At 39.2% G+C, this 117,501-nt stretch overlaps 6 protein-coding genes and 1 long non-coding RNA gene across 12 annotated transcripts; 4 read left to right on the top strand and 3 right to left on the bottom strand.

The window, feature by feature from the left end:
* Window positions 1–27,681: 27,681 nt before the first annotated feature.
* si:ch211-199f5.1 (protocadherin-8) lies at window positions 27,682–31,490 on the top strand. Its single transcript, XM_012873200.3, has 3 exons — window positions 27,682–30,297; window positions 30,384–30,582; window positions 30,800–31,490. Exons 1-3 carry the CDS (start codon window positions 27,880–27,882, stop codon window positions 31,111–31,113), a joined length of 2,931 nt encoding a protein of 976 aa, XP_012728654.2. The 5' UTR covers window positions 27,682–27,879; the 3' UTR covers window positions 31,114–31,490.
* A 1,974-nt stretch (window positions 31,491–33,464) lies between these two features.
* cnmd (chondromodulin) lies at window positions 33,465–40,917 on the top strand. 3 transcript variants are annotated; one of them, XM_036129428.1, is made up of 7 exons: window positions 33,465–33,674; window positions 33,841–33,984; window positions 34,395–34,535; window positions 34,653–34,766; window positions 34,876–35,029; window positions 36,636–36,805; window positions 40,339–40,917. In XM_036129428.1, exons 1-7 carry the CDS (start codon window positions 33,630–33,632, stop codon window positions 40,564–40,566), a joined length of 996 nt encoding a protein of 331 aa, XP_035985321.1. In that variant the 5' UTR covers window positions 33,465–33,629; the 3' UTR covers window positions 40,567–40,917. The 3 variants fall into 3 exon arrangements, with proteins under 3 accessions (XP_035985321.1, XP_012728688.2, XP_035985320.1); XM_012873234.3 differs by having other exon boundaries at window positions 36,630–36,805; XM_036129427.1 differs by having other exon boundaries at window positions 34,876–35,092.
* An 11,158-nt stretch (window positions 40,918–52,075) lies between these two features.
* LOC105933618 (endothelin receptor type B-like) lies at window positions 52,076–56,340 on the bottom strand. The gene is made up of 7 exons (XM_021321865.2): window positions 55,899–56,340; window positions 55,638–55,750; window positions 55,227–55,431; window positions 54,886–55,026; window positions 54,659–54,792; window positions 53,216–53,324; window positions 52,076–52,638 (listed from the first exon to the last, which is right to left on the bottom strand). The coding sequence occupies exons 1-7, from the start codon at window positions 56,313–56,315 to the stop codon at window positions 52,483–52,485; spliced, it is 1,275 nt and encodes a 424-aa protein (XP_021177540.2). The 5' UTR covers window positions 56,316–56,340; the 3' UTR covers window positions 52,076–52,482.
* Window positions 56,341–57,205: 865 nt separating this feature from the next.
* On the top strand, window positions 57,206–69,508 carry LOC105933608 (glutamate-rich protein 6). Of its 3 annotated transcripts, none has more exons than XM_012873211.3 (13): window positions 57,206–57,496; window positions 57,594–57,645; window positions 59,417–59,538; window positions 59,650–59,723; window positions 61,364–61,471; window positions 61,614–61,730; window positions 61,859–62,016; window positions 63,484–63,533; window positions 63,657–63,760; window positions 63,909–63,988; window positions 64,097–64,252; window positions 67,592–67,820; window positions 67,963–69,508. In XM_012873211.3, the coding sequence occupies exons 1-13, from the start codon at window positions 57,229–57,231 to the stop codon at window positions 68,200–68,202; spliced, it is 1,758 nt and encodes a 585-aa protein (XP_012728665.2). In that variant the 5' UTR covers window positions 57,206–57,228; the 3' UTR covers window positions 68,203–69,508. The 3 variants fall into 3 exon arrangements, with proteins under 3 accessions (XP_012728665.2, XP_021177548.2, XP_021177549.2); XM_021321873.2 differs by having other exon boundaries at window positions 67,966–69,506; XM_021321874.2 differs by having other exon boundaries at window positions 67,592–67,848; window positions 67,966–68,104.
* Window positions 69,509–73,124: 3,616 nt separating this feature from the next.
* Window positions 73,125–74,046, bottom strand: LOC118558861. The gene is made up of 2 exons (XR_004928532.1): window positions 73,657–74,046; window positions 73,125–73,286 (listed from the first exon to the last, which is right to left on the bottom strand). It is a non-coding gene; the product is annotated as an uncharacterized LOC118558861 (long non-coding RNA).
* A 131-nt stretch (window positions 74,047–74,177) lies between these two features.
* Window positions 74,178–85,354, top strand: LOC105933613 (glutamate-rich protein 6-like). 2 transcript variants are annotated; one of them, XM_036129423.1, is made up of 12 exons: window positions 74,178–74,367; window positions 75,906–76,027; window positions 76,133–76,236; window positions 76,657–76,794; window positions 79,244–79,372; window positions 82,041–82,150; window positions 82,257–82,309; window positions 82,407–82,546; window positions 84,026–84,105; window positions 84,187–84,339; window positions 84,443–84,671; window positions 84,774–85,354. In XM_036129423.1, exons 1-12 carry the CDS (start codon window positions 74,348–74,350, stop codon window positions 85,086–85,088), a joined length of 1,593 nt encoding a protein of 530 aa, XP_035985316.1. In that variant the 5' UTR covers window positions 74,178–74,347; the 3' UTR covers window positions 85,089–85,354. The 2 variants fall into 2 exon arrangements, with proteins under 2 accessions (XP_035985316.1, XP_035985317.1); XM_036129424.1 differs by having other exon boundaries at window positions 74,180–74,367; window positions 75,918–76,027.
* On the bottom strand, window positions 85,122–114,184 carry LOC105933603 (conserved oligomeric Golgi complex subunit 3). Its single transcript, XM_012873203.3, is given in 24 exon segments — window positions 85,122–87,214; window positions 87,410–87,508; window positions 91,052–91,179; window positions 91,315–91,390; window positions 91,763–91,897; window positions 92,039–92,127; window positions 92,418–92,538; window positions 93,281–93,370; window positions 93,501–93,619; window positions 93,731–93,755; window positions 93,757–93,840; window positions 94,609–94,769; window positions 103,655–103,794; window positions 104,018–104,109; window positions 104,865–104,991; window positions 105,081–105,124; window positions 105,223–105,303; window positions 108,687–108,812; window positions 109,032–109,124; window positions 109,356–109,430; window positions 111,107–111,272; window positions 113,418–113,479; window positions 113,565–113,711; window positions 113,965–114,184. Coding segments are annotated over 24 exon segments (2,496 nt in total). The 5' UTR covers window positions 114,151–114,184; the 3' UTR covers window positions 85,122–87,184.
* Window positions 114,185–117,501: the final 3,317 nt, after the last annotated feature.

Below are 117,501 nucleotides of genomic sequence, written 5' to 3'. Positions count from 1 at the left end.
TTCTCACATTTTAGATTTTTGCAAAAAGCACATGTTCGCTGAACAAGTGTCCCCACTATTGTGTCCCTCTACCTGTATTCTCTGAGCATTGTCACAGCCTGTTACCTCAAATCAACCAGAGAAGTATCTTGTCAGACTTAATCTTTTTCTCTGATTCTCTCCTCATTTCACTGTCTTCTTTCTTGGAAGCTTGTTTCACACAAACTGCTGTGCACAGCTAGATGCCATGAAACTCTGTAGTTTGCTTCGGCTGGTGTGGACATGCTGTCAGAAGTGATGTGCAGAGATCACTGACAGCTCAGATGTGAGGATTTTTTTTATTTTTTTTATAAAGACGTTAAAGCATGTGGATTAATGGGCGATCATCCCCAGGTTTTGCTGGTTTAAAATGTCGAGAAAATACTCAAATGGCTGGGATTGGACGAAAAGTTTGTATGAACTTATATCTGTTGCGCTCTGTGTGTTCGCTTTTAGACTGTGTAAGCATTTGAAGTGCAATGCAACATCTCCCCAACACCACACAGACCTTCAAATGAATTCTTCATTGGCCTGTCAAAATGCTTTTCCTCTCACCATCAACACCAGCAAGAGTCTATCGTGATCTTCTATGCAATGGCCTCATTGTGCGGGGCATCAAGGATTCTACAGCTCCATCTCCGGCTGTGCTGTGAAACTGTAATTTCAGATTCAGACAGCCCAGGGCCCAAGGCCATGAGCCGCCAGCACTGCTGAAGTACTCTGTTGCTTCACACATTTGAAATTGGCTGACATGTTTAAATTTGCTGTACCTTTGCTCGATCCTTGTGCATTTTCTACCGCGGAAACCGTGTAAAGCTGAGTGACTCAAGACCTACATGTGTCAGGACAATAAAGCGCTCCCCCCTCTTATTTTAGTCGGCATTTTCTGAACTGCCATACATGCACATTTTGATGAGATTTGTGGTGTACACACAGACAGACTGTTGGACACATCAGCTTGTAGCATGGTAATCTCAGAAAGGATGTTTGACGGAGAGCTTTCCCCCCATTCAGCCATTGGATCCAATGGTGCTGTAAATCCCTTAATATCTTACCAATAACTACTAGGGATTTAATGTCACTCCTGCTCTTCTGGGATGGGGTTTACTTGATTCACTCCGGGTTTTTTTTCTCAGCTCAGGACACGCCGGAGATTGACTGAGCCCATAAAATCTTAGAAGTATTTTCTCACGGTTCACAGAATCAGCAGAGGCAGGATGTTCAGATCTTGTATAACAGAAAGTCAGGGTGACCATTCCCACCTAAGTCAGAATATCCATGTCAAGCCAACCTCCTTTGACTTGCTTGGGTGACACATAATGAGATTTCAGGCAAACCCACAACAGTCACCAATGTCATGTTTACAAAGCAGCTTGGAAAATTATGCATGCCCCCTTGACTTTTTTTTTTTTAACATCTTGTCACTATAAAATCACAAACTGAATTTTAATGAGAAAACAATTAGTGGCGCACTCTATAAATTGGTCCTTTATGGAAGAGTTGCAAGAACAAAGTCATTGTTGAAAGACAGCCACAAGAAATCCCATCTGCAGTTTGCCACAAGCCATGTAGGGAAGAGGTCTGAGACCACCACAGTTATGATCTGCAGGTCGCTTAGTACTTGGCCACGGGCTAAAAAAATTAACATGTTTTGGCCTTTCAGTAGTATTGATGAGCAGAGTGTGAGAGCAAATGTATTAAAAAAAAAAAAAAAAACAGCATCCATCTGCTCCTGTCAGTGTACTTTACAAATGAGAACAAACGCAGCCCAGGAAGAACAGGAAGACACGCATGTGAGCTGCCTCAAGGGAAGGAGAGTTTGCTCCAGCCCTGGTGAGCCAACGGCTGGTGATCTCTGATTTAAGGGACACGGCAGCCATGTGGCAGAAGGTGTGTTTGTCAGGCAAGGTTAAAATGTAACATTTTGCTCTGCACACCAAACAAAATGAGTGACAGAAAAGTAACACTGCACATCACCCTGAACACACACCTACCCTGCCGGGACACATGGTGGTGGGAGCATCATGCTGTGGGGACGGGTTCCTTCAGCGGGATCACTGGTCAAAGATTGTTAAAGAAGATGGATGGAGCTAAATACAGGGCAACCCTGGAATACGAGATATTAGAGCCATAACCATGATGTTTCAATTAAAGCACATCTCTGTGTTAGAATAGACCAGCCAAAGTTCAGACTCAAATACAACATAAAATCTGTAGCAATTAGGCTCTAAATGTGCCTTTCACAGTAACTCTCCATCCGACTTAGACTTAGACTTTCTTTATTGTCATTTTGTATGCACAGAGTGCATACAGAACGAAATTTCGTTTTCATACAGCTCAGAAAAATTGCAGTAACTCTACAGGATACCTTGCAGTGAATTACAGTACAAGATAAAAATGCAGTAATAAATCGCAGTTCAGTTACAGGATAAGTTCCAATTGACTTCCGGGTAAAGTGCAGCAGTGAACAGTAGGCAGTTGAATTGTAAACAAATGTAAACATGCAGTAAGTTTCCAATAAAGGTGCAGCAGTGATTCAACAGTGGACAGTTGCATTGTAAACAATTATGCAGTAATTCCGGATAAAGTGCAGCAGTGATATTGGAGACTAAGAGTTGAGCAGCATTTATAATGCTGGATAAGGGTTATCCAGTTGATCTCTTTGGCAAGAAGGATGGAAAGACATCTTGGTTCCTCTAGATGTATAAAGCTGAAATAGATATGCACCAAAAGACTTGAAATTGCAGCAAAATATGGCTCTTTAATGCATTGACAGAGGGGTGCTGAATGCAAGTGTGTGCAATGCATTTCTAATAGTTCTTTGTTAAAAAAATAAATAAAAACTATGTATCAATTTCTTCTAATTTCACCATTAGGTGTTACTTTGTTTAGGCCTGTCACAAACAATCTCATTTAAAATACAATTAAGGTTTGTGAAAAATGTTGAAAAAGAACTCAATGAGTATAGATTTCTTTTTCTTTTTTTTCACTATGTTGCTTTATTGCTGGTGATACACAGGTAAAGCATTTGCATTGCAAAAGTGATTGTAATCCAAACTCAGATGAAAGCCAGTTACACCTGAAGAGAAAAAATGTGAAAACTCACTAGGAGCGACCTAAGGCCTCTCAAAACTCCTCCGGTTAATTTTTCATGGTCGTACCTTTTAAGAGGACATGTCAGTTTGATTTAAACGTTTGGCTGACAGTTATTGGTTTTTTTGTGTTTTACCTCTTATCACTTCACCAAACTGGGGAGGGGCCAATTTATACTCTGCACATGAAGCAGCATCAAAAATTAAGATCTTGACGCCCTGGAAACATTATAAAAGCTTTCTGTAATGCCACTCTGTGTGTAATTGGTGATGCACTTTCTGCAAGTGTGTGTGAGGACGATAGCAGGCTTGTTAAAATTTATCAGATTTTTTTTTCCCCTTTTCTCAGTTTAGAATGACAGACACACTTTTTTTTTTTTTTACTCCTACAGCCTCATCCACTCACTCCGTGGACCCCGGACAGTTTGCATCTGAATGATGAAAGTGAAGCATTTTCTATCTATCCTTTTTTTTTTTCTTTTACTCCATTACTGATCCCCCAGAGTTTGCTTCTGTCAAGTCGGAGTTTTCATGATAAACAACCAGGCAGCAATAAGTGTTCGCTGACACATATTCTGGCACGTTTGATAAAGAAAATCTTTAAAATTGGGCTTACAGTGGAGAAATTGTCTCAAATGGTTCAAAGGATTTGAAGTGGAAGAAGAGAGGATTGATGTTTTTGCTGTAAGCCCCTGAGTAGAACTGGCCCAGGGTCTAATCAGAGAGCAACAACGCACCCCCCCCCACCCCCCACCCCCTATCAGCACCCCCACTCCTTCCTCACAGCCACAGGATTTTCTCTCACTATTCAGGGGCTGATAGATGAGCCTCTCTTTGTATTTCAGCCATGCACTTTCTTAAATCTGAAAAGCCAATTCATCTTGGGCAAAAGCATAAGGAGGAGGGTGTTGGGGGTGTCGGGAGGGAGGGGGCTGTTGGGGGGGACTTCAAAACTCATTTTTTTTCACTCCTTCCCAGCACTCAAATGTCATTCACAGACTCCCTAAACACTTTGTCTCCCCTTCATTAATTGTCTCAGTGCCTCACACAAGTCACGTGCCTTGACTACAAGTGCAGGAGCCAGGGAAATCTCGCCTCACCCCTCCCCTTTGGGATAAATCAAAAATGTGATAAAGGCAAAAAAAAAAAAAAAAAAAAACGTGTAAAATTCTTACTGAATTTAACAGCAAAAACAGAAGTGCAACAAAATGTCATAAAACTCAATAAAGAAGCAAGGGAGACATGCTACCATCTTAACAAGATTAGACCAAACTCGCTTTATGGAGCGTAGTGCTATTTTGCCACTTTCGACTTCTAGCCAATGTTTTAAACCTTCACGTATCATCTTATTTTACTTCTGAGTTCAATATTTTTATCCATTATGAATGTAAATAGAGATGAAAAATTTCTAATATCACTGGTATTGGAATTTAATTGCATCACAGTAACTGAAAGCTTGGATTACCATTTGGGCCGACCGACTCTTGCAATATGTGACAGATTTTGATTTACTGGAGTGGTAAAACCACATTCCTTTGCTGTCAAGCCCTAGACTGTTAAAGGAGGTTCAAAACGTCTTCCAGACCTGCGTATTTCAAATCAGAACGACGCCTGCTGCTTATCATGCTTATCATTAGACAAGAACCTCAGTAAAGTCTCCTTTCAAACGCAAAAAAACACACAGCACAGACAAACATCCACATAGTTACACCCAAGCTCAATTTAAAGTGAAAATCAACCCAAGACAAAAGTTTTTGGACAAAAGGAGGAAACTGGAACGCTAAAAGAAAAGTGATGCATTTCCAAGGACATCTTTTTGTACAGCATCTCTGCTAACCACAAAGTACTCGCTTTAGGGTGAGTCAGCCTTTTTTTTTTTATCGGAGTTAAAATTCTTGCTCTAATTTTTCATCTCATGTCTGCAACACTAATTTTTCATTCATAGCCGCCACAGGTAAAGTGGTGTTCTACTGAAACCCAGAACAGCCCTCCATGACATTCATTTGTCATGTGTTTTTCCAGAGATAGCCAGAAAAAACAACCCCGCTCAATAAATTTTAATATTACTGAAAAGCTCATTTATTTCACTAACATAATTCACCAAGTGGAACACATTATATGGATTGATTATACACAGGCTGATAGTTTTCATGCCTTTATTTCTGTTAATTATGAAGATTTCCATGCTTACTGCTGAAACAATCTTTTTAAAAATGAGTATATCAAATCAGACCAATAAAAAATTAAATATGTTAAATGCAGAAATGTAATCTGTATACTTGCAGTCCATGACTAGGGCCGTGAATAGAGCGGGTCAAAAGCATAACTAGTAACATCAGACTTACTTCATAACTTAAATGCTAGTTTGAAAAGAGAGGCACTGCTAATTACAACAGTTTGTTTACTCAAAATATGCATAGTCATGTTGTCCATCACCTCAGATGCTGCTGTTCAATCTGCTGCATCCTGCTGGGATTTATTTGTGAGATGAATACGCAGTGCTAATTACAATGACACAAGAAGCATTTAGAATAAAAAAAAAAAAGACATCTGAGCAGAATGAATTAGTGTGTGACCATTTCAAACACATCTCATTTATGCACTACAAATAAGAAGTGACTTACTTAGGGCAAGTAAATCAGAACCAGGTTCGAATGACTGGACAGAAGACAAAGCAGCATGGTGTATTCCCACCTCTTGTCCACATGTAAACACAGAATTTGGTGAAAAAAAACTACGATTTTTACACGTGTTTCCTGAAGTAAAGATTTTTTTAACTCTGTTTGTGGTGTGATGGTTTGGATCAGACATTTTGAAATCATTAGAAACAATGACATGACCAGCAGCTTTTGATGTAAGCTACATATCGCCCATTTGTACCCAGTAGCTTATGCCTATGGCAAGATTTTTAAATGCACTGAGAAAATAAAATGGTTGGATTTTTGATTTCAGTGTAAGAGTTTATAACTTCACGGTGTAAAAGCAAAACCGGGCGATTATTGCATGAAAATAGTGTGTGTGTGTGTGTGTGTGGGGGGGGGGGTGGTGGTATTGCTTAGCTTGTGATAGACTGTATTAATCTCTCCCTTTCAGGTACAGTGCTTTTCAGACATTCAAGTAGTGCAGCATGTCTATGCTTGCTGTCAAACAGAGTTCAAGCATTTAGTGGGGGCAGACAAATAGCCAGTGTAATAAATCATCCATTTTTTTTCTGTGTTGGAGCATCAGAGAGGCTGTTGCACGGGCAGGTTTTTTTTTTTTTTTTTTTTAAGTTTAGGCACTTTCATTACCCACATGTCAACAACATGTGTAAAGTTTAACGGTCACGCAGCAAACTCGGGGGCACATTTTGTTACACATCACGTAGCAAACTGAAAGCCTTTTTTTTTTTTTTTTTTTTTTTTCCTTCCAAGAAGATTATTTGTCAGCCAGCGATACAACATACATCGCAGTGTGTTTTTAATCTTGCAGCGTCTCGCTGTGCCCATGTGTTGAGGGAGAATGGGTGTCGGGTTTAATTAGCAAATTCTTACAGTGAATGTGGACACCTTGTTGACACATCCATTCCACATGAGCTATTGCTGATTCCTTTGAATGCAATTTACATAATTATACCTCATCCAGCCCTCTGAAGCGCGTGCCTCAAACACCATGTTGCTCCCGGGAAAACTGCATGAGGGGGAAAAAAAAATACAGCCATATTAATGCTTGTGGCAAGACAACACTAAACGCTAGAGCTCCATTTGCATTGTATGAGACTTGATGGCCTCGTTGCTTCACAGACGGGAACACAGACGCGTGCGCAGGCACACACACACACACACACACACACACACACACACACACACACACACATACACACACACACCTTGTTTTAAATGCAAAGTGAGGACCTGGTCTTCACTTCCATTGACATCCTTTCATTTTCAACCTTTTCTCTGGCCTGACCCTAACCCTGACTGACACCATAGTCCTAAACTTAACCCCTTGCCCAGAAACAAAGTGAGGACCAAAAATAGTTTCTCACTTTACATCAGAGTCATCGCTTTACTAGTAAAATGAGGAAAAAAAACACAAACATGTGCGTGCATATAAGCTCACCTCGTGTCTTTACCATTAAAGACACACACAAAAACAGAAAATCTCACTGCCTGGGAAAGATGACCTACATTTCGTCAATGCTTTGCACTTTCTGTACATATTTATGTTGATCTATTTTTCAAAAAAAAAATAAAAATCAAAAATGCAAAACCTCATTCCAAAATATAAATCCTCATTTACATGTAGAATGTGTGCAAATGAGACACGCTACCAAATGAGCAACGTCAAAGCCTCCCCACAGAACAATAAAGCACAACGCTCCTCCAAAGACAGCAACCGAATCTCCTCCTGAACCATGTCTCGCTCATCTAATAACTTTGTTTATGTCTGCAGCGCGACACGTCTGGAGAGACACCTTGAACAGTGGGATACAGGTCTCAGTCCAAGAGTAAAAAGGGTAATGAAATATTCACGCGCTTTATTGTTTCCAAAACTCCTCGAGAAGAATCAATAAAACATAACGTCAGCTTCTCTCTGAGTTTAAGACTTGCAGTGAGCTTTGAAACCCCATTATGACGTAAAGAGGCTTTATTCTTGTGTAAAAAAAAAAAAACTAAACAAAACAACAACATAACAACAAAAAATAAACACCAGAGCCGTAGTTTGATGGTTGAATTAATCAGTAGAGACCGTCTTCAGAACAAAAAGACATGATTTTGCCTTTGGGACCAAAGGTCTTCTGAGATTTCACAGCCTGTATTTAAAAGCGTGCTTTGAAGAATGCGTTTCAACAGCCCGTAATAGTCTATGACAATCCGTAGTGCTTCTCGTTTGTGGTTTACAAAACGTGGACACCCCCTCACCCACCGACGATATAACACAAATATTCTCTATCACCTGAGTGAGTGAAGCTGAACAACTTCAAAGAGATTTTAAAAATACATTCTGACTCAGATAAAGTCGCTGCAAAAGCATGTTTTTTTTCCACAACTTTCACATTAATGATTAGAGGTTAATGCCTTGTGAAATGTGCCACTTCAGAACTTACAATGGGGCAATCAGACCCAACAAGGTCAACATATGTAAGCACCATCGGAATACAAAGGAAGCAGATAAATAGAAAGGGGTCGCAACCTTATTAGTATGTTTTCTTAGGAGATTGTTTTTCTTCTCACATATACACCACCTTCCACTCTTATTGGCACTCCTGGAAAATATTTGCATAATGCCTAAAAATAATTGCATTAAGAAAATCTCACAGTGAATTTTTTTCAGAAATGTAAAACTTAACCCTTAAATCTTACCAAACTCATTCTTTGGGAGGAAACAAATGCTGTTATGCTTTATGCATGATAAAGAGTGAATGTCTGTAATGTGTCTGCAATATAATCAGTGGTGTCACAAATTTTGATTGCCTAACAATTACTGTGAAATAAATGTAACTAAAGCAGATTTTTTAAGTTTATTTAACTTTTTCTGTTGACTAGTCCGTCCATCCATCCATTATTTTTCATAAATTCAATGTATATGTTCATATTAGCATTTAAAAATAGGCCAAACATTTACCAGAACTCCAAATTAGCAAAGAATTTTGGAAAAAAAATATATATATGAAAAATGTGTAGGAACTTTTCGCTAGTAATCCATGACTTCCTGTTTGGCTGGATTACAAATGTGATGGGAACGCTCTTCAAAATAAGAAATACAGCAAAAACATAGTATAAAGGAAAAATGTATTGATCTTTAATAATTGTTGTAAACCCTTGTTTGAGGAAGATGATAAATCTACCCTCCTAAAACCTTGTTTCCACAAGCACAAGCATTTGACGACATCACAGGAGGTGCAGGAAAGCAGTTTATTTCACTCTGGAAGTAGTTTTTGAAGAAGATCAGGGGAAACTGTATTGGTCAGATTTCATTACCATGGGTCATTTCAAGCCATGTTGTTATAACAACCTTATGGATTGCCAGTAGTAGCCCCAGTGATCCTCTTTGCACAGCTGCTGCAACATCCAACACTGCCGAAAATTATTGCCCGACTGGCTGCTTTATGATCAGACTAATCCGACTAGTTAGCCCCACCATGCATGTAACTTTAGTACAGCCTTTGCCATCAGCATCCCAGTCAACACCAGAAGGAAGAAGTCGCTCCACTGACAGAAAGAGATCATTTGTTCATCTCAGCGAAAGTAGTATGTTCAACCTGTATGCAGTGGGAATACAGGGAAATCATGTAGCTATTTAAGGTGATACAAGACCTGCATCACATTTATTTATTTCAGAAGTAGAAAATATAAATCAATCAGAAGTAAAAACAAAAAAACCAAAACAAATTTATACCAGTTAAAAAGACAATATTTGTGCTTGTCACCATTTGCTTCATCTCTGCTGTCCACCTTAATATCAAGCATGTCAGGCGACACCCTCTGCAGTTGAAATGGTTCAGAATCAACTTGAAGATCTGTCATAAGTAGCACATCTGCAGTACAGTTCACCAATAATAGCTGGTTTTCTCAGTTCTTTTGCTTCTTGTGATACCGTCAACCCAAAAGCAGACAAATCAAAATTAGCTGTGTTTTTTTCTTTCTGTTGTTTTAAAAAAGCTTTGTATTTTGCAAAGTCCTGCAGTGAAATCTGATAAACCTCAACCATACATTTGTTTGCCAAAGAAATACACCATTAGATAGTACTGTTTACTTATGGCTGGCCCATTCCTGGTGTAGCCTGCGGGCCGAACACGGTTCTTGTAAATAAATAAAAATCCAGAAAGTGGCTTGAGACCCAGACTACAGTCATATTTAATAAATTATAATTAGAAATTATAATTAGAAAGATATTGTTGAAAAGTTCATCTGCTTTAGTAAATGGTAGTGTACTTGTACCTGTCCTTGTATAGCACTTTCTCAAGTCCGACAACGTGAAAGCGCTACATTCAGTCATTCACCCACACATTCCCACCCTGACGCCATTTAGCCCTCTGACGAGGCAATGTGGCTCAAGTATCTTTAACCTTGGCTGGAAGCTGAATTCTCGTAATATTTGTGCGTTCACAAACGCATGAGAATCAAACTTGTACCGCCCGGTTTCACCGATTTGTGACTGAACCAAAAAACAATTTGGGCCAATCACATTGCAGTATTATGGTTTGCGACAAACGCAAGAGCTGCGAGTCCACGACTGATTCTGCATAAAAAATGTCAGCGCAGGAAGACAATGTTGCTATCACGTCTGTTTTGTAAGAATCCACAATTTCATCTTTGAAAGAAAAACAGCAAGAGGTGCATTGACTAATGTACCTTCTTGGGGTTGTGACGCCAGCTGCTTACATTTGATGCTGTGACAGCTTATAGCTAGTCAAAACATGACAATTAAGATCCGATTATTATATCAGACCCAAAAAAATCTATGAATACAAAATGTGTGTTTATTTAAGCATGTTTAAAACCATCCTCAAGTTTTTTTTTTTTTAAAACATAATTTTAATCTGTCAAATTAACATCATCACAAAGCATTTTCTAATTTGTCGAATGTGACTGTGAATTGTGGAAGCGTGGTTCTAAAATTATAAAAGACGTATGTCGGCTACTTGGATGCAGTAGATTGTGTATTTGATCAATAGACATTATCTGTTGGGGAAAGCTTGACAACGATTTTGTCAAATTTTCACACCTGGTTGACCTGTGGAAAGGTGGTAAAAAGAAAACGACAAAAGTTGCCAATTAGCCAGACAAAATAACTTTGAAATGTCTCTTCCAGACCAGAAAAACAATAATGATTAAGCAATTCAATAAATCCAGAGCAAATAGACAGAAAAGTTGACTGCAACAAATTGTAAGCCAGTGTGTTTACTTTGAAACAAAAGCATTGCTGTGATAAAGGCAAACCATTTGAAAGGACACTGTAATACAAGCCATATCTCGTTTTCTGCAAGTTTCTAAAGAGTCTGAGGAATGAACTGGAGTACATGGGCTGCTGGCATCCTTTCACCGGTCTCAAGAGGCTATCAGTCACTTTTGTGCAGAGCAGGAGAGAGCATCTTCTGGCATCCCTGTGAGTGGCTGTGCTGCCAATGCAGAAAGGGTAACCTTTTACTGTGTCTTAAACTTTGAGAGAATACATTCTAGCTGTCCTCAATGAAGTTGTGTTTGACAAATTAAGAACATTGTTTCACCTATCAAAAAAGTGCCATTATCGGATGAACCAGGCCTGCACGGAATGGAGTGTCTTGCAAACAATGTCTTAAAAACGCTGTTTGAAAACTCAACAAAGCATAAATTATATCTGTTGCTGGGGATTAATTGACAGATTGTGCCAACACAGCCCAGCATTGCAAATATGTGAGGGTTCTTGATGGTGTTTGTTTTCGGGAAAAGATTCTTGGATTTAGTCAGCTTGAGGTACATGGGACAGGGGAGGGGATTTTCCAAAGATATTTAGACTTTTTAATGAACATAAAATTCAGTTTTTCAGCTGGTTTCAGATGGCCCTCCAGCTATAAGTGGTAAGAGTGCATAGTTGCAGCTTACCTGACTCCGCCAGATAGATTTGCTCCGCATATCCATCTGGAAACCTTCCGTTGAAGTAATTTTGGGAAGGGGCGAAAATACTGGTTAGCTGATTGGCCTATGTTGGTGATAGACGGGCCAAATGAACCAATCAGATTCGTCGTCGCTGGTAACAGAGCGACGACGAAAACACAACCACAAGCCAAGCTACTCTTGCTGCTGCAGGTAAAGGCTCGTTAGCTCAGCAAAGAAATACTCTGTAATTCCGATAAAACTTGCTCGATAGCCACGCTAACGCTAGTTTCATCGGCTGAAGCCGCCATGCTGTTAAGACTGAACTGACGCGCTTCCCGTTGCGTCACACCTCAACCCGCCTCAAAGCCAACGCTGATTGGACGTTCGTTTGGTGAACGGCTCCAAATTTTCTTCAACGGAAAGTATCCAGACTGATCTGCGAGTGAAACCTTGAAACCTCGCGAGATCAGGATGGTCTCACGAGGCTAAGTTGCAGCCCTTTCAACTATGGCACCATATGGCACCTGCATAGTTGCAGCACTTTCAACTATGGCACCGTATATGCAGTTTTTGTATTGCATCAGTCGGCTATGTATGGAAAACTCAGGGATGAATATAAATACACAATAGAGACTGTCATGAGAATTATTATTAATATTCGCTGACCTGCGGGTTTGTGAGGGTGTCAGATGGCTCAGTACCGTTCTGGACCATTAATGTGAACTCCATCAGGGGATTGCGTCATTTCTCTGAAATTGTTAAACATTTTTGGACAAGCTAGATGAACACTTTATGGCCGAATTGGTTGACAGACTTTTTCGCTTTTAAGAGAAAACTGTTTTCATAGCAGATCCCGTGTCTGTTAAAATGTTGCACTTCCAACATCCCTGAGTGCACAGATAAAGGTCACAACAGACTTCATAACGAAGCTAACAGGGAATTTTCTTAAGCGATTCCAAGACGTTCACAGTCCTATTGAAGCGCTGCAGTTTGCAGGTGACCCATCTTCCATTAGACCGAACACTGATTTTTACATCATAGCTAAAAATGGAGATGGTTGATATTCAGTCATCTTTTGCTGTAAAACACCACTATTTCAGTGTGATGGGGCAGGGAACGTTTGGGTTTATCTTTGCTCTCAAATAACCATTTTTAAATGTAAAAATATATTTATAGAAAAAAAAGGTTGGGTAGTAAAAATTGGATATGACTTTGTTAATATTAACAATGCTCGGGTTTACTTATACATGTAAACAAGCTATTTTCATTTGATTGCCATTAAAACAAACACTACTCTCTCAGACCAATGAGAGGTTGGGTGAGTGCCCTAGGATTGCTCTCACTACTTGAGTGTAATTATAGGGAAAATGCAAAAAGGAAGGCAGTGTAATTTTTCTCACTGACAGAATACAAAGTTTTTAAAAAATGTGTGACACGCAGTGTCATAAATATGCATTGCCAATAAAGGCATTATACTTCCACAGTCTTGTTTGGATACTTAAAATATCTTGTTGTTACTATGGGGATAGTTTTTCGCCTGTGATATGTAAAATATGTAGCTGATGTTATGCTCTTAATGTGTGAAATGTGTTTTGATGTTGTTTTTCCTTTTTTAAACATAGATTACATGTGAATGTGATGACCACTGTTTATATACTGCTCAACAAAAATAAAGAGAACACTTAAACAACACAATGTAACTCCAAGTCAATCACATTTCTGTGAAATCAAACTATTCACTTGAGAAGCAACACTGATTGATAACACATTTCACCTGCTGTTGTGCAAATGGAATAGACAACAGGTGAAAACTAGAGGAAATTAAGAAGACCCCCCCAATAGGGCAGTGGTTCTCCAGGTGGTGACCAGAGACCACTTCTCAGTTCCTCTGCTTTCTGCCTGATGTTTTGGTCACTTTTGAACATGGCGATGCTTTCACTCTAATGGTAGCATGAGATGGAGTCTACAACCCACACAAGTGGCTCAGGTAGTGCAGCTCATCCAGGATGGCACATCAATGCGAGCTGTGGCAAGAAGGTTTGCTGTGTCTGTCAGCGTAGTGTCCAGAGCATGGAGGCGCTGCCAGGAGACAGGCCAGTACATCAGGAGACGTGGAGGAGGCCAACAACCCTGCAGCAAGACTGCTACCTCCACCTGTGTGCAAGGAGGAACAGGAGGAGCAGCCAGAGCCCTGCAAAAATGACCTCCAGCAGGTCACAGATGTGCTCGTGTCTGCTCAAAAGATCAGAAACAGCCTCCATGAGGGTTGTATGAGGGCCCGCCGTTCACAGGTGGGTGTGAACGTCGGGTGCCCAACACCGTGCAGGATGTTTGCCATTTGCCAGAGAACACCAAGATTGTCAAATTCACCACTGGCTCTCTGAGTTCTTCACAGATGAAAGCAGGTTCACAATGAGCACATGTGACGGACGTGACAGAGTCTGGAGACGTGGAGGACGTCCTGCTGCTGCAACATACTCCAGCAGGACCGGTTTGGCATTGGGTCAGTCATGGTGTGGGGTGGCATTTCTTTGGGGGGCCGCACAACCTTCTATGTGCTCACCAGAGGTGGTCTGACTGCCATTAGGTTCAGAGATGAGATCCTCAGACCCATTGTGAGAGCATATGCTGGTGTGATTGGCCCTGGGTTCCTCCTAATGTAAGATAATGCCAGACCTCATGTGGCTGGAGTGTGTCAGCAGTTCCTGAAAGACGAAGGCATTGATGCTATGGACCGGCCCGCCCGTTCCCCAGACCTGAATCCAGTTGAGCACATCTGGGACATCATGTCTCGCTCCATCCAACAACGCCATGTTGTACCAGACTGTCCAGGAGTTGGTGGATGCGTTAGTCCTGGTCTGAGAGGAGATCCCTCAGCACACCTCATTATGAGGTGGCGGATGTGATAAATGGGATTTCCATTGATAATTTATGTATAATTTTGTTGTCAGCACATTCAACTATGTAAAGTGTTTAATACAAATATATTTAATTCATTCAGATCTAGGATGTGAAACTTTAGTGTTCCAATTATTTTTTTGAGCAGTGTATTTATCTTCCATTTTGCATTAGGATATGTGGTCTAGGAGTAAATTATCTGTTATTATTTTGAAGAGTTGAAGGGGTCATGGCAAGCTGCAAACATTGTTAATCATGAGGTTGCAGCCACCTCTAGTTTTTCCACATGTTGCTGAAATATGTGTCTATCTGACATATGTTGGTTGGTTTTATCTTTTTTCTGCATTTGTGGAGGAATACACTATGCTTAAAAAATGTCCAAAAACCATTTGATCATGATAAAATAAGGTTATATACACCAAGCGTCCATCCTGATAATGTTTTGATGGTCCTTTTTTAGGCTAAATCGAACCCAAGACCGTCACGATGAGCAGATATAAACAGATGTGTTGCCATCTACCGACAGTCTCTATCATAATGCCCGTTTGCTTAATTAATAAATGACAATGAAATTGTAAATAATGCCAGATTGCGCCTGACTCTCTGTAATGCCTTGCAGTAAAGCGGCAGCTCGGTGTGATCGAAGACCAACCATTATAAATTAATTATACCGATCTAACAGCAACTTTAGGAGCCTCATATCTGAACATTTACTCACGTCAATCAACTCTGCGATCACATCAGAGAAATCAGCAGGTTCAGCGTCCGCGCCAGTGAACACCAACGTTCATACTGTATTCCCATTGACGTGCCAGTCTTTTCTCTCTTGGAAACAGATATTTTTTTGCATTTTCTTTTCACTGGATTTCACTTGGACCATTCTGCATTGTTTTGCTGGGAAATGCTAAGAGCCGCTAGCCACTTCCTTGTTTTATCCCCTGCCTTGCATGTGCAGTGACGTACTTCCATTTTTATTATAAATAAATGTGAAAGGCTTTATTTACTAACAAATTGACCAAAATAAAAGCATAAAACACCACAATAACAACTACTACACCAGCAGGATGTGATTCTTTTATAAAAAAAACTTTGTGCACCTTTAAGAAAAAATAATCAAATAATGATTAAGACTTTAAACTTTGTTAATGTTAAAACTCAAACTTGTTAGACTCCATTTGGAAACCTATGATACTATTTTGTTTTTCTTTCTTCTACTATTAAAACATGGTGGGTCTGTTTTCTTTATCTTATGTGGTAATTAAACAAACCATTAAGTTAGTATTTTGTCCTTTTAAAACTGAAGTTGAAGAGCCATGCATAAAGGGTTTTATGCATTATTGTCAGTTTACCAGTTATCATAACAAAAGAATTATGGTTTTGTGTAATTTTCCTGATGAATAGATGCAATGGATTCTTCTGTTTTTTCTTTTGTTCACATTTAAATGTTTTAAACCATCAAGCACATTTTAATACCAGAGTAAATCCAAAATACAGTTTTAATGTGATGATTTATTTTTTCAGGAGAAAAACAAGCTATCCAAACTGTATGCTTATAAGCTTTTACCAAGCCTTTGTTCAAGAGATTGGTACCATTCTTGTATACTTGTCCATTTATTATGAAGTGACTTACAGCAAATAAATTTGCAGGAATTAGCTCTGTTCAAACACTGAAACGGTGTCAGCAAAGTTCACCAATTAACACATTCCATCAATTTTTTTTAATAAAATACAGCAACAACTCATTATAATTTCACAGTGGGTCATGTGGCAAACTATTTTCAAACGTGCAATTTTTACACTTTTGCGTGGCAAAAGCAAACAACACAAGTGTTATTAATTAGACTCCGGGTGGATTTATTTTGGACAGCTGTTTGCAGGGTGTACCTGCAATTTCCGCTTGCCTAACTTGCTGGAGGTTAATGAGTCTCTTCTGGAAGTGGGTGGGAGCAACACTCTCTTGCTAAACTACACTGAGAGGGAGAACTGGAGACATAGCAGGGGAGCGGCAAGTCAGGCTTCTCAAAGACAGACTTCTTTAAAGCAAGCGATCTCCCACCAGGGTAATATTCAGCTGAACTGAGCCCCACCACACGGTAATTTGCCCCTGATTCCTAATCTTTGTAAAAAGAATGCAAAGCTAAATGCCTTGCACAAATTCACCCTATTGTGGCATTTCTTCAGGCACATTATACAGCCGAGTGATTAGAGAACTTAAAATGCAAAGGCATCCCTTGAAACTAAATGCATTTAGAATCCCATTAAATACAGAATTGTGTCTGTGGGCCAACACTAAATTTGAAATATCTTTCCCTGCCACATTTTCTCCCCCCCCCCCTCTTACGTTTCTTGCTTGCAGCTCGCATCCTTCACTCTCTCTGCGAATGTGTTTGAGGCTGTGAATAATTTGCCAGTAACTTTAATGGAAGTAGCTCTGCCCGGCATAATTATATAACATTAATCACAAAATGTGGACATTTGTTGTGACTCACGATTCTGACAGTTGATTGCTTTTACTGTGAATAAATATAGCTATAAAATTCTACCTGCAAAAAAAAAAAAGATGTAAATGCAGAGCCATTAATGCAAAATGTGACCTGACTTCACAGCCTTTCTCTGCTGTCTTCTTCCTCTAGAGGAAGTGACCTTGAGTTCAGATATTGGAATAAAATTACATTTTGCTACATGGGTAATAACTCAGATAACTAGCATGAATGTGGTATTATGAGTTGAAAATCCGTCATTTCTTGTAAAGAAAAAAAGTTTTCTCTGAGCAAAGTAATTAAACACTATATTCAAATGAACTCACAGTAAATGAAGAAATCTGCAGACAACAGTGAAATCAACCATCTGCTAAATAACCCTTTTCAACCATAAACATTTACTTATCGTAAATCCACATTAACTCCTCCGTGTGCTGGTTAAAACAAATGCTGCTCTGTAGTATTATAATCCATCTTCCACAACAGCCATTTGACCTGCTTTAATGCGATCCAAAGATAACCCGCCCACACTGAATCTGCAATCACCTTCGTACTCATTAAAGAGCCTGCAGAGCATGCGACTCCACACCATGTTAAGAGGAGCAATAACAGTGTAGCTGGGATTTCAATAAACAATTCTTCATAGTTTTCAGCTGCTTCCTTTGCTGCATGAAATTGCTTAATCTAACATACATCAAAGAGCTGCAGGCAAGCTTTAAGAATAGAAGTAGATGTAATTTGAAAATGATGTAGGAACTGAGGACATATTTGAATATGCTTATTCAAACAGCTCAGAATGGAGGGTTAAATAAAGCTCTTGCTCAGTGGCAAGTCATATCGTTTGGAGCGTACACACTGGAAAAAGGGAAATGCTTTGATGAAGCATGTACATAATTGCACATAGTGACGTGAGTCCAGACCATCACAGGCTGAGAGACCACTCAGTGGGGAAGAATCCATTACTCCAACACCAAATGCCAGACTGGAGTTTGAAAATGCATATAGGGATAGAGACCTTAATTCCTGGAAACATGTCCTGAGGTCTGATGGAACTGAAATTGAGTGTAATGACCAGTGTTACATTTAGAGGAAGAAGGGGGAAGCTTGCAAGGCTGAAAACACTCTCCGAACTGAGCCGTACAAGGGTGACCGACTCATCCGCTGCGCCTCACAAAACACGTTATTACACGATAGATACAAAGAGGCTTACAAAGGACTACAAAGTGAAAGTTTTGGAGTGGCCACAATATTTTGTAGGCAGAGATGAAAGGGTTTGTGCACATGGCCTACAAATTTGATTCATTCTTGTCAAGAGGAATTGGCCAAAATCCCAACACACAACAGTGAGAAGCATGTGGAGTTATAGACAAAAAGTTTGATCTAAGTCAGAGAGTTTAAGTCAGAGAGTTTTTTGAAAAAGATCTCTCATTATTCAGGCATTTAGTTAATCACAATAATTTTGGTAATCTTACCTCACTTAAAACAGAAAATTTCAGTTTGACTTAATACCAGACAGTGAGAAGAAAAAAAAAGTTGACCTGTCTTTTTTCTAAATATGTGGTTTCAACTGTATATTTCATGGTCTTCGTTGTTTCAGGAAAAATTCTACATGCAAAAAGATATAAGATGTTCAGAAACCAATTGGCTGAAATTGGGACTAAATCAAAGACAACCCCTGCAACAAACATTAAAGGGATGAATGCTGTCATATATATATATATATATATACAGATCACCTCTGTCTCACTAGCACACTAGCATAAGTTTGAATACCTTTCTATTTGGAAAACTTCCCAAATATCATCCTAAATGACATTAAATACTCTTAGAATATGCAAATGTTCTAAAGTATCCTACTTTGAAATTATAGCAACGTTGGAACTGTTCTTCATCTTCACCATGAAGAATGAATTTATGTGACGCTATTCATTTACCAATACATTTTCATCCCAGTGCTACCTGTGCCCATTAAATCTTGCTAATGATTAAAAGTCCAAGAAGACTGTTGAATTTAGTTTTCTCTCCAGGGTAGATAAACTTGTTTCCCCCAATAGTGCATTCAAAATTAGGAGGAACAAATAAGATCCTCATCTACACTGAGGATGCTACATGGGCAGAGGTCCATTGCAAGTACTTGGGGTCAAGTACTTGACCCCAACTCACTGGAGGGCTTATGTTTTCCATCTGGCTTAAAAACAGCTAAAGATTCCCAGGAGGTGTTGGAGCCAGTTAGTGCAGACAGGGAGAAATGGGTATGTCTGCTTCTCCTAAACATAAATTGATGATATGGGTGTAAGGACGGGATGGACGGATGAGGTAGATGAATGGTATTCTGTAAAAAATAAAAAATAAAAAAGACATATGTTTTACTTTTAAATAGTTTTGACCCGAATGTGAAAACATGTGGTTTAAAAATAAAGAAATTTTACAAATGTTAGACAGTTTAATAAATGTAAACTTATCTTTGCTGTTTACTATAGCCTTGTAATGAATCACGGCAGCGGACCCAGAAATCAGCCAGACCAGCAGAGGTTCTTAAAAAAGGGATTTATTTAACAAAAAGCAGAGCAATGCAAAAAAGGACTGAATAATCAAAAAGACTAATAAAAAACATCCAGAACTTCATAGGAACAGAAACTGACTGGGAACATGACGAAATAACTCAGGTTCTCTGGAAGGGAAAAACTTGGTAAAAATTCCAAAAACAAACATCAGATCAGGATTGACTCACCCAAAAACATGACAAGACCAACAAGACGACCTGGCACTGATGTCTGGTCTCAACAGTATATATGGAGGTGGAGGCAGGTGAAACTGGTGAGAGGTGATTGCAGCAGGGGTGGAGTTAGGCAGGTGTGCAGAGTAAGTAATTAGACCAGACATCAGTGCCGAGGCTCAAAACAAGAACAGATCAGAAACCAAACCTAAAAAGCTGAGAGGACAAGTGGACAGAAACAAACTACACCAGACCTTATAAGAAACAAAACAATCCCGAAGTATAAAACTAAAACAGAAGATAAAGCCAAGACTAACACGGATGACCAAAACAGGATAAACTAACTGTAAACAAGCAAAACAGGAACCTAGACAAGACAAAACTCAAAGCAGCCAGAGAACCTAAGGCAGGAGAGTAAACAAACCAAAACAGAACCTAGAATATTACAAGCCTCTTCTATTTGGAGATGTTTTTTTGTGGAATTGGCAATACCCGTAACAGACAAACGTTTTTATACAGCACTTCAACCTCAACAATCTGTGTCCTCTGTAACTGCCTAATGAATCAGTATGAAAAAGGAGGAATTGGTAAAGTTAGCTGTAACTAGTCAGAGATGAATTGCTCTCCATATTCTTCCAGATGCTGAGTGAAAGAGGAGTTTCTTCCCATCCTTCTCAAATATCCTCTTCTTGCTGCTGCTGCTGCAGAACAAAGACGTGTAAAAACATAATTATTCTGCACAAGCCTAATCCAATAAGGTGCACAGGGGACCTGACAGAACATCTTGAAAGAACAAACTTCCATGCACACATATTTGATGGAAACTAAATCAGATCCCAAGAGGAAATCGAAAGATTTGTTCTCCTGATTACTGCCAAAATACAGTTTGCACAGCCAGTTCCTGATACCACATTTTGAACGAGGGTTGACGGGAATGTTTGCCAGCACTTTACTGAGTCAATAGCACAGGGTTATCCCTCAGTAAATCTAACGCTGGTGAACCTTGTGATGCTCTGCTGGAAAATACTTTGATTGAAGGCAGGAGTTTAAATCTGAGGCTACAGATTTTAGGTCTGGTGTTGTTGTTCTCAGCCTGAGTGGTTAAAAATGTGAGCAGAGTACACTAAAATGTCAATCTTACTGCTGGATGTGAACACTGCTGAAATAAGCGGCCATTGACTGAAAACCATGTGCATTAATACACCACTTTTATCTCCCTGTTTCCTTCTTGGAAGGCAAAAGACTGTGGATAAAGAGATTTGATGCTTTTCAGCTGCACAATTATCGGAGAGGTCAGACACTGAGGTTGAGTGATAAGGTCTGTCACTCATCTGACACTCCATATTCATCCCAAAGCTGATAGACGGGATGGTGTGAGAGATTTGTGCCGGTTAGTGTTCCTTCATGTGAATATATATATATATATATATATATATATATATATATATATATATATATATATATATAAATAAAATTTTAGTCATCCGTTCTGTTAAGTCATTTAGAGCATTAAAGAAGTTCATATATATATATATATATATATATATATATATATATATATATATATATAAATAAACTTTTTCAATGCTCTGCAGTGTGCCATCCTGGAGATGGGGAGTCTCTCCTAAATATATTAATGAGTTTTTAACCAATTTGTTGTTCAAACTGGATTCAAATCGTTCATGCTATCAGGGAAAAAAAGAACCTTCTCCTAAAAATAAAAAAGTGGAGGAAAATTGAGAAAAAAACAAACAAAAAAAGCCTTTGTGTGTGGTTATACAGTGCATTGCACCAATTCTTTCACATTTTGTCACATTGCAGCCACAGACTTTGGTGTATTTTACATGGATTTTATTTGATATATCAACATTTACATAACCAGCGTATCAGAATCAGAATCAAGTTTAATCGCCAAGTAGGTTTGCACTTACAAGGAATTTGACTTGGTGTTGATGGTGCAGACAAAAAATAAGAATACAGTAAAATAAAAAGTAAAAAAATAAAAAGTATATATATACCGAAGCTGTATACACTCAGTTAACTGTGCGTTAATGTAACGCTGAAGCTTGTAAGTCCTGAACGGGGGACAGAGACAGTGTCCAGATTCACAGGTGGCTCTTTGCCTTACCAGCGTAAGGCTGGTAGCAGATGGGAAAAAACTGCTCTTGTGGCATGAGGTTGTGGTCCTGATGGACAGCAGCCTCCTGCCAGAGGGAAGTGACTGAAAAAATATGTGACTGGGGTGCGAGGGATCAGCCACAATCTTCCCTGCAAGCCTCAGAGTCCTGGAGGTGTACAGATCCTGGAGAGATGGAAGATTGCAGCCAATCACCTTCTCTGCAGACCGGATGACATGCTGCAGTCTGGCCTTGTCTTTAGCGGTGGCACCAGCGTACCAGATGGTGATGGACAAGGTGAGGATGGACTCAATGATGGAGGAGTAGAACTGCACCATCATTGTACTTGGCAGGTAGAATTTCTTCAGCTGCCGCAGGAAGTCCATCCTCTGCTGGGCTTTCATGGTGAGGGAGTTGATGTTAAGCTCCCACTTTAGGTCCTGGGAGATGATAGTTCCCAGGAAGCGGAAAGACTCCACAGTGTCAATGGTGGAGTCACAGAGGGTGATGGGGGTAGCTGGGGCTGAGTTCTTCCTGAAGTCCAGAACCATCTCCACTGTTTTTACAGCGTTGAGCTCCAGGTTGTTCTCCCTGCACCAGGTCACCAGATTGTCAGCCTATCACTTGTAGGCGGACTCGTCACCATCAGAGATGAGTCCAATGAGAGTGGTGTCGTCCGCAAACTTCAGGAGCTTGACAGACTGATGACTGGAGGTGCAGCTGTTGGTGTACAGGGAGAAGAGCAGAGGAGAAAGAACACAGCCCTAGGGGGAACCAGTGCTGATGAGCTGTGGGTCAGTGTCACGTTTTCCCAGCTTCACGTGCTGCTTCCTGTCAGACAGAAAGTCTGTGATCCACCTGCAGGTGGAGTCAGGTACATTCAGCTGGGAGAGCTTCTCCTGAAGCAGAGCTGGGATGATTGTGTTGAAGGCAGAGCTGATGTCCACAAACAGGATCCTGGCGTAGGTTCCTGCAGAGTCCAGGTGCTGGAGGATGTGGTGAAGGGCCAGGTTGACAGCGTCGTCTGCAGACCTGTTGGCTCTGTAGGCAAACTGTAGGGGGTCCAAGATTTAGAGTTTTTTTTTTTCCCCCCAGTGTCCTGTCTAGCAATGTGGCAATAAAAATTGATATCTTAATGCCAAATAGAGCTCGACAGATTTTACTTTCACAAGTGGAGCAAACAGCTTTCGCCATAATGCTCCGCTTGTGCGTGTAAATAGCTTTATTGTGATTCCTGCAGGGAGAATTTCAAATTATATGGACACTACAAAGTAGGAGAGTAAAAGAAAAACAAGAAGAGAAAAAAAAGAGAAAGAAGAAGTGAAAGAAAGAAGAGATAAAAGGAAGAGAATGATAAAACGTCCTCTGTCTGCTCCATCACCTGGAAAGAGACACAAAAAGAACAGCACAACCAACAGACATAAAGCAACAGATACAATCGTGTAACACCTTGATACCATTGCTAAATCATATGTAATATTATTTAGAGGGGATTTCTTTTAGGTGTGAAAGCACAAGGCGCTCAAAGGACTTCATAACCACAGAGGTTAGAGCGACGGGTCTAAACTCATTAAGTCCTGTGGTCCTTGGCTTCTTTGGGACAGGGATGATAGTGGAGGATTTGAAGCAGGCTGGGACGTGACATGTCGCCAGTGAGGTGTTAAAAATGCCTGTGAACACTGGAGACAGCTGATCAGCACAGTGCTTCAAGGTGGATGGAGAGACAGAGTCTGGTCCAGCAGCTTTCCTGGGGTTCTGTCTTCTCAAGAGTTTGTTAACATCTCTCTCATGTGTGGAAAGAGTTGTCTTTGAGGAGGAGGTGGTGATCTGTTGGGTGGAGTCGTGGGGGGTGATTGCAGGACTGTCCCTATGTCTGTCGAAACGACAGTAGAAGGTGTTAAGGTCGTTTGCTAACTGTCGATCGTTTATGGAGTGGGGGGTTTTAGGCTTGTAATTTGTTATGTGCCTGAGACCTTTCCAGACAGAAGCAGCGTTGTTCGCTGAAAACTGGTTTTTCAGCTTCTCAGAGTACAGTCGTTTAGCTTCAATTTCACTGCCCTGCTAAACTTGTATTTTGTATCTCTAAATCTCCATTTGGCCCCACTTCTTAAGGCATCTTCTTTGTCCAACCTTAGTCTACCGAGTTTGGCTGTGAACCAGGGTTTTATACAATACAATATAGAGCATACAAAACTCTCTGTGAAAACAAATAGCCAGCCTAACATATCTGCTTCAGTCGACTAAAAGAAACCAAGGTTTTTCTGCAGCCTCTTAAACAAATCATTTCTCAGATCATTATACGGAGGACTTTGAAATATCAAACAAAATTCATCCTCAACTACGTTAGGTTAACATAACACACATAAACCTTGGTCTTCAGGAACCCCTTTTAATCTGCCCACCTGAACTGCCAGAGGAACAGCACTAGTTTGTAACTGAGGACAAAGTGACATTTGTCTTTGTCCACATTTAGTTCACCTGTAACACTGGGTTCCTGTAGGTTTCAAGAACATGTGATATTTTCTTTCTGACTTAATATTATTTATCTTTTAACATTTATTCCTCCCTCAAAACAAAACTGGTAAATAAGAAAATTAATTACAATCAACACCTACTCCATTAGAAAAGGCATTCAGGCTCCAGAAAAAAATATATAAATCAATTTCTTAATCATGTCAAACAAAGTGTTTGCCTTTGTCATAGAAAAAATTGCACTTTTTTATCCATGTCTTCATTAGTTCCACTCCTTCACCGTTTATTGCATTAAACAGGGGATTTTCTTCCCCTTACTCTTGGCTGGGGAATTGTTAATAATATTGGAAAAACGTTTTCTAAATCCACATAAAAAACATTTGCTCTCAATTCTAAATAGTAAAGATATTCAAATATTTGGTATAAATTACAACATAATGAACAAGACAAAGTTTAGTGAGCAGATAAATTAGTGTTGAACCTTTGAAGGATCAGAACATATAGTGCTTTTGTATTGACATGTTAGCCAGAGGTTTCCCTCTAAAGTTGCAGCTAGCTTAATGGTGAGACAATGTCACAGGCGAGTGAGTTTATTTAGTTCCTTAAATGATCCAAAGTCATTTGATACAGCATTCATTTGGAGAGACATTCATGAGGTCTTTATTGAGTACCTACAGCTAACATGAACAGATTGTTATGAGCCATTAGAATCCACCAATGTCACTGGCTGTTAATCAAGTGCATCTCCTTTCTCAGTAAAACATGCACGGTTGCTGCAGTCTGAAGCCCACCTACCGACTTCCTTTAACTCTTCATTACATATTTGCAAGGCACAAATCTCAGACCAGGAGTCCAAGTCTCTTTAATATTTGCTATTTAAGTGCAACTTGAGTGAGAGTCTCAAACTCCAGTGACCATCTCCGGTGGTGTCAGCGTTTGCCACATGTAATCTTTTGCATGTAGGCCTGAATCCCAATAAAATACACTGGAGTTTGTGGTTGTAATCATGCAAAATGTGGAAAAGTTCAAGAGTTATCAATGCTTTCAGAAGGCCTTGTACATGTGCAACATTGTGAAACCCAGTGGAGTGGGATATCCAGACTAAATTGATGGTTATGCTGTGGCTTGCAGTGACTGTGGGAGCTGAAATGCAAACAAGACTGTGGAAGACAAGATTGTTTATTCCCAAAAAACCTAGCTACAAGTAGCTGAGCCAATCGAAGCAGCAACACAGCAGGAAATAAAAAGGGAACAAACTGGGACTAACAAGAGCCAACTATTTAGGGGTGCTAATGAATGCCACATTGCAAGGTATAATAATTAGAAACAGTATCAGATGCATATGAAGAGCAGAAAACAAAGCTGATTGAAGCAAATCTCATAACACAGTGAGGCATCACAATGGCATTGTAGAAATAAAGCAAACCTAGATAATCAGATAAGAGCTATATATATATATATATATATATATATATATATATATATATATATATATATATATATATATATATATATATATATATATATATATATATCACAAAGAGTAAAAGAAAGAAATAAGATGTGTGTATAAAGGTTTACTGTACTATCCATGTTTGCCAAAGGCTTATTAGCTGTGCCAGTATAGAGCATTGAATTACAATATTTATGTAAGCATGGATATACACAGGTACCCTTAGAATTATATCTGAAATAATTCAGCTACATCAGCTGCAACTCGCTTCATCGGGAGATATTTTCCAGCAGATCTGTCCCTTGAGGAATATGTTGTTGTCAAGTTAACTAAGACCTCGCTCAGCTTCCTAAGAACAATTAAAAGTCCCTGGGGTGCACTCACACACATTAATATACAAAATGCATGCACCCATATATGCAGGCATACTCGGTAGACAATAAAGCCTACATCAAAAGATGAGGGAAACGACTTCTGCAAATAAATCCCGCAGACTTTAATTGTTGGTAAAAGCAATAAATAACATCTGTATACTGTATACTGTATAATTGTGGCTAAAGGATTTTACAAACACTTTGAACAATGCTAGACCATTCATAAAAATAAACACTACACTTTAAAACAGTGTCACAAATAACTAGATACATCACTTAGTTTATTTTGTTTCATTGACAGTACAAGGCAAGTTATACCTAATATAACACCATGCACACTTAATATTTTCATATAAGTACCTTGAGTAATTTAAAATGTATGACACAGTGGGTTAAATTTTAAACATGACCTCTGAAGTTACATAGGCAGGTTTTTGAGAAAGGCAGTCCGCACTGAGCTGCCATACATCTAAAATGAATCTAATACTTGGGTCAAAACTTACATGGTTCTGCTTTAATCTAAATAGGGTGAACTTTGGCAAATTGGGAAATTAGGTAATGTCGCAAGAAAAGGAAACAACACTTAATTTATAACATTGAAAATGATTGTTCATCTAAAAATTATGTCTTGTTTATATATATATATATATATATATATATATATATATATATATATATATATATATATATATATATATATATATATATATATATATATATATAATTTTTTAGTCATCCGTTCTGTTAAGTCATGTGATTACATCATCCAAAAAATAGGTTATAATATTATTATTTAGAAAAAGCATAGAGCAGGACTGATTCTCAAGGGACTGTCAAGGGCTCCCTTATTAGTGTTGCTGCTGTAAAGGTATTTTGCTTTCTTGTATACAATTATGAGAACAAGCTCAAATTCAGTTTTGTTTGCTTTGATACAACTTTTACACTTGGTTGCCTTTAAGATTGCACTGCTTTTCATAAAATGTTTTCCTTCCACTAAACTTTCCATTCCTATGGTTGGATCTAACGCTCTGTGAACAGACAGCTTTGTTTGCTAATACCTTTGTTGTGGAGAATGTTAACTATGTGCTGAACACTTTCATGTCATTGGGTTTTAAATATCCTTTTTTTATTTATCTTATGCTATTTCCAATTGATTTGTCTTCATTTTATATAATGTTATATGAGTTTTACTGTTGATTGATTAACTTGAAACCCACAATTACATTTACAGTTATTTATGAATAACTATAAATGTAATTGTGAGTAATTGTGAATTGTGAGCAGATGCACCTGTAGTTATGACAATAATGAAAAAACAAAAATACATATAGCTATTTCCACCACATCTGCATTCACACATTTATCTTTGTCCCCCATCTTAAAGAAAGAAAATAAGGAGTTCAAAGCATTTTTTTTCTCCCCGTGTGGATGTATTTTTAATTCAAAAGCGAGGGATTGGTCACACTTGGTCTCATTAGCATGAGGAGCTGTATAAACCCCGCCACTGCAGAATTTGGAGCTGTGTTGAAGGCGAGGCTGCGAGCATATCTGGCTGACTGGCTGCTGCGCGCAAAGAAGGACTAACTTTCACTTTCAGCACAGTTCAGTTTGGAAAAGCGGGGCGCTGCATGAAGAGCTCGCTCCAGATGTGAACCGCACACAACGGGGCAACTCGGCGAGGAAAAGACCAGTGCAAAGATGATCGTAACTTATTGGCACCGGTGGATTATCATTTTCTATCTTCATCTTTGTTTATTCTCTTGTTGGACTCGGTCCGAGGGAAATACAGTGCGATACCAGACCAGAGAGGAGGACGCGCCGGGCACTATCATCGGGAACCTCGCCAAGGACATGTCCTTGAGTGTGTCCCACTCATCCAAGACCAATTTCAGGATGATGAAACAATTTAACGACTCCTTTATCCGAGTTAGAGAGAGCGATGGGCAACTCATTGTCGGGGAGCGGATCGACAGGGAGAGGATATGCAGGCACACTCCACAGTGTCTGATTACTTTTGACGTGGTTAATTTCTCCAAAGACCGCTACAAACTAATCCACGTCGAGGTGGAAATAAGGGACGTTAATGACAACTCTCCGGAGTTTCCGAGCAGGGAGTCTGTGGTGGAAATCTCAGAGAACGCAGCGCTGGGGTCCCGGATCCCCCTGGACCCCGCTGTGGACGCTGATGTCGGGTCAAATTACATACAAAGCTATCATATTTCTGTAAACAGTCACTTCAGCATCGACGTACTCCAAAGAGCGGACGGGGTAAAATATGCCGAGCTGATTCTTATGAAGGAGCTCGACAGGGAAATTCAGTCCTCATATAATTTAGAGCTGGTGGCAAAAGACGGAGGGAGCCCCTACAGAACCGGTTCAACTAAGATAACCGTGAGAGTGACTGACTTCAACGACAATAGCCCCGTTTTTGACCAGAACAGCTTCTCAGTGAGCCTCCCAGAGGACGCCTCGGTCGGCACCGTGATCCTGGATCTTAACGCGGTGGATGCCGACGAGGGTCTGAACGGGGAGGTGGTCTACGGGTTCGGGAAGCAGGTCTCTCACGAGATCCGCGAACTTTTCCAAGTGGATAACAAGTCGGGCCGCCTGACCCTCAGGAGTCCCGTGGACTTCGAGGAGAAAAGCACCTACGAGCTGGACGTGCAGGCCATCGATCTGGGCGCAAATCCAATCCCGTCCGTGTGCAAAATCGTAATTCACGTCACGGACGTGAACGATAACGCCCCGGAGATCAGCATCACCCCGATGACCTCCACGGCGACGGGTGTTGCGCACATCAGCGAGGCAGCGGAGAAGGACAGCCTGGTGGCGCTGATCAGCACTCTGGACAGAGACTCTGGCGTCAACAGTCAGATCCACTGTACGCTGTACGGCCACGATCACTTCAAACTCCGGCAGGCCCACGAGGACAGCTACATGATAGTCACAGCGGCCGCCCTGGACAGGGAGAGGATCAGTGAGTACAATCTGACAGTGATGGCTGAGGATTTCGGGTCACCCCCGCTGAGAAAAATCACCCAGTTCACCATTCGGCTCAGCGATGAGAACGACAACGCCCCCCACTTTGCCCGGGCCGTTTATGAGGTGGCAGTGGTGGAAAACAACGCCCCGGGCGCCTACATCACCACGGTTGAGGCCACCGACGCAGATCTGGGTAACAACGGGAAGATCACCTACAGGCTGGTGGACAGTGTCATCATGGGGTCCCCAGTGAACACCTTTGTGTCTCTCAATTCAGCGTCTGGCTCCATATATGCGCTGAGGAGCTTCAATTATGAGGTGATGAAGCAGCTGGATGTGCACATTCAGGCGAGCGACGGGGGATCACCTCAGCTGCAGAGCACAGCCATCATCAGGTTAAAAATAATTGATCAGAATGATAACCAGCCGTACATCATAGAGCCTTCGCTTTACAAGGGGTCTGCTGAGGTTTTCCTGCCCAAAGATGCGCCTGCTGGTTACTTGGTGACCCAGATTAGGGCCACGGATGCAGATGAGGGCATAAACGCACAGCTGTCCTTTAAGATCAAAGATGGTGGGCACTTAGGATTCTCCATCAACAAAGACACTGGAAAGGTGCTCGTGAGCAGAAAGCTCACTTATGACCTCACAGATAGCGTTAAAGTCACAGTGGCAGTCAGTGACAACGGATCCCCCTCTCTGACCTCCACAGCCATGATTATTTTCAGTTTCATAGAAGGCACCCCACCCAGCCAACCTTCCTCAGATCAAAGTAGCAACGCGGACCTCTTCGAGTGGGACATGTCCATAGCCATAATCATCGTCCTGGCTGGGAGCTGCTCGGTTCTCCTGCTGGCTATCATTCTCATCACGACGATCTGTAGCCGCAGGAAAAAGGAAACAACTGAGGGGGGTTATGACGACAAAGCAGAAATGCCCAATGTGGAGAAAACCGAAGGTAGTCGTATGGATTCATTGATCGTCAATCACAAAGGCAACACGTTTGATGCCCACTCATTTCCAGAGGGTCTGCCTCTGGCCAACAGCAACACAACGGAGACCAGCAGTGAGGAAAGCAGGCAGACAACAGGAATCTTTGAGCCAAACAGCAGGCCAATGGAAGCCAAGTTAAAGGTAAGCAAATGTTTCTCATACATTTTAAGATTACCACCTAATCTATTTAAGCTTTCTGACTAAAAATAAATGTGCTTATTTTTCAGGGTTATTCCACACTACCAGGTTATGGGAAAGAAACCGTGAGACCTATTACAATATGGAAGGGCAACTCGTTCACGACTATCTCAGCGAGAGACCCCCAAATTAGCGGGAAGGACAGCGGGAAAGGGGACAGCGACTTCAACGACAGCGACTCTGACATCAGTGCAGACGTGCATAAAAAAGAGTCCCCACCAATGAACAGTGAGTGTCAGAAAAATCCAGCACTTAATCAATGTAGCATGAAATCTAAGCTGTATGTTCACCAGTACTCAAGACTTGTTATGATTAATTCACATGCATGCTGAGTTTCATTTGAGCTCCCTGGGATCGCCTATCCTCACACATCCAGATGATCCATCAACTATTTATGTCACATCCTGACAAGAGCTGCTGTTTTGTTTTGATTCCTCCCCCTCAGGCCTCTGGGCGTGCACCAGCGAATGCAAAGTGCTGGGGCACTCGGACCGCTGCTGGAGCCCATCGGCCACCAGGCCCAACACGAGCTTGGCCTGCGGACCACACCTGTCGACGTTCTCCAAGACAGCCACGCTTCCCCGGGATGCTAGGAGGGAAAACTACTACCCACCCCAAATACCTAAAACCAGTGGTCTGCAGAGCGTGTATGAGAAGGTCCAACACCAGGAGTTTGATTACATTCTTGTCTGTCCACCAACACCCGCTAGGATACAGGAGACAGATGAAATATCCATCCCTGAGTACACAAACTCTTAAAAGACCCCACAATTTCTCTCAAACTGTAATTAAATGACATTTAAGCTTTTTACTGTACAGATCTTTCATCCAGATTGACTCCATGTGGGATTTTTGACGTGTTCAGTAGTGTGTTGTGTGTCTTTTGGCTCATATAAGACTGTTCATTGTATTATGTGTAATATGCAAGATTTTCTATTGATAATATATTTTTCATAATGATTCAATGTAAAGAGGAATTTTATTATGACTTTTTAAAAGCATGTGTTACTATTTAAGGGCATGACCTTTTGGACATTTAGGCTTAAAAAAAAGGCCTCTCTGCTGTGGAAAACAATCAACCATGTTTGTGGTAGGTTTTATCATGATGTTGCACAAATAAAAAGTTCAAATAAACACTTTGCTGCTGTTCTACAGTGACTAAAATGTAAAAAATCGAGTTGTTTATAGAAATACAACATCAATTAAATGCCTTTTTGCCTTTCATTTGCCTCAAAGGCTTGAGCGCCGCAGTAAATATAATGTAGTTCTAAACTGACAGTGAGCGAAAACAATCTCTATGTCTGCTCACAATGCACAATGTGGATAGTCTGCAGCTCCAATTTGAATGCAAATACGGCACTGCTGCTCAAATTCTCCTACAATTGCATATCTTTCAAAAGTCAAAGAATACCTTCACCTTCTGTGATTGCCTCCCAACTAACCAATTATCCAAAAAAAAGTAATCTAATATGTTCCCAAGCAACAGGTGCAGAGTCCATTTAAATCTCTTTTCTTGCAATTTGTTTCTTGTTTTCACATTATGATAAAGACAGAGAAACCTTGACCATAAAACTTGAAGTTAGAAAGCTCATAATTAGGCTCTCTCTCTCTCTCTCTCTCTCTTTCTCTCTCTCTCTCTCTCTCTCTCTCTCTCTCTCTCTCTCTCTCTCTCTCTCTCTCTCTGTGTAAGGTATTCAGAGTGTATACTTTCCTCCAGCCCGCTGTCTGAACATATACACCTAAGAATAATAATATTTACATGTTTGACTACAGGTATAGTGCCAGGCTCCATTCCTGCTGACACTTTGGCAAACAACTTAAGGAAATCTGCAGCAAGCACATAAAAAATGTATGACAAGGTAGTGCTTGACAGTTCTGCGTTTCTGCATAAATTTAAAGCAAAACTGAATCATGCTTTTGCACAAATCCAAGTAGATTAATTACCGCACACAAAAATGAGACGAGATTATTGCACAGCCCCTTGCATGGGTATTCATAGCCTTGAGGGTTTTTTTCCAGTTTTGTTGGGTTAAAACTGCAAATTTCTATGTACAGTATTTTATTTATTATTTTATGTGATTGCCCAACACAAAGTAGACCATACTTGTGGAGTGGAAGGAAAAGGATCCCTGGTCTTCCATATATTTTTTCACAATAAAACATCAAAAAGTTCCATTCAGCCCCTTTATTGTGACACTCCTTGACAAAATCAAATCTGACCGGTTTGGTCACCCAAAATGGAGAAAGCACGGTGTGACTAAACCTACCAAGTCTTGGCTGTCCACCTAAACTGACAAGCTGGCTAAGGAAAACACACATCAAAGAAGCAGTAAAGAGGCCCGTGGTAACTTTGGAGGAGCTGCAGTTCAGGTTGACAAATCAGCTGAAAGTATAATTGGTGAAGCACCTCACAAATCCCAAGGTGGATTCATTGTTTGAGAATGTATATATATATATATTGTTTTGTTTTGGTGTTTTTCATTAGGGACAGTGAAGATGGGCAGGGTTGATAAAGTGATAGAAGGAGCTAAATACAGAGACGTTCTGGAAAATCAGAGGCTGGTGGTAAAATATTCCAAATTGAGGCTTTTATTTGGTTAAAATTTACCATGTTAAATTTCCTTTCCATTTTACAATTTTGTGCTACTGGTGTACACACACACACACACACATACCCCTCATACTCCTTAGCAGGGTGGGTCCTCTACCACAGGCCTGGGAGCATGAGGGTTCTTCTTAGGATCTTAGCTTTTCCTGAGATTGTGCTCTTCTGTACTGAGATGTTTGATGTATATATACATACATATATATATATATATATATATATACATATATACATATATACATACATATATATATATATATATATATATATATATATATATATATATATATATATATATATATATATATATATATATATATATATATATATATATATATATATATATGTGTGTGTGTGTGTGTGTGTCTGTGTGTGTAAATGTTTGAATAATTTCCACAAACAGTGCATCTCTGTCTGTGGCACATGCCAGTGTCCTGTCATTTCAAAGCTCCTTTGCAAGTTTGTCTTTGTCTGGCACCATGGGTTTGGCCACATGTTGCGCTCGGGGGAAACCTGGAGACCCAGGTAACATTCACATGGAGAATTTTGCAATTTTATATTAACCTTGCGTCATTCACACATACCTGTCAGAAAGCCTTCTGGCGGATAACCCAACTCCCATAAAGAGAGGCAACCAGAGAGGGAATTATAGAGCCACTGGAGAGAGATTATGGAAAAAGTGCAGAATTCAGCTGGTGGATCTCGTTGCGATGCGGTAAGACAGGCGCTGGTTTTTTGATCAGAACCATTACTGACATTTCTGAAATGTTTGTAAAGCTGTCAATGCTGTAAAGTCTTAAGTTTACCCCAGCAGTGTAAGTCTTGCCTCAGTCATTGTTCTGTAATTGCTATGTGTGTTTTTGTTTGCTCTTGAATTTAAGGGTTGGAGCACATCCAGCACACCACCTTCTGCCAGAGTCAGTCATGCACTGAGATTTGGAGTTGTGGCCCTTATCGCTGGTGCAGCGTTCATGTTGTGTGCATCTGTGGCTTCCCTCTACATGTGGAAAGTCAGTGATAAAAATGTAAGTGAATTGGGTTTTATATGTTAAACATCTTGACTAGTATGCAGCATTTCAGACTGTAAAATCAAATATTTCCTTCTGACTTCAACACTCTAGCTGCACAAATTGATTCATTGCGCTCTTCCAAATTTTATAAGCAACAGCATAATGTTTATTTGTGTTTTAATGAGCTCACATGTGGGGAAAACCTCCTCATCGGGGTCTGCAGCAGCACCTCCCGTGGTGCTTCACTGAAATTCGCAGTGTTTAAAAACTGCGGTGGATTTTGTTCCATGGAAATGTCTGCGAGGGGGTAAATAACACAAGCGACGTGAAGCTTGTTCCTGCCTCTGCTGTTTGTGTTTGCCACTTTGTGATTTACATAACTCCACTAATCAGTCATTTTAACATCTCGCTTTGAATGCTGCCAGGTTTATAATGTTAGTTACAGCCTGAACATCAACGGGGAGGTGAGGGAGGGCTCCGTGGAAATTGATTCTGACAACAATCTGCAGAGATTTCAAACTGGGAGCGGAGCTGGGGAGGCAGTGGAGATTCATGACTTTCAAATTGTGAGTAAGTTTGTCCTTGTTCTCACTTTCCCCCAGAGCTCAGCTGAGACCTTCTGTGTGCTTAGCAAAGTAGCAAAGCTGTGAGTGTAAACATGGCATCTCTGTGATTTGGTGCAGGGAATAACCGGGATTCGCTTCTTCGGCGGAGACAAGTGCTATATAAAATCCCATATCAAAGCAAACCTCCCGCTCATGGGAGCACACAACAAAGACTTGCTGATGTTTGACCTGGTACGTGTGCAAGTTCTCTGAGACGCAATGCTGCGGATTTGGAAAGAAAGAGCGATATTGCAGCATTAATCTGAGTAATTCAGAGAAACTGTGTTTGTTCTCCTGTCAGACAGATGAACCGATGCCTGTGAGGTTCGATGAGGAGCACCTTGTATGGGTTGCAGAAAAGCAGCCGCTGAAGAACACCACTTTTTTGGGCAACAGAATACTGGACCTTTGTGGGAAACTTCCCATTTTCTGGCTCCAACCCACATCTCCTAAAGGTTTCTTCCACATTTCCCACAGTCTGCTTAAGGATGTAGTCGGCCCCAAGCAGGATTTCACTTGTGGGTCCATTTCTAACTGGAAAAGTGAAACTCATAACATTATATATAGATTGTTTTAAAGCACAGTGACATATTTCAAGCATTTATTTAGGTAAGTTTTGATAATTATGGCTTACAGATAATGAAATATAAAATTGAGTGTCTTAGAGATTTTCAATATTACGTTTTTATATTTAAAAAAAAATCCAACAATACAATGTAGCGGGTATGATATGGCCTACAAAATCATAGGGACAACTACTGACTTAACAGTTATCCAGCAGACGGTCACTGACACCCTCCACAGGAACAATTTCAAAAAGTTAATTGTTGGTTGTTTATGGAGGAAATGCTTCAAATGTATCCTGTCCAAAATCACCCCATGTCTTTATAAACCTGATTTCATGCTATTCCGCTTGAAGATACAATCATAAATTATTTAGAAACTTTAGAATTTATACTGACATTTATGTTTAAACTTCATAAATCATTTAAAAATATTAGAATAATATAAGGATTTACAACAAAGCAATATATATATATAAAATATTCATTGTTGTGAACTTTGATGAATTGGGTAAAAGCAAATAAAAAGCTCACATTTGGTTTCTCGGGAAATTAAAGCATTTTAGAGATCAACAAAAGAAGGATTTTAAAACTGAACAAAAAGCTATAGACTTCACAGTCATAATGTCTTCCAGCAGACAGCCAATGACACCCCACACAAGGAGGATAATCCACTAAAGGTCATTGTGAAAGTAGCTGGCTGCTCACAGCATTCAGTATCTAAGCAAATTTCTTTAAAAAGCTGATTGGAAAGAAAAACGTGAGGTAGACAAAAGGTGAAAAAGATATAGGGAATCCCCCAGCTTATTTTTTTATATTCTGAGAAATTTTAATTTTGGGTCATCAAAATTTACAGAAACAAATAATTGAAATCTATCAATCTGTTTCTAATGACTCTAAATGGGTTTCACTTTTTGAAGTGAATCACTAAAAGGAATTAACTTTTTGATAATATTCTAAGTCATTGCCACTTGGATATATGTATTAGTCAACATGCCCTCTGGGTAATTTGGTATCTTTTGGGGCTCGCATGCTTGCAGGGGGCCCAAGGCAGTCACAGAGTTTGACTATACCTCAGGCTGGTCCTGATCCCACTGAAAGAAAATACCACACTTCTAACACGCACTACAATCTATTTTAAATTTAAACAATTTACTTTTTTTTCATAGCTCATTAAAGTCTTAGCTGTGATTGCTTTTTTTATGTGCTGACACACTTGTAAAATTTTCTGCCTTCGCTTAGAAGTTAGTATAATACTTGAACATCTTGAACATAGACTAAATTTAGAGTTGAACAGCAGAGAAAAAGGACTAACAAAGTTGCGTATTAAAAAACAATGAAGTTGAAACATGCGACACTGCTTGATATCACTGCTGCTGAGTGAATTATTCAAGACATCTGAGACAGCTCCAGCTATGTAGGATTGAGCTCTGAGGACACGCATGGCATCTTGTGGATGTTGACCCAATACTCTCGCCTCTTGTGAATGGAGGAACAGATGGGGAGAGGAAAAGGAGCGGCGTGCGACGAGCCAAACGGCAGTTAGACATGAAGGAGATCAAGACGTCCGCCGAGGAGAGGGACCCGATTAGTCGCAGTGAGCAGGAAGCAGTGGATGAAGGGCAGTCAGCTGTGGGGTCAGGGTACAATCCTGAAAACCCCTACCATGTGAGTAATAATTTCATCAGCCACACTGTTTACAGTAAACAAGTGTCCGCAGGTGATTCATTTTAGATTGATATCAAGAGGCTCATACTAGGCCCGAAAGCAACCCTTAAAGTTTTGCTTTTGAAATTAGGTTTTGCTCTTTACAAATTATTTCATCATAGCAGTGCTGAAGGGATAGTTCTAGTTCTGGACTTTTTGAAGTGTGGTTCGGTGTGGTAGCTATCAGCAGTCAGTGTTTTACCACTAGCAGAAAAAAAAAAAACAAAGCAGACTAGAATATTTACAAAGCGACCCTGGGAATGTTTTTCCCCTCTGAAGAAATTGTTCAGTCAAAAAAAATTATGCACTGGAAGGTGTCAGGGGGCAGAGGGATGCAAGACTTTTCAATCATACAGTAAGTCTGAGAAGTTTTTAATCTATTTAGATAAATGTAATTTAAGACACTAATCTGTTTAGCGACCCGCCAACATTTTCTGAAAGGTGATAGAATTTTACTGATTCTGATGATTCATTTAATACATATTTTTTTCATTTTTATTCTTCTGTTTTCTTTCAAGCTAAACTACTTGACTAATAGAGAATTAATTAGTTTTCTTTAAAGCTGACTAAAACAAACTTTTATTCATAAAAAGCAATCATGAAATATATTAATAAATCACATCTTCTGTGTCTCATTAGACCATTTATGATACACTTAATTGAATTGTGTGATTTTTTATGATTTGAACTGGATCTAATAAGGTAAAAAAAAAAGAATGTGCAAAAGTGTTACACAGCCACAATGTATTTTTATAATCGAATATATTTACAAATTCCTGTAACTATATTTGTTCAACTTCCTTAACTTTGTTCAACTTCCCATACATTATCATGCGCCAACACCCGGATTAACTTCCACCCCTTATTTCAGTTCCCAAATGTTGCCAATCCTGGATGACACGTGTGTTAAACAGTGACATCTCCAAAAATAAGATGTCTTTGTTTTTGATCATTTGTTCATCATTAAATAAGTAGGGCACACACTGCACAGTACATATCTTCACATCTGTGAGTGAGGATGTTGCTTTGTGCTTCAACACATAATATGCAAGGAAATACATTGTTGTAGGCTTCTATTTTTTGGTGGTTGTTAGAATGACACAATAGGCAGAAAATAGCCCTGGTGTTACAACTCAAAACTCAAAAACTGTTAATTTGGCTTTGACGTAATTCCCAGAACCAACTTTGAGGTGCATGAGATGCATCATAAATCACTCTAGCTTGTAGAACCTAACAATCAAATTCTTCTTCCACTATCCATGAAATTAGTAACCTAATACTTTTAAAGCACAACACTTAATTTAAAATAGCTGGAAATGTGCTTTGTAACCTAACGCTAACGTGTGCATGCAAATGCAAATATTAACAGGTTAATGCTAGATTTAACACACTTATGCTAACCTCGCAGATATGTTTGATTCTGATGCTCAGACTCACTAAAATAGCCCAAGAACACCAATTCTGTCAAACTCTCAGCTACTAAAGACATCATCTCATCTTTAACCAGATCCTAAAGATCTGATGGCTTCTTAAGAAAATGTTGAAACTGAGACAATGTTTAAGATAAGATAAGATCTTTATTGATCTCACAATGGAGAAATTCACTCGTCACATCGGCTCATACAAGAAGGTGCAGTGTAGGGAAGGTGCATTCAGTTATATACAGTGAATCTTCATATATACAATGGGTCAAAAAGAATACCAAAAAATACAAAAAGAAATAGGAATGGGCATATGATGTCTTATTTACATTCGTAATGGTATATATATATATATATATATATATATATATATATATATATATATATATATATATATATATATATATATATATATATATATATAAACATATATATATATATATAAACATATATATATACTTTAAAAAATATATATATATACTTATATATATACATACATACATACATACATACATACATACATATATATATACATATATCTATACGCCTACATACAAACACTTGTTGTCAAGCTTTAACAGTAAACTGTCTCATTTCAGACATGTGAGCCACACTTCAATTGAATGTACTCTGCTACAAGCTATAAACAAAGCACAATATATATATATATATATATATATATATATATATATATATATATATATATATATATATATATATATATATATATATATATATATATATATATATTGATAATTGTTGTAAAAGGTTAGGATCTAGTTGTCACTGTAGTCTTTGTTTGCTTTAGTCAAATAAAAATGTTAAAATATGTGTTATCAAAGCAGAAAAAAATAACAATTGCATGTTAATTTTTACACGATTTGAGCCAAAAAATGCAAAATCATCATCATGCAAAAGCAGCTTTCCACCTTTTATCCCCTTTTGCCATCTGATGAACACAATATAATGAGCATGAAAAGCCAAGATGTTGTAAAAATGTTGCTTTTCCTGTTGGATTATGTTTGCATCTTATTAGCTTCACTACCTGGTATGACTCATATGTTTTACTTAGCAAAGGTATTTAACCCCTTACTGCCTGGATTCTTTCAGAACTATATAAAACATTAACCTTTGGTGTTTCGCTGTCAAGCAGATCCTAAATTAGATATCGGTCATTTGAATGTCGCTCAAAGGACAGATTAAATGTGGGTACAGTAGGCAGATTGTTGTAAAAAACACACATGTAGGGCATAACTCCGGGGGCTTCCAGTACCATCCTTGGTATGTGTTGGGTAAGAAATATTGGCACCTTGGTTACATTAGTACTACAACTGGTCTGAGGCGCATTTGTGACAATAGTCTACAAGGAATTAACATTGTTGGGCCTGGATTTAAGTCCAACACAGTGTTATGCGATAGTATAATCAGGCTGACATGTAAAGACTGTCCAATGTAAAAGTAATATCTGTGTAAAGGTTTATAAAACAGCATTTCCATGAACTGCTATGAATTTTTCTATACCAGAGTTGCTTGATAGACATTTGCTTTGGAAATCACCAAGCTCTTATTAGCCATTAGCTCCTGTTTCTGATGTTTCTGGGTTGTTGTTTTTTCCATCTCAGAACCTTCTCAGAGCGGCTCATTTTACTGTAAGTAAGATACTGACTGCTCTTAAAAAACCCACAGAACTCAATCTAAAACAAAAATACAAGCAATCCAGTTAAGATGCCTCCTTCTTCAAAGTTTGTTCTCACAAAACTAGAACTGTGTGAGGAAATGTGTTAATCTGAGGACAGTACTTCTCTCTTCTGCTGCGTGGTCTGTGCTGCTGCTGCTGCTGCGACTGCTTCCATTGTTAGGGCATTGACATGGCATCGTTAATGTTAGGTCACAGTGGTTAAAGCTGCCATTCCAACCTGATGAACTTCTGAACTCAAACTCACATTTCGTTTCCACAGAGAATCTGTTTGCGCGATGAGGCTAAAAGATCTGCAACCCGTTTGAAATGCAGATTCAATTTGAAACTCTGGTTTGTTGCTCTTGTGTATTTACCAATCTTTCATATAATCACAGCGCAGCGGAGAGACCGGAGAGGAGAGCGCCATGACCTTTGATAGCATGCTGGACCACCGGGGATTCTGCTGCTCAGAATGCCAGCGCAGCTACACGCACTGTCAACGAGTGTGCGAGCCCCTGCGTGGCTACTGGCCTTGGCCCTACAACTACAGAGGGTGTCAGGTGGCCTGTCGAGTCATCATGCCTTGTCGCTGGTGGGTGGCACGCATTTTGGGTGTTGTGTAGCCTTTTCATTTAGAAGGAGATGTGCCCTCTTTTCCATCGCCAAAGGTCTTAAATCTTGCTACTACTGCCTTGATGAGCAACTTAATAGCGCATACCGTGGTAAGAGATTTCAGTAAATCTTAGAAAATGTCATATTTCTAGGCATACTTTTCCTCTTTATGTACTGTGAAATTGGAATGCATACTAGATGCAACCACAGAATGACAAATAAGCACAGCATCTTGCTACAGCTTTAGTGCACCGTACTGTGTTTGGTAGAAGGTTTTGGGACCAAATCCAGAACGCTGCACATATCATGCACCTTTTTTTTTTTCTGACTGAGCAGGCTTTCAATAAATTCTAATTACAGTATGGATGCTTTGATGTTGATGTTTTTCTGTGTCACACGGTGTTTCCATGGTTCCGCCGGGTGTTTTCTCCTTTTGTTTTGATAAAAACTGAAGTGACAGCGACAGTTGCCGTAACTTCCATTTACAGCTCCGATCCAGTTTGGGGGCAACACGGTTTTGGTGTGCCGACATCTGCGTTGACGCGCGCTGATGTGCTCTAATGCGAGTGTCGTGGCAGTGATGGAAAACACTTCCATCAAAATGACAGTTTCATAATTTTCTTTTTCTTTTCTTTTCTTTTTTTTTTTTTTTTTTGCTAAAGACACACTACAAATAAAGCAGGCAGAGTTTTCCTCTACGTTTTTCCTAAATATTTCTGCTTGTGTTTTCGACTGTAGCCTGACTAGCTCACAATCAAAAGAAATCTGATTAACATCTCAAAAGCCATATGCCAACTTTTAAAATAACTGAACACAGCCGTGTTGTGATCAAGATGATTTCACAGAGAGTTATCCAGGCACATCAAATTACAGCAGATGTGAAATTGCTCCGTATCTTCCTCTAAAGCTGCATTGAAACTCTGAAGCAGCGCGAGGAGGCAACACAAAAGAGATGCTTGTCTTTTTTTCTGCTTGGAGATTTTTCCTGGTTTTCACGCGGGTAGAGGTGCTTATCACATCTGCAGTGCCGATAAGGCGGCATCCGTGCTTCCGTAGGCTATATAATATTAATCCCTCTCCCACGTCTGCAGATACACTTAAAGGAAGGTGACAAGCATGACATATCCAGGACCTCCTGATGGCTCGTGTTCTCGAGTGCAGCCGCTAAAAGAGCCCCCAAGTACCCTCAAGTGATGTAAATTTGCAGGGGGAGTCCAATTTCCATCACAGTGCTGTCACTGCCATGGTCATTAAACTAAATCATCCTGCTGTGTGTCACACTGCTCCCGTTTTAAAGGCCCCTCTATAATGGAGTTATACTTGGACTGCAGATTGCTGCACGACGGTAAAATGTTTGACCTGACATCATCTGTAGGACTAACCAGAACATTATTTCTTTCTTAAAACTGTGGGGGGATGTCATAAATTTATATCACTTTTTGTGCAACAGTTACATGTATTGGACAAAAATAGCAATACTAAGAAATTATAATAAAGTAATTTATGGCATCTTGCAAATGCATTCATGCATCTTAAACTTTTTGCTTGTTTGGTCATATCACGACCAGAAATTTCCCTATTTTTCCATTCTATGTGATATAATAAGAATGATATAAAAAATCATAACACAGGTCTAAATCCATGTGGAGGAATGGAAAAAGCCTGCTTATTAAAAAAAAAGCACACATTTAACAGGATTAAAAAGCGCAAAGTGAAACTGTCACTCTGATCTCCTCGGGGAGATTATTCCACAAAATTGGTGCTCTGACCAAAAATACCTCCATCACCATTTGTCCTCACCCAAGATTGGGGAATGGTCAGAACAGCTTCGCGTTTAGTCCTCAGGTTTCAGCCATGATATTAGGAGATCAGAGGTGTTTTTTTTGACACAACCCCAGAGTGGGCCTTAAAAGTCAGCAATAAAATTTTTAAATCAATTCCAAAATTTAGCAGTGACGAGTGAAGAGACCTTAAAATTGAAGTAACGTGTTCTCATTTGAGGTTTTAAGAAGAAGCCTGGCTGCTGCATGTTGTGCCATCTGTAGTTCGTGCAAGCTCTGTTGCCTCAGTCAGAGGTCGAATGAGTTGCAATAGCTAATTCTAGAGGAGATAAAAGTATTAATGACTTTCTCCTGATGTCCTTTTTGACAATGCTAAATCCCCTAAGCTGCATCAAAAATGTTTGAACCATTAAACTGACGTGCTTATTTAAGATGAGGTGATTGTTGAAAGCAATTCCAAGAATTTATTATATATTAATAAGAGAGTGACGTGGCCCTTTGTGACACTGGAGGAACTGCACTGGAGAATCTGTCAACAGGACAGCCATTTGTCATGCACTGTACCAACCTGGTCACGGTCTTAAAGAGTACTTGGTGTCCGCATCATGCAGTGGGGTTGCTTCTCTTTGCAGGGACAGGAAAGCTGGTCAGAATCTACGGGAAGATGAATGGGGCAACCCTGAAAGAAAACTTGTTAGAGACTGCAAACGACAAGATACTGAGGTGGAAGTTCGCTTTCTAGCCTGACTAAAACCCCAAATATACTGCCAGAGCTGTAATGGCACGGTTTAGTTTAAACCAGTGGTCTCAAACTCCAGTCCTCAAGGGCCGGTGTCTCGCAACTCTTAGATGTGTCTCTGCTTCAACACGCCTGACTCAAAGATTAGCTCATTAGCAGAGCTCTGCAGAGCCTGACTGCACACTAGTGAGGCACTTTAGCCATTTGATTCACGTGTGGAAGACAAGGGACACATCTAAAAGTTGCAGGACACCGGCACTCGACGATTGGAGTTCACTGGTCACTGGTTTATACCATAGTTATGTGTTAGGGTCTAATTTAAAGCCCAGAACTAAATTTAATTGGGTGTCTGTAGCGAGAATTGAAACGGCTTGTTCACATAAGACCCCGTTCAATCTGACTCAGCTTGAGTTATTGTGCAATACTGGTCCAAACGTACAGTCACCACATGTGCAAAGCTTGTAGAAAGGTATCCGGAAAGACAACCAAGACTACATGTACATGTTGTTTTATAGATTTTATTTTGTAATCAGGTTTAACTCAGAATTTGTTGAAAAGTATTGAAGAGTATAGATTAAAAGAGATAAAATAACAAAACCAAAAAGCAGAAAGACAAACCTGCCACACCACTAGCAAAACAACAACAACAAAACTAAATGTGGCATTTATACTGGGGAAAAAATAAAACTGCTCAGAACTACACCAGCAGCCTTCTTTTTCATCCGGGGGCCCTGTTTTGAAAGAACATGTCTCTTTCTGCCTCTCCTCTATATCCCTAGAAGAGAAATGCACCCCCATTGAGTAGAAAGACGAATGTGTTGGAGATCGGCTTCGGCGTGCCAGACAGTGGTGCCTTATTCTTTGTCTCTCCCTCTGGAGCGGAGTTTACCCTGGGAGCCCTGCAGGCCAGGGAACAAACAGAGCTTTGTGAGCACCGACCCACTGTGCCCAACAACCACACTGCAAACCTTCAACTCCTGTGCTAATAAGACGCCACAGAAGAGGAATTCGCTCAGCTGACAGGGGAGGGGGCGCTTTCTCGCATCCACCTGTGCTTTCATCATTGCCCATCATAACAAGCACGGGCAGCGGGGTGCTGTGGATAGTGAAAGCCTTCCTTACCTATCCGTCCTCTTGCCACTAAAAACCCGACACAGCGTTCCGCATTTTGAGAAGCCATCTCTTGTTGCAGGAATTAGGGCTAATCACAGCCTCGCAGTCACAAGGGCTCCCTGTAAATATGTCAATGGTCTGTCATAAATTTGAGCGTTGTTGCCCAAGAGGCACAAGAAGTGTGAACAGGAGTGAGAAGTGAACCACTCTAGTCGACGTGTCCTACATTTGATTGCATGTTTTCCATTACACCCAGACATGAATGCAATAAATAGTACTGACAGTCCATTTTGCACCCTAACGATGAACACAGAAACCCTTTTAGGCTCGCTCATTATGTTTGTCTGCGAGAAAGCCCTGCAATACATTTATAGATGCTGGCACTGGAGAACCTGTTACCCGCAGCTTTGCACCAGCAGAAACAGACCAAGCTTGGGAACATTTGTCTTTTCTTTTCTCCTGAATGCTCAGAAATACATGGCTCGATGAAGGGTTGTTCTGCTACAAGGCTTAAAGGCTTTTTAATCCCATGGTTGAGTGACCACTTGCAGTTCTGCCCAGTACTCTGCCTGCCATTTGCAGGTCCCTCTGAAGTTTTCCTGCCACTTGCTCGCCTTTCTCTCCCTTTCTCTCAGCACTCCACCTCCTGTTTTGTATGCAAGTCCTAAACGTTTTCTAATCAAACGCCTGCTAGTGCTGCGTAAAAAAAAAAAAAAAAAAAAAGGCATGACTTGTTTATTTCGCAGAGTTAAAACTCCAAATACCGGTTATAGACCTGCATGCCTTCAGTGAATTATTGTCAATGTTATGAAACATTATGGCAATTACTCTGCAAACACACTGCGGGGATTTTTTTTCTCCTTTCTGCGTATTGCACTTGGTTGCATGGTGTCCTTGTTACACTTAAATAGAAAACCTGTACTATGGTGTGGGTGTAAATTGGACACAGTACTGAAATTTGCTCCACTGCTCTCTCCGAAGGACAGACTCTGTGTGTGACAGTTAGTGTGGTGGCGGTGCAGAAACCTGCAGTGGATGTCAAGAGTTGTACTAAATAAGGTAAGGCAGTTATCTTTAAATCACAACAGGAGACGTGCTCTCGGAGAAGTTACTGTAGATAGATGGGAAATATTGGACTTTTAAACCATAAAAATGAAACGTTCTCAACCAAGTCACCAAATATTATTGAAAGGATAGCTCAGGATTTCCAAAGTATTTTTCTGATTAACTGTAAAAAGCAGTTGATTTCTTACATCAACTAGATAACTCTCCGCCATTTGTTTAAATCCAGATTAATTAGCCCCAAAAGTTACAGCTCGAAACTAGTCTGAGAAGAACAAAACTAAAGAAGGCAAAAGAGGTACTTGTGTATTGGTGTATTTATACACCTTGAATCTCAAAATTGTCATAAAGCTCAGAGGTTTGTTTGATATACCAGTATAGCGAAGACTAAGGAGCGCAGCAGACATCTCACAGATAAAGTTGCTGTAAACCATGCAAGGAACAGAGAGAAACCGTGGAAGAAGGTGCTCTGGTCAGATCGAAACTAAACTGTTTGGCCTTAAAGGAGACATATTATGCTTTGTTATCTCTTCCTTTTCACATTGAAATCGTTCATTTGTGGTCTAAGGTGGAAAAGCAATGCTTTGATCTGAATTCCTTGTTATTGTAGCCCCACAGTCCCTCTTTTTCACATGTTCTGATATGTGTCTGAAAAAAAAAAAACACTTGTTTTGGTCCTGTCTCTTTAAATACGAAGCAGGCACTTCACGCCCATCCTCCTCCAGGTCGCAGAGCATTCTACTTCACCCCGTTCTGCCATTTTTGGGAGGGGGGGGGGGTTTAATGAATTGTGTGGGTTAATGAACAACCAACAACCAAACATTTTCACTTATCCACTTGTAGCTTTGGCATCCTTCAGCTTCATCGAGTTAAGCCGGTCATACACTGTACGATTTTTTGCCCTTTTTGGGCCGACTCTTCAGCCATGCGAGAATTTTTTGTATCAGGCCGAGTTTCAGCTGCATTGTGTGTCCTGTGTCGTGTAGTATACAGGGGGTAACAAGGGGCGATTAGCCTCTCACGACCACATCCCGATCAGGAATTGGGTCCGATGAAAACCAAACATGTTTGAAATTGAGTCGCCCTCCTGGGTGATCATGAGCGCATCCTGCTGTTGAAGCAAAGTTACGAGCTTCTACGAGCCGATTTTCCCCAACCTCGCGCACTGCGCATGTGCCAACAAGGGAATTCTTCTTCTTCTGCGTCTTCTCAGACGAAAACATAGGAGTGGAGAGAAGCATGGCGGCGGTACGTGTGACATGGAGTCAAACAACATAGGAGCAACTCTTTGCCAAGACAAGAATTGCCAAGGCAGCGCTTTTCGTTCAAGTGAGCCTCATATTTAACAGTCTGCACTGACACTTCCATCTTTTTCTTCTACAGTTTACGTTTGGCTTCCAGATTGACATGTCCGACAAGCGTCATCTCTCTACGGGGTTGAGTCTGACGTGCGGTTTTTGGACGTACAGTGTGGGCAGTCAGGTCGTATCAGAGCGTCGGGCCGCACAGTGTAAGAACAGATATCGTGAGCTGTGAACTTTTAAACCCTGTGGTTTTGTCGTAGAGTTTGAGCTGTATCTTAGTACAATTGAAAATATCGTACAGTGTATGCCCGGCTTTTCTTAAAAGATGATTCCACATTCACCCCTCTAGATTAAATCCTACATCACAGAACCAAAAATATGTGTGATCAGGTGAGCGTCATATCTGCTCTGTTTTGTTGAGGCAGTCTGAGCAGAGCCGTCGCTGATTACCCATTCAGTGAGAGATCCGACCCTCTAAAGTCACATAGACGGGCTTTTGAGAAGGGCGGCCCACCATGGAGCATCAATATGAGCAAAGTGCTGTATATTGACCTGGAAAATCATTTGATATATTTCAAATTAAGCTAACTTGGGCCAAAACTTACACGGTGCTGCTAAAAATGTGGATTTTGCATGATATGTCTCCTAAAAAGCAAAATTCATTTAGCAGAAAACTGACCCTCCAAACTAATGATTATTCTCACAGGAAATGCAGGTAAAGGAAGGTGGGCTACATTTGATCTTGTTGTGGGGAAAAATAAACTTGTAAGAAACAAGCACTATGGTCTGAAATGCAACCTATTGCCAGTTCACAGCCCTTGGAATGATTTTATGTAAACCCATATCCACAATTTAAGTATGGTACAAATTAGGAAACTGGGCTGTACCTTTTCTTTAAAAAGTCAAACGTGCTTGACCCCATGTTTCAAATCTACAAGGACTTTTAAATCCCTCTTCTACAATAAATGTAATCGTTTCTTTAATTAAAATTGTTCGTGGCAGAAACAGAGCATTTTGCCAAGGTTAGGTTAATTTTATCTTGTGGTTCTTTTGGTCAGACAGGCAGTAGTCAGATCTGTAAGTTCAGTCAGTGGTTAGGGCAATCTTTGTAATCAGTGTCAGCCAAGCAAGAGGTTGAAGCCAGGGAATCCAAGGTGGCGGGTGAGGAAACATGTTCAGGCAGGCAGAGGAACTGGACAATGGAGGAAAAAGGCAGGTTTGAAATATGTCAAACTTAGCTCAGTCAAACTGGTCTCAAACCAAACAAACGGCCTGAGAGTGTTAGCACCGTGGTTAGACAACAGTCTGACGCCGTGCAGGTGGAGGAGCCGTCCTTACATGGCAGCAGCTGCTGATCATGGTGATGACGCCCAGGTGTGATGGTCACAGCAGGTGTGACATGTTGAGCTGTTAAAAATGCAACAAAATTCAAAAGGTTTTGGTTGTTGTTGTTTTTTTGGGTTCTTTTGCATTTAATGACTAAAAAATATTGCTTTCTGAGAACCACCAGAGCTTTCAATCTGATTATTTTGGCCTGATGAAAAACGTTTGAGGTCAGAGTAATTACATATAAGAAGAAACAGGAGAAACAGCATATAAATAGTAGAAATAAATGAAACAACATAGAAATAGTATAAATAAAATAAAATAACAGAGAAATAGTATAGATAAATAAATCAACATATATTTCACGTTACATTCACATAAATCTCAGAGGTTTACGCGAATATAACATGAAATATATATTTTTCGCTTTTAATACGATTTTAGTTTTCCATCCTTCAATTTAATCATGGCAACACAACAACTGTGTGGCTGAGAAAACAGCCACAAATGAAAAAAGGATCTGTGTGAACATGTAGGTCTTTAATGCGCGTTATCTCACTTATCTCATATATCTCATGAGTATAGATGTTTTCCTTTTGAACTGTTTTAATTGATATAATCAGCTAAACTAGATATTAGCCTTCCACCACTCTGAGGATTTATTTTTTTCTCTCAATACAGTCATGCTGATATGACATCTGTCTGGAACTATTATAGATGATCATGTCACAGAACCTCACTTCACAAAGAATCCCTTTTTAAGGTGTAGAAGTCTGCTGTGGTCTTGGCCCCTCTCGGTCTAGCCGTTATATTCCCTCTCTATGCCCGACTAATCTGGGTTTACAACAAATGAAGTTGTTTGAGACATTTTCTATCTAACTCTAAAAACTGACCCTTTAAAATGTGCCAAATGAATAACCTCTGTACTATTCTTCATCTAACCGTGGCTTTTATTTCAACTTAAGTCCTTCAAGTAGGTTTCCCAGAAGTTATGTATCCTTTTTTCAGGGTAGATTGAAATTAAGTTATAGACAGCTCAAAGCAAAATCAAACGAGGACTTCACATCTACAAACTGCAGGAGGGGGGGACAGTTCATTCACAAAGCAATGTCAAGAGGTTTGCCACATGAAAGCAAAAGTTGCTTTAAGAGTTGCAGGAAGAACTGACAAAGTTTATGAAGAAGAAAGTAAATGTCTTTTTAATCCTCAGCAGCAAACGCAACAATGAGGGAGCCTGCACGCTTAGATATGTCACCCCCGGGGCAGGCTCTGTACTTAAGACTTACAACAGCCTCATTATCTCCCTCAACTCACATCAGATCCTAGCAGCAGTTTGTCACAAGCAGGCTCCTCTCTGCCACAAGGCATCAGACCAATTCTCCTGCAACACTACTGTACATAATTGCCATATGGACAGCGTTTTGGAGCCAGACTGAAGACTAAAAAGCCCTCCAGGCAGATTCCCCAGAAAACTAAATGAATATTTTATCTCATTTCCATCTAATTTGCACAGCATTAATATACAGGAGTGAATTTTTTAATTAATTGATAGAACAGATCAAACACAGGTTTGCACTTTGATTTTTCGGGAAGCTGTTATTTTGATAATTTGCATGACTTTTTTCCCATGCCAAGCTTTTTAATCTCCCCGAATTTCAGCATCTCTTTATAGCCGCACTATAATAAAACATACAGCAAATTAATAACTGTCAGCGCACATAAAATGCCTGTCTTGGATGCGTGAGCACTTCCAGTGAGAAGTCCTTTTTTTACCTGCCACCCCACTGATTAATTAATTTCACACTGTTTAATTAAATCCACAGTCTGGGGAGCCTGGGCAGCACCGCGGGGAGCCGCATGTGAGCCTTGTGCGCACAGAGATTACTAAAGAGGGTCTGAGACTCTTTCTCCCTGGCTGATTTTTGATGCTGACGTCACCCTCTGGATACAGGAGCTTGATTGTGTCCGTGTCATCTTGCAGCTGTGAGCCTTTACTGCTGGGGACATGATAGCAAGGCTCCATGTGTAGATCTTCTGCTCGGACTAGCACAGGGGAGCTGAAGATTTAACAGCATCCTGAAATTAGTCTTGAACACTTTAAATTAAATTGTGATTTGGACGGTAACAACAAGCAACAAATTTTCCCACTGTTTGCTAAACTAATATGACTTCCTGTTTATTACAGCGAGAAAGAGAATAACCTTTGAACTTTTTTTATCGTTAAGTGTCTTGAGATGACGTGTTGTGAATTGGTGCAATATAAATAAACTGGATCTAAATTGAACTGAAGTGTTTGGCCATAATGACCATTGCTACATTTGGGTTAAAATGGTATTTAATCATTGAAAAGTGTTTTTTAAGGACAACAAACTCATTGTCCTTAAATGATTGTCTGTCATTACCCTCTCTAACATGGAAAGTATTCCTGGCTCAATGTGTGCTTCGGTGCTCTTTTAATGGCTCTACTCTGTCTTCTCAAAGCCCCAGTTGGTCATGGCAGATAGTCTTTCACACTGAGCCTGGTTCTGCTGGAGGTTTCCTCCCGTTAAAGGGGAGTTTTCCTCTCCACTGTCGCTTCATGCATGGTCAGTAGGAGGGATTTCTGCAAAGCCAAAGACAATTCAAGCAACTGTCCACTGTGGCTCTATGCTCTTTCTCATGTCAAGACTCAGTGCAACCTGCTGGGTTTCCTCAGATAAAAAACCTTTTGAACAATCTGTATGATTTGACTGAATTGACTTTGTAAAGTGCCTTGTGATTACAAGTGGTAAATTGGTGCCATATAAATAACAATTTAATGAACTGAATTGAATCAACACAACCTTTTGGTTAGATAATTGCAAAGCCCTGACCTCAGTCCCTCAGAAGATCTGGAGGGTGAACTGAAAATATGTGTGTGAGAAACGTAGACTACAAGTTTCACCCAGTGGACCTGCTCTGTCAGGAGGAATGGTTCAAAATTCCAGCAAACTATTGTAGAGAAAAACAAGTTTAACCTAAGTCATTCAGTTTTACTTTTAAATTTGCGTAAACTTCTGAATTTAGAAGTCGGTAATCCTCGCTCACCTGAAAAAGTTTGATTTGGTTTAAATTTCTGGTTTAAAACAAATAGTCTAAACACAGTTGACCCCAAAATTATTCAAACCTCTTTTGATTTGTTTGTAAAGTAAGATTTTATTTTGCAAAAAAAAAAAAAAAAAGATGTAGGTATTGGAAGTGGCAGTGAAGTTTTGTATTTGTTAAATTCCCTATTATAAACAAGATTAGAGTATATAATACATTTACACTATAATCAATGAGAATAAACAAATGTCTTGGTTGAATAAAAATATTCTTTTGAATAACAATTTCATGTTTCAGACGGAAGGGTGGACAAACAGAGGTAGATTTCCTAAAGTGAATGGTTCCATTTTCTATTTTATGTGACTCATTTAAGAAAAAATTGGGGATTAAAAGGGCAATCGTTTTTTAATAACACCAACTCGTAAACTTAAGATGGTGGTTTCAACTGAAAAGCACTTAAATAAAAAAACAGCATCCGGTTTACAAAATGATCACAAGTCATTCTTTTATATAAGTATGACAAACATGTCAAGTATTCACAGTGTTTTATTCAAACAGCTGAGTTGACTGAGAAACGATAAACTTTTAATCGCCATTCCAGCACTCAGACTGACACAGCATAAGCTTGGGGAGCAACGCGCTGTTTGCGCCTGCCTTGTCCTGTGACAGGCAGACCTATCAGGTGCTAACAAACCCCTCCACCCACCTACCCACCCCCATCCCTACCTCTCTTTCCCCCTGACCTCATTCTGTCATCTTCGTTTTCCTTCCTCCCCACTCTCAGGTCTTTCATAAAGTGTCTCCATGCATTACACATTTAACAATGTATTAAAAATAGGCCACCATCAATCAGTTCATTCAGTGGCAGAGACTGGATCTCCTCGACGCACCAATTTGATGTGTTTCTTCTCCAGGTTCAAGGAGGAAACGTAAGCTGTAAACTTTTCACACGCCGTGCATAACGCTGGAATGAAAGGAGCATTTAAGTGATGAGAAGCCCTAATGCACAAATTCTGCATTCACATTTTGCTAAACCTCTCTCTCTTGCTCTCTCTTTCTATATATAGAAATATATATATATATATATATATATATATATATATATATATATATATATATATAAACACACACACATATGCAGGCCTTAAGTTGCGAGAAGATACATGTTGATGGGTGCCAAGTTACCATTGCACCCAAAACAGTGATTTAAGAAGTGTGATGCATGATACAGGAAAGGTACAAGGTAAAATCTGATGTAATGGTTGGAAGCGAGTCAAGCCTCAGGGGCAAATAATAGTCTGAACAGTCTCACTTCAGGTTGCTCACGCCAAAGCAGATGTTCAGCTGATGACAGCATAACAAAAGACAGCACCGCATGTTATTCGGAGGCTATTTTGCGTCACGGCGTTGGCATGTGGAAGGCTGCCGAGCCGCAGACAGGAGAGCCTCCTTTGGTGCTTGTTTTGAAAGCCATACATATTTAATAAAGGACTGCAGACAGGATCACAAAGTATTTTCACAGTTCCACAGGAATTTTTGTTAACACACTGAGGCGTTAACAGGTGGAGGCTCCTTGTGAGCTTTGATGTTGCTGCTTTGCTCTGAGGCTTGATCCTGCATTCTGGACTTCAAACCAGACTGCGCTTCGTCATTGGCATGGGCGTGAAGAGGCAGACACAGACTGCACAGACATGCCTGGAGGACCACACAGAGAACATTTCAGCCAGCAGACATCAACATCACAGCGAGAACATCTTACTTCTGCCATCTAGAACGGATCCGCGAAACAAGCCCGGATTGGTTCAGAGAGGTGGACATTGTGATAAAATGCCTCTTCGTCAACACAAATGTGTCACCATTAGTGCAGCAGAAGAAAAATATATGCGAACTGTTATGTTCAATGTAAGTCAAAATGAATCAGGGAATATTTCCAATATCATTCTCTGCAGTGTATTAGTACCATAAAGAGCTTCAAATAGCTTCTCTTTAAAAGATGCCTCCAAGTTACATTTTCTTCTTCATAACACGTCAGTTTGATTTCCAGACTATCTGGTAGATTGCCAAGTGACGTGTTTTTTTTTTTTTTCCCTGCTGATAATGTTTTTCTAGGTCATTTTAAGTTATCACCCCCTGAGGTGTGCAGTCTAGCAGCCGTCTTTAAAGACATGCCTCCATTATGATGCCCCCCAACACACTCACACGCAGCTCATCCGACAGAGACCACAATGATTTGAACATAGAGGATTCTTGTCTGAGCCGTGACAACACACACCTTGAAACACCTCTTGAATCTTTTGCTGACGATGTACAACGCGATGGGGTTGATGCAGGAGTTCAGCGATGCCATGTTAATGCCGAAATGGTCAAGGACGAGGAAGACGCTGGGAAGGAATGCATACATTAGGGGAATGAAATACACTGCCTTGCATAAGAATGCATGCTCCACACACTGCTCCATAACTTGTCGGCTCACGGCAACACCCTTTACAGTATTTGTTGGGATTTTGTGTGATAAAAAACACAGTTTACCACATATTTATGGAAGGAAAGTGATATATTGTTTGCAGGTATTCAAACATTGGTATGCAGATCATTATTTTTTCAAATTGTGTTATGACGCAACCAGGGTTGCGCATCAAGAGATGCATGCTGCACATCAAGAGATGTGCAACCCTTTGTCCTTTGTCCATTGTCCTTTGTGAAACAGCTCAAGCTCAAGCATCTGTAAAGATTTGCCACATATAATCGATCTGGACTTCGACTGGGACTTTCTAACAAAAGAGTTAAGCTTGACCTGCACCATTTTTATTGCAGTTCTGGCTATGTTGTTGTGGTAGTTGTCCTGCTTGATGTCTCAAAGATTTGCCATCTCTGGCAGGATTTTTTTTCCAAGTGTTAACCTGTATTTAAGCCCACCCAGGTTGTAACCAGGTTCCCTGTCCCTGCTGAAGAAAACCATACCCACGCCATGATGCTGTCACTGTCTGAGTGGTGGAGTGCATGACCAACGACCGTCTTGTTTTGTCTGTTGTGCTCCTTGGTCTTTCTGATGGCATTTGTTCACGGTTGGGTTTTCTTTTAGCAAACTTCTACGGGCTTCACAGAATTACTGGATTTTAAATTGAATTTAATGGAGATTAAATTACACACAGGCAGAATCTCTGTACTAACAGTGTGACTTAATAAGCCTTTATTTAAGGGTATCAGGCTAAACGGGGGCTGCCCTACAAATACTTGTAAAAAATGTTCATGCACTAGCTTGTGCTAGTATTTGGCTTAAAATCCCATTAATACACATTCAAGTTTGTAGTTGTAACAGTGAAGGGAGGGTTTTGCAAAGCCCCTCTATAATAATCTAAATTGTGAAGAAGTGGGATCATCTTAGACTTGTGTAAATTACAATACAGCCTTATCACACACGTTACATGGTGAAACATGGGGGCGGCAGCATCATGCTATAAAGCATGATTGAAATCTGTGGCAAGAATAGAAAATGTATGTTTACAGAATGCAGAATTGCATCGAATACAAATACTCGCTACACCTTTCCGATTATGAAAGCCATCTATCATTCCCCTTCCTCTACACAATGATGTATTACTTGGTGTAGGTCTGTCACAGAAAATCCCATTGAAATACACGTTGCCAAGACAAGAAATGAAATATTATACTTCACAACAGTTATTAGTTGCAAAAATAGAAACTAAATGCTCACCTCAGTAGCTGGCACCTGTTAGGATCCTTCTCGTCGTACATAGTCAATTTCAGGATTCTGCTGAGGTACAGAGGCAACCAGCACAGTGCAAAGACAACCACCAGGCAGAAGACAGTTTTGGCAACTTCTCGCCTCTTTGAAAAGAAAGATGTAGTTCACAATAAAATTAAAATCAACACTTTTAAAGTTTACAAAATGGGCCTGAAACTACAGGGTAGTTTTCTGACCTGTTTAATGTGGTCACTTAATGTGTTCTCTGGGTTTCTTAGCATTTTCCTGGTCATCAGCGTGTAGAAAACGGCGGTCCAGGTCAGTGGCATGCAAAAGTAAAAGCCAAAGAGCCACCAGTCTTTTACAGATTTATAAAACTGTAAATTAAACAAGACACATGGCAGGAAAAGCGTCATTGCTGGAGGTGATGGGACAGCATCAATAGTGCAATACCGATGTGCATTTTGTATAGGTCAACAGGGACATCAATAAATGCATACTTGACATTTCAAGGCTCGCAGTTGATCAAATTTGGCATCTTCTGTTTATGTTGTCCTGCTGAATAGCATGACATTACCTGCATGAACTGTGTGGTTTGGATGGGGTGAAGCAGACATATCCTCAGATGCTTGTCTTTATAGTCCATTGTTATCATATCAAAGCCGACAATTTCAGGGACAGCCAGCAGGATGGAAAAAACCCATATCAGGGTTATTTCAATCGCTGTCCGCATAGAAACCCAGATGCCTTTGATTTGATTCCAGGACACAACGGCGCGATATCTGCAAAATCAATGAGAAAATGTCATGGCTTGGGGTACTTTTTGTCTGCAACAATGTGGCATTTTTTTTCCCCCTATTTTTTTTTTTTTTCCAGTCCAGGAGCATTTCAAGGACTAACGCTGAACAAATGCTTGATGAAATACAGATTGTAGCCTCAAAACACAATTCTCACAGAGGTGACAGAACAGTGTTGCTTATCGCCCTACCTGTCCACACTCAAGGCACATAAGCTCAGCACAGTAATCCCAACAGAAGTTTTTTGGATGAAGGGGACCAATTTGCACATTATTAAACCGAAGGGCCAATCCTCTGCCAGGAGCTGCCACAAAGACAAGGACAATTTTGGTTAAAAGAACGAAGAAAAAGATCAGGAGAGAAGTTTCTAAATGAGGAGAGGGCAGAGAAGCAACATAAGGCGCAGCATTGCTTTCTCGCCGTTATCACACAGCATATGGCAAATAACTCACCCTGTATGAGTTGATTGGAATGTCTATCACAATGTGGATCAGATCCCCCAAAGCAAGGCTCGCAATGATGATGTTAGGTCCGCTTCTCATGGTTTTGTTTGCATATATAACTTTCAGCAGAGCCGTATTCCCCACCATCCCAACGACAAACACCACCAGAGAGACCATAATGTTGACATATTTGAAGGCGCCTCTGATTCCAGCCGACTTCAAGCACATGGGGGGCTGTGCTATTTTTCCTCCCGTTGCTTGGGTTGGAAGAACTGAGCTGTTGGATTGCTGTTTTTCCAGTGCTGCAGGACCAGGGGAGGCTGTTTCATACAGCGTGATTACAGGGATTGGGTCTGAATGCTGATCACTGGCCCGTAATACGACAAATATATTTCCAAAACACAGAAGGAGAGTCATTGTCCTCATTGTTTCTGTTTCCTTTAATAAAACCCTGAAGTGTTGTTTTTTTTTGTGCCAAATCTGGGCTAAAATAGGAAGGGGGGGGAAAAAAAATGCAATAATTAGCATATATTGCCTTTAGATTTGCAGCAATGCCACTGAGGTAATGTAAACGGATTAATTTAATTCCCTGATCAAAAGGCAGAAAGAAATTAGCAAACAGAGCTGAAATAGTGCGATACAGTGAATTATTCCAGCCTACCTTCAGATGTACACACGCCGTGAGAAGCAAGTCGCTGTAAAACCTTTTTGAAAAAAAATAAACAACAGGCTTTATATTTAACACAAGAAACAACTGTCTATTGCTGTGCCTGCTATAAATGTTTGAATCCAGCTGAGGGAAATCAGGGTTTTATAGACTAAGGTATTGTTGTCAGCATTACTCATCGATCTGTCAGTAGTGACTGCAATTACCCCCCTTTGATGCATCATCCTGAATGAAAGGATAGTGGTGAAGTGCACTGTCTGTTATCAAGGAGTGAGATCATTTTATAGCCTTCAGTGAGTATATTACTGAGCGGTTTCCTCATCTTACTTTTGCACACACAAAAAAAAAGGTCTCCATTGCTCACTGAAATTGAGTTATTTTCTTCGCAAAATGTTCCAAAATGTGTATTTCAGCCTCGTGAGAGATCTATTCTCGAGCTACAAAGCATTACACACACACTTTCAAGTCATTACAGATTAAAGTAACGGATACGGGGGAGAAAATAATATTCTGAAACTACATGACATTTTAGATGATCTTGATGCACAGCTACTGCCAGGCAACTGCGCTTGAACAAAAACAAATAGGAAGGGGGTGGAATCGTAACTGTACTGTGTTCAGTCAGCTTCCTCTGGAGACTCTGCTTTGTTTGACATATCACGTTTTGAAAACATGAGTCTGACTCCGTCCTACGAGGGAGAGAGTGCCTCTGCCTCTCCTGAGAGTCCTGGAGAAGGTGACTTCTCCTCTCGACAGTTTTATGACAACTCGGAGAGCCTGGAGGAGCACGAGACATGTGACGAGAGAGGCCCCATTGTTAATAAGGTACCCGACAACTACTCCAGCGCCCCTTTGAAAGCTCCGATCTGTGCTTCGCTGATGACAAATGACCTTGAGAACGAACGCGCTGGCATTTCTTCTGAAGAACAGATTGAAAAAAGTGAGTTGGAAATGAAAAAAAAAATATGACAAATATATATAGCCAGTCTGTCTTTATGCTCTACAGGAATCCAATTTTCTGTTTCTTTGGTGTGTAGGACACTCTAGAGAACCAGAGGATTCAAGTACGTCGCTGGCAAAAAAGAAACTGTAAGAAAGTAGTAATATAAAAATATTTTTTTTATTCCTCTTTTTTCTTTCTTTGATATACCGTCTACTGTCATTAGTGCCACCATGATGCTGTTTTTACCTGTTTGAATTTGCTCCTTTTTACTGATATGGCACATTCTGAAAAAAGTTATCAGATCTGAAAAACACTTAAAATGTGTGCAGATTGACCTATATAGTGCTCCAATGGGCTCCAGGTCAATTCACCAATTCTCCAGGTAATACTTTAATTTCTTCTGCGGGTGATACCAAGTAATCCCATCACTTATGTGGCCCGCTTGTAACCATGTAGTAAAACGATATGTGTTCAAATTTAATTTCTTTTGATAATTTACAGAAACAAATCTTATTCAAATACTGAAACTTCCTGTATAATTTATTTTAGATTATTCTAAATTATTTCCAATAATTGTCTTTCTGGTCCTAGTTGGGGCCAGGTAGCTCATGAAACATGACATTTATGATTATGGAGCACCAGATTATGGATGGATGGAGAAATAAATTAGGGTAATCACAAAAAAATAAATAGATACACACACATGCACATACTGTTGTTTTATCCCAGTGGTTATTTCCTCTAAGGTTTATATATTCATACCTAATGTACATTGAAAGCGCTTGTAACCAAAGTCAAATTCCTTGATTGTTCACACAAACATGTCCAATCAAGCTTATTCTGACTCTGAGGTTTCCACTATCGAAAACATGAACTCACTGCGATGATGAATGGTGAAAAATACCAATGTAGACGTGCAAACAAGGGCTTCATTGTTGGAATCCCAATATAGAGTTTTCCATAGATTTTTAAAGAAGGATTAATAAACAGTAAAGTAAAATGTATACCCCTTCTACTAAGTTGTATTATCTTTTGAGAGCCAGTCTCATTTCCAAAAAAAAAACAAAAAAAAACAATCAAAATAATTTGAAATCTAAATCATAATTTAGATTGAAATTGGAATTTCATGGGTGTAAAAACCAGCAGTTGCACCAAACCATATCAGGGTTGTAATATATTTTGACCATAAGGTTTTCCATCCATCCATCCATCCATCCACTTTCTGACCCGCTTAATCCCTCATGGGGTCGTGGGGGTTGCTGGTGTCTATCTCCAGCGTTCACTGGGCGAGAGGCGGGGTACACCCTGCCTGGACAGGTCGCCAGTCTGTCGCAGACCATACGTTTTTATCCACTAAAATAACACAAAACTCGATATACAGTACAGTGGAAGCAGGCTGCAGGAAACGTGCACCACATCAGTAAAAATAGACCATAAGGCATTGGAACCTGCAGACAGTTTGTCTTGTAACTACATTTATTTTTTTTAATGTCTCTAGATGCATTGTAAATACTGTGAATATCTTAATTAATTTCATCCCTTCTACTACACTAAAAACTGTTTCTTGGTACCAAGGTTGATATTTATCATTTGTAAACACAGAAATAGCAATAATACTTACAGAAAGAGCAGTGATTATGTGCATTTCATCTTTATAGCAATGTTAGCCAGTAACCTTGCTAACTACTAAAACCTCACCAGATATAAAATAAGGCTTAAAAGAGCTAAAGTTTGTTAAAATGAATCTAAGATGTTTATCTTTCGGGAGGTAGACAAAACACACGCTTAGCATCTGTATACAGCACAACTGTAACCTCTAAAAGGTGCGTTTTACATGCTGATATATGGCTTCAGGCGTATTTTAGACAGTTGAATGAATCTGATGTCTGACTCTTATGTCTCTGTTCCTTGGAGCAGTCCGGCCTCATCACATTTAATGGAGGTCTGCACACTGGATGGAAGATTTATTACTCTGGTGAGCACTCAAACGCAGACAGATCGGGAGAGGGTGGAGCAGAGCCTCTCTTTCAGCTGTCAAGGTAAGCTGTGTCATCAGTTTGGAGAGAATGGGTCACCTGTTCCTGCCCCCTCTTTGCCTCCCATGACTTATGGACATCTGTCAGATTCCTAATTATTTCTCCGTGGTACAGTTCAAAGGGAAGTGGGGGATCTCCAGATGTTGCCTGATGAAATGATCATGGACACTGTCCCAGTGTATTTGAAGGTAGGCTGCTCGAATCAAAAGATATCTGGGTTATGTGAACAAGTCAAGCAAAAAAGCATGTTTTTGCTTCCAGCAAACTAACATGTGCATTCATAAATGAGATCTGTAAGCCATTCTCTATAGTCTGAGACCAATGTGAGTTTTATTGAATTTATACAGTTTTAGTTCATTACAATCAAAACGACCCCCTACCTAACAAAAATGTCATTGTTTTTCTTTTGTTTGGGTTATGATTTAGATCAATTTAGATCCTTAATTGATGCAGATGGACACTTTTTAATGTTTATTTTTTAGGGTAAGATTTTCCCTGAAATTGGAAAATGGTACTATGTATTTGTCTTTTGTTACCCAAGTTGTTTGCTTTAAGCTAAGTTTAATTGGAAAGAGGACCACATCCAGTGACTTTTACTCAAAAGCAGATTTCTGCGCATGCATTTGTTAAATATAGTTAAATACAGCAAGCGTTTTCAAAGAAAGAGTGACCTTTGTCCCATCCGTGAATAGATTTTTGAAATTCTAGACCAAGGATATATAAACAGTTTTTCCACAAAAAATTATAACACAAATACTCTTTATACTTTCGATCTACAGTGACAAGCAAGACTCTTTTATACAAGCATAAGACTTGTATGGAACAGGTCAAACTGACAAAAATTAAAAACAAATTTTATTTAGCAATTTTTTTATTCCCATATTTTGGCCTTGAGTGCTCACAACTTGATGATTTTAGCATGCTTTGTAAAACTTTTGGACATCACTGATTTAGATTACTTGTCTTGTACCATTACACAATGCTTTAAGTTATTTAATGTTTAATAAATAACTCTCGGTCTGTTAGGTATTGTCTGGAGAAAATCAACCCAAACAGCTGATATCAGGACAATAGTTGAAAGAGTGATTCGAGCACTGCCGATCTTTTAACAGCAAACTGGCACATGTAGAATAAAGGAGTGACAACTTCTCTTCAAGTTCAAAATTGTATTAACAGAAAGAAATTAACATCCAGAGAACATCACTATAGAATGCTGTTTGTCAACAAATCCTCTCTACCAGGCTAGTGAAACTTAACTAAACTACTAAGCAAAATGAAGACAAACATAAGCACAGGTACACACAAAAGAAACAAAAGGACAAATAAAATAGTTGAAAATCGTCATCAGAATGATTCATTGAATCCTTCACTGCAGATCTGAGTTAGAGGACTATAAAGTTCATCTTAAAGGACATAGAATGAGAATGAGTAATTTAGAACAACATTTGGTATCAGTTTCAACCCATTCCTAATGCAAATCCTGAGTTAAACAAAACATTATTTGATAAAATAACACTAACCCTAAAGTTATACAAAACACCATTAAATCAACATTAATGTTCCATATTAATGCAGTAGTAATGCTCATAGCACTAAAAACACATTAAGTAAACCATTATAAACCTTTCCTGTTTATTTCTCTGCCAAACCTCTGACGTTGTCTCTGACGGGGCCACAGTGCTGTGAGAACAGTACCCTGAGGGCCTGTAAAGGTCTCACATTTCAGTAGCTTTAAACTTTCATTCCTCGTGGCTTGATTGCACAACACTTGTAACTATGATCAACAATCTGTATATATTTTTTTATTAAGCTTTTTCCTTCACATTAGGAGACAGGAGATGACGAGACAGAGGAGGAGTATGATGTCCCTTGTCCAGGTCTCCCTCGTCTTATAGCATACAGAAGAGAGCCGAAACAAACTCTTCGTATTTCAAAGGTGGTGCCAAGCGAGTCCAGTTTTTAGAAACAACACAAACTGTCTCTTTTTTTCCCCAACAATAATAACTGAGTGTTGAGGCTATAATATCTGAGGTGAAAGGTGATTGTAAATTTATTTTTTATTCTTTTGCTGACTGCAGCTTCTAGAAGTTGAACCTGAAAAGAATGCTCCTCTTGCTCCATGTGAGTTCTGCCAGAAGCTCTGTCAGCCCTTCACACTCAGCGAATCGCTGGAAAATGAGATCCACTTCGATAGGGTGAGTGCAGTTGGTTTTACTTTACATCAATTCATTAGAAATGATTACACCAGAGATAAGCTTTGCAGAATGAGAGGATCACACTCATTTGTAAAAAAATAAGTAATTTTCACATTATTGTTATTCAGGCCTTCTATTGTCAGGAAGCTAAACAAATAAGAGAACTCATCCAGATGGAAAAGGAGAAACTGGAACTGAAATACTATAGTAGGATGATTTTTGTGGACACTTATAGGTCTACCAGCAGAGAGGAGTGTGAAACTCCAAAAGAACCACATGAAGGACGGTGGGTGGCGAGCCATTATTACCAGTCTTTCTGCCATTCACTGGACAGTACTGTTTTCATAAAAAAGACACAAGCTCTCAAAAGTGTTCCTGTTCCGATATTTTTTTTTCCACATTTTACATGTTACGTCCACAAATCTATCTTGAATCTATCTTGTTGGGACTTTATGTGATGGACCAACACAAAGTTGCTTATAATCATGAATTTGACGAAAAAAGATACCTGGGTTTCCATTTCTTCATATTGAAATGGTAAAATGTGGCAGATTTATGTAATCAAACTCCTGTATTTTGACAACCCTCCAAAAAAACACACACACAAAAAAAAAAAAAATTGCACCTAATTGCCATTAGAACTTATCTGATTTGAAAAGGGTGGCTTAAATGTGTGCAATTGCATCTTAGTATAAATACAGACAGAACAAGCAAACTCCATACAGACAGGTCTCCAGCCAGCATTTGAACCCAGGACTGTCTTGCTGCAAGAAACCAGTGGTAACACTTACACAACTGTGTAGCTATTGCTCAATCTATAATTTTAAAATTCAAAAGGTTTGACTGGCCAAGGACCGAACTAATCAGCCAAGCAGCCAGGAGACCCATCGTAATTCCGGAGGAGCTGCAGAAATCCACAGCTCAGTTTAAGGAATCTGTCCACAGGACATCTATCAGTCATGCCCTCCACAAATCAGACATTTCTGCAAGAACGGCATGAAGAAAGTCATTTTGAAAAGAAAGTCAGAAGAAGTCCTCATTTCATTTTGCCACAAGCCATCTAGCACCCCCAACAAACAGGTCACATGAGACCAATAAAAAATATTTACCATCGGGGGTGGTGACTGCGTTATGGGATGCTTTTCTTCAGCAGGGTCAGGGAAGCTGGTCAGAGCTGATGGGAAAATTGGTGAAGCTAAATATAGGACGATCCTGGAAGAAAACCTGTCAGAGACGATGGTAAATGGCTTCAGTATGACGTTGGAGGTTCAAATTCCAACAGGACATTGATCCTATACATAGGATTTCAATATATCGATGTACATAAATCTACTTAAGAATCTGTGACAGGGCTTGTCCATCCAATCTGACTGAGATAAACTGTTTTTTCCAAAGAAGAATTGATAGAAGTTTCAGCCCTTACAAGTGCAAATCTGGTAGAGACAGACCCCAAAATACTTGCAGCTGTAGTTTCCACAAAACATGATCCTAGAAAGCACTGACTGAGGGGTGAATCGTAATACAAAGTGATCTATTGAGATTTATGTTTGTAACGATAAAAGTCATGCATCCTTTTCCTTTCCTTCCACTACTATGTGCTACTTTGTGTTGATCTATCACAAAACATTTAAGGATTTTACATCCACTTTTTTTTCTTTTTTTTTACTATCTGTAGAGACTGGTAATATAGTGTTTTGAGCACTTATATTGCATTGTTATATCTAATGTAGAAGGTTTTTGGATTTTCTGACAGGGTGAAACAATTGCAACAGCGAAGACAACTAAGAATATGGGAAAAATCAGGTATACGTTTAAGCTTAAGGCCTCTTTGGATAAAGAAGCTGAAAAGATTACCTTAAGCATATTGTGTTTCATGCCTCTTACGGAAGAGGGACAATGAATGGATATTCTCCTTTCATTGCTCAGGCTTGACTACAATACAAACAGAGATGAGATTTCAGCTTCCCATCCCAGGGAAAAATGCTGGTGGTACATTACCAACACTAGACGAGACATATGATAAACCAAAGGTATGTATGTCACAGCTGTGATCTGTCCAAAACAGTAATTTGTGTCTTTTCAGAAGACAACTGTCTATCTATATTTGCACAAAATACAAATATAGATAATGCTATTAAATTAATTTAAGGTTATGTATAACTTTCTGTTTTGTGGCAGATAAAAGATGTAACACAGAAATTCTACAAAACTGGAACATGTTTCCGGATCATGTATTCAGATGGAACCGGTACCGTTTTGTATCCTTTGAAGCAGTGAAAAAAAGAGGAAAAATCAAGAAGAATTCATGTTTTTTTTTGCTTTTGAGAAAGGGTTCGCACAGTGTTAATGATCCTTCATAGACGAAGTTATCCCTCTGGGAAACCAGCCATCGTAATATCCTCAGCGGAAGCTGCTCACTTCACTTACATAATCCTTGAGGACAAGGACACAGATCCCAGCATCAAAGGCATTTTCACAACTAAAGGCTACTCTACCTGCTACCATTCCAATGGACTGATGTGGTAACTGTTTCTTGACTAATTATTTAGTGTCATAAATAAGGTTTTTCATAAATTTCGAAAACATATTCTACCACTCCACTGTCTTTACATGTTAACAGTCTCTTTCAGAACGTGTAAAGTTAAAAAATATGACATTTTAATTCTAAATTGGTTACTGGTCACAACTCCCCTATTCTTTCTAAGACTGGAGGAATGACTTGAAGAAATGGGAAGCAATTTTTTTCTAATAATTTAATTTGGTGCATATTTGCATTTTTTTTATTCCTTTAAATCACAGTAGCTGTGTATTTAAATATTTTTAAGAATTCCTTTTCTGTAGTGGGGAGGGAATGAGGTCATGGCCAAATGCATTTGTTCCCAAACTTTTCTTGGTGGAAACCCCCTGTGATTTAGAAGAAAAGAAAGTTTCATCATTGGTGTTTGGTTGTAGCTCAAGCAGTTGGGTATGGATTTTCCTTCTCAGTGGGCTTTTGTTAAAACAAAGAGCAAACCCGCGGGGGTCTGGTGGTAGCCTTATTTCGATTATTCAGACACATTTGTCTCAATTTCTCATTTGTTGTCGACTGATGGAAAATAATCCACTGATAGCAGGAATAAGAATCAAGAGTCAAGATCCATCAAGAATCCTTATTGTTCGTGGTCAAATTGTTTGTGAGACGGACACCGGCTTAGGATGAAGACAGATAACATATAACACTACAGGATATTTCTGCAAACGAGTCCAGAATCCTGGTAAAAATCATGACAAGTACAGTTGTGTTCGAAATAATAGCAGTGCCTCAACAGCAGCAAGAAAATCACTGGTGTTATTAACATTTCAAACTCTATACCCCAGATAAGTTTCTGGGGGGTAAAATAAAGGTATAGAAAACCAACAAACCCAACAGGACAGCCATGCATACTGTGGATTCTGTGAAATTGAATGATTAACTGAAAAGGGTGTGTTCAAAAAAATAGCAGTGGTGAGTTCAATTAGAGAGGGCATCAATTAGGGAGGGTATTCTGGGAAAAAAGGGTGTTAACAGGTGATCCGTATTTAAGGATCAAGACAACTGGCATGCTGGCTGTGCATTTGTCCTGAAAAAACAAGGAAAATGGGTCGTTCAAAACACTGTTCTGAAGATGAGCGTTTCCTAATAAAAAAAATGATTAAAGAAGGGAAAACATACAAAGAGGTGCAGAAAATCATTGGCTGTTCAGCTAAAATGATCTCAAATGCCCTGAAATGGGAGCAAAAAACTGAAAAACGAGGAAGAAAAAGAAAGACAACCCCTCGAATGGACAGAAGAATAGCCAAACTGGCGAAGACTCAGCCAATGATGGGATCCAAGAGGATCAAGCAAGACCTTCAGTTGACAGTGAGTACTGTGACAATCAGAAGACGTCTTACTGAGGTTAACCTTCCAGCAAGAAGCCCCCGCAAAGTCCCACTGCTGAGAAAAAGACATGTGCAGAAGCGTTTACAATTTGCCAAAGAGCACATTGACTGGCCTGAAAAGAAATGGCATAATATCTTGTGGACAGATGAAAGCAAGATTGTTCTTTTTGGGTCTAAGGGTCACAGGCAGTATGTCAGACGCCCTGCAAACACAGAATTCAAGCCACAGTACTCACTGAAGACCATTAAGCATGGTGGTGCAAGCATCATGATATGGGGATGTTTTTCATACTATGGTGTTGGTCTGATTCACCGCATACAAGGGATCATGGATCAGTTCCAGTACATCAGGATCCTGGAAGAGGTCATGCTGCCATATGCTGAGGAGGAAATGCCTTTGAGGTGGACCTTTCAACAGGATAATGACCCCAAACACACCAGCAAGCGAGCAAAAGCATGGTTCCAGATGAACAAGATTCAACTGATGGAGTGGCCAGCACAATCCCCGGACCTTAATCCTATTGAAAACTTGTGGGCTGACATAAAAAGTGCAGTGCATGAGGCAAAACCAAGAAACGCTGAGGAATTGTGGAATACAGTGCAATTATCCTGGGCTGCAATACCTGTGGAACGATGCCAGAAGTTGGTTGACTCCATGCACCACAGATGTGAAGCAGTCATCAGAAACCGTGGTTTTGCAACAAAATATTAGTTTAGGATACTCAGCTAGGTTCACTTATCAAGAATTTCTTTGTTTGTACAGTACATTTTTGAGTTTCCAAGGAAAGATGGCAACACTGCTATTCTTTTGAACATGCCATTTCTTACTTTATTTGAAATATTATTATTATTATTTAAGTTTTGATGACTTTGCGCAATTGTTTTGCTTTGGAATAGAATGTACTGTGTCCCCAATGTATCTGTGTTCATTAAAGTACAATTTCTTTGAAGAATTTTGACATTTACTCATTTTTCTAAAGGCACTGCTATTATTTCGAACACAACTGTAGGTGGAATAATTAAGACAGAAGATTACCCCCATATTGCAAAACTTTACCTCAAATCAACAATTACATGGTTATAACCTAGACACAGTTTGGAGCTCCAAAATCACAGTGCTCCCATGCAATCTTCTGCAATGATCTGGAATAACCGATCTTAACTCTACTGAAAATCTGTGGACTGTGATTAAAGCTTGAATTTGTGAATCTGTGCCGGGAAGCAAGGCAACTTGAATTATCTCGACTATTTCTGATAAAACGAGTGGCCAAATTTCTAGCTGAAATTATGCCAGGACCTGCAATGATTCTTGCCAAGGCATAAGCCAAGGGATTTGTCCAAATATTAACGGGGTTGCGGTTATTTATTGAAGCCTAAGTGCGTCACATTGATACACCTGCCTCCAATTCTCATCTTTGAAAATCATCGAAGGTATGTTTTATTATTAGTCCAATGAAGATAAAAAATGATAGACATGGTAGTTAAAATCCAGCAATCAAGACAATATTCATGCTGAGTTTGCATTTTGGCTCCTGAGCGAACATTTAATATGCACACATGTGCAATGGTTATGGTCCTGCAGGGATGTGGTCTATAGGTATAAATGTTTGTATATATATATATATATATATATATATATATATATATATATATATATATATATATATATATATATATATATATACAAACATACGTGTGTGTGTGTGTGTGCGTGTGTGTGTGTGTGTGTGTGTGCGTGTGTGTGTGTGTGTGTGTTATATGGTGTTTGTATTGTTTGTTGTTAAATTTACTATTTGGAAGGATTGTCTAAAATAAAATATTCATTAATTTATTCATAATGACAAGGTGCTAAAAATTATAAGAATCTTGTGTTTTTCTGTGTTTACTAAATAGTTACTGTTGTTGAGACATTGTCCTTTTTTTGTTGTTGTGTTTTTTTTTTTTTTCTTCTGTGTTTAAAGGTTGAACCTAACCTCTGGTGGAGGTCTCTGCTTCAGTGAGACAGGAAATTTGAGGAGGCGTTGGAACTGGTTGTATTGTGACCCACATGTGCATAAACTTCCATTCAAGCCTCTCACCTTTGCCCTTGGGCCACACATCAGTGTGCGTATACATTCACAAGAGTGTGTGTATGTCACCTTTGTGCATAAGGAAAACCATGTACGCTTCAGTGTTGGATCAGAGCCCGAGGTGGGTCAGCACAGATGCAAAACACATGGTACATCTTTTGTTTAAATATTTTCCCCATTTTATAATGTATGATGAAAACACAGCAGCCATGGTTTACTGATGTAGAACAATTTTTTTTTCTTTTTTTTTTTTTTCTTAAAAGCAGCTTATTTGCCCAGAAAGCCATGACAAGTCAGGCCAAAGCATCTTGGAGAGATTCATTCAAACAAAGAAGACAGAGATTTACTCTCTGCTTGACCAGATGCAAACCTGCATGTCTCGCCCAACTGCAAATGTGCAGAAGATAAAGCCACATTACCGTTTCATTGCCCAGAAGGAGCGGCTTAGCAAGCAAGTGGAAAAAGAGAAGTCACCCAAAGAGATAAAGGCTCATGCAAATTAAAGGAGGAATACAAAAACTGGTTTATGATGTTTGGCAGTGCCAGAGTTTGCAGAATTGTGTTATTTCCAATCCCTTGAGGATCTTGAGCTTGCAGTCATTCTCTATTATGTTTAATAATGGGAAAACAAAACATCACCAGTCCCACAGATTACAAAAAATATATTATAAGAATTATAAAAACACAATATTATCATGTTTTGTTATTTAATATCCACCTTCTGATCTTCATTATGCATGCCAGTTTGTGCATTTAGGGCACAAACTGCACTCACTCAACACATAAAGCCAGCCCATGCCTGTGACTGGTAGGTATCAGGAAAGAGGGCTCTCTGGGAGCAGTTCCAGACTCGGTTCACTGTATAGCAAAGCAAAACTGAGTCTGGCTGGACAGGCTAATCGGCAGGCACAGCCCGTAACCTAGCAACCCAAGTGAATTATATCTCATCTTACATTAAAGCTATAATTATTGAAATAAATCACATACACAATTTAACAATGCCAATAAAACACTTAACTACAGCTAAAAAGAAACAGACAGCTAACGGTTAGCATTATGCTAATTTGCATTGAAAATCCCGAAGGGTTTGAAAGGGTGACGCAACAACAGCACTGCATTGTGGGATACCGGGGCATCTGGAAACAGGGTTACATTTGTTTACACTGCCTTCATTCACAACACTGTCTGCGTTCCCTGTTCCTTTTTTTTTTTTAAGTCAGAAACATGGTGCAAATGTGCTGTGTTATTAACTGTCACACTCATTTTACACAATCGCTTTGGGAAAAAGAGTTTTCGTTTTTTAAAAGTGGTAATAAAGCCAAGGAGCTCGGATCTCTGAACTACCAAAGAGACTCTGAATGGACCCTGGATTGCAGCAATGAGACAACCAAACCTCCCTTTTAGCGCTTTATCCCAATATATGAGTGTGTGTTCACGGCATTTTCAGACTGGTTAGTTTGAATCAAAGCTTGTTGTGGTGTCTTACACTGAGTTTTTAGCAGGCTGCTAGTGCTAGCCAGTCGAGGATAGTAAACAGAGTAGAAGTAAAGGAGGCCCTCTATTTCCACCAAGCATAGGAGATTCATTTAGGCTACATCTTAAGTCGTCCTCATTCCTTTGATTTTATCTGTGATATAAAATTTTATTCAAAGCAATTTTAAAAGTAATAATGGGCATGTGTGTGTCTCAAAGCTTATGTTTTATGCAGAGATTTAACAGGCAGCTGGCCTAGCCAGCTGAGGATAGTAAACAAAGGAGACCATTTGGGAAAATTCCCTGTTTGATAAGTAAATTAATCGTTAAGCCCCAAAATATGTCCAACATAAATGCAGAGTGGAATCCATAATTCAAATTATTTTAAACAAATTTATGCAGCAGACAACAGAGCAGAGGAGGAGCACTGAGAGGTGAAGGTGTGTTATATGTATATATGTTATATATATATATATATATATATATATATATATATATATATATATATATATATATATATATATAGATGAGTTTTCCATTAAAGAAGAAAAAAATTGGAGATCCTGGACCCACCCAAAGTTGCTTTGTCCATGAGCCTTTAAAGATGTAACATTTCTGAATTAATCGCTGGCATAAAAGCTAACTCAATGACGATATAGGAAACAAGCTCAGCGTCGGAGAATGACGGTGGATGGCAGCAGCAGGTCATGTAAATTCTTTGTCCAGTTATCATGCTCATATGAAGCAATCCCACTGATTCTAGAGACTTTCTTAAATTAGCAAAACTTTGGAACAGGGTCTAACTTGTCTCGGTACAGTCCATTCCCTTTCTGTTTAGCACCATCTATTTTTCAAGCCATTTGTGTCTCCATCTCTGACAGCAAGGCATCCGAATCATTCATCCGAATCATTCATTGCAACAGATATTTAACAGACATGAATGTCTAGGCAATTGAGAAGATAAAACAGGCTAGTTTGACACTGCAGAAAGATGGCTTCCAACCCAGCTCTTCCCTGTAGTAATAGGCAGCTTATCATTCAAAAACTGTTGCTGTATCTTTGCTGGATTTGCAGGAGGCTTCACTTCCTCAGCTTCTGGGTCTGACTCAGGGTTTCCACATCTATAAAGTGCGAGTATAAACATTGAGTTGGGGGTCGAAGTCAGCTACCGCTTATTTGCATAAAATTGACAGAGCCCTAAAAGCAGTTCATTCTGAAAGAAGCTCAAAATAGGTGAAACTATAAAGGTGAAATCTTATGATCTGAGAATAATTTTGTGCTAAAGATTTAATGGACATGTTTTGTATAGCTCATAGACCTATTCTAAATATTTAAAAGGAAGCACAATATATCCCCTTTAAAATAATAAAGTGTTATTTGCTGTTGCTTTAAATTTTGCTTATTTATTTTTGTTGAGTGAAACTGCTACATATGTCAGCTGTCATTTCCTTGAATACAATTCATTTATACCACTTCTAGACACAAGGAAAACTGCAGACAAGCTGTCTATGGACTCCCACAATTGACAAGCATCAAAGTATTGCAGACATCATTGGTTTTCTGACATAAAATTATGTGCATTTACATCTGCTATGTGCATTTACATCTGCCATGCTTGCATATGGTTGCACCAACTGACAATATAAAGACTTATAATGCAAGCAGCTCTCAACTGCAGTCCGGTGGATTCATTTTTACACCGTGCTGTTCAGTTTCTGAAGCAAATTTCAAATTAATTTAGAGAATAAAACAATATAAGACACAAACTGAACATGTTAATATCCATACATTAGAGAACTGTAAAAAGCTTTGAATGAAGAAAGGATGTTCAATGGTGGTTAGCCTTCAATCTGTTGCCATTTTACCACTAAAGAAATCATTGCAGACATGACCATGAATAGTTATTTTTCATTTTCTCTGCGTGATAACTCACATGTTTAATGTCCTTTTCTCTATTAGTATTTCACTGTTATCCTGCTTTTAAGAAGACATTCCAATAATGAGCAATGTCTATGTTTTTCATCTGAGTTAAATTAAAACTAGATATGATTCTTTTGATAAATAAGATGTGTTATTAACATCATGTAATTGATGCTGTGGTGTAGCTCTCAGTTTTCTGTCTCAATTAGTGATTATATTGTTACTAAAGATTCCTGCAAATTGATGCTGATGAATTAAGATTTTAAAAGATCAGCCTTAAACCAATTGTAGTGTGATTTTGATTTATACATTATTTATATTGTCTAGGTTATGTGTGAATAACTCATTTAAAAGGAAACCACTAAAAACACATATGAATTGTAAATTTTATGACTTTACAAGAAATAAGATGCTTGATTTAAAAGTACTTGATTTAAAAAAAGGCCCTTTATCCTTTAATTAAACAGCAATTTAAGATGAAAAAGGTAAAACACTAGTGATATCTCATTCAGTCGACGTAGGACCAGTTTGACAGAACATAACTGGTTTTGCAAATTAATCTTTTACGTGATCCACCAAAAGATTGCTAATTAGAGTTCTTCCCAGAACCTTTAAATAATTCAGTTCACGCAAATACTGATGGTGAGCATATGCAGTAATGGTCAAAAAAAAAAAAAAAAAAGACAGCTTCGATCAGTTCAAGGGTTTGCATGTAAAAAAAATCCTCAAGTGTACAAAACCCACAAACCACGTCATGATTTATTAAACAAAGATGAACCTAAAGTGAAAAATCTTCTGAAAACTTAAGTGCATTATTTGAATTGCTGTTAAAAAATATAAAACCATTTTCTTCAATGTTCAGTCTGGCCTGTGCATTGGAAAACTAACCTCTTACAATCTTTCAAAGTTTTCTTGTTTTAAAAATAATGCCTGACATCTTCTGAAACTGGAAAAGGTCTGGAAAAGAGAAAATATTGTGAGCAACAGTTGTGTGGACGAAAATGTCTTTGCTGATAAAAAGGGGGTTGTCAAAATCTTTCACAATTTTATCTAACTTTCTGTTCAGCTACTACCATTAAGAAAATGACACATAGATAAGACAATAATGTTACAAAATGGAAGAATGGCGTACATGATAAAAATCCAAACTGTGAAAAGCAAGGGTGATTTTTCTTTGATTCAAAATAGCGATACATATAATCTCTGTTTTCGCAAGTCTCAGAAAGTAGAGGATGGAAATTACCACTAACTTTCAGCAAAAAAGGCAGACTCTAATTCTGTTTACATTTAACGAGCCAAGTTAATTGATAGGTATAAACAATGTGACTTTTGGTTGTTGTGAAACTTAGAAGCGACAATATACCCACAAAGATGGGTCTGATCTGAAGCATTCAAAGTTATAAGCTTTTGTTAAACCAATTAATAATTAATATTTTTTGCCCTGGCCAGTGTTCTATTCGTCCTTGCGACAGAGGAAATCCTGCTAAACAATAATTCATCTGGTCAACGCTCGTTGATTTCAGGAGGCAAATTCAACACTGAAGTTAGCATTGGATTTGAAGTCTCCAATTCAACAACTTTTTACATGCTGCAAAACCCGAGGCTGCATATTTTAAGCTGTTATAGCTCATAAGGACAGTGAAGCTGCTTGTAAAAGTTATCTACCAATACTTTAAAGAAACAGTTACAAAGGTTAGGGTCTGTGCATGTTTTAAAAATTGGAAGTCCAAATCAGATATTTTAAAAAACGAAATAAAAGTGTTAATTTGATGTTTGTTGTTAATTAAAAAATATTAATCCGAAATACCAGCAAGTTTTTGTTTTTACTAGTCAAAACAGATTAGTAGGATTTCCACTTAGTTATTTTTTTTATATCGTTTCATGTCTAAAACATTAAACTCAAAATCAAAAAGAAAGAACACTAGTTTTGGGATTCTGCGAATACGAGGGGGTTCTGTTTTCTTCTATAGGCAGCACTTGAAAGGTATTGTCCCACATATTTTCTCCACCACAAAACAAACAAGCAAACATATGAAAACTAAACACATTTAATATTTGTGAGGTTGGGAAAAAATAAGTTACCATAAAATATGTGTCTTACTTTATTGCACTTTGAGCCAGGTGATGAAACGCCTCACAAATACCAAATATCGGCAGTGACATCACATGATAAAACATACTTTGCCTGCCCAATCTGAACAGTGGAGTATGTTCTCTACTATTCATTTTACTTTGCATGCAATTTTAGGTTTTTATTATGCTAAACAAAAAAATTCCAGCGAGTTGAATTGCCACTCATTTTTTTAAAAACAAAAACTCTAAATTTGATATAGATATGTATATCTATCTATCTATCTATCTATCTATCTATCTATCTATCTATCTATATATATATATATATATATATATATATATATATATATATATATATATATATATATATATATATATTTATTATGTGTGTGTGTGTGTGTGTGTGTGAGAGCTTCCCAACATGTCATTTTATTTATTTTTAGAGTAGACTCAAGCCCTAATTAGTGTTTTGGATGTTAAATAATAAGAACTTGATATATTATAACATGATATATTCCTGATTTATATTATTTTGTAACAGCAGTAAAAATATTTCACAAATCAATGTTTTTATTATAAACCAAATAATTGGTTTAAAATAACAGCAGGTTTCAAGTTGGTACAGTCCTCTTTAGAGACTTTTAATACACATAAGGGAAATGTGAGAAAACAGATTAGTGCTACACTACCGATGGCAGAAACCTAAGAATCTTTCTTTCAATTGTAAACCCGACCAGAACATAACGAGTAAAGAAAATAAAACCTTCAAAGAACCGAAAACCATTTTATTCTACATGTCTATACACCTACATTAAGCTTCAATACAGCACTGGTGCAAATGTAAACCAGGACAGGATGATGAGATTTCAAGTAAAAGAAGATTTTAAGGAATCTCTTTGTGTATTTTTCTTTGTGTCTGCTCCTTTCTTGTTCTCTGGTTGCTAAGTTACACTGGAGGGCAAAACAGGCTGTTTTTATTTGACCACATTGTGCCTGATGCAACTTTTTGTGGTTTCTCTGCTCACCCCTGCTTGACAATGAGTCAAGACTATCAGAGAAATGATGCAAACACCCGACTCGCCAGGCAAAGCAACTGAGATGGAGACAAAAACAAATCCTGGACCTGTAAACAAACAGACGTCTGGAGAGAAGTGACCCAAATCTTGATGCACAGGAGACACTATGCAGCTAAACTCAGGAAGGTCAGTTCACATATAATGAGGCTTAGCTTAAATTGATTTACTTTGCAATGAAGCAAGGATTGTGTGAAATGTTATCTATGATATACTGTATATGTAATTAAAACATTTACATAGACGAAAAGGACACATAACCGTATTTTCCTCACTTTCTCGTATTAAATAACAATAAACATTTTCTGTTTTGCGTCATTTAGGATCACTAAAATATTTGCTAATAGCCAGAGAGTTATTAAAACCCTTTTCAAATTTAAACGTTTACATACGTTTTCATATTATTCAGGAGACTTCCCGTTTGAGCAGTATGTGTTCAAATATGTTGGGTAACTACAAGCTTTCCACAATAGTTTATCTGAATTTTGGCCCATTCCTCTTGACAGAACTGGTGTAATGGAGTCCGATGTGTAAGGATTCCTTGCTCACACTCTTTCAGCTCTGCCCAAAAACTTTCTATAAGATTAAGATGCGGACTTTGAGATGTATTCTTCAAAAACACTGACATTTTTCAACGTAAGCTGCTTTATAAGTTATTTAGTGGGATTCTTACGGTCTCTGTCATCTGACCGATTTGTACCCAAGCTTTGATTCCCTTGTGATGGCCTCTGTTTTTGTTAAGTGCAGCACCTGCAAGCATAACACACACACACACACACAGACACTGACAACCACTGTACATCTGAGGCTTGAAAACGTCCCCTCCAGTAGTAATAGTGATCATTATGGCTTAAGAACATTTGTAAACTGCAATCTGGCTCTTCTATGATGCTTTTGGAGTAATGGCTTCTTTCATGGCTTCTAAAACAAGACTTGTATTATTGTGTATAACGACACTGTCTCACCAGCTTCGGTCAGCATCTTAAAGTCTTTTGCTTTTGTTCTGGGTTTCATACGGATACGTTCATCTCTTAGACACAGGAACTATCTCCATCCTGAATGGTAAAATGGTCAGACATCCTCATAGTCTTTATGCTGGCATATAATTGTTTGATCAGATGACTATGGTACCCTCAGGCATCTGGAAATTTCACCCAAAGATGAACCAAAATTGCAATAGTCCACAGCTCTTTTCCTGACATCTTGCCTGATACCCATGATTGCCTTAAAAATACTTACACAGGTTTGTGCTCCAATTAACTCAAATGTGGCCAATTAACCCACAAGAAGCTTACAAAGCCATGACATCATCGTCAGACCTTTTGCAAGCAGTTGGAAAGCTTAGTAATCTCAGCGTATATAAACATCTATACTTGAGGAAAGAAAATATCTAAATATTATGGTGCTCATTAAATTAATAATAGACTAAGAGACCCAAAATGGGAAATATTTGGTCTGATTTGAAAAAGGTTGCATGTCTTTTTATACAATTTAAATAAATACCTGTCTTCAATCTTAAGTATTGCACACAGATACATTCTCACTATTAAACAAATCACCTTAATTTAATTGAACGGAGAAAGCAACTCATACTGCACAGCTTTATGTTGGATGGGTGCTTGAGTTCTGCTACAAGCAGTTTTGGACTTATAAATGAGATGCTGAAGAACTGGTTCCAGGGAAAGCTCATCAGAGATTCTCACAATCCAAACATTTGAGGGGAGGCTTGTCACCAGATTCAGCGTTGGCACACAGACGGACTGGAGACACGATGATGAGCACTGTGAAGGTGACCTTTTCTTGAAATCTTTGTTTTATAAATCTCATCCAGCAAATGGACATAACTTTTTTTTCTTTATTTTAATAGATGATTAGTATTCTTTTCTATCTGCAGCATTTAAAACCCCAAATGCTCCACTTCAGAGGAGTTTGACCACTGAGACAATGACTGGAGAGCCACGTTGTGATGACAGTTCGGAGCAGCGAGCCGACAATGAGGTATTCTGATTTGTAAAATATGCCTCCCTGCAAATGTCTCTGACAGAGTCAAAGATTTGCTTGGACATCCTGAGCAGGAGACGGTTTCTCTGACACGGACTCTCATTAAGCCAACGAGTGAAGAAAACTTTGTAGAGAGCCTATAGAAAAGAAGGGGGGAAAACCTGTGCCATAATTACCATATCTGAAATGTTTGCGTGTGTTTTAGAGACATTTCTTCCTTTTGCCAAAGTGAAACTGAACTTGAGTTTTCACAGCCTTGTCACATTGTAAGTTCTATGTTTTGAAAGCTGATATGACATGGTATCCAGAGACAAGGAGTTCCGCAGTTCTGATTTATTCATGAAGCTCGAGTTAAAGACCTCAAAGAATTTAATAAATTATGAAGAGTCTTTGTTTTTTTTTTCCCTTTCACTTCAGAGGGTTCTTAAAAACATGGAGCCTGAGCTGAAGATATCCCCAGATAATGAAATGTTGGATTTGCACAGCAAGGAAACTCCCCACGCTCCTACAGCCTGCCAAGAAGGAACAGAAGAGACCTTAACTAATCTTGACAAGGTATAGAAGAAAATGTCACTCATAAACTCCTCATTTTTCTCTTCTGGTTGAAATATGAATCCATTTACGGAACAGGCAATTAATTCAGATTTGTTTTGTGACAAATTATGCCTTTCATCACTTATTCTTCAACAAAAGAACTGGAAGACGCTGAATTAGATTTTTAATACCCGATTTACAATTACATAGTAACACGCTGCCTTGCAAAAGTATTTATACCCTTTAATTTTACCTCATTTTGGGATATTACAATCAAAAACTTATTCTTATTTTATTGCGTATTCATGTCATAAACCAAGTTGTGCAAAATTGTTAAGTTGTAGGAACATGAACCATGGGTCAGCAACCTTCAAAAATTGTGTCTTGCATTTGATTTTGGCCCTTTTAACACTAACACCCCTAAGTAAAATTAAGTCCAATCGATGCTGCCTTCAGAATTAGCCTCATTAGTAAAGAGTCACACCATCTCCAAAGCTAAAGCCTGGGCACCAACAATTGAACACAGACCCCAAGAATATGCCAAACCAGGTTAAAAAGTGGGTTTAGGATTTTAATCCAATAGAAGATTTGTGGGCAGAGCTGAAAAGATATCTGCGAGTAAGACAGCTTCTGGAAAATTATTTGTCTGGAGAGAAAAAGGTGAACACTAGAAGTTCTTTGTCATGCTGATGGTGAAGCATCGGGATACAATGAGCTTGTGGAGCAGCTTCTCACTCTCCATTACAAATCTGCGAAAAGCACTGCCACCGAATGAAAAGTGGAGTCAACAGATTCAAATAACATTCGGTGATGATTTGCATGATAGAGCGGCATGTGTTGAGGCAAACACGATGGAAAAGATCATAAAATTGACATTTTGGTACCACTGCCACGAAATGAAGGAAGGGAGAAATAAAAGAGCAAGAATCAGCCATCATCAGTCAGACTTTGGGTCAGAACATAATATTCCTCATGCCTGATGCAGGGGATGCAGCTCCTTCCTTTACATGAGGACTGAGCGTAAGCAACTAAAGTCTACATCTTTATCAGCTCTTACATTTATACAAAAACAAAGTGAGACGTTCACACTTCTGGACAAAAAAGAAATGTAGAATTCATGACTGGCTAAAAATTAATATTGTAAAAAAAAAAAAAAAAAGACTAAATATACATTTAATTAAACAATTAACTTAAAATGTGAATAAAAAGAATATGCTATTCATTATCTGTCACCAGTTATCCTATTTTTCATGTACCGTATTTCTCGGACTATAAGGCACACTTAAAATCCTTAAATCTTCAAAAATCGATATGATTTGCATGATAGAGCGGCATGTGTTGAGGCAAACACGATGGGAAAGATCATAAAATTGACATTTTGATACCACTGCTACAAAATGAAGGAAGGGAGAGATAAAAGAGCAAGAATCAGCCATCATCAGTCAGACTTTGGGTCAGAACATAATATTCCTCATGCCTGATGCAGGGGATGTAGCTCCTTCCTTTACATGAGGACTGAGCGTAAGCAACTAAAGTCTACATCTTTATCAGCTCTTACATTTATACAAAAAGAAAGTGAGACGTTCACACTTCTGGAAGAAAAAAAAAAAGAAATGTAGAATTCATGACTTTGGCTAAAAATTAATATTGTAAAAAAACAGACTAAATATACATTTAATTATACAAATAACTTAAAATGTGAATTAAAAAGAATATGCTATTCATTATCTGTCACCAGTTATCCTATTTTTCATGTACCGTATTTCTCGGACTATAAGGCACACTTAAAATCCTTAACTCTTCTAAAATCGATGATGCGCCTCATACAGTATGTGAACAAAGACGCACAACGGCACGTTAATTCCCTGTGTGCCTGATACTACGGTGTGCCTTATGGTCTGAAAAATACAGTAACCATAAATAACAGAGTAGGGAAACAAGCCTGGGGGTGGAGGGCCAGGACAGAGACCCCCACACCCCACATCCCAGCAGTACCTCTGCGATCCCTCTAGGGTTCACAACCCCCACATTAAAGACCAGGTTCAATGTGCTAGGAGGTACCAGTCAAACTCCAGATCTAAATCCAATAGATAATCTGGGGCAATACTTAGAAAGGGCTGTATAGTGACTAAGCTGGAGCGATTTTGTACACAAAAATGGACAAAAAAATTTAGTCTACCAGCTAATAGACATGCCCCCATGGCCGAGAAAGGTAGTACAGCAAAGTTTTGACCTGGAGGGACTGAATCCATATGCAACATATTTTAGATTTTAATTTGTGAAAAAAAAAAAAAAAAAAAAAAGTTAAATCACGTCTAGATCATGTGCAACTTTTATCGTTCTGTCACATAAAATTCCAGTAGAACAAACTAAAGTTTGGCGCCAAATGTGATATAATGTCAAAAGCAAAATAAAGGGTATTAATACTCAGCGAGTTGAAAACGAACGTGAGGATATTTGATGTTTTTAGATTCCAGCTTCAAGCGGATCAGCGCATTCGCTGCACGCTGCGTTGAACATTTGCCCAAAGAGAAGCCAGCCGCTAAAGAAACCTCCAGTGACCAGCGGTCCTACAGCCAGCCGTGTCGACCCAAAAGAGGTGAGAATGAAGGTGCAAATCAGTCCACAGTCAATAGGGAGGGACACTCACGTTAAAGGGGGAAAAATTAAACAGGAGCAGCTTAGGGTTGAATTGAGTTTTAAAACAAAAACACCTAACTGTATTTTTTTACCCATTCAAATAGATAGATGAAATTAAGAATCAAGAATCTTTTTATTGTCGTTACCCTTGGTGAAATTCTTTCCAGACAGACACCGGCTTAGGATTCACTAAATCAATAAAAAATATGCACCAGAATATATGTTATTGCAAGGCTTTTCAACAAGGAATGAGTAGAATCTCTAAAATCCCCAGACCTGCTCTTTCGAACCTCTTAACATTTTGCACCACAGCTCCAGGGGAGGGGAATGTCAGTTAGTCAATTACTTGCTCCATCCTGAAATGTTTCAAAAAGTCAGCAGAGGATGGACCAGACAGACTTTAAAGATCTCTTCCATTTCCTCCAATATCACCTTCACAAAGGTGAAATGTGGACTTTAAATTAAATTACCTGCACGTTTATAGTTAGAAAGGACAGATGCTGGCTCCATACTGCATACGTTTTTGTTTCACAGTCTATTTTAGGCCCAAATATGGGCTAAATTAACGACATTCCTTTCACCGTCAGCTCCACTTTAAGCTGAAATGGGGTGTAAGGTAAAAGAAAAAAAAAAAAAGCCTTTCATTATCACTGCTGAGATTGTCAATGAGCCTAGTTTTAGTATTTAGGTCAAACTGAGCCCAGGAACAGCCTCACAGTCCAGAACTCAGACGGCTATTTGAGAATTTATACTGTATTTTATTCATGAGTTGGCACATTTAGATCTCCAGAGTTCAGGTATTCCAGGACGAGTAATAAATACGGACCAGAATAAATTAAAACACAGCTACACATATAACTGCAATCAGAACAGGTCTCCTTCATGGACTGGATTTTTGGGTATGAATTTAATCAAACTAACTAGATGCATCTTAAAATTAACATGGCTCTGACTCTAAGAAAGCAAAAATAAGCTCTCACAGAGACTTTTTTTTAAAGACAAGACTTTGACCATAATTACAAAATACTTGACCTTTGGGTCTGACTTGGGGAATTCTGTTAATAAGGCAAATGTGTGAGACCCTTTTGAAGTTGCAAATCAGCCAAACATGTACAGGTCCCATTTCTGCAAACAACTGGCTACTTTTTTGTTTTATTACAACACTCCATAATTAATCTATGGTTAAGCAAGAAAAAAAAATCATGTTAAAATTATTCAGTTTTTTTTACTCAAAGTTAAATTTCATTCATTGTCAGCCGTGAATACTTTTAACTTTGGCGCACACGTCCGAAAGTTTGGAACGTGCTAACTGAAGCTGTTACCAAAGCATGAAGCTTAATCAGCAACAAAACAAAAGTATTGTCACATTAGAATACAAACGGATTTAAAATGTTCATAGATTTTATTCAACATTCAAAATGAAACATGACCAGCACGTTTAGCCTGTTAGTGGCGTCAAGCTTGTCAGTAGGGGGCGCTCGGGTGCCGCCCCCATCAAAATTGTAGATTTTGATGATTGTAGATTTTGAAGGGGGCGGTAGGCAGTAAACATAAATTACAAAATAAAAAGTCAATAAAATCACGGCAGCGCTTTTTGTGTCATTCTCCATCCAATCGCATTAATTCATGATACGTGAAGTCCTACCCCTGGCAGCTAATTAGCTTCGCTAGTGGAAGTGTCACTCATACATTTGAATGCAAAGGGCAGTCAGACAGCAACAACAACAGGATAGGAAAAAAATGGCAGCGAAATAAAATTGTAATTTTTTTACGAAATAATAATTTCACAAGGCTTTTGCAGGAGGAAAAAGCAGATAAAGGAATTTAGACCAGACCTACTAGACTTAAAAATCCGGCAGCAGGCAAATGACCGTTAATGGATTTATTTTTAAGTCGTTTACTGCGTTGCTGTAATCTCCAATCTCTATGTGCGCCTCCTAACTCCAATTTCTGATCACCAGTTGCCACTGCCGTTAACCAGGAGGTCATGAAGGACTTTTAATGCACAAGTATTCAGACGTTCAGGGGCACGCTCTTTTTGTGCTCCGAGGGGAACAAGTGTTGAAGTCTAACCTACAGCCCGGAAAACGAGTTCAACCAGCAGCCCTGAATATCCAATATGGCGGCCACACATCTGAAACATGACACACAGTACATGCGCTGCTGTTGTATGTTTAAATGCATATTGTGGAGTGAGTGTGGCATCGACACACTTTGGTGCTACTAGCAGTTAGCCGCACAGCAACTTGTACATCTCACTGGTTTTCCAATTTGCAACTATCTGGAAAAACGCTCTACATGGGCATTACGTCCTCCCCAGATTTGACATCACAAAAATAGGGTTTTTAACTCATCGGTCTATTCAAAAACAGTTATGTTGTGCAGAAAATATGCTTCCAACATGGCTCAAGTAGCAGATATTAGTTTACAATTATGACTGTTAGCTTAACAGCAAATTTTCAAGGTTTGCTGGTTCATGTTAAAACCTGTCCTAAACGTGACCTAAACATTAGTTCCTGTTGTCCAACCAGACCAGAAGGAGGTCCTAACCGGCCAATGCCTCTGCAAGTTTGAATGAAAACAGCACTTACAATATCTGCATTTTATTTTTATTTTTTTCCCCTCAGTCTTTCTCCAGCAAAAATGCAAAGGAAACCTTTTCAGAGGCTTTGTCTCAAGGTGGACCAGTCACTACACATGCGACTGATACAGAGCCAGTCAAGAAGGAAGATCAAAGGTCAGTATTGCTCGTCTGTTACCGACTTCTATGATTAAACGTGTTTTTCAATTAAATCTCAACACCAGTCGGTATCTAAATTCCAATTTTCTGTGGCTCACCTCAGGCAGAGCGAGCTGAGGTCAAGAGAGGATTCACACAATGGGACCCCTGGAGCAGGTTGCACACACTGTGGACCATATTGCAAGCAGATTAAAGGGTTTTCCATCCTTGCCTTTAATTCATCCGTGTTGTGACATCTTTAACAACATTACAGGACGCAAACAAGATTATGCCACCTCACCTAATCTACCTTTGGGTGATGCTTTGGCCACCAAGGAAGAGGCTTTGCTCCCTGAAATAGAAATAAACTGCGACAGCGTCTTCTCTTTCAAACTGTGGAGAGAGAAACCTAAGGTGCTGTCACACCGTCATTGTACAAATTGTTAAATGTGTAAAAAGCCTTTGGATAAATGTGTCAGTCATAGCTATTGCATAATCTCACACACACACATAAAAACAACTTAAAAATTCAACATTATTCTGTTAAGAAAAAAAAATATATTTTTAACAAAAAGTGCCACAAATATTGGCACCCCCGGTTTATATTTTGTGTAAAAGTACCTTTTGCCATAGAAACAGAAATTAGTTTTCTACACAATTTCTCTGGGTTGTAACGTGAAGATTTTGACCCCTTCTCTCTGCACATTTTTCTAGATCATTAAGAACCGTGTCCTCGCTAATTCATGCTTTGCCTTCAGCTCCCCTTTGGGGGTTCCATGTGTTGGATCATTACGATCCCAATTTTGGTCTTCTGGTAGAGCCCACCAGATTATATTTTAAACGTCCGCTTAACATACTTCAACAAGGTTCTGAAGGCCCTGGAAGCAGGCCCACAGCACCACCGATCCTCCACCACGCTTAACAGTGGGGATGGTTGCTTTTGAAGCCTCGACTCCAACCACAGCTCAAACCTTGTGGCAATACACCCCCGACGTTCTGAAGCAATTATCGGTTTTTGCTTTACTGTCCTTATTAAGGATTTTAGTGACTTTCAGCTGGACAGCTGTCAAATTAGCAGTCTTCTTCATGATTGTGTCCTTCATAAGCTAACATTCCTAATTTCAATTAAATTTTATTTATATAGCCCCAATTCATGAAACAGGTCATCTCAAGGCACTTTACAAAATCAAAAATCAATCAATCTATATAAGGGAACCAGTTGATTGCGTCAAAGTCCTGACAAGCATCATTCACTTCTGAATGCTTCATGAAAATTAATTTCATTGTTCATAGGAAGTTTTTTGTATAAACTGTGAATTTATACATAATCATCAAAAATACCAGCTGGATGAATAAACTATTCTGTCATGAATGTGTGATAAATCCATATGAACTTTGCTTTTCAAACTGAATTACTAAAATTGATTTTGAACTTTTCCATAATCTTCTAATTTATTGAAATCAAAACTAATTATTTAGCCAGATTTTTTTATTTTTTTTTACCTGCCTTCCCATCCTACTTGCCTTGCGTTCTCTTTTGAGGAAAATATTGCTTCTCGGTTCCTGTGTTATATTTACGCCCCCAAGGAAACTAGTTCATGGATTATGAGAAACTCTGTGAAATTCTGATTGTTATTTACAGGCATCTTATAAGGATTGTTAGGGGGACAAACATTTGTACTAACAACTGTTAGGGGATTGTAAATGCCTAACATTTAACATGGCTTTTATAAAACAATGAATGTACTGAGAGATAAGATTTCTCTAAATTTTCTGGCTTTATGCTGCACAACTGCAATTAAAAATTCATTCATTCTATGGCTTTTTACACATCTGCATATAGAATATAGACAAACCCAAGACTGAGCCAGAGTTCTGTCCTTGCACCCACAGGGGAGCATCCCGCTTGTCAAGCGCTACGACGACGGCAGCACGTTCACTGTGATCTTTCCAGACGGAACCGGGCAGGTGCGGTATCCTTTGACGTGAAGCCTGATGATAAACTACTGCTTTCACACGGCTAGATCTTGATCTCCTTAATCAAGGCTGGAAAGCTATCCATCTGGAAGGCTCGCGATACTTGTGGCGGCGGCACAATTGCCCGACTGCTCCTGTGTGGTGGTGCTGGAGGACAAAAAGGACGACCCACGCGTTCAGGGGGTTTTCACCAGCAGAGAACTGACTTGTTACGTGAACGGCAGCATTTGGTAAGATATTTTTATTATATTTGCAGAAAAAATAAATAAATCAACTTCCATGAGTCAGTAAGGTTTTTTTTTTTTTAAATGACTCCCTTTTTACGTTTAATAGGGTTAATCTTACTTCAAGGGGAGGCATATCCTTCAGCGAGACAGGAGATGTGAAGAAACACTGGAGCTGGCAGGAGAATAAGCATCATATTCGTGCTCCACCCTGCCAGCCACTCAGCCTCGCCCTAAGCCCTCACATTAACGTCCACATCAAATCCCAGGAGGATATCTGCATCCTTTTCGCCTCCCATAAACACACCGTAAAGCTCAACAAAGAGGCTCAACAGAAAGTAAGTCACTGCGTCTTGTAGAATGGCCCCAATTTCAGACCTTAATCACCCCCTCTGCTTTTGCATTCCCCCCCCCCTTTTTTTTTTTTGGCTTTTTTGCAGGCAAATCAAAGCAGAAACCTAACAGCGCCAGGGGCTGACTCGCTTCAGACTTATCTGAAGCAGAAGAGCGCAGAGATCAAGGCCCTGCTCCAGAACATCCAGTCCCTCGTCACCTATCAAAGGAGCGCCAGTCCACCGAAGGTCAAGCTCCAGCAAAGCCTCATCCTGCAGATGGAAAGGCAGCAGCTGCCAGTGAAACGGCAATCCGCTGCCAAGAAGACCCCCCAAAGCGGACAATGTCCTTCAATAGGATTTTCTAATTTGTGTGAAGCGACTCGAGCTGCGGCGCACCTTGAATTTGAATTTAGCGACTAAGTGCTTTTTAGAAATAAAGCCAAGTAACATTAATAACCTCTTTTTTTTCTTTTTAATAAGAATGTCCATAAATAGAAGACCTCTACAAATCATTTTACATGGGACAAACCAAAGCAACGAGTACACCGATGACACATCCATTCTTCATGTTCAAAAGCAGTCTTATCTTGTGCTAGAGTAAATGCTGAACAAATCAAGTTAGAAAAGAAGGAAAGTATCAAAAAAGCAAGTTTCTCTCTCTCTCTCTTTTTTTTGTTTTTTTTTTTACAAATGTGCAACAGAACAACAGAAACATTCACATGGACTTTTTGGGTGAGAAGGTTCATGGAAAAACAGCCGCCTTTGCTTTGATTAGAGAAGGAAACCGGTCAGACCTGCTTCACCCGTCGCTCAGGTCATCATTTAGCTACACAGACAGAGACTAAGTGTTGCCTTACAGAAAGGACTGATACCCCTTCACCTTCTTCACGTTTTGTCACCTTACCGCCACAAACCCCAATACATTAAACTGAGTTTTAAACACATCAATGCAGTTCTGTTCAATTGTTAAATGGAAGGAAAAAAAAATCACAGGGCTAGAGTGGCGTGCATCTATATCCAGCACCCCCAGACTCACCTTGTAAACGCGCCTTTCCTTCATGGTATGTCTGCAATGGTATGCCTCTAGCAGATTTGCACATCTAGAAACCGACATTTTTAGCCACTCTTCTGTACGAAGCAGTTCAGGCTAAGCCAAGGGCATTGTGACCAGTCCCTTTTGTCTTTAAAAGCTACAGATCCCGTAACACATGGATCTGCTTTGTTCTAAATCATTGTTGGGGCTAGATGTTTAGGGTTGCTGCTCTGCTGGAAGGTGATGCCTCTAGCATCTATCTCCATCCATCTTCCCATCGACATTCTCGGTTCATGCTGAACAAACGCAGATTTCTGATTTCCCACAGCGAGACGCTGCCGCCACCTCATTTCAGGGTGGGGATGGAGTGTTTAGAATATTTTTGCATGCAGGCCAGAAAGTTGGATTTTGGTCTCATCTGAACAGAATACCTTCTTCAACAAGTTTCCTGGGTTCACTGTATAGCTTCTGAGTATGACTTTCTTCTTGTAACTCTTTCAAGAAAGACAGCTTTCTGGAGCGCACGACTAATAGTTGTCCTGTTGACCGACTCTCCATCCGAGCGGTGGATTTTTGAAGCTCCTCCAGGGCTACCTTCTGTGATTACTGATCTCCTTTCCTGGTTTGTCAGTTTAGCTTCGGTAGGTCTGCAGCTGTGCCATCATATTTACCTCGATGAACGGAACAGTGCTCGGTGAGACGTCCACAAATATTACTTTATAACTTAACCCTGGTTCAGACTTCTTGACCTTGTCCCTGAATACAGATGCACGCCACACTTTGTGAATTCTTGTTTTAAAGAATTTCCTCAGAGTCGTGCCTCTCCTTATGCCGGTCGTTCATCACATAAAAACCTCCACAACAAAACATGAAGGCTTCTGGTAGCTACGTGTCAACGTGTGAAACGGCTTAAAGGGTATTAATACTTCTGCAGAGCACTTTATAAAGACTTTTACATGGTAAAGTAAAGAAATCAAATATTTTTTGCAGCATTGTCCTTCCAAACCAAAGAAGGGAACTGGGCATGTGACTGTTAGTGCCTCTCACTGGCCATTATTTTCCAGCCAGCTGTTTAGTAAACCCATCACGTCCTTATCTTGAAATCCCCATCCCGTCTTACAATCCTGTGTTAAGAGATGCAACAGCGATCAAAAACCCACCGCTCTAAGAGGAAGAGCAACCCTAAGAGCCTTTAATTGCCGTCCAACAAGCTGAACCTGAAAAGTCACACTTTTCATGGCGTTCAACCGCAGCCGAACCTCCAGCAGAAAAAAAAAAAAAATCTTTGGGCTTTTGGATTTTCTTTTCCGAACATCCATCCAGCACTCCCGTCCCAGCAGGTAGCACAGGTGCAGGGTTTGTTGTTTTTTTTTTTTTTTCTTTCTTTTTCCTCCCCTGGTCATTCCGCCCACTCAGCCTCCCGGTCATGACTGAAGCTCCGGCTTCACGTCGCCATCGAGAGGGTGCATCGATTCGCCGAGCATTACTTATTCACAGACAGCAGCAGGTTAATCTGAAATAAAGCCGTGAAAAGTGATGAGCGCTCGCTGTGCCGGAGCTGATGCACTTTATTAAATGTATCTTTCCCTGAAGTTGGCTCGAAGCGCTTTTAGAAGCTGCAGCATCATTATTCAAAAAAAATAAAAAATAAAAATATATATATATATCTAAAGCCCCCAAAGGCCGTGCTAATCCCACAGAGCTGTACCTGCTCCATTGATGGACATGCAATGATTTGAAGGTCTTCTCCACTGTATTCCTCCTGAAGCAAAGTGTGCAGTCTTTGGAATACCTGCTGGATGTTATTCTGTGCGGGAAAAAAAAAAAAGAGAAAAAAACACATCCTATTACTGAGTGTTACCGAGCGCTGGAGGGAAATTAAACCACATTTCCATCTGGCCTCTGTCCCCTTACTATCCCTGTTTCCATGTCAACCAGCAAATTTCGTTTCTCTCTCATTCAGCCTCACCTGGCACCTTGATGAACAGTACACAGGCAGCACAAATATTTCTCTATTAGAGTTCAATCACACTGACAAATTTCTTGGCGAGAGGCTCCATCTCCGTGCCACATTAAAACAAAAACAGTCATCCTGAGAGGAGACGGCAAGCGAAGAGCTGCTGCCTGCGTCTCTCCAAAAATAAAATAAAATTAAGCAATGGTCCTCTTCTCTTAGCAGCTAATTTCCACAAATGAACGGATAAACAAGAGCATGAATAAGATCGAACGTTACAAGAGCTTTGTTTACGCGACGGCAACATTTGCACAGTAACTGAATTATATATAGCACCAGTGAGTAGTTTGCAAACACTCATGATAATTAATGTCATGTTAATTTGTGAGCTCTTAATGATTGATTTAAACGGCTCCTTTTTTCCGAGGCTCGGTGGGGGCAAAAACCTTAAATGTTGTTTTAAACAGAATTGGGATTCCAAGTTTATATTTAATCTGGAGTTTCTGTAAAGGCTGGTTTACACGGCGGAACTTTAAACAGTCGGTCGATTTTCAGAGCCCCAGAGACAGCACACGTAACGATAAGACGAATCCTCTCAAGATCAAATGTGAGTTCAGAGTAAATAAATATGGACGACGGGAAAGAATAATGCTGATAGTTTGTGAACTGATTGTAACGGAGAAAAAAAAAAAAAAACACATAAAAAGGTTAAAGCTATCCCGTTCATACTGATGACCGTTCACACTGAGCCTGGTTGTGCTGGAGGTTTTTCCTTCCCGCTAATGGGTGTTTTTTCTTTCCACTGTCGCTTCATGCTTGCTCAGTATGAGGGATTGCTGCAAAGCCATGGACAATGCAGACGACTCTCCCTGTGGCTCTACGCTTCTCCAGGAGTGAATGCTGCTTGTCGGGACTTTGAAGCAATCAACTGGTTCCCTTATAGAGGAAATCTTTGACCAATCTGTATAATATGATTGAATTTGACTTTGTAAAGTGCCTCGAGATGACATGTTTCATGAATTGCCGCTATATAAATAAAATTGAATTGAATTAAAGGAGTGGAGACATTTGCTGCACTAATCTAAGCAGATGAGTTGTTTTTTTTTTTCTCTGGGTTTGCCTCGCCTCGCCTTCATATTGGCTACACGTCACATTCAACAGGCTGCGTGCTCGTTTGTCCTCGGGGGACACCACACGACAATCCAACATGTTGAATATCCCCGATTTGAGGTCTGAGCAGACCCGACGTTCCACCGAGCGCCCCGGTCGCCGTTAACACACTACACACAGCAGGGATATCTCTTAAGATTATCTTAAGAGGCACGCCGACAGTCGCCGCCTCTCAGAAGGGGAAGATCGGGGCAAGAAAAAAGTAAAAAATAAAATAAAAAAATTAATAAACAAAATTAGATTAAGGATCCTGCCGTGTAAACCAGCCATGACCTGCTCAGAGACCATTAGTTAACTTATATAGCTTAACTATAAACACGTTCCCACTGATATCTGAATGTCCTTTAGGAAGGTGTAGAGAAACAAAGTTTCTGTAGAGATCAACAAGCTTCTGGTATAACTAACTAGATATTAAACCACTTTTTTTTTAGCAAATGTGGTGGCGTTCATTTAAATGACTCGGTTTCATGCCACGGGCCTGACTCTTAAGCGTGATCCATAATTTTTTAAGACATAGAGGTTCCAGAAGCTTAATGTTAGCCTGCTTTATCCAATCCAAAACCAAAAGAATCCTTTTCCTGCTGGAACACCCAGTTGTGTCCAAGTTACAACCATTGAGATGCCGATTAGAGATTAGCTTGAAGAACATGAAGGTGGCTCTCCCCAGTCGTTATTCTACACGCTGGAATAAAAACAAGTCCACAGCATGATTCTGCCACCACCATCGTCGCCTCCACTCCTCCAAACAGCTCTTTCTCTCGTCTGCCCATAAAGCTTTCTGCAGAAAACAGTGTACCTGTCCACGTCTGACAAGCGTGAAGGTATCAACGTCAGCGCAGGTACAGAGCAGCCCCAAATTAGTCCACTCTGATGTCCAAATCATTTTACTGTGGACTTTGTCACTGGCGTTTCAGCATTTTCCACTTCCTGACAGGTTTGCACCTTTGCGTTTTCTGGCTTGTCTCTGATCAATTAAACCAATTTCCATTCTACTAGTGGTGAAATTTTAGGTCCAATGGTTGAAACATGTACACCAAGGTCGTTATCAGTCTTTATTATTTCGTCCTGCTCATGTAATACACAAGGCAGCAAACCAGGCTCTCAGCATGATGCTGCCATCACCGTGCCAACCAAACCACTGTTTGTCAATATGGCCAACTGTACATTTTAGTCATTTTAGTCAAGCCTAAAGGTGCTGACTTTGGAGCAGGCACTTCTTTTGTGGTCGGCATCCTCTCCGTTCATGTTGATGTTAAACATGGTTCACTTTAAACAGCGAAGCTGGTGTTTCATGTAAAGACATCCTTGCACCTTGATGGTGCCTGTATTATCCTTTTACCATTCCTTTTTCTTTAGAGTGTGACATTTTGGGTCGGGTGATTGAAACCTGGGACTCAACTGCATGTTCCAGTAGTGCAATGATTCCAAACACAGCTCACACTTCTGGACTGGACTCAGCAGGACTTAGCATGAATTAACTGTCGCCTTTAACACTTTAGATGAACTGTGCTGAAGTGCGCACAGAAAGGAGGGATCTCTGGCCTCTAAACTTGGAGCTTCAACGCCGTTTTTTTGGAGCTTCGGCTGCCGATCAAACGTGTCGGGGTGCATCTTTTGATCGAAAGGAATAGCAGATTCTGATGCCGCTCAAACGGTTTGACCTAAACTGCAATCTTCTATGATGTCTCCAACCTCAGCGGACTTCAGTTAAACGCGGAGGCTGACCCTTGAAAGCAACCAGTGTAAGTAAGGCTGAAACATGGTTGAATTTTAATAGGAAGCGTGATCAAATACCCAAGGCATTGCTGGGCCAACAAAAAGTCTGTGGTTTATCTTTAACTTACTAAAGGATAGTTCCAAAAATATTAGTTGGGTTCATGCAAATATTTTAGCCTTAAAAAAAACAAACTGTTTTTGTTTAATCGTTGGGTGTTTTTGAGTGATCTTTGGGGAAATAAAGTACATTTTAAATGCATTGAATACCCCAAAATTAAAATAGAATAAAAGTCATGTTAATGATGAGAATATTAACCACTGTAGTATCATCTGCAATAAGAGACAAAAGCATTGTAACATTGTAACTGACTGAAAATCTAATTTCCACTGTAAAAATATGGTAAAGATAGTAAGAAAGGGTGGCACCTGAACAGATACAAAAAAAAAACTTATTTTAGTTGTTATAATGACTTAACAAGAATGGCAACCCTCTGCATTACTGCAACCCACCCGGACAGGCTTAAAAAGGATGAACTCTGTGTCTCTATTGGCCAAGTACAAGGACATGCTCTGTAAAGTGCTCGGCAGCTTGCTCTTCATCACCCGGTATGTGGCCATCACTATATCGTTGATCTTTGCTGAAAAGAGAGGGGAGAGGGGGGAGGGGAGACATTGTATAGGCTGAAAAAAGAAAACCATTGGCATAACCTCTAGCATTTGCTTTACGGGCTTTGATGAATTGCTGCGTGATGTTTTCCTGAGACAAATCTTACCTGGCTGAGCCCAAGGTTGCTGAGACAGGCTGTACGTGGGACCACCTTGGACGGCCATCGTTTTCAGAGCTGAAACCTAAATACGGCCCAAAACAAAACAGCTTGACAAGAAGCATACCTGCCAGCTCATCTGACCTGGATTTGTTTTGAAATAGAGCGACGTGTATGAAAGAAAAAAAGGGGGGGAAAAAAACGTAGATAACTGCTATTTAAACAGACAATCTATATTGAAAAAGGGCGGCATTCCTCAATTAATCGATTTAGAAATTCTTTATAGGGGCAGACATTCTTTACAAGCTTTTTACTCGAGTACTGAGACCTTCTTTGGCAAGTGCATAAACAAATGATTAAAAAAGAAATAAATTCAAAAGCTGGGAAAAAAAATAAATGAAGGTCGAGATAAGCTGCTTCAGCCTGAGGCTAAGTCTGCCTTCGCTCTAACTGTTACCTTGGTGAGAAACTCCTCAAGGTTCCCCACAAAGATCTGAGTCTGCTGCTGGATAAACTGCTCACAGCTGAACTTCAGGTGTCGGTCCACATCCTTCTTCGAGTCAATGTAGTGCTCTTTTATCTCCGGTGTTCCCTGGGGGGTCATAGAGAAAAAGGGTTTAGCAATATCAAGCAGGAGCTCCCTTAGGCGGGGTGCTATCAAAGCACATCAAGTGAATAGTATGTTTAGTATGAAAGGTGAAGGGAGACATAAAAAAATAAAAAAATACTCTACCTCCAACAGGAATTCAAGTATGGCATTGTGACTATTGAGTCGGAAGAATTTAGGAACAGCCTTGGGGTTCAGGATTTTGAAGGCGGCATCTTAACACAAAGCATGAGAGATTAAATCTGAGTTGGTGTGGAATTACAGTGCCATCTAGTGCTGGAAAATGCAACAAGCCGGTAACTGAGATGAAGGGCGATAGTAGGAGCCACTTTTGCCCTGAGAGGCATCGGTTAATGTACATTATGTTGCTGGATTACAATTTCCACATTAATTGTTGCCACCGGTGCATGTGATAGGCACAACTTGCTTAATGAGCGTGAAAATGTAATGACTGGCTTTATGGAGCTGAACACCAATGTTCCCCCTCTGCCTTTAATTAGCTTACCTCGGGTTTTTTTCAGATCCAGTGAGATTTCCTTGATGGCAAAATCAGTGTGAAATGGGGCAATCTGTTCACGCAGTATCAGCAGGTGCTTGATCAGGAAAAGTTGCCCGTCTATTTGGGTCTGCGGAAAAGAGAAAAGCGCAGCGTTTACATCTCCCCCCCCTCACTGCAGGCTGCCAGGAAAAAGGGCATCTGCTGACGGTCCAGACCGAAGACACGGGATCAGCAACGATACGCGAATGGGTCTAATCATTAACTGCTGATTAGCCGTCGCTCAAACATGAATATTACTGTGACAAATATGGACGCTGGAGTCATGTATTGCTCAGCCAGCAAAGTAAAAGAGACATCGACAACATTTGTTGGGAACATGTCCCCCGAGATTAAAGCTGCTGCTTTAATTTGAAGTGGAAGGTTGAAATGCCACTGAGCACCAGACACTGACAGCAAATTTGGAGGTGAGAAAAGACCATAAATAAAGGATGGGGTAAGCTGAACTCTCTGTGGAGCTCCATTCTATGTCAATTATTAAAATAAAATGAAATAAACTACATTTAAATAAATAAAAAAAATAGAGTATATGAAAAAAAACGAACTAAAATATAGTAGAATTTAAAGAAATCCAAAGAGAAATGCTGGTAAAAAATATAAAAAACAACAAAATTAAATAAAAAAAAAAACAATAATTTAAATAAAACAACAAAGTATGGTCATAAACTTACACAAAAAGGTTACTTTTAAATGTATCATATGTGAGTCTTTGATTGCAGGTGTGCAAACCTTACAGTTTCACATAAGGATCAGCTGATTTTATCAGTATGAAAACTTATAGCCACATAATAAACTTAACACGGAGTGCCAACCTTGTTTTTAAGGATGATATCAGAGGCTTTAAGCAGCGACTGGATGCAGGCAGATAAGGCTTCTTGAGATAAACCCTGAAATACTGCTCTCTAGAAGAAAAAAAAAACAGACAAAGACTTGGAGTAAGGAAACAAGCAGATAAAAAAGGAAGAGCTAAAAGTAAACACTACATATCTTGCGGCGCTACAAATTAGTTTCCCATAAAGATGGAAGTCTCACATCAAAGCATCTGTAGAGCTTGGACAGACAAACCAGGGTTCGCCTGACAGTGGGGTACCACATGCCGTGCAGATCCGCAGGAGAGACGGATGGCTGCAGACGGGATGGTTCCACGTTGCCTGTTTCGGTGCAAAAAAACAAAAAGGACATCATCAGGCGAATTATGGCAATCCATGGAATAAAACGAAAATCACAACCTTCTAAAAAAAAAAAAAAAAAAAAAAACACACCCGCGTTACTGTTTCTTCTTCTGTCAGGCGTCTTCAAGTCGCACGTCGGAAAACGCAGACTCCTGTGACATCTGCTTCATCTGTTCTTCCTTCAAGCTCTGGGCGATTCTCTGTTGTCGAAGAGATAAGCTCAAAACAGGACATGGACTACGACGACATACAATTCTGTAAAGTTAGAAGCCGCCTTTAAAAGCTCAGCAAAGTAATACTTGGCAAATCCCTACAAGTTCTATCTGCTAAAAAAAACAAAATGAACACATTTCATAAAATGTGCGCGTATCCGCCAGAGTAAAGGTTTCCCTATTCAAATAGGGTTAAGAGAGTTTTAAAGTAAAAGTAACTAGAAAGAGAAGTTGTTGTTCGTTTCCTTTTCCTCGGCTACAGAAGTCTGCAAGTCTTTGAAAACCGAAATAAAAAGACATGCATTTGAAATAAATAAATAAAATGATAGACACACAAAGGCAAAAGTATCTAAAGATTACCAGGGAATATGTTTGCACTACCAGGGTATATGCATTATGCACACAAACAACAACAATATACCACAGAGATGAGCAGCATCTAAAAAAGCTTTGCAGCCCAACTCATTTCAGAGTTTTAAAAAGCTTTTTTTTTTCTCTCCCCCTCATCATGGCCAGCTCCCTAACAAGCAGAACGGTGCTCTGGCTGCCGTAGTTATGCCAAAAATTTTTGCTCTACCGTGGAAGGCTTTAAACCTACAAATCAGAGTTTTATAAAGCTGCTTCCATGCTAAAAATCACCTCTATTAATCAAGAACACATAAAATGGACCAAAGCGTTTATAAATGATGTTTGCTTGCAATACCACCTAATGCTAAGACATAAAAAAGCAGCCATATTTGCAAACGCGAAGCCTACCTCCATCATTTCCAGTTTTTCAGGGTAGGCCAGATCACCAGGAGCTGGGTTGTAACCTATGATGTCAGTCTGGATGTAAATGTGAGTCCTGTAGACCAGCCGCTCCTGGACGTCCTCCAGCATCTGCTTCACCACGGCATCAAAGGCGCCCAGCTGAGCAGCTACAGGAAGGAACATGGAGGTCAGGTCAACCGATACCAACGTCCCAACAAATTCCCCGATTTCTGGGAATGGCTTAAACTATGATGATGGCCAGGTTTGATTACAGCTGAGACCACAGATTAGGTCATATATATACAGTAACAAACTAATAAAAAATTAAAAAAGAAGCTAAAACATAGAATTCAGTAGACTGGGTGACGCTAGTTAGAAGTGTAGTGCCCAGATATTTACAAATGTGAACATGTTTGCGAGAGGCGTAACTTTTTGGAGAACTCTGAACCCAATGCTGCTTTTAACCTGATCAAACTGCACTATTTAGAAGAGAATGAAAACTGTAACTTGAGAAACTTTTAGGGCAAACTGTAATCCCTTTACATAAAAAAAAAAAAAACAGCTCGGCCATTTACCCTCAAAGGTAAACGCTTGGTGACTGCTGTGTCACTGTGCGCGCATAGGTCAGCTTTCTGTTGCTGTACACACGTGTTCCTGTGGGGAGTTATAAGTAATGAAAGCTTTAAATCTGACTATAACACCTTCCGTTTAGTTGAAATGCAAAAACATTACCTGAGGCTTGTGCTCCATCTAAACTCCACCTAGTTTCTGTTGTGACTGCAAGAAAGGCAGAGAGCAACTAGAAACATTAAGTTGCGGCTTAACATTACACTCTGACCGTTGTAGAGTTAAGGCTAAACACCAGCACAGTTTTTGTCTTTAAAATCATGTGAGTAATGTTTCTCTCAGTACATTAAAACACAAACTACATTTTATTTAAAAAGGAACAGCAAGCGCATGGTGCGTTAAGGGTGTCTAGAAATAAAAAGCATATTCTTGATGGCAAGAGTTGTGTTATGCTTTCAGACAGCTACAACATCAAAGTATGTAAGTGTGAGCGACTTTTCTGATAGTACGGTTACATTACAATGCAGACCGTGTGGGCAAAGAGAACAGAAGAGATCTGAGCTGAGAGATTTGAGATGGCAAAAGCCAGGATGCATATGCTGGACATTCAAATACAATGTGGTCATTGATGACTGATGTCGGAATCCAAATATGTATTTTAAACATTCAGATCGCTAATAATGAGAACTTTAAGATCATGCGCCCCACTTCTCTTCTGCAGAGACAGGGAAGATGGTCAGAATTAATGGGAAGTTGGGTGGAGTCAAAACAGGGCCATCGTGGAAAAACCCTGTTGGAGTTTGCAAAAGACTAGAGACTGGGGCAGACGTTTACCTTCCAGCAGGACAACAAGGTCCAGTCAAACTCCAGACCCAAACCCATTTGATAATCTGTGTCAAGATCTGAAAGCTGCTGTTCGCAAACGCTCTCCATCTAATCTGACTGAGCTTCAGTTGTTTTGCAAAGAATGGGCAAAGATTTGAGTCACTAGATGTGCAAAGCTGGTAGAGACATAACCTAAGACCACTTTGTGTTGGTCTTTCACCTAAGATTCCATTAAAATATATTTATGTTTGTGGTTGTAATGTGACTAAATGTGGAAAAGTTCAAGGGGTGTGAATACTTTTGCAAGCGACTGTAAGCAGCCATCTGCAACACCTCCCAAATAAGCACATATTTTTGTATGATGTGTCATTTAGTCTATCCTGTGGATTTTTCCAGAACAGAAAAAAAAAGTTTTTTATAGGTATTTTAGACCTTTAGGTATATCCCTTTATCTGACAACACTAAACTGTATTTTTCGATAAGATGTACCTACCTCCTCGAGAGTCTTCTAGACTTACCTAAGTGTTATGAAAGTGTTTTTCCTTATCAAAAAAAGTCATTTTTTCCCTTTTCTTTTACTTCTGTGAGATTTCAGGGCTTTAGGGGTTTTCAGTGCATTGCTTTCAACAATGTACCCACTAAATATTTCATTTGACCAATGTTCAACTTTCTCTCCTCTCTCCGAGAAGAGAGAGTTTGTTTTATAGTCTTTTGTCTGACGGACGCAGAGCTCAAAGCAGAAAAGATTTATACTCGTTTCATTTTAGCTCAGGCTGTCAGCGTTATCAGACGGCGGTGTGTCTGGGCTGCAGCTTTAAGCCGGCTTTACCTCATTGCATTAAGGAATTTATCATATAATGGCAACTTTCTAAGATGATCAATGATTATAATTACTACAGTCATTAACCTGTATGAAAACAGCTTGGGGAAAGAGGCAGTTAAGTCATATTTGTTTTTGTATGTTTTGCGTATTACGGCATTCTGCTCGGGTATAAATGCAGACACATGCAAATATCTTTTAGGAAATCTAAGAGACAAATATACTTTTTAAACCATGTTCTCAACACTTTAAACTTCATATTGTAGTAAATGTTGAAAACAATCACTTTTACTGAATTTGCTGCAACACACAACCCCCCCCCCCCCCAAAAAAAGGAAGAAAAAAAAAAAAAAAAGGGGGGGGGGGGTATTTTAGAGATGCAGGCGTAACCATTAAACCGTGTCAACACACAGACTCCGAGCTTTGAAAACCGAGAAAATAGCTGCAGGCAGAAAACTGGTAATTGTGACAGCAGTAGGAGAAAACACGATAAATCTACACCTCAATTACATTTTAGGTTCCTCTTCCACAGAGGTATTTTATTTGAGCAAAGTGTTGTGCAGAGCAAATGCAGAATATGAAATGAGCCATCGGGTATTACAGTCTTTATCCTCAGCAAATCGTAGTTACATTTTTTTTTCTTTAGGTTAGATGCAAGCGAGTCTGGCAAGAAGCTACAACAAAAACATTGAGTTGGTTTAAACGTACATACAACAGGCTCTTTTTCAATCTGTACAAACTCAATGGATTTTAATGGTGGCATCCTTTAGTTAGACTAATATCTTTTAGGGATGGAATGGTTCATGAAATAAAATGAGCCCTTTGGTTCTCTTCTCTCAATTTAGCTTAGGGTGTTCGCAAGAGGGAAAAAAAAAAAAAAAAAAAAAAAAAAAAAAAAATTGCTGCCAGGCTCAGAGTTAGAGGGTACACCAGCAGCAACATTGATTAAAAATGTGGTAGACATAAATCATTTAAGCAAATGATAGTCATACTTAAGCTGTTATACCCAAATAAAGAAAAATAATGGATACATCTTGAAATTTTCACGATTTGTCACAAGTTTTTATGTATTTAATTTGGGATTTCATGCAACAGACAGACAAGGTTTTGCATAATTGTGAAAGAAAAAGAAAATAATCATATAAAAAAATAGCCTCTTTACCCTGATAGCTTGAAATGAGATCCAGTTCAACAAACTACATGCAGAAGCCACTTATTAAATCTTTTTGGTCTACGCGCAATACATTATGTCTTATGGAAAATTAAGAACGCACGTCACCCTACCCAACATAAACCTTGGAGGTGGCAGCATCGTGCTGTGGCGAGGCTTTTCTTCAGGGGGAAAAGGAGCTATATACACAACCAACATGAAAGACTCAATCTATTCTTGAGATACTTTTAATACAGAAACAAGAAAGTCTTTTAAAGAAATCAAATAAAACACAGTTCCTTTCACAGCTCCCAGACACATGAAAACACACACACACACTTTATGTACTACACTTCATATACGTCAAGTACGAGCATTGAGTAGTGAAGGATATAGACTGATAATCAAGGAAATGCAATATCAAACATAGTCGTTTTTGGGCACCGGCATATGAAAACGAAAGAACTCTGAATCCTAGAATGAACAACATTTTACACCTCGGTGTGAAATAAACCCATTGGTCAAGGGAGTCCCTAGAAAGGAGGGACCTTCCATGATGTCTGAGCTATAAAATCACAGCACAGACACAAGAACTTGCCTCTCGGTCACATTCGGTATGTTAGAAAGCGCAAAAAACGATGTCTTGCAGAAACCCTGTGTGAGCGTTGTGAGTTCGCTGGACAAGTGAAAGACGTTGGAACTTCAAAGTAGAACCTTGCATCCCGAGTCCAGTCATCTGTCCGTCTATTCAGGGACTTTAATGGTTGAAAACTAAGACTAAAACTGTGTAGCCTGCTGACTGAGGTCCAGCAGGAGGAGAATCTTAGCATAGATTCTCCAGGAAGTGACAGGTGTCTCTATGTTAGCAAAACCCACCCCCCACTGCCGTAAGGGAACGCCTCCCCAGCCACCAACTGAGAGAGGACGCAACAGTCTTCTCGCCCGATCAGATCGGTGCTTCCCCTGCTGTCTGACAACATCCGCCATCTCTTTAGTCCCAGCTGTTAACGCTTACCCCTGCTTTGTTTATTGCACATCTCACACTGTTAGCCGGTAAGCCGACGTTGTGGCACACTCACATCCATTTCTCTATTCCTGTACACGTGTGGACTTGGTGCCAAAACATGGTTCTGACAAACACCAACACACACTCATTAATGTATGAACAGAGACAGTGCTGCATTGAGGATCTATTTTGTTTGTTGTTTATTTTCCTTCCTCGTTTTTATTTTGTCTTGTAGTTTGGTTGAATGGTACTAGCTTAACTATAGATTTTTTTTCGACTCATACTTTTTTTTTTTTTTTACTTCAGCTTTATACCTGAGCTGTAAAATTGAAGTGTTGTGTTAAATTCTGGTGGGTTTTAAAGAGAAGTTGGTTATGTTTCTTCTGCATGTGCGTAGTGCTTGCAGTTTGAGAATACTAGAGCATGAATTCACTCCTTCATCTATCATTCTATAATAACACACCTCACCAGGCTTCATTGAACTAATGTTGATTGAGACAGAAAAGTGTTTGGCTATTAATTCCTGATAATCAGATGCTGCCCTGGTTTGTTAATTTTGATTAAGAACCACTATTTTTTTTAATATAATTGCCTTTGGGCACTTAATAGTTATGCATAGCCAAACAGGATCATAGGGAAAACACCAGAGATATAACAAAAGCATAAAAGAAAACCTAAAATTGAAAGACTATAAAAGGAAGGAGAAAAAAATAAATTGAGAACATCTAGCTAAATTAAACTGTTAAAAAAAATAAGACTAATAAGTAAATTGTATAATTGTATTTTTTATTTAACCAGGATTTAGTTCCACTAAGATTAAAATCCTCTTTTAAAAGGGAAAATGAGGATAAAACATTTGTGGGTTTTGGCTAGTAACTGAAATGAGTACCAAGAGTTAATTCAGTCTAAACAAATAACTGGAAATTTGACCTAAATATAATTAAGGAGCGGCAGCAAGACTTGAACATCCTATGTTTTGCATTTTAAGTCATGTTTGTAGTTTATAGTCTCTACAGATGATACAGATAAAATGATCAAATAAAGAACATTATGGACAACCCAGAGCATCCCCTGCAACAGTGTCTTCAGTCAGAGGGTTCTTCAGATCCATTGTAGCACATACCACTAGAGAAGATGCCTCCTGCCCTCAGCCATCACTATCTACAATGACTTATGTTTAATTTTACTTTGGAATTAATGCATTATTTTTTTGAATGTAGGTGTTTTAAGAATAAGACTAGACAAAAGTTAAGTGTTTCCGTCTAGATAAGCCAAAGTGCTAAAGACATACCCAAAGAGGCTTGCAGCTGTAATTGCAGCGGAAAGTGGTTCTAATAAGTATTAACTCTGGACACTAAATACTTTCACTTTAAATAAAAAGGGGACAATGTATAACTCAGATCTAGATTTTAATTCCAATCTGCACTGCCTGGGCAGATCAAGTAAACGGTTATAGACAACGTCAGGTAGAGGAGGGGAAACCAAACCTTTTAAAAAGGTTAGAAACGGGACAGAAATTTAACATTTTTAAATTCTTGAAGTTTCTACACCATTCCTCAACCGTGTATGGCATTAGCCTGTCATCCAGGAGTTTTTAGGTTGGTTTATAAAAGACTAAATAAATACAACAAAAATCTACAGCACAGTTCATATTTTCATTTGTACAAAACATTTGTAAACTATGTATCCTTTTCCTTCAACTTCACAATCATGCACTATTTTTGTAGATCTGTAAAGAAATATCTAATCAGGTGGCTGGTTTTAATGTCACAAAATACAATTAAAAAAAAATTCAGTGTATGAATATTTCTGCAAAGCCCTGTAGACGATTTAAGGAAATTAATCTATTTGAGTCTCTATTCCCATGTAAACTGGCTGCTGTAGCATAAGCAGGTTTTACTGTGACTAAAGCAGTTAATGGGAACCTCCAGGTTTGTTTAGTCATTATGGAATAACACCACTGATTTAGCGTTAACAAATGATAAAACAGGGACTGTGAGCAAGAACTGTGAAATCTGATGTTCATATCCAACATGTTGGCTTAACTACAGAAACCTCAAGACTTGTATTTTGCTGTGCTAGGAAGAGCGAGTTGAAAAAAAAGAACAACTGATTGTCATAGCAGCTTTTAAATGTGCGTTTTTTTCTGAAAAGTCAAAGAGGGAAAAGCCATTAACTGAAGCATTGGGATGTTTTATAGCCGGAATTACTGTTGAAGTAGAGGAGGGATTTATATGATTAATAGCCGAACAGCAGTATAACAGCAATTCCCTGTGATGTTTCGGAAGTAGTTATTCCTAAAATTTAGAGTTTATCTAAATTTAGAGCCGACAGTAAATCTGAGTGATTTCAATTTTGAGGGCTAAAACAGCCACCAAATGGTATTAAAGACAGCAATAAGAGTATTTTATCGTCAAGAAAATGTATTATTTTGGTTAAGATGAGCACAGTTAAATTTAGACATTTACATACACTGTATAAAAAGAAAACCTCTTCTGCTCCCAGTCGGACATTCAATCTTACTAAAACCTCCCGGTTTTAGGACGGTTATGGTTAAAAAAATTATTTCAATTTGCTAAAGATGCCAGAATACTGAGTCACATAATGTTTTAGAGACATGATTGTTAACATTCTTCTTAGTCAGAAATTTACATTAATTTGCTAAATTACCTCATTAACCAACTTGTGTCGAAGATCTTGGGTCTCCTTTCACAATGGTTGGCCAGAATTTTAGCCCATTCATCCTCACAGACCTGCTGCAGCTGTGTCAGCCTTTCTAGCCTAACTCCTGCACACCTTTTCAGGTCTGAACACAAATCTTATTGGGAACTGAGATCAGCTCTTTGTGATGGCCAATCCAAAACATTTACTTATTTGTCCACAAACCATCTTGTAATTCATTTAGATTTTTTACATATTACATATTTTTTACATATTACATATTGTAATAAGTAATAAGTAATATCATCTTTATTGTCATTGAAACATACATTGAAACATACATTGATAATCTAATACTGCACTAATATTATGATTTTATAGATGCTTCAAATTAAAAAGCCTGGAGATGTTTGCATCGTTAAAAACATTCAGAGAAAAGCACATATTTCTTTCCTTGCATCAATGGACCCTATGGGAGCATTTGGTGTATTCTTTTTAATTTTTTTCTTTTTATGAGTTTTTGAACATCCAACTTAGTGTATTAAAATGTTATAACAATTAATATCACACCTCTTCCTCTGTCAAAGTCCACCTTTTTAAGTACAATTGTGGTTTTCATATAACTGCACTCCTGAGTTATCACAATCCCACATTATTTCTACAGCAAACTAAATTCTGCACTTTCCATCAACATCAGAGGAAAACGCACTCTCACTCTAGCTGTGTTCTATATGCACCCATACATGCGTATAATCGTATATTTAACAGGTCTGGATGTGACAAAAAGCCTAAACTACTGTTGTGTTGGTTGCAAAGTGAGGACTGTGAGGCGTAATTGCAAACTGCGGCAGAACAGAGGACATTCTGGAGATATTTAAAACTTTCGATTCAACCAACGCTTATAACAAAGCGGAATTCCTTGATTTAATCTGCCCTAAAAACAGTTCTTCAAAACGTATATGGATAAGAAACGAGTTGATATTGGAAATATAAGAAAATGTAGCTCCATCTGTATGTGGACATGCTGTATTACTGAGCGACGCATGTTCCTGCAACAGGGCAGCAAATCACGGCAGGTGTGCGCTTTTCAGTGTAAATAGTGCTACTTTCATCAAAAATGAGCCAATCGCGAAGCATGCCAGTGCTACTTCTTTTCCATGTGTTGTTAAAATAATACCTTTTAACCTTGTTTTTGTTGTCTGCTGTCCAGGGTTGCCACCAGAAATTTTGGGCCCCATGACAAAAAATAAAAATCATCCCAAAAGCTCATATAATAAGAAATCTTCTTTTGTGTGGTTCTAAATGCTTTCAGATTCTCCTTTGCTCCAGAGTCATGTGGGGTCCTAAAGGGCTCAGTACTTGGACCTCTGTTGTTTGCTTTGCATCTGCTGCCTTCGATTTCATTCTCAGAAAATAAATATTGCAATGCTCTCCCTATGAATGACACTAATGTTTAAATGTGATTGAAAACTGGGACGATTACTACATGTAAATGCTAAATTGTTATGTTGAAGAACTTAAAGGTTATACAGCCCTTTGTTTTTTTATTTCAAAAGAAAAGAAGACATGGATCATTATTTTTGGTTCAGGTGTCGCTAATGGGTCTTTTCTTGAGGAACATGGAACCTTTGGCACATTAAAGAAAGTCTAATATGACAAACGTGGGTATTTATAATGGACAGTGAAGTTAGGCTCAAATAAATAAGTGATAAAACAGTCAGCAGAAGCAACTGGCCAAAATAGCCTAAGCCAGTATACATGGATCCCTGCTCTGAGTAACACAAATCAACTGATTAGCTGCTGCTTGATGTGCTGAGCACACAACAGAATCTCAGGAGGGATAAGGCTGCTTTAAAAGCTGCTCTTAAGATCCACCTCTTCTTGCTGGCTTTGGATCAAGTATGATTTGTTGATTTTATCATTTTTTTCCCTCATGTTTCTTTTTTTGTTGTTGCAAAGTCCAAATCATGTACATAGTGAGGTCTAACAATAACCTTTTCGAAGAGAATAAGCTCTAACCTACCGTTGTTTTGAACATGGTCCTCCAGCATCTCATTCTTTAGGATGCTGCACAGCTCAGACAGGGTTTCGAGGTGGATGATGTGGATTATCAGCGGCCGCAGAACGTCATACAGCGACACGCATAACTTCTCTAAAAGTTCACTGAAAAAAGAAAAACCAACATCAGTGCTTTTCACAGCTTAGAAAGCTCAGAACAGTATTTTCAACTCAAGCTTCAATTTCAACTTGAAGCTTGAGTTCAAAACGCTCAAAAATATTTGTCAACTTCTAATTTCTACTGTGGATTTTAAAGAAATTCCACCCTAAGCAAGCACACAGTTTCTGGATATTTCCTATTGTAGCTTGTTGGCTGGTTACTACTTACTCTAATCTAGATGTGGGCTTGGAGAAGAACTCATTAAACAGCTGATGTTCATCCTGACACACATGGACCATAAATGCACAGCCACTTCGAACCTGCGGACACATATGAAATTGGCAAATGTTCAGAAACTCCAAATACGGGTCGCTGCAAAAAATATCCTATCCTAATAAAATATTGTCAGTTTGCAACTAATCACTGCATTTTATATAACGGATAACACAAAAAAAAAAAATAAAGCAGTATACGGTTGTGAAGAATAAGGGACATTCAGTTAATAATTTTGTCACAAGTGCATTATGAAAAGGTTGCTTTGCCTTTGTATTCAGTCCCCCTGAATCAATACTTTGTAGAACCACCATTGGCAGCGAATACAGCTGCATGTCACTACCTGCTCTGCGCATCTAAAGGCTGCAATTTTTTACATTAAAACACATTGTTGCAATTTGAGAAATTGTGAAAAGTTTCAACAATACAGATACATCATTTTAAACAAGACTCCAATTAAAAAAAAACATTTAACCTGTTATTTTTGCACCAAGCTTTTGGTCAGATACATTTTAACAGATGGGTCTATTCACTCGCAGTTTAAAATGAAATATTTCTGAGGATATTCTAACATGATCGTCCTTCTACCAATAAATTTACTTGAACAAAAAGGTCAAATCTCTTGACACCCCCCCCTGCACACAAGCTCAGGTCATGCTAATTTATCGAGTGTGTGGCTCTGCCTCCTCAGACACTCCAGAAAATGTCCCAGGGGCCCCATGCTGTCCTTTCCAAGTAAACTAAAATGTCATCTTCCAATATTTAAAGGGCAGGCTCTGGCTTTGAACTCGCCATGCCTTACCAGAGCACAGTGGTCTTTGTTGTTTTGCTTGGTCAAGTCGGTAATGGTGGATGTAATGCAGGGGCTGAGCAGCTGCTCTCTCTGGTCAAGATAGCACTGATGGATTTCCTCAAGCAGCTGCTGGTACCTGCTCACGTTAGGAGACACAGTCAATTTTGAGCCATAGGAAACAATATATTTACAACAAGTTGTATTAAAAAAAACAGTAACACTCACTCTGGAATTTTCTCTGCTCGCTGCTCTATCTGTTCGATCAGTGACTGGAGAGAAGGACATGTAAATATAAATTGGATTTTTATTAACAGAATATAACCCAAGATAAACGGCTAAAAAATCTCCGGGAAATAAATATACTCACTCTAACTTTAGGAGCTGCTGCTCTAAATTTAACATAATAAAGCGTAAAGGCGTTGTCTGCGTTAGTGAGACCCATAGGATCCTGAGGAGAACAGAAAAAAAACACACAATCAAGTGTGACATTATGATAAATGTCCTGAAACCTCTAGGACTGTTATGCTGCAGCTTAATTTTAGTGGGGAACATTTTAGGTTATTTATATTCATCTGTACAGCTAAACCCCCCTCTTCAGTTATCATCGATATTACGCGGCTTTAACCGCATCACCGCCGTAGCCCAGGGGCAAGCCAACCACATACTGACAGATATTTCTATCTTCTCAGCCAGAAGTTTAAACGGTAAGATGGAAAATATTCAGTTAGGTGAAATGTGAAATTTGTGGCGCTAGAGGTCGCTTAACGGTTTAGGACAGGGGAAATGTGCACACACAGTTCTTAAATGGGCCTAGCCATGTACTGTGGCTGCATCGAGTTGGTTGCTGCACCAGACCAAAAGCATTTTCAGCATCCAGGTGTCCAATGCCTAAACATGGACGATTACGCACATAAAAGTCAGACATGCTGTGTAGAGCCTGAACACTCTGACAGGATATGTGGCTCCCGTTGGGGGGGAGCTACCCTGTTCTTTTCCTCTGCCAGACTCTTCAAGAAAGTGGCTTGACTTTATTTACTGAATAATATGATCTTCGCCGTGCCTGAATTCAGCAGATAATTCAGAGGAGTTTTGAGTTTCACCACCTACAGCAGGAGCAGCATGCAGGCGAGGGTCGCTTTCAGCGCCATCTAGGCTCACCCAGCCCGGTTTGATCACCTGCTGACCAGCACTGGAGCCTGTATCTCCCACCAGGGCACCAAATACAGGCGCCCCATTTCAGCTGAAGAGTACTTGTCCATCAGTCTTAAGTTAGATGTTAACATTTATCAGTGATCTGAAGTAAAAATATTTTTCCTGTCAGAAAATCTAACCTGACAACAGCCAGATGCATGTATCGCTCCGCCTAGCTTCACTCACATACATCTGGGACATGGCTCATTGAAAGTGATTTCCCCAACCAAAGAACGACATGTTTTCCGCGGACCGGCTCGCCAAGATAGCGCTGCGGGAAACCCTGCACTAGAGCCGCAAACACATAAAAAAAAAAAGTTTTTTTTTCCTGCACATCAAACCAAATTTGCGGCACAAAACGCGAAGCAAAAGATGCGCTGCAGGACCTCTCGAAGCCCTCCAAGGCGCGTTCACCATAGACTTTGCATGTAAATCTGATGCCCTTGATCAGTGGTGGACAAAGTACTCATACAATGTACTTAAGTAAAAGTACAAATACACAGACAAAAATTTACTCAAGTAAAAGTCAAAGTACCACATTATTATTTTACTTAAGTAAAAGTAAGAAATTACAAGCTTTTATAACTACTTAAGTATTAAAAGTAAAGTACTTGCCAACCATAATACCTAACGGCTTATATAATGTCATTAAGTGTACCTATCGTATTTAGTTTTAATAAATCAGTAATGTACCATTTTAATGAGCAATGCTGCAGATAAAGCATGTTTTTATTGTGTTTACCCCCTGTGACAGTTTAGATTTAGATATTTTATTCTATGCATCAGAATTCCAGGGATCGATATCGACAGCGTTTAGCAACTTAACTTACCTTAATATGTTTTTTCAAATTTGATGGTGAATTTTTGAAAGATAGAATTTCATGCTTTTGGGGAAGGCAAAGGCGGCATTGGAATCTCCAGGAAGCGTTTTTTGACCCAGTTATTTCAAAGAAATCTTTTAAATAAGGCCATGGGTGGGGCAGGTCTTCTGGAGGATGACTATCCTTGGACTCCATTCTGGGAGTTAATGATTCTGCAGGTCCTGCGTACTGTGCTGCTCTTCTTGAGGGAGGGCCTAATGGTTATTTCCCGCTTTGGATTGGTTCAGCGGACTGATTCTGCTCTCGCCATTGGATACTTTCAAACTAACGAACAAATCAAAAAACCGAAATGCGTCTTGGATGTAACGAGTAACGAAACGCTGTATAGAAATGTAGTGAAGTAGAAAGTACAGATACTTACTGTTAAATGTAGTGGAGTAAAAGTAGAAAGTATCCATTATTAAATCTACTTAAGTAAAGTACAAATACACGGAAATTGTACTTAAGTACAGTAACAAAGTACTTGTACTTTGTTACTTCCCACCACTGCCCTTGATGCAGTTTTTTACATATTTACAATAACAAGACTAGAGGTCGATCAATAATTGGCCAGCCACTTTGGGAGAATATTTGAATGGTTTTCCTGTATAGGCATTGGTGTGACCAATCACTGCCATTCGGTGTGAATTGCAGTAATTGGTCAGAGGATTGGTCTTGCCCACACCCCTTTCTGTCCCTGAAGTTCCAGTGGTATCACCTTATCTATTCGTTGTCTTACATGTCAATCATTCTGACGCACTTACGTAATGCCAATGTGTGTGCTCGTTTCTTGTTAGTTTCCACTTGTTGGCTATGCATGCGCACTTCTGTCGTTTACGTATCCGGTTAGCTTAGCGGCTAGGTTAGCGCTCAGTTTCAGTGTTAGCCGTTCATCGTAGCTCCGCTGTTCTGATCTCCAGTTTAAGAGCTGCTACCGATGTGTGTGTGTTTGTTCCCATGGAGAACCACGTATGTACATCAGGGTTTCCCCAGCGTATTAGAAGCCTGGCCGGCCAACAGGCTAGCTGCTATTAGCTCGGCGCACATCACGCCGCGCCCCTCCTTTGGCCGGATGACGCAACCATTAGCCATTTTCAAAGTATACGGTGAGAGCAGCGGAGCTAGAATGAGCGGCTGAAACCCGAGTTCACTGGATGCATAAACACTAGAAGTGTGCAGCCAGAAAGAGGAAACTAGCAAGGAACGTGTACGCAAATTGGCGTTATGGTAGCTAATCACAATGATATGCATGTGGGACAACCAATAGATAAGATGATCCCTTGAAACAGAAAGCCAAACAAGATTGTCCACTATACCTTCAAGTATAAAACTCAGTAAAATGAGAAAATTTTAAAAAGTCATCGATAAAATACTGTGCCTATAATTAAAGCCACAAGAATGGTCTAAGAAACAAAAAATAAATACATCAGCAAACAACTTTGAGATGTAAATAAATGAAAACTCTGTGGCCTAATACTGTAATGATTAAATGTAAGATTTACTTAGAACTGAAAATCCTGTGTATGATTGTAAAAATCAGCATTGTGCTTGCACTTGGACAATCAACACTATGTAAATATCTATTCCATTAGGATTTTGTAAAAGACAAAGAAAGCAAAACTTTTAGATTTGTTTTAGTTTCATCATTCAAATTTCTAAAAAGGAAGAATAGCAACACTCAGACAATGTCTACGATAAAACTAATACTTATTAAGACATACAACAAAGGAAGTAAACATAGACTCATCCCCATCATAGATCATTTATAGTTTATCCTTACCCGTTTTGTTAACTGGCTGGTAAGAGATTGCATAGTGTTTACGATGTAGACCTTCATGAAGTGCATAGCTTTAGACAGACATTGTTTAAATTTAGCCAAATAAACTGGATAATCCTTGAAATTTGGCTGTAATAAAAAGAAAAAAAGAAAAAACAGTTAGACCTCCTTAACATAGATCACATAGAAACACACAGAGTATGAAAGGACACCAGTTCTGGTTATTATATGGGTCTTGAACACAATCCATTTAGCTATTCATTAACTTTCATAACAAAACTGAAACACTATCACATGCAGTAATGGCTTAAAGCATATTCAGTTTCTGATTTTTTACTGGTTACTTACATGCGAGGAAACATATTCTATGCAGTCATCCAATTTGGACAACATTGGTATAAAACCTTCACTATTTACAGACAAAGTTGGAGAATTCAGTTTCTGCAAAGAAAAGAGTTAAGATTGAAATCATTTAAAATCAGAGTCTCCATTGTTTAGACTTTTATGAAAGTCTTGTTTCTGAGAATAAACAACGTAGTAGTCACTTCTCTTTATTTTCTATAAATGTATTTATTTCTAAACATACAAGTTTTCTTCGCAAACTACCATAGGATCTTTATGATGCAGTGCATGTGTTAGATTTTGCAATGTGCAGAAAAAAAAGCAGCCTACCGTGTTTATGTTTTCCAACTCGTTAAAATATGACAGTTTCTGCTGAATGCTCTCTGCCAGGTTGACAAGCTCTGACTGTAAGGGGGAAAAAAATTAACAGACAACAGTTAAAACAAGGTAGGGAAAGTACTCTTCATATTTAGTTCTTACACTAACAAACAAGTATGTGTACTTGAAAGATGTACACAGATCAGTATAAATAAGATTTCCTAATAGCAGACCAGAAACATGCCGTTTATCCCCCAACACGAGACACAAGACAATAAAAACATATACCGTGTCCCCCGTTCTTCTGGATATACAGTTCCTTCAGGTTATTTTGGAGAGGCCCCCACCCCGACTACACAGCTAATTATAATCACTATTTTCTAAATAATGTAGATCACATCAGAAGTCATTTAAGGCTGCATCTTTTGTATAAAACAGCTCTATACTTTGTCCTTTTAAGAAACAATCAGATTTTGTAAATTAAGATATTTTCGCAACACTATGTAGTTTCTGTATTCAGGGTGAAGCTTTGGAACAGTCTGAATGAGGAGCTCAAGCTTTGTCCCAACATTAAACAGTTTAAATCACGGTAAAAAGGAGAATTATTAAAAGATATTACACTTGAATAATAGCAACAAATAAATACTCAATAATAATAATAATAATATTAATTTTAATAATATTAAATGTTTAACTATAATAATTTCTAATAACATCATTCTTCTTCTTCTTCTTTTATTATTATTATTATTATTATTATTATTATTATTATTATTATTATTATTATTATTATTATTATATGTAAATAACATTGAAGGGCATAATTAACCTTTTACATTTCATATATTTTGTTGAATATTTAAAATACATAAACACACTTTCTGCCTATAAAATCTTGTGCTCTCTCTGTCACCAAAGGAACTCCACCATGAGTGACGTTTGCCTTTTTTAAGCGCCCCCTGAGTCATCAGGTTAACAGCACTCACTCTCCTGCAAGTAGCAAACACAACTCTGCATCAAACTGTACAAAATAGAGCTTCAGGCCACGGCTCTTACAAGCAGCAAGAAATCAACACAGCACCAGGTGACAGGTTTTGACCCGGCTTGGCTGTCAGAGGAGAAAAACTCCCATTGGCATTATGTATTTACCAATATGTAAATACATAATGAGAGACAAACAGAAACATAGACTCTGATAACTCGTAATTTTACTGTCATTCAAAAATCAAGTCCTTTAAAAACACGGTGTGTAACTAATTTGGCTTTTAATTAGCAAAAATCAAGTATAATTTTCATAAATACACATTCTGGCAAAGTCGAATAACCTCACATCAAAAAGGAAAGTTTTCTTACAACTTAGAATTACTAGTTTATATAGCTGACAGAGAGGTTGTTTGTAATTCATTTAGCGAGTTGTGTGCTAAATGAATTACAAACATTTATGAACAACTAATTCTAAGCTATGAGAATGCTTTCATTGTTGATGTGGGGTTATTAGACTTTGCCAGAATATGCATTTATAAAAGCAATGCTTGATTTTTTCTAATTAAAAGCCAAATTAGTTACACACTGTGTAAGTGTTTGTGTTGGTTAGCGCCTGCACAATCATCCTCCAAGATGACATTCCTAGAAGAAACACCAATGTAAATACCATTTTTAATGAACTGTGAAACAACAGCTAAAAGACGGTGCAGACACTCAGTGGATACGGAACATATCTAAATTGTATGGGCTTCGCTCGTGACAAATATTCGCTTCCTTACTTGTTCTTTCAGCAGCTGTTCACAGGCCTCATGCAAGGCCCCGGTCTTATTGGACACAAACAGGTACTGTTTCTGAAGAGAATCCAAATGCTCAAGAGCCATGTTCACATCTTTCAGAATAGCATCACATTGTTCTTGGTAGCTGTTTAGATCATCTCTGGTTCTCCTACATGAAAACAAAGAACATTGCATCATTTTCTCAAGCTGAAGTCAAAGTTACATATGATCACACTAACCAGCAAGTTGCATTCCTGAAATGTAACACTTTATGACACGTTGTTACTTTATTATTACTCATAAATGCATTGTACGTAAAAAACTAAATTATTTGTTAATCTAATATGCAATATTAAAACAGCTTTTTGCTCTCGAATACTAGGTTTAGCGCATCTGCGGTTTATTGCTAAATGCATCTTTTGGAGAGATAAAAGTATAAGTGACAAAATGTACATTTTAGGTGTGTAAAAAGTAAAAAGAAAATTATTTACCAAGCTATAATCTGTCGAGTTAAGGGGTATATTTCAGAGATTTTGACTTTCACTCATTATTTTTAGTGTTTTTTATTAAGATGCATCTGTTCCATAACCTGGAGGGTTTTACTGCAACTATAGGCTTTCAGTGATGCAAACAAGAGACAGTCCTGTAACTTTGTACTTTTGAGTTAAAAGACATTTTTCTTTTACCATAAAGCTTTTATTCTTAAAGCAAATTAAAATTTCAGGTATTCAGAAAGTATTAAAAAAAAAAGACAGCATGTCTCAATGCAGAGATTTTAAAAAGAAATTACAATCATCTGCCATTGGTATTGACAGGTCAGGGGCCGCATTTCTAAAACTTTGTTTAGAATCCATATTAAAAAGTGCACATATGTCCAAAAAATTGAAATTCTGATTTAGAAAACCATGTGCATGTACATAAGCACACAATTTTCCTTTATAGGTCACAGCTGTACCTGAACGTTTGTGTACCTGGTCCAACCATACATGGTCAATGCAAAGCACCCCATGAATGTTTTAAAAATGAATCCACTGTTAGTCTCTCTTTTCATTGAAGCCTAGAAACTATGAAAAGAAATTCACAGAGTTTATTTAAGTAAATCAGAGGTAAAAGTACAAATGTTTCCCACATTAAAGTAACTTGTTAAAAGTAAACTTGATTGCTGTTTTAAACGTCGGAGGAACGGCGTGCTCCGCGTTGAAATGCCTCTGAGGCTGTGCGTTCAGATTGACAACATGAGAAGGAACGGTGACCAGGCGGAGAGGTTTCCCCTGTGATGATAAAAACAGCCCCCGCCCAAAAAAAAATAATAAAAGAAAGAAAAACACTGCAAATAGCATCTAAGTAGGCTACGTGCTGCATCTGTGACCACTAAGCGCACCACAGGGAGCCAGCACCTTCCCTCCTAATTCTCCCATTTGCAAATTCCTCCTGTAGTCCCAATGCATCCACCGCGCAGGATTACGCACAAGTGTATTTGAACGTTTACAGCCATTAAAAGTAATTGCCGCACACCTCGTCACAATTTATGCGTTAATCTGTACACATCACCATGGTGATCATCAAGGAGATAAATGTGATGGTAGAAAAACTATTTAAGATGGCCTGTGGGCATTTATTTGTTATGTCAAAGCTCCTTATGTGCAGTTATGTGTCACCAGCGCATGCAGGAGTAACACTGCAGTTTTGAATGCTTATGATCAAGTCAATCAAGCAGATCCAAATTTTTCATGGAAAGTGACGTATGTAAGTTTCAGACCCCATTTGTGCTTACGCGAGTTTTATAAATGAGACCCCAGAGCATTAAAATCATTTAATGCACTAGTGTTCTACCGAAAAATTTCTGACTGATCAGAATCATAATCAGAATGAAGTTTAATCACCAAGTAGGTTTGCACTTACAAGGAATTTGACTTGGTGTTGATGGTGCAGACAAAAAATAATAATACAATAAAATAAAAAGGATATATATACAGAAGCTATATACACTCAGTAAACTGTGCGTTAATGTAACGCAGGCGCTTGTAAGTCCTGAACGGGGGAGAGAGGCAGTGTCCAGTTTCACCGGCGGCTCTTGGCCTTGTTCATAAGGCTGGTAGCAGATGGGATGCAGCTCTAAATTGAACTGTGCAACAATCTAATTCATAAAGCTGAGTCTTAACTATGTGACTAGGATGTATGTTGTGTGAGAAACAGCGTGTTTACTTTAAATGCCTTTTTTTTTCTTACTCTTCTCCTAAAAACTACACCTACAGGAACAAGCACACATTGAAAAGAAAAAAAAAACAGCAAATGCTCGGTGAGATTTCAGCACCTGTACTTTGCGCTCTCATCCAAGTCCATGTTTGTCTGCAACTTGGCAAACCAGGCAAAGAACTGCAAGGAAACAAACAGCATCTCATTACACCCTGGGACAACATAAACAATGTCTAGCAGGGAAGGTTTAACCGGCTAAACCTACCTGCTGTGCAGTTTCTATTCGATCAGTTTCCATTTGGAGCATCTGAAAGCCTTTGAGCAGGACGTCCTCTGTTGACGCAGGCACCGTCGCTGTGAACGGGGACTGCAAGGACCGAGACGACAGGCTGCACAGATCCTCAATGGGCAGCTGCAAAACAAGACAGGACTTTCAGCTAACTTGGAACATGGCCTGCTGCAAAAATAAAAATAAAACAATAACTAAAACAGGCTTCCAGCTAGGCTGAACTAGGGCAAAGTCGCCCCAAAGCAGCATTTAAACACCAGAGAACTCGTTTCTTTCTCACACAGAGGCAGATTAAGCGTAAAGTCAACTTCTCCAGCGTTTAGAAATGCAGCTAGCATCCATGTTAGCCAGCTAGCCGTGCCCAGAGTCTCCTCACCTCCGAGGGAACAGACAGCGTTTCGGCCGCCGCTCGGATCTCCAGAACCGAGTCCATCTGCTTCTCCGTCAGGGGGGCCGTGGCCTCCGTACGGCGGTCCCATAGGGACAGTTTCTCCCGGGTTTCCTTGTCTGTTAGATCCAGGAGCGACAGATCCGTGGACGCCATCGTCACCGAGGCGAGCATCAACGTCAGCAGCAGCAGCAACAAACAGGTTCCTGTTCCGGGAGTCTGGGCGGGGCTTGGCGCGAGGCCGGGCCAATAGGAGTTAAGAAGAAACTCTCTCGGTTGTTTTCCTGGCAGACTCTTGTACGGTTTGTGGACATTTAAAATATAGTCTCCCATGTGATATCGCTGCTATGAAAGCGTGAAACCGGGCAGCACCTTGATAAGAACACGAGACTTACCTGTTTGCTAGTGTCCATCAGGAGCGAGAAACGCAGGTGCGGATACTTTGGGGACGTGGGAAATTCCAACGCCCAAACTTGCTAACGATCATGTTAGGAATGAAATATGTTCACCATTTTCTACTATGTTTTGTATGGTACCTGCTGTTTACTAGGGTCAATCTGTGAGTATTTCACGATCTTACGATTGTGAAAGGTAACCGTGAAACTTAAAACGTCCCTCATTTCGTGAACGCAACATGGCGGGGGCAGGCAGTTCAGTCACGTGGTCCCACACCTCTGACACCTGGGACCCCTGACCACGGTGTCACTTTGTGTGTGTGTGCGTTGGTTTGTGCACAACGTTTAACCAAGCTCTCTGCACTACATTTTCCAAAAATATTTGGCACATAATTTGGTTACACTTCCATCCATTTACTATTCATATGCACTTTCTACATATTTAAAGATAAAAAAGAGTTTTGAATCAGAAAAAAAATAAAAAAATCTTGACATTGAAGCAAACAGAAATGTTCAAAACAAGAAAATGTGTAATAAAAAGCACCAAATTAAGTAAGTTTGCCTTATTTTTTATTTTAAATGGTTTATTTTATCTTGTGATCCAAATCTGATCCCAGAGAGAGACTCTCCGGATCATACTGAGGGATTACCAGGTATCCCCATGTCAGATGTCCATAGGTGTGCTATAGTCCATCCAGTAGGTTATTGATCTCAGGCTCTCCAGTTCAACATGTTTGTCTCATTTTCCTTTGGTCACTTTTATTTGTCTGATTGTCTATGAATCATTCACTCTGTCTTTTTTTCTTCAATGTGTTTTTTGTTTCTTATTAAACATATTTTCTTACTTATAATAACTACACATTCTTCTTTATATAAGGATTGTTGTATCTTAATCATTTGTTGCCAAGTTTTATTTAGTTAAATGGGGATTAAAAAACAACCACAGGGATTGTTTATCAAGTTTCTTCTGTTGATCGAGTACGTTAAGAACACTTTATAACGTTAATACTTACATCTAAGCCATCCTTCTGATTGAAACTGAAAAATAGAATAAAACAGATCTAAGTATTTAAAGAGACCATAGTGGCTGACTTTTGTTGGGGACTTGAAGCCTCTCTCTCCATTTATCTGTCAAAAAAAAAATCCAGTAGGTGGAGCCCTGGGAGACTTTTTTTCCCCATCCATTAATCATTGAAATTGGGCCATTTATGTCCTCAGCCTCCTTGCAAATTTAATTTAACGTTTTTCTTGTTATCAACACATGCTGTCCTAGATTTTAAATCTGCTGAGCCTGCGGTTAGTCTGTCTTTTAAATTGAAAGCAGAAAAAAAAGTGTCTGTACCCTTTATGTTATAACATTCTTTTGTCCCTCATAAAAGGCAACAGATAAATGGTGTAAATGGTGAGCACGCCACAATAAATATTTGATGAAAAACAGCCCTTTTACACCTTTTTTAAAAACACACATTTAATTTTGCATGCGCCATCTGTCCCTCAAAGACCTGTTTTCTTTTCTTTCTTTTTTTTATTAAAACTTATCGTGACAAATGTTTTAGTCTCTTTAAACAAGATATTTTCATAGCTGCTATTAAAAAATAGTTTTGGTAATTTTGAATATGTCAGCTATTTCTTTTTTTTTTTAAAGAATGAAAAGATTAAATAAAATGTCTTAAGAAGGAGTCTCAGCACACAAAAATGGGCACATCTCCAAATCTAGGGCTGGTGGTATTACATGGATGAGGAGGTGGTGCTCCTGCATTACAGCTTTGTCTGCGGGGTGTCTCATGGGGAGGTCATGCAGAGTTCAGATTTTTTTTTATATTCTCCCTCCCCCTTGTCTCCTTTGTTGAAAGGAGACGCTGCAAAATTCAGGCTGCATTACTCTGGCACAAAAAGAGATGTCAGAGTGAATCTTGTCAGGGGCGGTATTTTGGCTCAGTGTGGGTCAGAGAGGATCCCAGTAAAGCAGTAAAAAACTGACACTGTGCTCTGTGTGCGGGTGTTGTGAAAAACACGATCGAGTAACGTTTGCAAATCCAGAAATAATGGCTGTACACAATAAACGCTCGTTGCACTGAAATTGTCATCTTTGTTGATCCATTTGTAGCCATGACAGATTATCACAAAACAAAGGACGAGGTCACAGAGATGATCACATGGAGTACGTTTTTATTACGCCTTTTGTAAGGATGCCTAAATGTGAAAACTGGGCGAAGCACTAAAGCTGGCTGCAGTGAAGAGATTGCTTAGACAGTGATGAAGCCAATGCGGATAGTAAATACTTCTGAATAAATCAAATCAAATGATTTCAAATAAGATTTTGTGAGTGAAACTGCTCTATTCGGATTTTTTTAAAACCGTCTATTCCTTAAAGCGCAAGGACAAGTGGAGAAATGTGCTTTCCCGGCAGACGTGGCGTAGCCAATGCATTTCGGTATAGTAACAACTTTCTTATCAAAGTGCTGGCATTAAATACAAATCAGTTACACTGCAAAAAATAGTCTGTCTTTAAAAAGCATTGCGGGTCAAAAGCTCTCCTTTGTATTTTGTGCCCGAAACGCTTCATCAAAACCTTCAATTATTAAAACAATACATAAAAGTAATAAAATATACTCCTGAGCCCATTAAAAACTGAATTTCAGATTTTCAAGCTAATCTTCCAAACCCACCCTGCAAAGTATCGTGCAAAGCAAAAAAAAGTATTTACAAGTGCCTGAAATTTTGCTTAAATGTCCTTCAATAAATTTCCACATAGGCATAATTCAGTCCTGTTTGCTGTTTAGGTCATTTCATCTCGCATGTATCCAGTCCATTTCCAGAAGCTGGCAAAAGTATTCACACCATAAATGTTTGCCCACCTTCCTAAACATTACAACTACAAATTTCAATGTGTGTGTTGTTTTTTCTTTTGATTTTATGTGATAAACCACCACCAAAACAGGGCATATCTGTAAAGGAAAATTGTTTTCAAATTTTCTTTCCAAATGACAATCTGAATATTTGTTTGGACGCTTTTAACTCTACGCCAACTCTTATCTGATTGACGGAACACAAATCAGTGCAATTAATTCACTTCAGAAAGTCGCTTCAGAAGTAAGTGAAGTCATCCTGTGTGGGATTTAATCTCAGT

The sequence above is a fragment of the Fundulus heteroclitus genome, unplaced genomic scaffold (genome assembly GCF_011125445.2).
Source record: "Fundulus heteroclitus isolate FHET01 unplaced genomic scaffold, MU-UCD_Fhet_4.1 scaffold_168, whole genome shotgun sequence".
NCBI lineage: Eukaryota > Metazoa > Chordata > Actinopteri > Cyprinodontiformes > Fundulidae > Fundulus > Fundulus heteroclitus.
This window is presented reverse-complemented; position numbering and strand designations above follow the sequence as displayed.

Excerpts from the sequence above, each read along its gene's own strand:
- si:ch211-199f5.1 (XM_012873200.3), top strand. The coding sequence starts at position 27,880 with ATGATCGTAACTTATTGGCACCGGTGGATTATCATTTTCTATCTTCAT. Across the intron at positions 30,298-30,383 it reads CAATGGAAGCCAAGTTAAAG|GGTTATTCCACACTACCAGG; the intron begins GTAAGCAAATGT and ends CTTATTTTTCAG. Across the intron at positions 30,583-30,799 it reads AGAGTCCCCACCAATGAACA|GCCTCTGGGCGTGCACCAGC; the intron begins GTGAGTGTCAGA and ends CCTCCCCCTCAG.
- cnmd (XM_036129427.1), top strand. The coding sequence starts at position 33,630 with ATGGAAAAAGTGCAGAATTCAGCTGGTGGATCTCGTTGCGATGCG. Across the intron at positions 33,675-33,840 it reads GTGGATCTCGTTGCGATGCG|GGTTGGAGCACATCCAGCAC; the intron begins GTAAGACAGGCG and ends CTTGAATTTAAG. Across the intron at positions 33,985-34,394 it reads GGAAAGTCAGTGATAAAAAT|GTTTATAATGTTAGTTACAG; the intron begins GTAAGTGAATTG and ends GAATGCTGCCAG.
- LOC105933618 (XM_021321865.2), bottom strand. The coding sequence starts at position 56,315 with ATGAGGACAATGACTCTCCTTCTGTGTTTTGGAAATATATTTGTCGTA. Across the intron at positions 55,027-55,226 it reads AAACCACACAGTTCATGCAG|TTTTATAAATCTGTAAAAGA; the intron begins GTAATGTCATGC and ends TTTAATTTACAG. Across the intron at positions 54,793-54,885 it reads TAAGTGACCACATTAAACAG|AGGCGAGAAGTTGCCAAAAC; the intron begins GTCAGAAAACTA and ends TTCTTTTCAAAG.
- LOC105933608 (XM_012873211.3), top strand. The coding sequence starts at position 57,229 with ATGAGTCTGACTCCGTCCTACGAGGGAGAGAGTGCCTCTGCCTCTCCT. Across the intron at positions 63,989-64,096 it reads GATGGAACCGGTACCGTTTT|TTATCCCTCTGGGAAACCAG; the intron begins GTATCCTTTGAA and ends TCATAGACGAAG. Across the intron at positions 64,253-67,591 it reads CATTCCAATGGACTGATGTG|GTTGAACCTAACCTCTGGTG; the intron begins GTAACTGTTTCT and ends CTGTGTTTAAAG.
- LOC105933613 (XM_036129423.1), top strand. The coding sequence starts at position 74,348 with ATGCAGCTAAACTCAGGAAG. Across the intron at positions 79,373-82,040 it reads GCCGTGTCGACCCAAAAGAG|TCTTTCTCCAGCAAAAATGC; the intron begins GTGAGAATGAAG and ends TTTTCCCCTCAG. Across the intron at positions 84,672-84,773 it reads ACAAAGAGGCTCAACAGAAA|GCAAATCAAAGCAGAAACCT; the intron begins GTAAGTCACTGC and ends GCTTTTTTGCAG.